At 41.9% G+C, this 144,179-nt stretch overlaps 4 protein-coding genes and 1 pseudogene across 6 annotated transcripts in view; 3 read left to right on the forward strand and 2 right to left on the reverse strand.

Annotated features, from left to right (window-relative positions):
* Positions 1-18,508: 18,508 nt before the first annotated feature.
* LOC120033954 lies at positions 18,509-26,176 on the forward strand (annotated as a pseudogene).
* A 30-nt stretch (positions 26,177-26,206) lies between these two features.
* On the forward strand, positions 26,207-89,124 carry stx1b (syntaxin 1B). The gene is made up of 10 exons (XM_038981044.1): positions 26,207-26,384; positions 62,675-62,749; positions 65,103-65,202; positions 70,340-70,414; positions 78,553-78,626; positions 84,913-85,021; positions 86,283-86,356; positions 86,629-86,766; positions 88,276-88,386; positions 88,933-89,124. The coding sequence occupies exons 1-10, from the start codon at positions 26,355-26,357 to the stop codon at positions 89,011-89,013; spliced, it is 867 nt and encodes a 288-aa protein (XP_038836972.1). The 5' UTR covers positions 26,207-26,354; the 3' UTR covers positions 89,014-89,124.
* An 11,957-nt stretch (positions 89,125-101,081) lies between these two features.
* LOC120034440 (zinc finger protein 646-like) lies at positions 101,082-121,905 on the reverse strand. Of its 3 annotated transcripts, XM_038981003.1 has the most exons (7): positions 121,743-121,905; positions 111,702-114,475; positions 111,101-111,175; positions 109,794-110,912; positions 107,772-108,679; positions 102,728-103,114; positions 101,583-102,608 (listed from the first exon to the last, which is right to left on the reverse strand). In XM_038981003.1, exons 2-7 carry the CDS (start codon positions 114,281-114,283, stop codon positions 102,055-102,057), a joined length of 5,625 nt encoding a protein of 1,874 aa, XP_038836931.1. In that variant the 5' UTR covers positions 114,284-114,475; positions 121,743-121,905; the 3' UTR covers positions 101,583-102,054. The 3 variants fall into 3 exon arrangements, with proteins under 3 accessions (XP_038836933.1, XP_038836931.1, XP_038836932.1); XM_038981005.1 differs by lacking the exons at positions 101,583-102,608; positions 102,728-103,114 and adding an exon at positions 101,082-101,499; XM_038981004.1 differs by lacking the exon at positions 111,101-111,175.
* An 8,721-nt stretch (positions 121,906-130,626) lies between these two features.
* LOC120034172 (MBT domain-containing protein 1-like) lies at positions 130,627-142,369 on the forward strand. The gene is made up of 17 exons (XM_038980635.1): positions 130,627-130,764; positions 131,802-132,003; positions 132,170-132,303; positions 133,172-133,286; positions 133,513-133,595; positions 134,742-134,859; positions 135,078-135,212; positions 135,365-135,453; positions 135,698-135,932; positions 136,179-136,234; positions 136,337-136,441; positions 136,564-136,711; positions 136,887-136,969; positions 137,373-137,607; positions 138,078-138,149; positions 138,744-138,938; positions 139,167-142,369. The coding sequence occupies exons 1-17, from the start codon at positions 130,744-130,746 to the stop codon at positions 139,289-139,291; spliced, it is 2,151 nt and encodes a 716-aa protein (XP_038836563.1). The 5' UTR covers positions 130,627-130,743; the 3' UTR covers positions 139,292-142,369.
* Positions 142,370-143,516: 1,147 nt separating this feature from the next.
* Positions 143,517-144,179, reverse strand: part of LOC120034173 (nucleoside diphosphate kinase A-like) — a 2,642-nt gene continuing 1,979 nt past the window's right edge. Inside the window, exons 4-5 of the mRNA XM_038980636.1 lie at positions 144,013-144,125; positions 143,517-143,764 (exon numbers count right to left, since the gene is read on the reverse strand). Coding sequence (XP_038836564.1) covers positions 143,647-143,764; positions 144,013-144,125 — 231 coding nt within the window. The 3' untranslated portion in view covers positions 143,517-143,646. The remainder of the gene's footprint in view (positions 143,765-144,012; positions 144,126-144,179) is intronic.

Here is a 144,179-nt window from a genome sequence, read left to right on the forward strand (position 1 = left end):
CCATTCAAGAATGTGATTGTTATGTAACAGTACATTTAATCTGCGCTGCCCTCAAACCAAAGCACGCAGCCTGTTTTATTTGTCAATTTTAAATTATTTTCTAACAAGTTTTTTATTTTCTAATAACAGTTTGAAATGAGGTGTGTTCCGCCTCATTCATTCACATAAAAGTAGTCATTTTTACTTTTGCGGACCAATTAATTTTTTTGACATTTCTGACCCGGACAAAATTCCCCAAACACTTCTCAATTGTTTGTGCAGGACATTTACTCATCTGCCGTCCTGCATACACGTGTTCATATTTTCCACCTGTCGCCTGCATCGAAATCAAAGTTGTTTTCGTTACCAATAATACCTTTGGAAATGTGTGCGTTTCTATCAAAGTGCCTTAATACGTTATAATAGTTTCTGCATGTCGTGTTATGTCGTTTCTACTGTAACGTCATGTTTTTGTGTATATTCCTTATAACCGCGGACACGCGATGTAACGTTACTCATTTCATAACATTTATGGTGTTATACTCAATGCTTAGGTATCTAGCTACAGTCTTATTAGCTCTGGAAAACAATGCTAATTGCGTCACGGATGTATTAGCATGTGTTGTATTTCGAAGCTACCCTGGCCTTATGACTCCCAAGTGGCACCGCGTCTCAGTGCTAGAAGCGTCACTACAGAGACCCATCTTCAAATCAAGACTGCGTTTCTATCAAAGTAAGTGCCTAATTACGTTATTGTGTCGTGTTATACCGTTTCTACTGTAGCTCACTGTGTGAATGGAGCATAATATATTTGTGTATATTCCTTATAACCGCGGACACGCTAGGTAACGTTACTCATGTTACTCACCTTTTATGGTGTTATATTCAATCGTGCTTATGTAGCTAGTTACATTATTCTATTAGTTCTGTAAAACAATGCTAAATGCGTCAGAAGTATTGGCATGTTGTATTTTGACGCTACCCTGGAAAAATATCTTATACCACTTGGTCATTTTCTGAGTGCATTCCACAAAGCTGTTTATCATGTCAGCCTTATCCACTGCCCCCATTTTGAGGTAATAGTCAAGCACGCAGTCTGGTTTGATGGTTCTCTGTCTGGTTTGTTTCTCTCTCCCGTCAGGTGGTCCACCTTCCCTGTGGCCGACATGGTTGCTGTATGGACAGTGGAGAGGACATGGACGTTTGTTTCTCTCTCCAGTCAGGTGGTCCACCTTCCCTGTGGCCGACATGGTTGCTGTATGGACAGTGGAGAGGACATGGACGTCTCGTTTGTCATGCCACTTTACTGCCAGCTGTTAACATTTCTTATTTTGCATAACGGGTCATTTAGGATGGTAGTAGCGTTGATGAAATGCAGTCATAGCAGCAGAACTAGAAAGCAGTCTTTACTGTCACCAGGAATGTATACATTTCACTAATTGTGGTTGTCCCCCACTCCTGGCTCTCTCTTATCCTGTAGCTCCAAGGCATAGCGATTGGTCTCTACTATGTCTCCCACCAGCTCCTCTGTCAGAAACAACTTGAAGCACTCTGCCTCAGTTGGAAATGGCAAGGGGCGTTGCACTCCAGACTGGGACTCGCCAAAGCAAACAGCAGGGCCAGGAGGGGTGAAATGACTGGTGGCCTTCCAGCTACCACAGAACTCCTGTACTTCATCCACTGTTGGTATGCCTCCATCACCACCAGCATCTTCAAAGGGACCTGGGACTTCGTCAGTGGACAAGGGAAATTCAGATTCAGGGTTCTCAATGGCTACAAGGTTGGGGGGGCAGCTCCTCACTCACTGTCAGAATCTGATTCCTGACTTTCATACTCTGACTCATTGTCAGAATTTTAAAAAAATCTCCAGAATTTCCACATTTGTTTGTTGTCTCCTTTTGAAAGACATTGCTAATGCTTCAGCTTAGCTCACTAGCTACATACATAAACAACAACACTGAATGGTTTACAGTGAGAGGGTACGTGGTTGACTGCCGGCACGCGCCACTTGTATCAATAAATCACTATCAGAAAATGTTTTGTGGCAATTATTTGTGTATTTACGGTTTTATTCACATGTTTTCAAATCTAGGTGACAAATCATGCATTCCGATTCTTGCACAGATTGTAATGGGCACATATTATGTGTGTAAAATACTTTTTTGAAGGTTGTACTGATTATGATGAGCTAAGCTAATTCCAGCTGTGTAGCCATGTTTGTTGACATTCAATGCATTCTGGGTTCACGTAATCGTTTGTTTGACCAAAGATGTTATAACAAAATGAGGTGAGTAAGAGTTCACTCATTTTTTGAGGACTTCCGGAAATGAATGGTGGGATGTGAACGACGGTAGATGACACACCCCTTCAACATGCATACTATAAACAGACCAAACTCATCTCGTCTTCTCTTATTGTCTTCGGTTTCTGTGAGGAAAAAATGCATGGGTACGCGCTGAAACTAATCGTCGGATTACTTTCGATTTCTAAAAAGTGCTTTACCTAATTATTTCGATCAATGGTGAGCTCACCTGTGATGTGATTAATTATACATAGTAATTTCTATTAGCTAATTCATATTGTAGTTTGTCAGCCGAGAGTTAGAAAATATGACTGCGTGTGTTGGGTCAATCTTTCCTCAGTTAGCGCTAGGACAAATGTAGCCTACATTTTTCCGGTTAGGATGATTGTGTTATGCTATATATTCTTCTGTGAATATCTGAACATTGAATCCAAAAATAAACTGCTCACATTCTGGACATAACTTTGTAAGGACTGTGTTTGTGTAAATAGTTTCTGAAAAAAGTGTGGCCAACTCAAACGCTGATTGTTGCGTCATTCGAAACTGGCCGTTCTAAACGAGCGTTCTAAATGAGTGTTCTATTCACACGGGTGTGATCATACGCTTCAGGGACCACTGTAGAACGATCACACCCGTGTGATGGTACGTGTGAAAGGGTTAAAATCCAACAATGTGTTTTTCTGGATTTTTTTTCTCATTTTGTCTGTCATAGTTGAAGATTACATGATGATGAAAATTACAGGCCTCTCTCATCTTTTTAAGTGGGAGAACTTGCACAATTGGTGGCTGACTAAATACTTTTTTGCCCCACTGTATGTCCGTTTGGTAACATAATGATGACCATGTGCAATGCGCTATTAAAGCACGGCTTCAATCCTTTTGCACATGACTGCTCTACTCGCTTGTTTTGTCCTGTTTTAACCTACTAACCAATTGTAATTGCTTGATTTTCAGATCAGCGTAAATTGCAAAATATATAGTTGTTGTTACTTGGAATTGTACACCTTGGAAACTTTAAAGCCTCCCCCATCGTAAAAAAAAAGAGTGTTTGTTCTGTTATCTGCAGCACAACTGTTTAGGGATCTGTTGTACAATTCAACCTTTCATCCCTGCTGGCCCCCACAACTGATCTGTCATACACTTAGATGGGAGTGCCTGGCTCCATGTCAGGCCTCTATCACCAGGTCTGTCTCAACCTTTCATTGCCTGTCCCAGAATCCTTACCTAGGTAGTTGTTTGGTCTTGAACTTCAAGAACACATAAGGGATCATTCACAAAGATTTAACTAATCTATTGTGGCACTTAGTATATTAATGCTGTAACAATGCATTAGTGTTTAGTAATTGTTCTTTAGTTAACGAATGTTTTTTCAAGCATTTAAAAAAAGTTTTATAAATGAGACACATTCAATGCCTTATGAGTGTTTTTCAGAGAGCATGGAGGTCTGGTCACTGAGATCCATTACTTTGGGTGAAAGCAGGAAACTCGGCAAGTAAGTGAGACATGTGCCTTAATCCTCCAATGCTCATTCAATTAGCCAGCTACTCAATTTACAGTATGTCAAGTACTGTGGACCAGAGTACCACAGAGGTCCTGACCCTCAAATTATGGGGGATGAAAGGAGGTGTACAGCCTATGGCTTTGCTCAATATACAGGAGCAACGGCTTAGTTTACAGATAGATGTAGGATCGTAATTTGAGCTAGGCAACAATACTTTGCTGCAATGTAGTCATGAAGGTAAATCAAGTACTAAGACTAATTCTTCGATTACAAACTCAAAGATAACAGGGCAAAGATAACTTGCTGTATGTATATTAGGAATGTTGAAAGGCTGCAGGGGATGACTCTTTCTACCACACTCCTCTTTACAAGTGGTACTGAGTTCTCATGTCCCAAAATACGACACGTTCTCATTTTTCACCCAATTTGTCATCCCAATTGCAGTGCCATCTTGACAGTTCAGAATGTACTGAGGGCTGTGGGTTTGTAGAGAGCGCTGTACTGCACACTGATATGCTTCTGGCTTCCATCATTAATCCTTGTATTGCCATACCCCAAAAGATCTAACCTCAAATATATGTTGACAATTTTTGAATCAGAAATCTATAGGAAATAACAATGTCATTCTATTGAAGAAAAAAAATATCTATAAATTCAGTAAATACAAACTTAAGAAAATCAACTGTAGAATAATTATTTATTTTCAGACGTAAACAATAATATATTTATTTTGAAGATGATCTTGTAAACATTTTTCTTCTACGTTACCTCTACTCAGCCAAGTGATACTGTGCTATAGGATTCGGCCAGCAGGTGGTGCAGTTTGAAGGAATTTTCTTGTGGAAAGTTAATATTGTATGCATCCTGCATACGAAGCTCATTGGAATTGATCACCATGCACTGGATGACAGTGTTTTAGAGCAAAAAGTTACAGGGCGTTTGGGAAGTTTTCTTAGGGAAGTTTGTTCTCTCACACAGATGCCACTGGAATTCCTTAGTTAATAAGGAGCTGACACACACGCACACTGCCTGGCGCTGTCTGTCAGCCTGCCATCTGTCTGTCTGTCTGTCTCTGTCTGTCTGCCTGTCTGTCTATTTCAGATGTCACATATGAAGTGTGAAAAAACAAACAATTGCAACGCTGCAAACCACACAGAAATGTTGGAAGACGGGAGTGATGTTTCAAAGTAAAGACTAGGCCTCTTCCTCAAGCGCCTGATCGAACATCTTCATTGATCCAGACAGACAATGACAGACAATGACGTCATTGGCCTTGGCAAGCTCCCTTACTGTACTCTGGGTCTGTTGTTGTACCTGCAGAGAGCCGAAGAGGACGTGCGCACTTAATGACAGGGATCTTCTAAACATGTCTGTCTGAGCCTCAGGTCACCTTCGCCAGAGACAAACATAATGCCTCCCCAAATAGAATTGAATAAGGATTCAGTTGTATTAGAAGCCTACATTGCAACACTATTGGAATTGTATTGTATACTGCCTGCCTTTGGAAACCTACTTTATAAACCTGAGCTCTTTAATAACTGACAATTGAGCAGTTTTAAGAGCATTTAATGTCAATTGTATTTTATTAGCATTTTAAGTACACTGCTCAAAAAAATAAAGGGAACACTTAAACAACACAATGTAACTCCAAGTCAATCACACTTCTGTGAAATCAAACTGTCCTCTTAGGAAGCAACACTGATTGACAATAAATTTCACATGCTGTTGTGCAAATGGAATAGACAAAAGGTGGAAATTATAGGCAATTAGCAAGACACCCCCAATAAAGGAGTGGTTCTGCAGGTGGTGACCACAGACCACTTCTCAGTTCCTATGCTTCCTGGCTGATGTTTTGGTCACTTTTGAATGCTGGCGGTGCTTTCACTCTAGTGGTAGCATGAGACGGAGACTACAACCCACACAAGTGGCTCAGGTAGTGCAGCTCATCCAGGATGGCACATCAATGCGAGCTGTGGCAAGAAGGTTTGCTGTGTCTGTCAGCGTAGTGTCCAGAGCATGGAGGCGCTACCAGGAGACAGGCCAGTACATCAGGAGACGTGGAGGAGGCCGTAGGAGGGCAACAACCCAGCAGCAGGACCGCTACCTCCGCCTTTGTGCAAGGAGGAGCAGGTGGAGCACTGCCAGAGCCCTGCAAAATGACCTCCAGCAGGCCACAAATGTGCATGTGTCTGCTCAAACGGTCAGAAACAGACTCCATGAGGGCCCTGACGTCCACAGGTGGGGGTTGTGCTTACAGCCCAACACCTTGCAGGACGTTTGGCATTTGCCAGAGAACACCGAGATTGGCAAATTCGCCACTGGCGCCCTGTGCTCTTCACAGATGAAAGCAGGTTCACACTGAGCACATGAGCACATGTGACAGACGTGACAGAGTCTGGAGACGCCGTGGAGAACGTTCTGCTGCCTGCAACGTCCTCCAGCATGACCGGTTTGGCGGTGGGTCAGTCATGGTGTGGGGTGGCATTTCTTTGTGGGGCCGCACAGCCCTCCATGTGCTCGCCAGAGGTAGCCTGACTGCCATTAGGTACCGAGATGAGATCCTCAGACCCCTTGTGAGACCATATGCTGACACATGCACATTTGTGGCCTGCTGGAGGTCATTTTGCAGGGCTCTGGCAGTGCTCCTCCTTGCACAAAGGCGGAGGTAGCGGTCCTGCTGCTGGGTTGTTGCCCTCCTACGGCCTCCTCCACGTCTCCTGATGTACTGGCCTGTCTCCTGGTAGCGCCTCCATGCTCTGGACACTACGCTGACAGACACAGCAAACCTTCTTGCCACAGCTCGATTGATGTGCCATCCTGGATGAGCTGCACTACCTGAGCCACTTGTGTGGGTTGTAGACTCCGTCTCATGCTACCACTAGAGTGAAAGCACCGCCAGCATTCAAAAGTGACCAAAACATCAGCCAGGAAGCATAGGAACTGAGAAGTGGTCTGTGGTCACCACCTGCAGAACCACTCCTTTATTGTGGGTGTCTTGCTAATTGCCTATAATTTCCACCTTTTGTCTATTCCATTTGCACAACAGCATGTGAAATGTATTGTCAATCAGTGTTGCTTCCTAAGTGGACAGTTTGATTTCACAGAAGTGTGATTGACTTGGAGTTACATTGTGTTGTTTAAGTGTTCCCTTTATTTTTTTGAGCAGTGTATAATAAATCTATTTTGAATTATCTAAATTGGAGAGAATTTTTTTAAACTTAAGTATATTGTACTTAGTATATTAGATAAAGAGCACAAAAAAATATGCATTGAATACACCTCAAATACATTTTATGTATATTTCTCATGAATTTGAAGTATATTGAAATTGTATTTGAATTAGAATTCCCATGTTTCCTTTACAAATAATGTGTATTTATAATGTGTTTCAGGTATTATTTTACAAATAGACTTGGCATCATTAACAACATTTGATATTGTAATTAGCCATGTAAAGGTTACCTTGGATTGACCAAGGCATCTTCTCAGCCAATGTTAACATCTTATTTACAAAGCAGTTCTGGCTGCAGCAGCAATTGTCAAGTAATGTGTTTGAAAACTGCACCAGTGGCATTTCACACTTTAGTTGCTCACATTACGGTGATAAATTAACATTTAAATCAAATGTGTAATGTGTAATATACCATGTGTAATTAAAAGTACATTATTCAGTTTGAAAATGAACATCAAAACATTTGAATAAGCTAAATATGAGGAAAAATATATTATTAATCAGAACTTCAGCTGCAGAAAAGGATGCTGGGTAATATGCACATATTTTTGGCACATGCGTTTTTGAAAGTGGACTTTAAGCATATTTTGTGGACATTTAAGTTAAGTGTATTTTCGAAAAAGTATATTTAATTATATATTTTTGAGATATGATTATACTCTCGGGAAGCATGTTCCTCAGCTGTGCATGTTTCCTTCTGTTGAATAAACAATCTTATCATTGTCAACTCTCCCTGCGCACTTCTGAACAGGAATTCAGAAAGTACTTAAAAACTCATTATTGGTACTGAAACTATTGAAACCGATTACACTGGTTTGTCGTCTTGGGTAAGTCTATCTAAGAGCTTTACACACCTGGATTGTGCAATATTAGCACCTTTTTGTTTTCATAATTCTTCGAGCTCTGTCAAAATGTTGGGTATCATGGCTAGACAGCAATTTTTAAATCTTGCCATAGATTCTCGAGCAGATTTAAGTCAAAGCTGTAGCTTGGCCACTCAGGAACATTCACTGTCTTCTTGGTAAGCGACCAGTGTAGATTTGGCCTTGTGTTGTAGGTTACTGTCCTGTTGAAAGGTGAATTCTTCTCCCAGTCTCTGGTGTATAGCAGACTGAAGCAGGTTTTCCTCTAAGATTTTGCCTGTGCTTAGCTCCATCCCGTTTCTTTTCATCTTGAAAACCTCCCCAGTATTTGCCGATGTAAAGCATACCCATACCATGATGCAGCCACCACCATGCTTGAAAATAAGGAGGCAGTTACTCAGTGATGTGTTGTGTTGGATTTCCCCCAAACATAATTATTTATTTGTTTTGCATAATTATTAACTTGACAATGCTTAAAGAGATATTCATTGTCTGATTTGATATTGTTACCCATCTACCAATCAATGCCCTTCTTTATGAGGCTTTGAAAGGCTCCCTGGTCTTTGTAGTTGAATCTGTGCTTGAAATTCAATACTTGACTGAGGGACCTTATAGATGTTGTATGTACTGTATGGGGAACATAAGACGGGTTAGTCGTTTAAAAATCATGCCAACCCCTATTATTTTTGTGCAGCTAACATATGTGATTTGTTAAGCTAAATTCTTCTCCTGAACTAATTTAGGCTTGCCTAACCAAAGGGGCTGAAAACTTATGCAATGACTATATTTTAGTTATCAAATTTGTATTAATCTTTTTTTTTTATCTTCTTCTTTGACGTAATAGTATTTTGAGTAAATTGTTGACAAAAAAATGACAATGAAATCAATTTTCACCCCCCTTTTCAACACAATAAAATGTGAAGAAATCCAAGGGGTGTTAATACTTTTACAAGGCACTGTTTACTTATAGTGTACTTGATCACTCACAGTGTTTCATAAAAAAATATGAATGATTCAACTTTAAAACAACTCCAAGTGTATTTTGAATGACAATAGTAAATTACAACTGAAGTGTTTGAAATGTAAGTACAATTTTAATGAGTGTGTAAGTTTAATGATAATGAACATAAAGAAAAACAATTAATTTAAAGTACACATTTAACAAGTATATGGAAGGTTTATGATAGTATGCTTATATTATACTTAAGATATACTAGAAAAGTATATCTTATATTTGTTGTATATTTAAGTATACTTTAGTGTACTTGTAATATATTAAAATAAAATAGAAAATTGCTTGGGTAGCTATCGCCTCTTACTGGCAGAGGCAGGTTGCTTTACATATGTTCCTGAATCCTTAGAAAATGGATGTGAATGCGTGACCACAAGGTCAAATAATCACATTTGACTCCTTGTCATGCATAGAGGTTACTTTACATATTTAAACATTTGCATAATATTATCGACACAGTTGTCCTGTCAAGGGTGTTACAGAGCCTTCTTTGAAGTTCTACTTTTAGGCCGATTTGTTTTTGCACGACGGTGTGGCTATTATGGCGATTTCCTTATTTTTGAAGCCAAATATAGGCTAATACTTCAACTTGATTATTTATAATTATTTCAGAGAAGTATAACTCACAACAACAAACAAATGATTGACCAAATGATAGAGCTAATTATCTTGTTTAGAGCTGAGGAGGCTCCCTTCAGCCAAACCAGCCTATACATACTGTAACCCTCAAGGAATTGATTTAGCTGTTTCTGTTGTACACTGTACTATAATTAGCTTCGGGCTTCACAGTTACAAAAACTCTGTAGGATGGCCTCCCTCGCATCCCAACATAATTATTTATCGCTGTTACCTACAAACACACCGTAAGCCAATGTGTCTTTAGTACAGTTATTATGTTGGGGGATTAAGTGCAGTGATGGATACACAAGCAATACCATCACTGTGGCAGTGTTTTTCTAAATAGGCCCATTCTCTGTGTGAGTGAAAGAACATCGCCTACATACAGTACATTACCACGCCTCTACCTTTGTTTTAGTTAGAGGATACAAAAAAAGGACACAGCCAAAGACTGTGAGTGGTTTTATCTTCCTTCTTTTTCATTATCTCATATGCTCTGGTTCATTCTTCTAAATGTAGCGCTGGTATCTCCTGACTGGCATCAGCTAATCTTGTAACCTCAACAGGGAGAGACAGGGTCATCGCAGCAATCTAAGATCCTCCACATACCCCCGGTTTTGAAAAGATTCACCTTTATAACCATAACGCTTGTAGATATTCGTATTATTAAACCAGAGGGGTTTGGTTAAATGCGGAAGACACTTTTCATTTCAGGCGTTGTCGTACAACTGATTAGGTATCCCCCTTTCCCTTGATTTTGACAGAGAGGTCATGGTCTCTTTTTCATATGAGCTCTGTGTAAATACATCAAACATACAGTATATACAGTGCATTCAGAGATTATTCAGACCACTTGACTTTTTCCACATTTTGTTACGTTACAGCCTTGTTCTTAAATTTTTTAAATAGTTTTTCTCCTCATCAATCTACACACAATTCCCCACAATGACAAAGCAAAAACAGGTTTGTAGACATTTTTGCAAATGTGTTAAATAAAAAAATGGAAATTACACATTTACATAAGTATTCAGACCCTTTACTCAGTACTTTGTTGAAGCACCTTTTGGCAGCGATTACAACCTTGAGTCTTCTTGGGTATGACACTCCAAGCATGGCACACCTGTAATTTGTGAGTTTCTCCCATTCTTCTCTGCAGATCCTCTGAAGCTCTCTCAGGTTGGATGGGGAGCGTCGCTGCACAGTTATTTTCAGTTCTCTCCAGAGATGTTCGATCGGGTTCAAGTCCAGGCTCTGGCTGGGCCAGTCAAGGACATTCAGAAACTTGTCCCGAGCGCTCTGGAGCAGGTTTTCATCACGGATCTGGCTGTACTTTGCTCCGTTCATCTTTCCCTCAATCCTGACTAGTCTCCCAGTCCCTGCCAATGAAAAACATCCATCCCCACAGCATAATTCTGCCACCACCATGCTTCACCGTAGGGATGGTGCCAGGTTTCCTCCAGACTTGACGCTTGGCATTCAGACCATTCTTGGTCACCTCACTAACCAAGGCCCTTCTCCCCCGATTGCACAGTTTGGCCGGGCGCCCAGCTCTAAGAAGAGTCTTGGTGGTTCCAAACTTCTTCCATTTAAAATAAATGTATTTTTATTTTTTATTTCACCATTATTTAACCAGGTTGGCCAGTTGAGAACAAGTTCTCATTTACAACTGCAACCTAGCCAAGATAAAGCAAAGCAGTGCGACACAAACAACACAGAGTTACACATGGGATAAACAAACGTACAGTCAATAACACAATAGAAAAATCTATATACAGTGTGTGCAAATGTAGTAAGATTAGGAAGGTAAGCCAATAAATAGGCCATAATAATAATTACAATTTAGCAACTAAACACTGGAGTGATAGATGTGCAGAAGATGAATGTGCAAGTAGAGATACTGGAGTGCAAATGAAAAAAATTAAAAATAATAACAATATGGGGATGAGGTAATTGGGTGGGCTATTTACAGATGGGCTGCTTACAGGTGCAATGATTGGTAAGCTGCTCTGACAGCTGATGCTTAAAGTTAGTGAGGGAGATATAAGACTCCAGCTTAAGAATGATGGAGGCCACTGTGTTCTTGGGGACCTTCAATGCTGCAGAACTTTTTTGGTACTCTTCCCCCGATCTCTTCCTTGACAGAACCCTGTCTTGAAGCTCTGCGGACAAATTCTTTCGACCACATGTCTTGGTTTTTGCTCTGACATGCACTGTCAGCTGTGGAAACTTATATAGACAAGTGTGTGCCTTTCCAAATCAATTGGATTTACCGCAGGTGGACTCCAATCAAGTTGAAGAAACATCTCAAGGATGCCTAGTTAAATAAAGGTTCAATAATATAAATAAATAAAATGCTCAATGGAAACAGAATGCACCTGAGTCTCATAGCAAAGGGCTGAATACTTATGTAAATAAGGTATTTATTTTTTACATTTGTAATACATTTGCAAAAATGTCAAAAAACCTGTTTTCAATTTGTCATTGAGGGGTATTGTGTGTAGATTGATGAGGGAAAATATTTCTTTAATCAATTTTAGAATAAGTCTGTAACGTAACAAATTGTGGAAAAAGGGAAGGGGTCTGAATACTTTCTGAATGCACTGTACAACATACAATATACAAAATTACCAAACATATTAAGAAAAACTGACACAGTTATCAGCATAGGTCTCTAATAATTTCTCTGAGCTGACCAAGGGGGACCAGAACATTTCATTTCAGAGATCCTGAGTTGTTCCTCATAAAGGGGGAAAAAATTAAAACCAACTCTATGGAGACTGAAGGGCCCTCCAGTGTCATCCAAGCCTGTGACCGGGATTGGTCATTTCTAAGTCTAAATTGAATGAATGATGATAGATACGAAGGACATTTCTGCATAAGTGCTTTGTAAATAAACACAAGAGAATACTGCTCTCTCCTTACATACAAAGAGGTCCAACCCACTTTTTGATAAAAACATAATGGTGAGTTCTATAAGCATCACCAGTAATAAACCTAAGGGCACAATGGAAAACAGCATCTAGCGGTTAAAGTCCAGATGCTGCTGCATGCATATAGATAATACCCCCATAATCAAAATTGACAATTTCCTTCCTATTAACAAAAGTCAGACATGCTTTGTTTCTGTAAAATAAACCAACCTTGAACGTCACCTTCTTCACCAGCTCAGTGACATGTTTTGTTTTTAATGACAGTTTTCTCTCAAGCCAGATACGAAGACATTTTGTCGGAAGGAACTCGCTCAATTTGTGTAACGTTCAAACTTGTCATTACAAGTTCATTTAGATCTGGGTTATGGGACCTAGAAAAAAACATGTATTTTGTTTTGTTTGCATTTAGCACTGACTTTAGGTCCAATATTGACCACTGCAGTGCTAGAAAATCTGATTTCAAATTTGAAAAGGCTTATCCGACTGATGGAGTAATGGAATACAACACTATCATCTGCATACAAATGAATAGATTTTGTTTTTACAGCATTACCAATGTTATTTATATTGTTTGTAAACAGTAGTGGGCCGAGGAAAGGGGCACCCCTTTATGTAATTCAAGGAACTCCATCTACCTTGATGGCCGGAGTTCTGTCATTGAGATAATTATCAAACCATCGGCAAGCATCAGTACCCAACCCTACCAGGGACAGCTTACTCAACAGAATAACATGGTCTACAGTATCAAAAGTTTTTGACAAGTCTACAAACATGGAGCCCAATTCTTTCTTTCATCTAAGGCATTTGCAATATTGTTTACAACATGCATGGTAGCCGTAGTGGTGCTATGTTCAGGTCTGAATCCGGATTGATTAACATTAAGAACACCATTTACAGACAGATAATAACGTAGCTGTTTGTTGACCAATGATTCTAGGAATTTCGCAAGACAAGGGAGCCTGGAAGTGGGTCGATAATTATCGAGATCACTACGATCCCCACCCTTATGGAGTTGAGTGGCAATACAAAAGCTTCTTTCCACACTTTTGGAATATTTCCTGATACTAAAGTTAAATAAAAAATGTGTGTTACTGAGCCAGCAATGGTGGGTGCGGCATACGTAAGCAAAGACGGGTCCAAATTGTCATCCTCTAATGACTTCCTGGTGTCAATAGCTTTTAAGGAAGCAAGAACTTCTGTTTCTGTGAGTTGCCAAAAAGAAAAACCCGGATAAAATGCCCTTGCTAATCAAACATGAGATGGACACCACAATTTCCATCTAAATTGGAAATGTGTCTTTGCCCTCTTTGGCCTCTAGGGGGAGCAGGGCCTGCAGCATTATGACTCAGTGGACTTTTGACTTGAAGGGCCAGAGGAGAGGAGGGTTGGAAAGAATGACTGTGACCAAGGAGGCGTGCCAGGGAGCTGTAATGGGACAATATAACACCATTTCACCCACACATACAATTGGCCCAATGGTCAGTTAAGCGTAACGTGTTGCAGTGCATTGTGGGTCCAGCTGGCCTGTAACTATACTGTGGAGAGGTGATAAGGGATTAGGCAAGTATGTTGAGGCCCTAATTTGGTGTTTACAATCACTAATTGTTATTCGGATATAGGGCTTTAAAAATATATATCTTAAATTTCAGCTCATTCTTTTTGAGCCATTCACATGAGAAGTATTATTTTCAAGGCAAAGGCATTGTTCCATCTTGCACGGTCACAAATGAACAGTTTTGAATTCTCTCATTCTCGTCCCCTTTCTGAAGACGGCAATACAATTCTCCCTCGTCTCCTGGCTTGCTGTCTCATCGTTTTGGAAGAAATCCAACGAGACTAAGGTTTTTTTTTATAGCATCCCATTTCTGCCATGACTATGTGAAATAGTACATCATCATAGCAGTATCAGGGATTTATCTGATCTGAACCCATGTTGAAGAACTAAGAATAAAAGTCTCATTCTGGACTTTTCCATTCACTTCCTGGTGTATTTCATTGTCTTCGCAGCGTCTCGAGCAGAATGCTGAGTTGTCAGTAAAGTACTGCAGTGGGCACCAGGCCCTGGCCTTTATTTTGGAATTCTGTGACATTGTTTGATGGCTTGGCTTCCGCCTGAAACTGAAACAGTAAATCTACATGTCTGTCATCAGTCCCCTTACGCCTCCACATCCTGCCCGGTTAGACTGAACATAATTTGATCTCTCAGAGGCCTGCTGCTTACATGTCAAATTCAGATCTCGGTTTAATCTGTAACCAAGTACAATTCCTCACATGAAACATCATTTACCTTTAATTACAGCACATTTAACAAAAAATATGTACGTTTATAAATATACATATTTATTGTAAATCTGCTGAGGTCGTATCTCAAGCCATGTAAGTATCTGGGATTTCCTCTAGCTGCTCAGACGGTTAGAGGATTCTCCTGTGCGAAAAATGTAGCGTTAATTAGTTCCATGACAAGGGCTGTGGTGCATATGTAGTTCGTATTTTGAATTGCTTACAACATTGTGGTCTGAAATTGAATTGAGCTTATATACTGTACATTTGGAAGTCTTTGAGGTCTTCAATCATCAGTCTTGTATCATCATAGAACCTGACAAACTCCCCCCCCCCCAACTAAAGGATTGAACAACCCATTTTACTAGGCTACATACGAATAACCACCACTGCAACAGACAGACTACAGTAGACGGACATGGAAACATGGAAACCCACACCCTCGTTCAACCCAGACCAAGCAGACAGTAACATGCGACACTTATTGCAGCGTGCTCAGCAAAAACCATGCTGGCAGGCAATTTGTCCGTTGACCGACTTTTTGGGGTGAAGTGAGAAGTAAAGACAAGCAGATTAAGCTTATTTTGACTGAGTTGCTATAAAAAAAAGGGATCTATGTTCCTCTTTGTGTTATAAGAGAATGTGCCGTCTCGGCAGAGCCATTTGAGAGGTGTGACTTTTTCCAACTTTTCTGCCGAGTCATCTATTTGTCTCCTTTCCTTTCAACACCTCTGAAGCTGCTCTGTACACACATGCATGCAAATTCTCACACACACAGTTACACTCTTACAAATATACCCAAGCAATGTGTCGACTGTAGTCATTTATACTACTAGTACAACTAATACTACCACTACTACTTCTACTACTACAACTACACAACTAGGCCTAGTAAATAAACAAAACAACCATTTTGGAATCTAACAATGAAACTCCTATCTCTACTGTACCAGCATCACAGCTGCTATAATGAGCCGATGGAAATGTTGTTTCTCTGAAAACAAGTTGTACCCCATAACTAATGGTGCTTTTCCATTGAGACTTACCCCCACACCAGTGGACCGCCAGTGTTTGATGTTAATGTAAGCTCTAGTGTTATTTTGGTTCCATCAGGAGTGTGATCCTTAAGACTTGTCGCGAGCAGAATCAACAACTGCGTCACGCAAGACTGTTGCTTTGTGAGAAGGTGCAAACGTTCACAGTTAGCCATTGTTATGTCCTTTTTTATTTAACCTTTATTTAACTAGGCAAGTCAGTTAAGAACAAATTCTTATTGACAATGACGGCCTACCCCGGCCAAACCCTAACACGGACGACGCTGGGCCATTTGTGCACCGCCCTATGGGACTCCCAATCACGGCCGGTTGTGATACAGTCTGGAATCGAACCAGGGTCTGTAGTGATGCCTCTAGCACAGAGATGTAGTGCCTTAGACTGCTGCGCCACTCGGGAGCCAGCTAAAAAGTAACCAGAGCCTTGCCTTGGCTCCAAGATAGAGCAGGGCCGCTGGAGCCATGGCCCAGTGAGACACGGGTGACATCACATGTAGATGGAAACAGAAAAGTCTGAGTCTTTTGGGTAAAGCACTGGGGTAAATCCTCATTGGGAAATGCACCATGAGTGAAAATGACTCAAGGAATTATCTGCTGCTCAACAAATCCTGTTTCTGAAATCAATGTTGAGAGCCATATTCAATACATTTTCTGTATGTTAGTTGCGTAATTCATGTAACACATTTATAATAGTAACACATTATAATAGTAACACATTTTAATACAAAGTTGTATGACATGTTTGTGTGTGCGTACTAAACAATGTGCTGGAATACATTTGTCACACATACAGGACAATCTGTCTAAAATGTTTACAGTATTTACCCAAGTTCACTTCAGACACAACATTAAAGTGCCAATATGCAACTTTTTGTGCGACCTGACCAAATTCACATATAAATGTGCTTTATAGATTTATCACTCTACTTGAAATCAAGTCTAAGAAGCGGTGGATCTGTTCTATGTGCACTATTTCTATGCTGTTTTGTTTTTGTTACTTGTTTTGTACATCAGATTGAAACAGCAGAAATAATAATATTTTTGTTCACATAAAATATATTTCACAGCGGTTTAGATGGTACAATGATTCTCTACACTATACCAGCTTATTTTGTCACATAAACTGAAATTTGGCAAACTACTAGAGTTTTAGCAACCAGGAAATGGTGGAGCGATAGTGCAATGGATTGGAAAATAACAGTTACTGATGTGCACACTACAAAGGTATCTTGAAAGACGCAGCATTAATGTAAATTTGGCACGTCTGGTTTTATACTTCTAAGCATTCATTTTTCATCAGATAAAAAAACCGAGGGCCTGATCGAACTCTCAATGTTCAGGGCTGGGACTGTCATACAAATATGCAGTTGGAGGGAACAAGACACAGTGTGTGTCAGAACTATTTTACTGGTCTGTCAATGGGAACTTGTCAAACTAAGTAAGGCTAAATAAAGCAGTGAAGTGAACGTTTTTTTTAAATGAAGTATGCCTGTCCCCTTGTATTCGTGTTGTGTGTATGGGTATATTTGGGTGTTAGAGAGAGTTTGTGCTTAGTTGGTTGTTTGGTGTGTCACAGACTACTCCATACATTGGTATATCTCTGTTAGCCACTCCCCATTTGACATACTGTATGTTGGTATATAAAGATAGTTTTCCTGTTGTCCTGTCTAGTGTATTACACCTCGAAATACCAACGTCTCTGTGTAAGGTGAGTCCAAATAATTTGATCCGCATTCCTCTTGTAGAAAACTCACTATTGTTGTTGCCCTGCCACTCAATGTACATATTTTATGAATCATCACTGGATATAAAGACCCCGCTTTTCATATTCGAAAGGAAGTAACGTTATTCTGAATTTCAGTTCATAATGTTGTTCTTCATCTACATGATGAATATAGTCATATAGTCACTATTGGGAACCCATGAACTATTGTTAACTCGCTTGACTATTTCCAACAGTCAATAAGAGAACTACTCACAATCCAAAGAATTGAAAGAGCTCGATTGTCCAAAAGGACATACTGCCTAATATAAGGTTTAGTTATTTGGATTCTCAAAGACAGTTCAAATGAGATAGCCATTCAGTCAGTGGAGTATGAATACTGTAATCATTGTTGCACGGTATGGAGAAATTGAGAGATAGAAAACAATACTAGTACTAAATCGTTATTTATTTTTTAGTAAAAAGTCCTCTTTAGGATATGATGGAGGCTCAGTAAATCAAATAATAATTAATTTGTTCCTCAAATTATTATTATTATTTTTTTAAAGATATACTTTATCAAAATTATTCTCTCATATGTACAGCAAAATCTTCCCATTAAATGTCAACCAGTTTTCTTTGCTTGGATTTAGATCTGAATCCAAGATATTTGCATCAATAACTCCTCTTATATCCAATGTATGATCTATGTTATATTGTTTTCCAATTCATTAACTTTAGTGACCTTTTCAAGGCAATGTGAGAAATACAAATCTTGGAATGCCTGAACGAACTTCCGTGTGGATTTCACAGTGACCTGAGACGTTTTTTATTTATTTCTGTCCTTTAATATTACACCCAAATTTAGCAAATACACCCATTGTTGTGATGTTGATGTGACGTCTTTGCCCATTGGGATGGCAATTGCAAAATCTTTTAATAACTTTATTTCAAAAATCCCTCATTCAATTCTTTCTGTCTATCCCCTGCCTTTGTCACACCACATTTGTCAATTTTCTCTCTTCCCAGCACCTGCAATGCCTGTCAACCTTCTACTCTACCTCCTCCTCTTCTTCCCTGTGTGTCACGGCTGCCACACTGGCTCCTTCACCGACTGCCAGAAGGCTCCGTTCGTCCCCGGTCACAACCTGGCCGGAGAGGGTTTTGACATCGTCAAGATGCAGACCTCCGGCGCCTTTGTGGTGGATGTGCGGAAGTTCATGGTGGGTGGGCACGACGGTAACTGCACCCTGTGCACCAACACTCTGATGGACAACCAGGTCCAGAAGTTACCGCTCTCCGCACTGGACTGGCGCACAAAGGTGCCGTGTCGTCGGAGCCTCAGCAGCCAGATGTACGAGTCGAGCAGCTCCGTTCTGAAGGAGACCACTAACTCTGCCAGCGTCAGCTGGAAGGTTGGCCTGGGAATCAAGGGCATTGCTGGGGTTGCTGTTGGAGGCACACACTCCAAAACTGCCATGTTCGCCAGAGACCCACTCCACCAAAGACAAGTTCTCTTTCACCAGCCATGATTTCAAATGCAAATATTACACGTGAGTCAAGATTTAGATTTTAGTGCCATAGCATGTAAATTAATGCAGTCTAAAGCAAAAAAGAAAGCCTACAGAAATTGATATAGATTGTATACGGAAAAAAACAGTGTTCTCCATGTTGTTGAAGCTTTTTTCATTCCTCATACCTCTCTCCCTGTCCTTAGCTTCCGCCTCCGAACCCAACCTCCCCTGAACCGGGAGTTTCAGGACTCCCTAAAAAAACTCCCTTGCATGTACACTCACAAGACCGGCCCTGCCTACAGCCACTTCATCTCCGTCTATGGCACCCACTACATCCGCAAGGTGAACTTGGGAGGCCGGGTGCACTCCACCACAGCCATACGCACCTGTGAGATGGCCATGAGTGGCCTCTCCCTCCATTCTGTCAGCAACTGTCTGGGGGTGGAAGCCAGTGGCACCATCAAGGGTGTCTGGTTTTCAAGGGTGTCTGGTTATAAAACCTGGCTGAAGTCCCTGAAGAAGGTCCCTGGTGTGGTCTCTTACCAGCTCAGCTCCTTGCACTTCCTGGCCAGAGACAACCCCATCCTTAAAAGGCCAACCAGCGCAATGCCATCAGAGACTACATCCAGAAGTACGCTGTGTCCACCTCCTGCCCTTCTGCTTGCAAGATGGGGAGACGCAACAAAGACTGCATCTGTAAGTGTAGCGGTCACAGGAACGTGGACTCCAACTGCTGCCCCGGTAAACCGGGCGTGGCCAGGATGAATGTGACGGTGGTCCGAGCTACGGGGCTCTGGGGCGACAACTTATCTAAGACAGATGGCTACGTCAAGGTCTTCTACGGAAAGCGAGGCGGTTCCACTCCTGTGATCTGGAACAATGACTTCCCCCACTGGAACTACAGGATTCAGTATGGAACGGTGGATTTGAAAAGTAGACAGTGAGTTTTTTGTTCAATTTTTATGTTAAATAGTCATATCCGTCTCTTGAGGGTTACTATGTATAGGCTTCCTGTACAAAGGAATAAGTGGAGCAGCAAGACATATGTTAAGGGTGTTTTGGGCTCTGTGTCTTTGTCGGTGGGATCTCCAGGGTAGTTTCCAGTTTGCTAATTATGCTCCCTATTCTAGAAAACCTTGTAAGAGTAAAACATTTTTTTATATATATTTTTTTATATATTTAGCCAGCATTGTGAATATTTTGTGTATTACCACTGCTCTTACTTAGAGTGCTCTCTCTCATTCACCCACTATCTGTGTTCCCTAACAGACCCTTGAACTAACAGACCCTTGATGGAACGATGACCTGCTAGGAAAGGGCTCCATAACCCCTCAAAGGGGCATGAACGTCAACCAAAGTTTCAAGTTGAAACACGGTATGATTTATGTCTCCCAGTCTGTAGTTTGTGGCCCCAGCCTTAAAGGAGCCTTCTGTGATCAGTATGCCCCCTCGCCTGGGTCCCAGGGTAGGCTGAGTTACATCCATGACTGGGACAGAGAGCCAGAGACGTTACCCACCCTCTTCCAGGGTTCTCACAGTAAACAGAACAGGACCGGTGCCCTTCATGTTAAATTAGTTACTTAATTATAATATAATAATAATATATGCCATTTAGCAGATGCTTTTTTCCAAAAGGACTTACAGTACAGTGCATATATTTCAGAGTATGTGACCTCCAGCGGGAATCAAACCCACAACCCTCTAACCAATGCTCTTGACATCTGAGCCACACAGGACTATTTACTCCCTGTGGAGCATAAGGCCGCAACAACACACGACATGCCAGACGGTCCTTTGCAGTTTTCTCTCTGCTTCACCTTTGTTACATGAGGCTAATGGTAAATCAGTTTTTTAAAATTCATTAAATCTATAGGTCAATCAATTAGCTTGCGTTGAGAAGCTCGGTCTTCCTTTCCAAGGCGATAAAATGATTCATTGCTTCAGGGTTGCCTCTACATTCGTATCGTTTTTCTTTCTGTCACAAAACTAAATTATTTCTCAATATTGACTTTTTTTTTTTTTTTTTTACAATTCTATGTAATGTCTGATACATCCAAATAGTTGGGGTTTCAGTATTACTCGTATAACTGTGACACACGAAAAAAACTTATTGAAAGTAATGTGAAAGGAGGGATTTTAGGTCTACTTGAGGCCTGCTTGAAGGGGAACATTACCCAAGTGCTTTTTCTGATTCATTGCCACCCAGATGAAGTGGGTGAGACCACTGACTCTGGATGCATCACTCTGGATGGTTGCAAATGGCATCCTATTCCATTTATAGTGCATTGCCTTAGACCAGGGCCCATAGGGCTCTGGTCAAAAGTAGTGCACTATATAGGGAATGGGGTGCCATTTGGGACCCATCCTCTGCATTAGACGAAGGTAACAGAAATATGACCACATTCCTCAACTGACATGACACTTGGCAACAGCTGAGAAAGCAAATGTGCCTTACATACAGTACGTCACTTACATTTAGTTTTCACTGTATTTATAATTTTTTTGTATAATTATGTTCCTTTCCCTTTCACATTTGTTTGAACTTTGTTAATGAAAATTACATTTGATCATTGAATTTTCTATTTTCTGCTTGTACTGTCATTCAATAAATTGAGTAGGCCTATCACGGTGCCAGTGATTATTTAACTACTGGATAATTTGATACCTGTGGGCTGAATCCTACCTGTGGGCTGAATATACATGCGTTAACCCAGACTTTCATGTAAACCATGTTATTGGGGTCAATGGTAGACATGAGAATTCAAGTTATTCATGGATATCAAGTTACAGTAGGATTTGGCCCTGAATGCCTTTACAGAGAAACAAAAATATTTCACACGTGTACAATCACATGATTTCACATGAAATCATGTTTTTGGAACACTTCACATGTGATCACGTTTTCACATGTGCAGCTTCATGTTATCCCATGTTGCTTTACATGTTGCAGCATGTTATCACATTAACTTCACATAAGCTAATGTGTTCATGAAATTCAAGGGTTTGGTGATGACAGTTTAGAATTCTAATTACAATGGGTGATTATTTGGAAAAGGATAATCACCTCTCAAGACGAATTCCTGGAGTAAAATGTTATGACTTTTTGAAGGGAGCACTTAAAGTGCAGAGATATTTGTGGTGTAAATGGCATGTATAATCTCAACTACCTCCAGATCATGGGTTGTTTATTTCAATTGTAGGCCTTAACTCCAAGGCCTGGTTTTGTGAGGACAGCTGGGAACTTCTTAGAAGTAATGAGAACAGGTTACCCCGATGGCATCAGTTAAAGCAAGCAATGTGCACAATGGGATTTCATTACTCTATCTATTTCACACTACTCAGCCAAACTGAGCTGAGCCAAACTGTGCCGAGCCAAGCCAAGCTGCACTGGGCTGAACTGGTTACGAATCCACCATAGTTACTGCAACGCTGCAGGACAATGTGAAAAGAAATGATCAGAGCCAGCAGGGTATAGTTCAGGTCGGCCCTATAGTGTGAAACAGGCATACTGTATGTGACATGTAATGACTATCAGGGTCTCCTTCAGGATATACCCCATTTTCAGTGAGATGAACCCCCACTCTATTGGCTATGTTTTAACCCTGCCTCTTCGTTGCTTTTTTCTTTCTACTATATGCAAGCTAAATGGAAGACATCAAGGTGGGTTATACAGTACAAGACTGTTGGTTCATCACTGGGCATGCTGCCATTTCCAAGGAAATTAGAGTAGAGCGTGAGTTGATCACAATCATAAAATCCTTATTTGAAATGACTCTGCACCTTGGCACAATTTATTAGTGATCTTACTGGATATACGATGGCACTGCATGACATACAATTGAAGTCGGAAGTTTACATTCACCTTAGCCAAATACATTTAAACTCCGTTTTTCACAATTCCTGACGTTTAATCCAAGTAAAAATGTCCTGTTTTAGGTCAGTTAGTAGCACCACTTTATTTTAAGAATGTGAAATGTCAGAATAATAGTAGAGAGAATGATTTATTTCAACTTTTATTTCCTTCATCACATTCCCAGTGGGTCAGAAGTTTACATACACTCAATTAGTATTTGGTAGCATTGGCTTTAAATTGTTTAACGTGGGTCAAACATTTTGGGTAGCTTTCCACAAGCTTCCCACAATGAGTTGGGTGAATTTTGGCCCATTCCTCCTGACAGAGCTGGTGTAAGTGAGTTAGGTTTGTAGGCCTCCTTGCTCACACACGCTTTTTCAGTTCTGCCCACAAATTTTCTATAGGGTTGAGGTCAGGGCTTTGTGATGGCCACTCCAATACCTTCACTTTATTGTCCTTAAGTCATTTTGCCACAACTTTGGAAGTATGCTTGGGGTCATTGTCCATTTGGAAGACCCATTTGCGATCAAGCTTTAACTTCCTGACTGATGTCTTGAGATGTTGCTTCAATATATCCACATAATTTTCCTGCCTCATGATGCCATCTATTTTGTGAAGTGCACCAGTCCCTCCTGCAGCAAAGCACCCCCACAACATGATGCTGCCACCCCCGTGCTTCACGGTTGGGATGGTGTTCTTCGGCTTGCAAGCCTTCCCCTTTTTCCTCCAAACATAACGATGGTCATTATGGCCAAACAGTTCTATTTTTGTTTCCTCAGACCAGAGGACATTTCTCCAAAAAGTACGATCTTTGTCCCCATGTGCAGTTGCAAACCGTAGTCTGGATTTTTTATGGCGGGTTTAGGGCAGTGGCTTCTTCCTTGCTGAGCGGCCTTTCAGGTTATGTCGATATAGGGCTTGTTTTACTGTGGATATAGATACTTTTGTACCTGTTTCCTCCAGCATCTTCACAAGGTCTTTTGCTGCTGTTCTGGGATTGATTTGCACTTTTCGCACCAAAGTACATTCATCTCTAGGAAACAGAACGCGTCTCCTTCCTGAGTGGTATGACGGCTGCGTGGTCCCATGGTGTTTATACTTGCGTACTATTGTCACGCCCTGACCTTAGAGAGCTTTTTTTGTCTCTATTTTGGGTTTGGTCAGGGTGTGATTTGGGTGGGCATTCTATGTTCTATTTTCTATGTTTTTGTATTTCTTTGTTTTGGCCGGGTATGGTTCTCAATCAGGGACAGCTGTCTATCGTTGTCTCTGATTGGGAACCATACTTAGTTAGCCCTTTTCCCTCCTTTCTGTGTGGGAAGTTGTCTTTGTTTGTGGCACTATAGCCCTTAAGCTTTACGGTCGTTTTGTGTGGTTTATTGTTTTTGTTGGCGTCATTTTTAATAAAGGGAAAATGTACGCTCACCACGCTGCGCTTTGGTCCAGCTCTTTCGACGGCCGTGACAACTATTGTTTGTACCGATGAACGTGGTACCTTCAGGCATTTGGAAATTTCTCCCAAGGATGAACCAGACTTGTGAAGGTCTACAATTTATTTTCTGAGTTTGAGGTTAGCAAGCAGAGGCACTGAGTTTGAAGTTAGGTCTTGAAATACATCCACAGGCCCACCTCCAATTGACTCAAATGATGTCAATTAGCCTATCAGAAGCTTCTAAGGCCATGACATAATTTTCTGGAATTTTCCAATCTGTTTAAAGGCACAGTCAACTTAGTGTATGTAAACTTCTGACCCACTGGAATTGTGATACAATGAAGTGACGATACAGTACAGATAAGTGAAATAAACTGTCTGCAAACAATTTTTGGAAATATTACTTGTGTCCTGCACAAAGTAGATGTCCCAACTGACTTGCCAAAACTATAGTTTGTTGACAAGAAATGTGTGGAGAGGTTGAAAAATGAGTTTTAATGACTCCAACCTGAGTGTATGTAAACTTCCGACTTCAACTGGTGGTAATGATTAATTGGTAAATAGTGTATGTTTACCCTTTTGAATTTCTCCCATTTTAATATTGGTAGCCTAACAACTTCGGTCTAACCTCAGTACCTGTTACTGTACATTGGTTGTAGAGTTAAAACTGAGAAGTATTACAGATAGTACTGGACCATGCCACGCCACAGGTTGGGTCATCTGGGCTAGACTAATGATTCCAGTGAATGAGGATATAATGTGCATTATTAGGACATGAAGTCCATACATTTCCTTGAATACAGGCATTGAATAATGTTAGGAGCTATTATTGATTATTCTTTACAGTAGGCTATGCTCAAACAGTCAGGGGCCATTCAGGGATACTGTCAATATGGAATGTGAGTGCACAACTCTGATCAAATGAGTTGTCATGTGAGGAAATGGAGACAATATTCATGTTATGTTTAGTAATATGACCCCTCCTGTTGGTTTGGGGGGAAAGGCCACTGAATACAGTATACAACAAGATAACTTTGACGCAAGATGTAAACTTATAAAGCAATCTAACATGGTAGCCTATTCTAATTGAATTAAACAAAGATATCTGAAATGTCGAAACAATTTTGATGGCATTTGCCTCAGGTTATAGGCTATTATAATGCAGGTCTAGATGTATTACAATCTAATAACTGTAAAAAAAAAAAGAAGAATAATAAAGTTTAAAACTATGTTAAGGTTTTCAAAATCTAGGCCTATCAGTAAAATAGTCTGAAAGCAGAAAGTCAAGTCTGTTATTGAATTCTCTAAATCATTAGGCTACATTGCCTTTTAACCATTGGGATGGCGTTTGCCAGGATGGCGTTTGCCAGTTTGTGGTGGACAGCTCATACATAGAGCTCTTGTGCATTGAAGTGGGTGGCTTCCGATTTAAAAAAAAAAACGTGTTTAATGGGGGTAACATCACCTCATCCTCTGATTTATCTCACTTCCTTCTGCCCGCCACTATAGACCACCCTGAGCCCCTTGTGGAAACCGCTCCTTTGGGAAGGGGGGCTGGCGTTTCCGTTGCCCTACCCTGTCTCCATGCTTGTGGACTGAATTTCACCAAATGATTTTAATTCACCTAAAACAAACTACAGTTCACTGTGTTGGCATGGGGCGCCGACCGATTACGCGCTGCGGATAGACACCGAAGGGAAAAAAAGGGCGGGGGGGGGGGTAGCAGGTAAAGTGATAGAGATGGAGACCGCGCGTGCGCACAGAGTTCCATCCCTCCGCATCGCTTCTTTTTTCATTCTTTTTTTTTGCAGCATCAGTACCGCGCTCGTATCGCATTCGTTTGCTGGAGTCGAAGCGCGCTGCGGGGCGACACTGCACCGCCAAGGAGGACGCACAAGCACGGTAGAGGGGGGACTAGAGAAAGGAAAAAAGACAGAGAAGGTAGCGCACAGGGGAGACTCATAGCCTACCCCCTCATTTGAATACTGGAAGAAAATATAACATTGTCGGACCTTTAGACATAAGAAGACAACGAGGCGGAAAAACCCAGGCGATTATATTTTAGCCAGCACGGCGGGGAAACAATGAAGGATCGTACACAAGAACTACGAAGTGTAAGCTTATATATTTCTACCATTCCTGCCCTCCTCCCTTGGTCCCACTCTCTCCTCCCTTCCGAATCCTCACCGCAATCGGGCGTCAGCGTCTGACATCTCCTTGCTGAGCGCTAGCTCACGGCAAACATAACAAATATGTGCACTGAGGTTTCGGTTCTTACCAAAAATACAGAGGCAGATATTTTTAGGCTATTCATTTATATTTTACGCATTCGAATGTGTCTACCCATCGGTGTCAATTGCCTAGTGGTGCCCGCATGCGTGCACTGATGATCATACACGTAATGTGAGCATGATAAAAATATGACTTCTCTATTAAAAGTCCGTTAAAATGCAGTGATTTGAGAAAATAGTATAGGGCTATTAGCATTGCAGGCAGGCAAGCATATAAAACAAACGCATCTACCATAGATAGTCTACTGCTAGAAATAACCCAAATCAATATAAGCTTATGAATGCTTATTGGGTGGACAGCTACCCAGAACAGTGGTAAAATACTGTGGATGAAAGCTATCCTAGCCCATAGTCCTCCTAGCCTAGCAATCCCTGCAAACACCGTTAAGGATTTTTATTCACCCCTTGGTAGAACTAAATATTTGTTCAGAATTGCCTCAGCCCATCGGATTTATCTTTTTCTAGATAGTTGATGGAGAGAGCTTTCTATACGAGTGGGACGGGGCCGACTACGGTGGGGGTGGGGGGTCATATTATGTGATTGTACATTTTGTTATAACTGGCCTCTATAATAGGGTATAGTTTACATTATTGCTTGTATTAGACCCAAATTCGATCAAGGAGGACAGAATTGTAGCTCTCTCCCAACTATGCGTCTATAGGGTTCAATTGGGTTCGCTTTGGCGACACCATGCTATGGCCGGATCTGCACCAGGGTTTCATTTTTTACCTGCATTGGAAAACCACAGTCATACTGGTTTACAACACATTCAGTGACTAGATATATGCCATAAGGATAGCCACTGTCATATATTTGTGCAATTTGTCTGTCTAGGTTTAATTGAAAAACAAATGTATCCTATCCTCAAGGCAATCAAATCAATATGAGGCCCGAAGCATGCATGCCTTTTTTGGCGTAGCCCAACCTCCAACGTCTGGAGATCAATAAAATATCAGAGGAAACGCCTGGACCGCTCTGCACCTATATCTATAGCGTGTGTGTGATTATTATATCAAAATGTGGAGCCATTACAGGCTATACCGCTGTGAACATTATAGCACATGATTGTGATTGTGCCACCGGTCCTGAGATAGCCCCTGGTCAGCGGATTCACCTTGCATGAATTCTGTGCCTTCCCACTGAAACGCTGAACACAGCTAGATCCATACTCAGTCAGACACTAGGCACTTGCCTCACTGCCCACTGCAGATTCAAGGAGACTAGGCTACAAAAATCGCTCGGTTATGATGCTTTCGTGTTCAAACGAACCATAAGAGCGTTTATTAGACGTGCTCATTTTTGTAGATTATCTTGCTCTCTGAGACGGATTTTCGTTCTTTCTTTACCTGTAATTTATGATTTTGTATCCCCAACCCAAGCCCCTCACGTTCCCGATATAATCTATGCCATCAGAAGTGAAATGGATAAATAATCGCTACCGTCAGTCTAAACTCTATGGAAATAATATTGTTTATATTATATTATAATGATAGAATATCACGTAATTCTGGCAACAGATGTTATATGATTGGGTAATAATTACGTTTTATGTAATCGTCAACATCACAGTGACGTATACGTCGCGCGCTACATCGTCCTACTCTGAGCAAGCCGTGTCTGCACGGGTTTTACCGAATGTGCTACGTGTGAGTGAGCAAAAGATTGGCCGGCTATATTTACCATGTCTATACCGACTATTCCCGTGTAAGCCAAAGAATCGGCTGATAGACCTTCGATTGAGGGTGCGCGCGTGCGTTGCTGCACAATATATGTTCCAATGTAATTGATTATAAACTGGGGTAGGGGTTGCTGAGAAGGGACATAATTGGGGTAGGGGTTGCTGAGAAGGGACACATTCTGGGGGTTGAAAAGGCATAGTTTTCTTATTCAAAAACATATTTCTAAGCATTATAAGCTACAGAGATGTCAGTGCAATTTCTTACTCATAAAATTAATATTGCTCTCTATCATTGACACACGCACACACACACACACACACACACACACACACACACACACACACACACACACACACACACTTATTATTGATTTGTTCCCCCAAGACCAAAATATTTCACTCACTCAATGTCCTTAACATTTCTGTAAAGGCACTAGCATTTTGCATGACACAAGACATTTATTCAGAGAAAAAATGTGTGCGCTTTTAAAAATTTTAATTGGTTTTATGGCTGCATTTTTTTGTTACCACTTATTGATCCTTTGACCAATCACATCATATATTTTCATATCAGTGCTTTCTCAGAGCTGATCTGATTGGTCAAAAGACCAATTAGTGAAATATCCGAATTGGGTTGCCTGTCTAAATGCAGACAGAGTGTCATTTTAGTTGCAAAGTGGATACTCTTCTGGACTGTTTTATGTATAGGCCTATAGCATTGCCAACCTCTCTCATATTAGTAGTCTATAGAACATTATGTGTTTTATACTGTCTTGAATATCAGTAACATTACTTGTGTCCTTGACTGGCAGAGCCATAAATGCAATACATGCATCCAATTTGTACCTACTTGGTAAGGTAGTGACTTTATTTATACAGGTTTATAACATATCCAGTGACATCTTTGTGTCCAATGCAGAATTAGCAAAACATTCTCTTATTCCAGTTACTGTATATTTTGTGTCGTTTTGCTTAAAGCTTTGTGTGCCTCGATTCCCTGTGTTGCTTTATTTAGCCCCACGTGTATGTAGCGTTCATATTCACCACGTGTATTTAGCGTTCATATTCACCACGTGTATTTCACGTTCATATTCACCACATGTATATGCCATGACGGACGTTTAGGAGTGAGAAAAACAGCGTTCACCTCACTACCATGCAACATGTCCCACATAAACAGGGATTTTAGTAAGACACAAGCTGGAACTCCCTGATTGCGTCAGAGGAAAGGAGTGTTTGACTTCCGTCTCCGACCTAGACAGCACACCTTTATTTACATTGACCGGCTTTTTCCTGTATTGTAGAGTTCTGTGGTAATGTATATAAAGTATTCTGTGGTAATGTATATAAAGTATTCTGTGGTAATGTATATAAAGTATTCTGTGGTAATGTATATAAAGTGCCTTCAGAAAGTATTCACTCCCCTTTACTTTTTCCACATGTAGTTGTTTTACAGCCTAAATGTAAAATTGATTCAATGTAGATTTTGTGTCACTGATCTACACGCAATACCCCATCATGTGAAAGTGGAATTTAGTTTGGAGAACATTTTAGATATGTATAAAAAAAAATGAAAAGCTGAAATGTCTTGAGTCAATAAGTATTCCCTCATACAATTATCTGTAAGGTCCTTCAATCGAGAAGTGAATTTCAAGCACAGATTCAACCACAAAGGCCAGGGAGGTTTTTCAATGCCTTTTCAATGCCTCGCAATGCCTCACCATACACACCGAATGGTAGTGTAAAAAGAAAAATATCTGAGCTGAATATCCCTTTGTGTTTGGTAAATTAATTAATTAGGCTTTGGGTGGTGCATCAATACACCCAGTCACTACAAAGATACAGGCATGTTTCCTAACTCAGTTGCCGGAGAGGAATAAAACGGCTCAGGGATTTCACCATGAGGCCAATGGTGATTTTAAAACAGTTACAGCGTTTAATGGTTATGATATGAGAAAAATGAGGATGGATCAACAACATTGATGTTACTGTACTCCACAATACTAACCTAAATGACAGAATGAAAAGAAGGAAGCCTGTACAGAATAAAAATATTCCAAAACATGCATCGTTTGCAACAAGGTAGTTAAGTAATACTGCAAAAAATGAAATTAACATTTTGTCCTGAATTCAAATTCAACACAACACATCACTGAGTACCATTCTTCATATTTTCAAGCATGATGGTGGCTGCATCATGTTATGGGTATTGTCACCGGCAGGACTATAGAGTTTTTTAGGATAAACATAAACGGAATACAGCTGAGCACAGGCACAATCTTAGAGGAAAACCTGGTTCAGTCTTCTTTCCAACAGACAATGGGAGACGAATCCACCTTTCAGTAGGACAATTACCTAATTTAGTATAAGGCCAAATCTACACTGGAGTTGTTTACCAAGATGACAAGGTTCCTGAGTGGCCTAGTTACAATTTTGACTTAAATCGGCTTGACAATCTATGGCAAGACTTGAAAATGGCTTTCTAGCAATGATCAACAACCAACTTGACAGTGCTTGAAGAATTAAAAAAAAAAAAAAGTGCAAATATTGTACAAACCAGGTGTGCAAAGCTCTTAAAGACCCCAAAAGACTCACACTGTCAATGGTGTTTCTAACATGTATTGTCTCAGGGGGGTGAATACATATCTAATTCAGATATATTAGTGTTTTATTTTTCATAAATGTTTTTTTTTCATGTTTTTTTTTCAATTTTTCTTCCACTTTGACATTACAGAGTATTGTGTGTAGATCATTGACCAAAAATGACAATTAAATACATTTTAATCCCACTTTTTAACACAACAAACTATGCAAAAAGTCAAGGGAGGCGTGAATACTTTTTGAAACATTCACCTGTACTAACAAGTCCCACACGTCTCCGTTAGCACAGTTAGCTCAGCTTATACAGTACCATACTTAAATGTCGCAAAACATTGTTATTGCAATGTAATAACAATGAAACAACTTTAACATGAAATTGTTCATATTTTTATCAAGGCTGTTGAGAATTAGTGCTGGAATAGGAGAAATTTATAGCCAACTATTCTGAATCAAAAGCCTTTGTTTTTTAACAATTCATCATCGAAATGGGTACAATCAAACACAGATAGCAGCTGATGAATGAGTGAACCTTCTATAACCTTTTGACCTTTGACAACAAGGGTTTATCAAGGCTCCCTCAGAACAAATGATACTAAAGCTAATGGGGCTAACGTGTTGTAATGATAGTAGAATACACATGATAGCAAAGAACAATTTGCCAGCTGTAATAAAGATTATGCCACATTGAAAGTTGCGATATATCTTGCCTCTATTGTGCCTTAATTAAGCTGTCCTTCGAGTCATTGAAGGGCATGGCACAAACCACCACTTAAAAAACGCAGAGCAGAACTGTGTACAGGGGAGTGGACAGAGACACTAACGTATTATACACGCTGAATGAGGTTTGGTCAAAGTGTATGACTGAATTCTGCTGGATGTATTTCAGAAATGATCGTATTTAAGAAAATAACTGCATGTTAAAATCTGTGTGAGAGAAGTTCTGTCTCAATGGCACAGCCTAGCAGTTCTGCTGTACTGAATGCATTTGACATATTTGCATCTGTTTGTAGCGGCTTTTGTAATTTTATTGGCATATTTGAAGTTGAAATGTTCATCTACTTTTAATGTTGTCTTTTATTTGAAGTATGCATCTTTTATGTTACACAATTCCATATTAGGACATTTCTGTCAAGTTTCTAGGAGACAGTAATCCTTCCTGACCCTAAAATGTCATCATGCTCACTGCAAAGCAAATTATATCGGAGACCACAGTGGCGATTTGCATTTGATGCAGTTAGTAGATGTATAGGCTATCATTACTGAAAGGATTCTTATCCTAAAGTGGATTTTTTTCAAAGGGAAGGGGGTCAAAAAATGTGTAGCAGAGCATCTCCATTTGATGGCCCTCCAATAGTCACTCCCCATGAGTGATTACCGCAGCTAGTAATACATTATGTATGAGCACCACCCCTGACTACATGCCACATCAATGTAACAGCAGATTGCACCAGAGAATACTGGTCGCTCTGTTTTGAGTATTTTCCTTAAGGCATGATGTTTCGTGGATGGAGAATAGATTCCAGGAGAGGTCAAGGATGTGCATTATCTATTCTAAAGATGCGTTTGTATCAAGCGGTGAGTCATAGCGGCAGCCATGTTGGAAATTAATAACCCAGGAAAAGTCACAGTTTCCTGGTTTAGCCCTAAAGTCTGGCGCGTCTGTGGTAGAGTGGGGGATGATGGGGGACGGGCGCAGTGTTCTGTGAGGTCATATGCAACCAAGGGCAAAGACACCCACTATATTTAAAATCACAGTTGTTTTCAGTGGTACACACAATACAAACACAAACCTAGAACTACTGGTAGATACGTCCTAAATATGATTTCTTTCCCAATAAACAATGTTGCGCAGACCCAAGCTGAATGAGTGATGTGTGTTTTGAGTCCTCCACCACAAAGTCATTTAAGCAGAGGGATCTTCATTTGCACTCTGTCAACCCAAAATGTAATTAAGCCTGTAACTGTAGTCGTAGAGGCACAAAAGTTCAACAATGAAGTAAAAAAAATGCTAATCGGGATTAAATAGCAGGAGGGAATGTGACGCATTTATTGCAGCAAGACGTCTTTCATCTGACCGAGGGATCTGTTTGCCCACTGGTACTTACAGACTGGTACACGTGCCCTTGACGTGGTGGACACGTTATACAGTAAAAATAGCCCTCCAATGCATGTTTAAGCATCTATATTCCTCTCAATGGCAATGTACTGAACAATGGAAGGAAAGTCACTTGAGGCGGACGACAAATAGCCTTTGTTTCGAGTGTAGTATGTATTTGTGTGGATTGGGTTTGGGGGTATGGTTAAAAGGTGACTAGTTTAGTAGGCCTAGGGTACTCAGGAACAGTCTCTGTTTCTGTCTTTGAGTCTTACTCACCTCCCACTGCTGAATCTGTCACATGTTGTTTATCCCCACATATTTGGACTGAAGGATTTTTTATTAAATAGAAACTACCTGGATGTCTGCCCCACCTTTTTGTGATATAGTTAAGTTGACCTCAGTACAGCTAGTCATTTCTCCTCGGGGTTATACCTTCAAATGAGTTGTAGAAAGTCCAAAACCCATCTATATTTCCTATTCCACTTTTACTCAATTGTTTTTACTATGTGCTTTATAAAGAATAGCTTGCGTTTTTTTAAATGTCAACGTAGGTTAAAGAAAGACATGCTGACTGGCCATTCCAGGCCGGACCACTTACTTCCGTCAACAATTTTAGCCACTAAATTAACACGCTGAGCAATTACTTTCGCTCTGGCGTCCATCCTACTTTTCTGAGGATTCTGTGCCCGACTGTGCCCATACAAGTCAGAGAGGAGCGGGTTGATCAGTCAGATGAGATCAGGTGGCTGTCTAGCGGAATTCTGTTCATAGCCTACCTCACATCCCCTTTCACTCAGACTGAGCGAAACAAAGGTGAAGCAGTGAGATCATCACCGTCTCAGGACGCTTACAATGTCGTACAGTTGGGATTTATTGTGACTCACACTGCTTTCAGTAATAAGATGTTCCAAGGACTATCATTCTATCTTTCAAGCTATGTAGAATCTAAATCTCTTTGATATTGAATGCCCATGATCATTCAAGTCCGTTTTTGTACGTTTTGAAACACGGAATCCGAAGTTTTGGGTATGCCATCTCTTTGCCACAAATTCAGACTTTTATTTAACCCTTTACACTCGTGAAAATGGACCTATATGGATAGGGCTACATTTAAATGTTTATAACGGAAGAAATATGAAAACATATGCATAAGAATGGTAGCAATTGAAAGGGTTTGGAAAATGTCATTATGGGGAAATTATTAGACCAAAGTTGAGGACACAACAGTTCCCCTGACACAAGACTGAATCCAAACATTACACTGTGGATTTCATGTGATTTAACATTAAATCCGAAAATACTCTGGATACATTCAGTAATATGATAAGAATATTCTTGGAGAATGTGGGGTAGGTGCAACATAAGACAAACACATTACAAGGGTTTGAGTGAGAGGACTAACTGGTGTATTCAAGTGGCCACACACCTCTCCAAAGTGTGCTCAATTACTAAGTCATTTCAATGCACTTTAATGACTCAAAGAAGAGTCGTCAACTACAAGGTGAGTAGTTTTCTGAGCTCTCCTAGCTGTGCCGTTGAGGAGCTAGAGCAAGTACAATTGTAGTTGTTTTGTCTGGAACACAACCCTGCATCGCAGCCATCACACAATTACTGTTGTTCACACAATCCAAAAACAGACCATTATAAATCACAATCAGGGTCAGGTGGGCATCATTTGAAGCTTGTTCTATTGCCAAGCTAGACTAGATTAGATAAGTTATAAAATACTATCTTACTGTGTAGGGCTTTCTTAAAGCAATTCAGAGAAACAGACCGTAATTTTGGTGCGCGTATGCTCTTAGAAAAAAAGGGTTCTTTGGTTGTCCCCATTGGAGACCTTTTGAAGAACCCCCTGAAGAAAATTTGCCGTGGGACACGCACCTGAATGCACTCATGACTCCTTTCTACACTCTTAGAGAAAAAAGGTTCCAAAAAGGTTATTTGGCTGTCCCCATAGGAGAACCCTATTTGGTTCCAGGTAGAACCCTTTTTGGTTCTATGTAGAACTATTTTGGGTTCCATGTAGAACCCTCTGGGGAAAGTATTCTACATGGAACCCAATAGGGTTCTACCTGGAACCAAAAAGGGTTCTTCAAAAGGTCTCCAATGGCGTCAACCGAAGAACCCTTTTTGGTTCCAGGTAGAACCCTATTGGGTTCCATGTAGAATACTTTCCCCAGAGGGTTCTACATGGAACCCAAAATAGTTCTACATAGAACCAAAAAGGATTCTACCTGGAACCAAATAGGGTTCTCCTATAGGGACAGCCAAATAACCCTTTGGGACAGCCAAATAACCCTCAGCGCTGTGAAGCTTAGAGCCTGAGCTCTGATGTAATTTATAGTAGGTTACTGTACTTTGTTCCAATTTAGGCGCTTATCAGTGCCCAAATCTGCCATTTTCAATCCCGGATATGATTGTAAAGGACCACGTCACGTGATATGGTTTTAATCTAACATCTTTAAATGACTCCGCACAATGATAGGACAAAGGAAGGACAAGAGTTCAGCAGGAACGTGTCCCTTAAGGACCACTATGTTGGGGAGATGTTATTGAAGTTTGATTATCACCTGCTCTCTCAGTTTGCACGATCACCATGTTATCGGTGCAGAATATTATTAGGAAATTGCTAGTTGGGGAAATTGTCTTGGAAACAATCTAGGAATGTCAGATAGTCTGATTGTGTTGTAGGATCTTTTAGAGGTCAGAGTTTTGCCATTTTTGGGGGGGCGAGGAGATACAATGTCTTTTTGTGATTGGAAAGGGTAAATGTCAGATCCATTTACTACACTAAAGTGAGTAAAACAGTTTTACAACAGAAGGAAAAAACATTATATGATGACCGATTTAGATTGATGTACTGTATATTGGACATCCTCAAGAACCCATGCCTGCAGGTAGCCTAACTATCGGTAAAGCTACAGACGTATGACCCCAACAAGTAATCAATCTCTCTCTCTACTACAGTACATTAATAAGTTAAGCACTTAAAGCATTTTGATGGGTGAGAAGCTACTTATGTTAAGTCCTCAGAAAGTTGCAAAGAAGGATGACCCTTCTGTAGTACTACCCTTTACATAGAAACTATACCATAGCAACATTGTAATTGCTGACAATTTAAAAAATCAAACAACAATTGAATCCTGCATTTAGGGAGGAAATCCAGTTTAGAGAGTACCATTATAACTGTACAATCGAATCCTGATACTAGAAACAGCTTTGCGTTTATTTGTCCCATGCTGTCACTTTCATTCCGAATATCCATCCTCCTTTGTGTATCTATTTTTCTAAAAGATGGCATCACTGGTGCTATCGGCACAATGCCCCCCGCATCCTTAAAGGAACCTAGTTTACCAGTATTGCTGATCTCACATTGGTATGGTGGTAGTAGCAGTAGTTGCACACTTTGAATAGCCTACATTTACATAATAAGTTGGAGCCGTTCAATTTTTGTCTGGACATAAGTAAGTAAATTACAATGACACAGCATTCAGATGCTATACTTAAGTGGGTAAGCTCATTTACATATAGTTCAGACTGTTCTTTTTTTGTGTAAGTTGAATATGTAATTGATCACCCACTTCCTGTTTCATTCATGAGGCGAGGGACAGAAGGAGTGAGGGGAGGTGAAGAAATATGCAGCTCACTGCTCCCTATAATGTCTTCTGCAAGGGGATTTGGCAAGGGGATTGGGTATTTGCTTTTAACACAAGGGGGAAAAATGATAACACTTTATAAAATCAAATCAAATTTATTTTATATAGCCCTTCGTACATCAGCTAATATCCCGAAGTGCTGTACAGAAACCCAGCCTAAAACCCCAAACAGCAAGCCATGCAGGTGTAGAAGCACCTGTAGGTGTACTTATGTATGCATTCATAAAGCCTTTATAACAACTATATAACACATTATAACATTTGTCGTAAGCTGTTATAAGTCATTTTAAATAGTTCTAAGTAAGATCTTTTATAAAGTGTTATAAAATTAGTTATAATGGGTGTTATATAGATGACTGTTCATCCTGTTGTCATATGCTCTTATGTCACTGTTAATAACAATTGCTATTACACAGTCTGCATGACAACTTATGTCATATGTTATTACATGCTACATAAGAGTCTACATACCAGATGCTATTACAGGGTGTTATCTCATTTACCAACCTCTGTGTCACATTATTACATTGAACGGAATGATGGGTGTCATAACCATGTCATATGCCGTTATAGTGTGTACAGACACCTTACGTAACGTGACATTCATTTGATGTCTAATAAAACATTTATGAATGTGCTTATACCACAGGATGAGTTGAGAGTATCACAACATTGTACTATTCAAAGGATTTAAAAAACAACATGGGCAAATGGGAGCACAGATGTACTTAGGATTTTTTTATTTGGAGTTGTACAAATTGGACCACGTTAAGATATCAAAAAGGACACAAAAAACTTGCCAAATTTTTATTTTATTTTTTTCAACAAAACAGAAGTTATGACAAAATTAAGGTTGCTTGGGCACAACAGGATTTGTGACAGCTGTGAAAAAAAGGAAGATGAGCAGGCTACAATAAAAATGACAGCTTTATTATAAAGGAGATTTGTAATTAGTCAGGTAGCTAGCTAGCTAACTAAGTAGTTGATGGTGCAATTGCAACATGTAGCTCTCCAGGAACAGAGTTGGAGAGCCATGCTTCTCACAATCCAAATATCGCCTGTAGCTAGCTAGCCACAGCCGTAGGGCCATGACATGAGCACAAGCAGCCCCACTGTGCCCCCATCTATGCATAGCTAGATAGTTAGCTAGCTAGCTTGCTAGCTACCGGAGGAATTTCAAATTATAAAGCACATTTTGCAGCACATCACACAATACATTCTCTTTCAGTACACATGAAACACAATTACTTTTTAATTTCATTGTTTCTCATGTGTTGTTGTTCTGTTGTTAAGTCCCACCCTTCGTCTTCAGATTTCAGCGATATGATTCACTGACACAAGAGCTCTAGCAAAATAACTTTATAGTTTCTGCAAACTGTCTTCTTCTTCTTCATGTGGTTTTCCGTCAGACTAGACGCTTTGTTGCGTATTGCTGCTTTTCACAGTTCAGAAAGTGCATTGACCATTTGTTCACAAAAAGAAGGAAATGAGGAAAAAAGAAAATTGCACCACCATCTACCCCTACATACATACTACTATCCCCACCACACCTTTCCACTACTTTTCCCCTAACAGATCATACACCAGGCCGTCGGCCTGGGAGGCTGGATCCCCTTCTCTCAAAACCCCCTGTAGTTCTTCTGCACTCAAATCTATGACACCCAAAAACTTCTCTACCAATTCAATGTTCTGGGATTTCCTTTCCATCTGTACGGTACAATTAATGACCATAGCAATATACGCCAAGAAGCCAACCTTACTAAAGAACAAACTGTTTGGGTCACTCTGTACTGGCCTACTACCTAATCCTCTCAGGCTCCCTCACCCTTTGCCCACAATCCTCTACTTTCCTCACTGCCTCAGCATATGACACTTTCTGCGCTGCCCTCACCCTGGAAACTTAAAATCGGTCTCACTGGCACAGGACATTTCTGATCCCCAGCTACATGGCCACCCCCACAATTGAAACACTCCACTTTGTCCCATGTCCACCTGCACAATTCTCACACCTCGGAATCTCCCTCCTACATACTGCTGCATCATGACCATAAACTTGGCACCTGAAACACTGTAGTGTGTTCAGAACAAAAGCTCTCATGGGATAACTTATATACCCTAGCATGACTTTATCCGGCAAACACTCTGCATCTTAACTCAGAAGAACAGACAAGGTCTCCTCAGTCTCGTGCTCGCCATCGGGTCTGCATTGTACCAAACGGTGTCCATCGCAGACACAGGGGATCCTCAACTTCAGTAGATCTACCTCAACACTCAGGTAGATCGCTCCTTTCAGCGGCGCTCTGTTCCGGAGAGCAAAGCAGGACACAGCTATGAAATGCGTAGCACCCTCTCCCTCTGGGCAGCAAACACACAAAAAGTCAACACAAGTCCACTTCTGGATGCTTTGACCGAATTGACAGAACCAAACTCCTTCTTCACCCAGCCTGATACCACAAATAGATCAGCCAAAAGGCATGGATCCACTTTCTCCACGAATCGTACTCCCACTAGGCCAGCGTCATCTTGGGCATTTTCCTGATCATTGGGGTGAGGCTCGGAAGCCTCCACCTCACCCGTTGGCGCATGTTCGTCCTCTTCCCTTCTGTCAGGTTACATTTCTGAGTTCACAATTCGTCGTTTGCTCAGGGTTTTAAAAAGCATAACATGTCATTATCTCCTCTGTACTTCACTCAAAGGAGAAAGTACTCCGCTTGTATTTCACAGATATTGGTTTGGTTTTGAACCTCGCGCCCTTTTTTCTGCCTCGCGTCATCTCTCCATCCCCCATCTTCCAACCTTCTCCACTGCAAAACGCTGCCTGCAAACTGTTAATTATTTTCTGCAAATTATACAGTATACTTGAAATGTCATGTAGAGATTGGAGCTCCAATGGAAATCAAATCAAATCAAATGTATTTATAAAGCCCTTCTTACATCAGCTGATATCTCAAAGTGCTGTACAGAAACCCAGCCTAAAACCCCAAACAGCAAGCAATGCAGGTGTAGAAGCACGGTGGCAAGGAAAACTCCCTAGAAAGGCCAGAACCTAGGAAGAAACCTAGAGAGGAACCAGGCTATGAGGGGTGGCCAGTCCTCTTCTGGCTGTGCCGGGTGGAGATTTATAACAGAACATGGCCAAGATGTTCAAATGTTCATAGGTGACCAGCAGGGTCAAATACAAGTAATCACAGTGGATGTCGAGGGTGCAACAGGTCAGCACCTCAGGAGTAAATGTCAGTTGGCTTTTCAGTAGCCGATCCTTCAGAGTATCTCTACCGCTCCTGCTGTCTCTAGAGAGTTGAAAATAGCAGGTCTGGGACAGGTTGCACGTCCGGTGAACAGGTCAGGATTCCATAGCCGCAGGCAGAACAGTTGAAACTGGAGCAGCAGCAATGCCAGGTAGACTGGGGACAGCAAGTAGTCATCATGCCAGGTAGTCCTGAGGTATGGTCCTAGGGCTCAGGTCCTCCGAGAGAGAGAAAGAAAGAGAGAAAGAAAGAAAGAAAGAAAGAAAGAAAGAAAGAGAGAAAGAGAGAGAGAGTTAGAGAGAGCTTACTTAAATTCACACAGGACACCGGATAAGACAGGAGAAGTACTCCAGATATAACAGACTGGCCCGAGCCCCCCGACACATAAACTACTGCAGCATAAATACTGGAGGCTGAGACAGGAGTGGTCGGGAGACACTGTGGCCCCATCCGACAATACCCCCGGACAGGGCCAAACAGGCAGGATATAACCCCACCCACTTTGCCAAAGCACAGCCCCCTCACCACTAGATGGATATCTTCAACCACCAACTTAGAATTCTGAGACAAGGCCGAGTATAGCCCACAAAGATCTCCGCCAGAGGGATATCTTCAACCACCAACTTAGAATTCTGAGACAAGGCCGAGTATAGCCCACAAAGATCTCCGCCAGAGGGATATCTTCAACCACCAACTTAGAATTCTGAGACAAGGCCGAGTATAGCCCACAAAGATCTCCGCCAGAGGGATATCTTCAACCACCAACTTAGAATTCTGAGACAAGGCCGAGTATAGCCCACAAAGATCTCCGCCACAGCACAACCCAAGGGGGGCCGTGGCGGAGATCTTTGTGGGCTATACTCGGCCTTGTCTCAGGATGGTAAGTTATTTAGAGTTCTCGTGTCAGCGAATCATATCCCTGAAATTGGGAGAAGAAGGGTGGGACTAAGTAAAAGAATGGGAGAAGACAGATGTCGGCTCATGTGGCAAATCCAATGACTGTAAAAAGAATGGCCAAAGCCATCAATCACGTGACACCATTCATTCCTATGTGAAGACTCAATAGCACATTTGAAGGCCAGAAAGCTTGCTAAGATGGCGTCTCATGGAGACATAACATGCACAGTTTGACCTACTCAGGGAACTGACGTTGCAGGCTATCTCAGTGCTGCCCCCTCTCATTGAGTAACACAAATTGAAGGCTGACCGGGGTACTGCAAGCTGCCATTAGCAACAAAACTATCATTATAACGTCTTCTGTGTGCGATTTTTAAAGAATCGGTTCAATGACATATGGTGTATTAGAAGCAATTATTAGTACCATTTTTGTCTTCGCAACATTTTGTTTTTACACTAAGATTGGCTACGAATATTTACATTTTTTAATCGGCCTTAAACTTCCGTGGTTTCAAGGAGATGGGGCAGTAGTTCTCTCCTGGGCAAATCTAATGATTTATATACACTCTAGATGACTGACAGGGAGCACCGTTTTGAAGCCCCCCGCGCCTCCATCTTGGCAATCCCCCACCATTGTAAAGATATTTTGGAAGCTGTGGAAATGCATTTATTAATGTCTACATTTGGGCTCCCGAGTGGCGCAGCTATCTAAGGCACTGCATTTCAGTGCTAGAGGCGTCCCTACAGACCCTGATTTGATTCCAGGCTGTATCACAACCGGCCGTGATTGGGAGTCCCATAGAGTGGCACACAACTGGCCCAGCGTCATCCAGGTTAGGACTTGGCCGGGGTAGGCCGTCATTGTAAATAAGAATTTGTTCTTAACTGACTCTCCTAAATAAAGATAAAATAAAAAAATACAAATTTCCACGTCTATTCTATTACAGACTTTTAAATGATATTATGTGAGCTAAACATATACATTTAACCTGAAAAAATATATGGATTTGTTTCCGTTAAAATAAAATGTTTTGAAAGTACTAATGTTACTGTCCCCACCACAGCAAAAAAAGTCTCAAATACTTGTAATTTTGTTCGTGAAATATTTAACTGAAATACCTTAGAGTGCCAATATGACCAACCGGTGGCTTCAAATCCTCTCATTGGCCAAAACATACACTATACGAAAGTATGTGGACACCCAATGCTGACAGGTGTATAAAATTGTGCACACGGCCACGGTACATCCATAGACAAACATTGGCAGTAGAATGGCCTTACTGAAGAGCTTAGTGACTTTCAACGTGGCACCGTCATAGGATGTCACCTTTCCAACAAGTCAGTTCGTCAAATTTCTGCCTTGGTCAACTGTAAATGCTGTTATTGTGAATTGGAAACGTCTAGGAGCAACAACGGCTCAGCCGTGAAGTGGTAGACCACACAAGCTCATGGAATAGGACTGCTGAAGCGCGTAGCGTATAAACATCATCTGTCCTTGGTTGCGACACTCTCTACCGAGTTCCAAACGGCCTCTGGAAGCAACGTCAGCACAAGAATTGTTCGTCGGGAGCTTCATGAAATGGGTTTCCATGGCCGAGCAGCCGCACTCAAGTCTAAGATCACCATGCACAATGCAAAGCGTCAGCTGGGGTGGTGTAAAGCTTGCCGCCATTGGACTCTGGAGCAGTGGAAATGTGTTCTCTGGAGTAATGAATCACGCTTTACCATAATCTGAGTTTGGCGGATGACAGGAGAACTCTACCTGCTCCAACACATAGTGCCAACTGTAAAGTTTGGTGGATGAGGAATAATGGTCTGTGGTTTGGGCTAGGCCCCTTAGTTCCAGTGAAGGGAAATCTTAACGCTACAGCATACAATGACATTCTAGATGATTATGTGGCAACAGTTTGGGGAAGGCCCTTTCTTGTTTCAGCATGACAATGCCCTCATGCACAAAGCAAGGTACATACAGAATTTGTCGAGATCGGTGTGGAAGAACTTAACTCGGTTGCACAGAGTCCTGACCTTAACCCCATCAAACACCTTTGGGATGAATTGGAACGCAATATTGGAATGTTCTTGTGGCTGAATGGACCAAGTCCCTGCAGCAATGTTCCTACATCTTGTGGAAAGCCTTCCCAGAAGAGTGGAGGCTGTTATTGCAGCAAAGGGGGGACCATCTCCATTATGATGCCCATGATTTTGGAATGAGATGTTCGGCGAGCAGGTGTCCATCTACTTTTGGTCATGTAGTGTAGCATCCGCAATCAAGGCTTTATTTACATCATTGGGCAAATCTAGCAGAAAAGTCTAAACGGAGTCCTTGGGATGTCCTAACTCTGATGTCATCCCATTGAAATATATATTTTAAACGGTTAAGGTAAGGTTTAAGGTTATGGTTAGGTAAGGGTTATGGTTAAGGTTAAGGTTAGGGTTAGGGGTTAAGGTTAGGGTTAGGGTTTAGGGTAGGGAAGTCCCAAGGATACTTAATATGACTAACCCAAATCTAGCCATAGCAAATAACATGGTTACAATAGATAATGGTAACAATAGCTAATGACATTAATTCGATTGTGTAAAATAATGTGTATTAAGATGAAAATGTTATTGCATTTAAAGTGTAAAAGAGGGTGTTAATGTGCTACAGAATATGTTTTTTATCTCCACCAGTAGCTAGTGAAGTTAACTAGCTAGTGCTAGCAGATTGCTAGATAGTCAGCTAGTTAGCCAGCTAGTTGGTCAACAAAATGTCGTAGTTGCAACATCAACTAATTAGCTAGCTAGCTAGATACCTGACTAACTAGCCATTGTTACTGTAGCCTGCACATCTTCCTTTTTTTCACAGCTGTCACAAATCCTGGTGTGCTCCAGAAACCTTTATGTTGTAAAATTCTATTTGCTTCCGTTTTATTAGGAAATGTTTGTGTTTTGGCAAGTTGTTGGTATTATAATGTTTCATTTTTATATCTGGAGTGCAGTTTTTCCAAAAATGTACAATCCTAAATACTTCTGCGCTCCCATGTGCCACAGTTTCTTGGAGATCCTTTGAATGGTAACGCTTTTGTGATTCTCAACTCATCCTGTTGAGCTACCACATGCATAACTATTTTATACTTTACTTCAGGTGTCGGTGCACACTCTATAACAGCATATGACATGGTTATGACGCCCGTCATTCCATTCAATGTTATAATGTGACACAGAGGTTAGTAAATGACATAATACCCTGGAATATCATCTGGTATGTAGACTCTTATGAAGCATGTAATAACATATGACAGAAGTGGTCATGCAGTTGTTATTAACAGTTGACATTAGAGCATTTGACAACAGGATGGAGTATAATCTAGGTAGACACTAGTTGTAAGATGGAACACTCCTGTAGGTTCCTAGGCTACGTGATGCAAGATATTTTAAAACACCCAATCATAGATTTGTTAAACCCTCCCATCTTTCACCATTTTATATATTGATTACATGGCTCATTGAATTCTGGGAATTGGTCATGTACAATGCCCCAAAAATGTCTTGGCAGCCTCACGAACCTGTCTCCATTTCTCAGCTGTAATCCCCTGAGGGAGACCACAGACTTGGTTAAAGTAAGTCTAAATGTATTTTGGGGGCTTTGCGTGCAGTTCAGAGAGGGTCTAAATTGAGTTTGAACTTAGCACCGTGCCACATGTTTCCAAAAAACACCTCTGGCTATATTTCTACTCCTCTTATCATACTTGTTGATAACACACAAACTTCTGATAAAAACTGATAGTGATAGTCATTAAGGTTTTATTAATTCATTTAACGGGGAATTAGAAGATTGTCACTTTGTGTTAGGGTTTTAGAGATATGGCTCAGGCGACACTCAACCTTTCGATTAGCCCTCTTTCATTAGTTACTTTAACCCCTAACCCGTTCCACAAAGTAAATTATAAACTGGGTGGTTCGAGCCCTGAATGCTGATTGGCTGACAGCCGTGGTATATCAGACCGTATACCACAGGTATGACAAAACGTTTATTTTTACTGTTCTAATTACGTTGGTAACCAGTTTATACTAGCAATAAGGCACCTTGGGGGTTTGTGGTACACTACATGACCAACAGTATGTGGACACATGCGTGTCGAACATCTCATTCCAAAATACTGGGCATTAATATGGAGTTGGTCCCCACTTTGCTGCTAAAACAGCCTCCACTCTTCTGGGAAGGCTTTCCACTAGATGTTTGAACATTGCTGCATGGACTTGATTCCATTCAGCCACAGTATTAGTGAGGTTGGGCACTGATGTTGGGCGATTAGGCCTGGCTTGCAGTCGGCGTTCCAATTTATCCCAAAGGTGTTCAATGGGGTTGATGAGGTCAGGACAGTCAAGTTATTCCACACCAATCTCAACAAACCATTTCTGTATGGACCTCGCTTTGTGCACGGGGGCATTGTCATGGTGAAACAGGAAAGGGGCTTCCCCAAACTGTTGCCGCAAAATTGGAGGCACAGAATCGTCTAGAATTTCATTGTATACAGTAGAGTTAAGATTTCCCTTCACTGGAACTAAGGGGCCTAGCCCGAACCATGAAAAACAGCCACCGACCATTATTTATCCTCCACCAAACTTTACAGTTGGCACTATGCATTGGGGCAGGTAGCGTTCACCTGGTATCCGCCAAACCCAGATTCGTCCGTCGGACTGCCAGATGGTGAAGCTTGATACACCCCTCCAGCCAACGCTTTGCATTGCGCATGGTGATCTTAGGCTTGTGTGCGGCTGCTCGGCCATGGAAACCCATTTCATGAAGCTCCCAGCTAACAGTTATTGTGCTGACATTGCTTCCAGATGCAGTTTGGAACTCGGCAGTGAGTGGTGCCAACCAAGGACAGACAATTTTTATGCGCTGCGCGCTTCTGCACTCGCCGGTCCCATTCTGTGAGCTTGTGTGGCCTACCACTTTGTGGCATAGCCATTGTTGCTCCTAGACGTTTCCACTTCATAATAACGTCACTTACAGTTGACCGGGGCAGTTTTAGCTGGGCAGAAATTTGATGAACTGACTTGATTGGAAAGGTGGCATCCGATGACAGTGCCATGTTGAAAGTCACTGAGCTCTTCAGTAAGGCCATTCTAATGCCAATGTTTGTATATGGAGATTGCATGGCTGTGTGCCCGATTTTATACACCTGTCAGCAACAGGTGTGGCTGATATAGCCCAATCCCCTAATTTGAAGAGCTGCCCACATACTTTTGTATATATTGTGTGTATTGCCAATATACCATGGCTAATGGCTTTATCCAGGCACTCCACGTTGCATCGTGCTTAAGAACAGCCCTTAGCCATGATATATTGGCCATATACCACACCCCCTCAAGCCTTATTGCTTAAATATAAGATGAATACTTTCCCATTTCTCACTAATTATAGATTTTTGGGGGATGCACAGTGCAGTGCAGTGGATGAGTATCTTACAGTGTAAAATACTCTGGGAAGAGCGGTTGATATGACTGTGCATCGTATTTATGAATTAAGGAAGTGTGTCCAGATTCTCCACACTTCTCCCAGCATGTGCACTTCCTGTCATGGATTTAAAAGCATTAGAGTGGTGTAAGCGTAGACTGGAGGGAGTTTCCACCATGGTGAGTGTGCAAGTGCACACTTCGGGAGAAGAGAGAAGAATCCGGTCGAAACCTGTGTCTCTCTACTGGAGCCTAGCCTCACATCCTTGCCTTGTTTGTTACTTCACTTAAGACACTCCCCTGAGTTTTTCGCTGAGTCAGTCTGGAAGCCACAGCATCTATTTCTATCTAAACATTCCCTCCTCCATCCCCCCTTCATTATGAGCCATAAAAAAAGATGGCTCGCTTCCATTTTCTCCCTTAGCCCCCTTAAAGCATCAGAATGACGGCTGATAAAGGAACATGGACACTGACAATCAATGCTTTTCATAGCCCTGGAAGTGGGAAAGCGAAACATGGATTGACAGAAGATGGACATGAAGTGGATGATGGTTGACGTGTGTATACATCAGGGCGTCTTTATTTAATCGCTCCCCTCTCCATGCCCTCTACCTCTGCTGCCACCACTCAACCCCCCCCCCAAGTCTAACCCTAACCCCTGTGTACTACATTGGGACATTAATGTTGTTACCAGGCCCCAAAGACGGGCAGTAATGGTGGACAGGGGGTGTCTCGTTCTCTCTCCCTCCGATGGCTTCTTCCACTCCCAGCACAGATGGACTAAGGGTTGGGCAAGGCTCTCATGACATTGTATTCACCCTCACACCTGAGGTCACCCAGGCTTATGTAACTCTCCCTGACAGAGAGTTGTGTGGCGTGGATCACATAGGGATGGTGTTGGGGGTGGGGTGACATATGGAATGGGCGACCCCTGGTTGGGTCACAATGGCTGTTTGATCCACTGTGCTGGGAGCAATGAGATTTTTTTGTAGGTGGTAACAGATGCTGTTTAACCTGCATCATGTGTGTTAGCTAGCTGCAGACTCTCTCCTCTTCCCCTCCCCCACCCTTTCCCAATTTCTCTCCCTCCCTCCCTCCCTCCCTCCCTCTCTCCGTCTCCCTCTCCTTCTCTCTCTCCCTGGATCTCACCCTCCCTCTTCCTCCCATCCCCCACTCTCTCTCTCTCTCTCTCGCTCTCCTCTGTCCCCTCCCCCACAGCGGCTCTCTCTTTTCTCTTGACCCTTTCTCTCTATCTCTCACATTCTGCCTCACTATCTCTCTCATCCCATCCCCTCTGCTCCTCCTCCTCCACACTCCACACCATAGCTCCATCTTTGCCGCAGGGCTTTAGCTGTCAAAGTGCAGTCCGTCAAATTAATCCAATTAATATGCACATGAACACACTCATGTACACATGTGTACACATTTGCACAAATAGGTTTATAAGCTGTATGACCAAGCATCTGCACATACATGGGCCCTATCAATCCATCCGTCCTCCCAGCAGCCCATTTGTTATAGCATCAGCAGCAGGGATCGCAGCAGTATGCATCCGTCCTCTGTGGTTGAACTGGTACACTGTTTGTTAGCTGTCTGGATGCTACACACGTTATTCCTGGTGGATCCAATGCTGTCCGCAGGCTAGCAGGCGATCGCGGACGCTGTTTGCTGCAATATCTCCCATAAAACCTCAACTGGGTCTCAGTTGTTTTTTAAGCTGCTGAATGGATCAAATTGAATATGATTCACTCAATATGATCATTTTGCGAGCCTTCAGTTTCAAATGGTTTTCAAGAACGTTGCAAGAATATGATTCTGCATTTCAAATGTGCTTTGGCTGTTTTCTCTAGGGTGTGTGTTTTTGGGAGATAATCAATACTTGTGTGTTTAGGCAATCGCAGAGATCCAGACTAGAGTTTTGTGAATAACACTTCATACGGATGCACATCCACACACATCCACATAAATATACACTTACGAGGCTACACATTTACACACGTACATACACATCAAAGGTACACACATACATAATACTCACATTCTATGCATCCATAATATCTTCCCCCATCCATCCAGTCATCCATCCAGTCATCCATCCAGTCATCCATCCGGTCATCCATCCACTCATCCATCCAGTCATCCATCCACTCATCCATCCAGTCATCCATCCACTCACAAAAGCAAAGCAGAGAGTGGTAATGCATGTTATTTTTTATGTAGACATTTTTACCGCAGGGCCGATGTCATAGCTTCATGTGATTCCATGGACAGCGGCATTGTAACTTCCCTTCTCCTCTACCAATAAAAGAATATAAATAGAGGGACGCTCCCCTGCCACTAGATCCAAAACAGCTGGTTAGGCTGTCAACGGCTTGATGAATAAGCGATAAATTCAATATTTGCTTATGTAATAGCGAGTGAGATGGTGTACATGTTTCAGCGTTCAGGTACGGCCCAAATTTGTAGTGTTGTTCTAATGAGGCGAGGATCATTTAGTACACAGAAGTATTTGGAGGTAATTAATTGTACTGTTTTAAAATGTTTTAGTGTACATTTCAGATGATTTGCCTTTAGTATCACTATAGTGCCCAATAAGGGTAACATTTCCTGTAGTACAACATACTGTACAGTACATAGTCATTTCTCTGGTGGGAAGGATAGGCCTATTGAAGGTTTTTAAATGACTACATTTTCATTGAAGGCTAGCTTTTTCTTTTTTTACACGACATCCAGAGATACAACATTCGAATGCATGCTTCCTTCCTAGCGTTCTATCTCCATGAATATAGTGAATGAACTACTTAAAAAGGTGTGCTACAGTCTGCGAGCAGATAACCCCCACGGCTAGCTTTGTGGTCGTTAATAGTTTCATTGTGTCGTGAGTCTCTGGCATGCATCTGGACGGGGCTGGCTACTTAAAGGGGGTGAGTGGGACACAGACAGGGCCTCTTCATGTGGGTTACCCAGTTGAAATGCGATTATGTATGTCTTTGGATCACATGCAGAGTACACACACTTAACTAGGGCGACTTTTTAGATCCCTAAACAGTTTAGAACCGTGTACTGTTCTATATTCTATAGCCAGACTAACTGAGACTCACATGGCAGGTGTATTAGGCCTGCCCTACATTGCTCAGAGCGACACACCAGCATTTCCCTGTGGTGCCCTCAAGAGGCCTATCTCCCAGATGTACAATGCTTTATGTACTGCTCTGAACACTATGAGGTCGCATTCACACCTAGCAATAAATGTGTTTTTGAATGTTCTGGTATATCTGAAGGGAGGGAAATGGTGGAAGTACTGTGCATCCATTACATTACTGTCAAATCCTTTTTGCTGCTTGTTGTAACTCAGAATAGTGTGTACAGTGAAGAGTAGGTTGTCTGGAGTTAGGTTTAGCTATAAGCTCTACATTAGCTATAGTCCCTACTTAACATTAGATTAAATATGATTCGGTTCGAGCCCTGATTAACCAGTCTAGCAATTTAGCCTGTCCAGTGTAACCTGAATGCTAGCGTGATGTTTTTGTTAGTCCAGCTGTTACAACAATTCATTGCCACAAGCAAGTGAGCGGTACACTAGGTAGGTACATTGGCTATGCCAAACTGTGTATGACTGCATTTCTGTGGATTGTTCTGGAACCCCATCTGATTCCACCAACCGTATTCAACCATACCTTCTCTCACAGCATCTTTTGATGTCTATTCTCTGCTAAATAATTAGCATTTCATTTCCTCAAAAACCTTTCAAACAAACCAGTGTCTACATTGTACCATTGTTGTCCATATGAATATTGAATACTAGGTTGATCTATCTGGTACCAGTTGTAACACAATCTAAAGATTTGAATTCTGATGTTACTGCAGCAAACCTTTCTCAAACCTTATCTCTGCAGCCCAGACATGTTATGCACTATTGTAGTCACATTCCTATCGTCAGTTGAATTCCATCTAAACTCCATTCCATTAAACATAGTCCTAGCAGATTTACCTGCTCATATATGCAACTATTCACACCTATCTACGTAACTTCCGGCGCCAACAGAGATGGCCGCCTCTCTTCGCGTTCCTAGGAAACTATGCAGTATTTTGTTTTTTTACGTGTTATTTCTTACATTGGTGCCCCAGGTAATCTTAGGTTTCATTACATACAGTCGGGAGGAACTACTGAATATAAGAGCAACGTCAACTCACTATCATTACAACCAGGAATGTGACTCTCCTGAAGCGGATCCTGTGTTTTGCCTTCCACCCAGTACAATGGATCAGATCCCAGCCGGCGACCCTAAACAACGACGAATCAGGGACAACGATTGACAGCTGCCTCTGATTGAGAATCATACCAGGCCGAACACAAAAATCCCAACATAGAAAATCAACCATAGACAAACCCACCCAACTCACGCCCTGACCAACTAAAATAAATACAAGACAAAGGAAAATAGGTCAGGAACGTGACAGAACCCCCCCTTAAGGTGCGAACTCCGGGCGCACCACCATAAACTCTAGGGGAGGGTCTGGGTGGGCGTCTGTCCACGGTGGCGGCTCTGGCGCTGGTCGTGGTCCCCACCCCACCATAGTCAATCCCCGCTTCCGTGACCTCCTCCCAATGGCCACCCTCCATATATGCAGCACCGGACTAAGGGGCAGCTCCGGACTGAGGGGCAGCACCGGACTGAGGGGCAGCACCGGACTGAGGGGCAGCACCGGACTGAGGGGCAGCTCCGGACTGAGGGGCAGCTCCGGACTGAGGGGCAGCTCCGGACTGAGGGGCAGCTCCGGACTGAGGGGCGGATCCTGGCTGGCTGGCTCTGGCGGATCCTGGCTGGCTGGCTCTGGCGGATCCTGGCTGGCTGACGGCTCTGTCTGCTCATGGCTGGCGGAAGGCTCTGGCTGCTCCTGTCTGGCGGAAGGCTCTGGCTGCTCCTGTCTGGCAGAAGGCTCTGGCTGCTCCTGTCTGGCGGAAGGCTCTGGCTGCTCCTGTCTGGCGGAAGGCTCTGGCTGCTCCTGTCTGGCGGAAGGCTCTGGCTGCTCCTGTCTGGCGGATGGCTCTGACGGCTCGGGACAGACGGGCAGCTCTGACGGCTCGGGACAGACGGGCAGCTCTGACGGCTCGGGACAGACGGACAGCTCTGACGGCTCGGGACAGACGGACAGCTCTGACGGCTCGGGACAGACGGACAGCTCTGACGGTGCTGTGCAGGCAGGCAGCTCAGACAGTGCTGGGCAGATGAGAGACTCTGGCTGCGCTGGAGAAGAGGAATGCTCTGACAGCGCTGGACAGGTGGGAGCAACTGGGGAGAGAACCCGGAGAGACAGCCTGGTGCGGGGGGCTGCCACCGGAGGACTGGTACGTGGAGGTGGCACCGGGTATACCGGACCGTGAAGGAGGACACGCGCTCTTGAGCACCGAGCCTGCCCAACCTTACCAGGTTGAATGATCCCCGTAGCCCTGCCAGTGCGGCGAGGTGGAATAGCCCGCACTGAGCTATGCTGGCGAACCGGGGACACCATTTGTAAGGCTGGTGCCATGTACGCCGGCCCGAGGAGACGCACTGGAGGCCAGATGCGTTGGGCCGGCTTCATGACACCCGGCTCGATGCCCAACCTAGCCCTACCAGTGCGGCGAGGTGGAATAGCCCGCACTGGACTAAGCACGCGTACTTTACCGCATAACACGGTGTCTGACCAGTACGACGCCCTCTCACTCCACGGTAAGCACGGGGAGTTGGCTCAGGTATCCTACCCGGCTTTGCCACACTCCGCGTGTGCCCCCCCCCCAAGAAATTTTTGGGTCTGACTCTCGGGCTCCCAACCGCGTCGCCGCGCTGCCTCCTCATACCAGCGCCTCTCTGCCTTCGCTGCCTCCAACTCCGCCTTGGGACGGCGATATTCCCCTGGCTGAACCCAGGGTCCTTTGCCGTCCAGGATCTCTTCCCAAGTCCACGAGTCCTGTGTCTTCTGTTGCTGCTGTCGCTGCCCTTTTCCACTCCGCTTGGTCCTTTGTTGGTGGGTGTTTCTGTAACGGTAGTCATATTCCTCCTCCTCGGACGAGGAGAGGCGAGAAGGATCGGACCAATACGCGGAGTGGTTAGTGCTCATGATGATTTAATAAAACGAAACTGAACACTGAAAATACAAAAACAAATAAACGAAGAGCAGAAAACCGATACAGTACCGTGTGGTGAAAAACACAAACACGGAAACAAACACCCACAAAACACACGTGAAACCCAGTCTGCCTAAGTATGATTCTCAATCAGGGACAACGATTGACAGCTGCCTCTGATTGAGAATCATACCAGGCCGAACACAAAAATCCCAACATAGAAAATCAACCATAGACAAACCCACCCAACTCACGCCCTGACCAACTAAAATAAATACAAGACAAAGGAAAACAGGTCAGGAACGTGACAGGCTCACTCGAGAGACGCTAACGGAGTCGGTGCAGCCAGCTGGTTTCTTCACGCATCGCGCCGACAGAAACAAACATCTTTCTGGTAAGAAGAGGGGCGGGGGGGGTATGCCTTATTATTAACGAGACGTGGTGTGATCATAACAACATACAGGAACTCAAGTCATTCTGTTCACCTGACTTAGAATTCCTCACAATCAAATGTCGACCGCATTATCTACCAAGGGAATTCTCTTCGATTATAATCACAGCCGTATATATTCCCCCCCAAGCAGACACATCGATGGCCCTGAACGAACTTTATCTGACTCTATGTAAACTGGAAACCACACACCCTGAGGCTGCATTCATCGTAGCTGGCGATTTTAACAAGGCTAATCTGAAAACAAAACTCCCTAAATTCTATCAGCATATCGATTGTGCTACCAGGGCTGGCAAAACCCTGGATCATTGTTATTCTAACTTCCGCGACGCATATAAGGCCCTCCCCTGCCCTCCTTTCGGAGAAGCTGACCACGACTCCATTTTGTTGCTTCCAGCCTACAAACAGAAACTAAAACAAGAAGCTCCAGCGCTCAGGTCTGTTCAACGCTGGTCCGACCAATCTGACTCCATGCTTCAAGACTGCTTCGATCACGTGGATTGGGATATGTTCCGCATTGCGTCCAACAACAACATTGACGAATACGCTGATTCGGTGAGCGAGTTCATTAGAAAGTGCATCGGTGACATAATACCCACAGCAACGATTAAAACATTCCCAAACCAGAAACCGTGGATTGATGGCAGCATTCGCGTGAAACTGAAAGCGCGAACCACTGCTTTTAACCAGGGCAAGGTGACCGGAAACATGACCGAATACAAACAGTGTAGCTATTCTCTCCGCAAGGCAATCAAACAAGCTAAGTGCCAGTATAGAGACAAAGTAGAGTCGCAATTCAACAGGTCAGACACAAGAGGTATGTGGCAGGGTCTACAGTCAATCACGGATTACAAAAAGAAAACCAGCCCCGTCGCGGACCAGGATGTCTTGCTCCCAGACAGACTAAATAACGTTTTATTTAGTCTGAGGTGAGTAAAACATTTAAACGTGTTAACCCTCACAAGGCTGCAGGCCCAGACGGCATTCCCAGCCACGTCCTCAGAGCATGCGCAGACCAGCTGGCTGGTGTGTTTACGGACATATTCAATCAATCCTTATCCCAGTCTGCTGTTCCCACATGCTTCAAGAGGGCCACCATTGTTCCTGTTCCCAAGAAAGCTAAGGTAACTGAGCTAAATGACTACCGCCCCGTAGCACTCACTTCCGTCATCATGAAGTGCTTTGAGAGACTAGTCAAGGACCATATCACCTCCACCCTACCTGACACCCTAGACCCACTCCAATTTGCTTACCGACCCAATAGGTCCACAGACGACGCAATCGCAACCACACTGCAAACTGCCCTAACCCATCTGGACAAGAGGAATACCTATGTGAGAATGCTGTTCATCGACTACAGCTCAGCATTTAACACCATAGTACCCTCCAAACTCGTCATCAAGCTCGAGACCCTGGGTCTCGACCCGGCCCTGTGCAACTGGGTACTGGACTTCCTGACGGGCCGCCCCCAGTTGGTGAGGGTAGGTAACAACATCTCCACCCGCTGATCCTCAACGCTGGGGCCCCACAAGGGTGCGTTCTGAGCCCTCTCCTGTACTCCCTGTTCACCCACGACTGCGTGGCCATGCACGCCTCCAACTCAATCATCAAGTTTGCGGACGACACTACAGTGGTAGGCTTGATTACCAACAACGACGAGACGGAGGTGAGGGCCCTCGGAGTGTGGTGTCAGGAAAATAACCTCACACTCAACGTCAACAAAACAAAGGAGATGATTGTGGACTTCAGGAAACAGCAGAGGGAGCACCCCCCTATCCACATCGACGGGACAGTAGTGGAGAGGGTAGTAAGTTTTAAGTTCCTCGGTGTACACATCACGGACAAACTGAATTGGTCCACCCACACAGACAGCGTTGTGAAGAAGGCGCAGCAGCGCCTCTTCAACCTCAGGAGGCTGAAGAAATTCGGCTTGTCACCAAAAGCACTCACAAACTTCTATAGATGCACAATCGAGAGCATCCTGTCGGGCTGTATCACCGCCTGGTACGGCAACTGCTCCGCCCACAACCGTAAGGCTCTCCAGAGGGTAGTGAGGTCTGCACAATGCATCACCGGGGGCCCTCCAGGACACCTACACCACCCGATGTCACAGGACGGCCATAAAGATCATCAAGGACAACAACCACCCGAGCAACTGCCTGTTCACCCCGCTATCATCCAGAAGGCGAGGTCAGTACAGGTGCATCAAAGCAGGGACCGAGAGACTGAAAAACAGCTTCTATCTCAAGGCCATCAGACTGTTAAACAGCCACCACTAACATTTAGTGGCCGCTACCAACATACTGACTCAACTCCAGCCACTTTAATAAGGGGAATTGATGGAAATTTATGTAAAAATTTATCACTAGCCACTTTAAACAATGCCACTTAATATAATGTTTACATACCCTACATTACTCATCTCATATGTATATGTATATACTGTACTCTATATCATCTACTGCATCTTGCCATCTTTATGTAATACATGTATCACTATCCACTTTGAACTATGCCACTTTATGTTTATATACCCTACATTACTCATCTCATATGTATATACTGTACTCTATACCATCTACTGCATCTTGCCTATGCCGTTCTGTACCATCACTCATTCATATATCTTTATGTACGTGGGGCGGCAGGGTAGCCTAGTGGTTAGAGCGTTGGACTAGTAACCGAAAGGTTGCAAGTTCAAATCCCTGAGCTGACAAGGTACAAATCTGTCGTTCTGCCCCTGAACAGGCAGTTAACCCACTGTTCCTAGGCCGTCATTGAAAATAAGAATTTGTTCTTAACTGACTTGCCTAGTTAAATAAAATAAAAAAAATAAAAATGCAATACCATGTGTGGATATCATAAGGTGAATGCACCAATTTGTAAGTTGCTCTGGATAAGAGCGTCTGCTAAATGACTTAAATGTAATGTACATATTCTTTATCCCTTTACACTTGTGTGTATAAGGTAGTAGTTGTGGAATTGTTAGGTTAGATTACTCGTTGGTTATTACTGCATTGTCGGAACTAGAAGCACAAGCATTTGCGCTACACTCGCATTAACATCTGCTAACCATGTGTATGTGACAAATAAAATTTGATTTGATTTGACATGCTCTCTCTCCTCATGGATATCTGTTGTCATGGAATGTTTTGCTCCTTGGCCCCTTTTCATTAGTATGCACATGCCTCTCATATGGAAGACATGAGCTGTAAACTAGCTTAATTTGCCCATTGGCAAGCAAGGGCTAGAGAGGCTGCCATTCCCCCGTCGGGTGAAACCGGATGCAGGTGGAGTGCTGGGAGGGCCTGGGAGGAGTAAAGGAAGAAAACAGCCAAATATAGCTACAGAGAGTAGACAACACACATAGGAAATGTAAAAATGCTGACCAGTTCAAGATGAGATAGCTGTAGCCTAGCCGACATAGCTGCAGCTTGTGATGAGGATCCCCTCAGAGGCACATGGCAACAGAGCTAGCGACGAGTTAGCATTAGCCCTGCTGCTCGTTTCACTACACATTTTAATTCACATGTTGGGTGCTTTCTGTCTGACTTTAGGTAGGCGTCAAAAGTAGTGATTGCAGATTATATCTACCTTGTAGTGACACCAGGGGGTGAATGAGGTACATATGCTACTCACATCGTAACATAATACTTCTGCATAACATTTGCCATATTTAATTAATAATTGTTATGGGTTCAAACAGAGGTGCTGCCTGACCTTGAGTCATGAAGGGCTGCAATGGCTGCTGGTTTTCATTCTTGCTTTTTTTAATCAGTGGCTGATTTAGACCTGTGTTACTAGGTGTGTGGACTCTCTGGGCAATCAGTGACATTAACTGATCAATTATGGGCAAGGGCGAAATGGAAAACCTGCAGCACTGCAGTCCTAGAGGACTATTCTACACCCCTGGGTGAAAAGCATGATTGGTATCCTCCTCTTTTCTTGGCTAAACACATAGTATAAAGCCACCACGTATGCACGCACACATACTCAAACAATGCATAGTGGTGTAGGGTGATAGCTAGCAAACAAATGTAGCTATTCAAGCGCAGCTATTTATAGCTGTATTGATTTAGAAGGGGTCTGTGTTAGTGTGTAGGTAAGTGTGCTAATGTGATAAGAGATCCACGTTGTAATACAACACTAACACAGACCCCTATTACTCCAAATTGTAATACAACACTGACATTGTGAAATATGAGAAGACATTGAATCTCTGAAGAGGTCAGCTATCTTGGATATTCTGAATATCTTTGTTGTTACCTGACTCTTTTACAATCGAAGCTACTTGTCATATTAGATTTTTCTGCGATCACAATTTATATTTTTAAAGTCCGGAAATATATATTTCTCACTTAATCTCTGTCACATATCAGGATTAAGGTGCATTTATCCATTTATGTGTGTTTGCCTTTTCAAATAATGCCAACATGCTTTTGTGTGATACAGCAAGTGTGTGTGCTTATGCATATTTGTTTGTGGCTTACCATATACGGTGCATTCAGAAAGTATTCAGACCCCTTCCCTTTTTACACATTTTGTTTTGTTACACCTTTATTCTAAATTTGATTAAATAACAATTTTCCCTCATCAATCTACTCAGAAAAAGTAAAAACAGGTTTTTAGAAACTATGGGGCGGCAGGGTAGCCTAGTGGTTAGAGCGTTGGGCTAGTAACCGAAAGGTTGCAAGTTCAAGTCCCCGAGCTGACAAGGTACAAATCTGTCGTTCTGCCCCTGAACAAGGCAGTTAACCCACTGTTCCTAGGCCGTCATTGAAAATAAGAGTTTGTTCTTAACTGACTTGCCTAGTTAAATAAAAAAGGTTAAAAATGTAAGTCGCTCTGGATAAGAGCGTCTGCTAAATGACTTAAAATGTAAATGTAAATGGTTGCTAAAATGAAAAACAGAAATTCCTTATTTACATACGTATTCAGACCCTTTGCTATGAGACTCAAAATGTTGCTCTTGTGCATCCTGTTTCCATTGATCATCCTCGAGATGTTTCTACAACTTGCTTGGAGTCTACCTGTGGTAAATTCAATTAATTGGACATGATTTGGAAAGGCACACACCTGTCTATATAAGGTCCCGCAGTTGACAGGTCAGAGCAAAAACCAAGCCGTGAGGTTGAAGTAATTGTCCATACAGCTCCGAGACAGGATTGTGTCGAGGCACAGATCTGGGGAAGGGTACCAAAACATTTCTGAAGCATTGAAGGTCCCCAAGAACGCAGTGGCCTCCATCATTCTAAAATTGAAGAAGTTCGGAACCACCAAGACTCTTCCTAGAGCTGGCCAAACTGAGCAATCGGGGGAGAAGAGCCATGGTCAGGGAGGTGAACCTGATGGTCCCTCTGACAGAGCTCTAGAGATCCTCTGTGGAGATGGAAGAACCTTCCAGAAGGACAACCATCTCTGCAGCACTCCACCAATCAGGCCTTTATGGTAGAGTGGCCAGACAGAAGCCACTCCTCAGTAAAAGGCACATGACAGCCTGCTTGGAGTTTGCCAAAAGGCACCTAAAGGACTCTCAGGCCATGAGAAACAAGATTCTCTGGTCTGATGAAACCAAGATTGAACTCTTTGACCTGAATGCCAAGCGTTGCTTCTGGAGGAAATCTGGCACCATTCCTATGGTGAAGCATGGTGGTGGCAGCATCATGCTGTGGGGATGTTTCTGGGAGACTAGTCAGGATCGAGGGAAAGATGAACGGAGCAAAGTACAGAGCGATCCTTGATGAAAACCTGCTCCAGAGCACTCAGGACCTCAGACTGGGGCGAAGGTTCATCTTCCAACAGGACAACGACCCTAAGCACACAGCCAAGACAATGCAGGAGTGGCTTCGGGACAAGTTTCTGAATATCCTTGAGTGGCCCAGCCAGAGGCCGGACTTGAGCCCGAATGAACATCTCATCCAACCTGACAGAGCTTGTGAAGATCTGCAGGGATGAATGGGAGAAACTCCCCAAATACGGGTGTGCCAAGCTTGTAGAGGCATTCCCAAGAAGACTTAAGGCTGTAATCACTGCCAAAGTCGCTTCAACAAAGTAGTGAGTAAAGCATCTGAATACTTATGTAATATTTCAGTTTATTTGATATATTTTAAAACATTTCTAAAAACCAGTTTTTTCTTTGTCATTATTGCGTATTTTGTGTAGACTGATGATAGAAAAAATAGAATACGGCTGTAACGTAACAAAATGTGGAAAAAGTCAAGGGGTCTGAATACTTTCCAAATGCACTGTACAAGAAATGGCACGTTTTGTTTAGTTTAAAAACATGCACCTTTTGTGCAATACGTAGGTGTAGGCTATATGCTTAGAATTTGACAGACATTGATACCTCTTACAACATCATGATCTAAATGAAATAAGCCCAGCTAAGATTGTGTGCATCTGTGCAGTGTAACAGTCAGGCAGCCATGGAGATGGTGGGCTGGGCAATATGCAGCAGAAGCTGTTCCATCATTCCCATGAATAATACATAGACAATTTCAGCTCTGGGAAGGAGGAAATCTGAGCAGTTGATCGTGAACAAACCATTGGGGGTTCCCTGAAAGTAATGGTAAAGTTTTTGGTAGTTTCAACATGGATTAAAATGTTCAATCTGCGTCAGTTATCTTAATTGGAAAGTATCTAGGAATAGGCCACTATCTCTTATCAAATAAATAATTGACTTGCAACACTGCAGTTATATCCCAAGCATAGTATATTACTATGTCTGCTATATGGTTTTTACTTGCTACTTTACACCTATAAAAACATCTACCGCATTATCCAGATTGGTGGTATCTGTATGCCTATTATAATCAATACTTTGATTGATTGTCTGTTGTAACCACACCCTTTTTTATCACGTTTCAGGTAAGACCCAAATGGAGACTGTGTTGAAGTAAAAAATGTTTATTACAGCAACAGGGGCAGGCAAACGACAGGTCAAGGCAGGCAGGGGTCGATAATCCAGAGTTGTGGGGGAATGGTACAGGATGGCAGGCAGGCTCAGGATCAGGTCAGGCAGTGGTCGGTAATCCAGAGTAGGGGCAAAGGAACAGGATGGCAGGCAGGCTCAGGATCAGGTCAGGCAGTGGTCGGTAATCCAGAGTAGGGGCAAAGGAACAGGATGCCAGGCAGGCTCAGGGTCAGGGGCAGGCAGAATGGTCAGGCAGACAGGCTCAGAGTCAGGACAGGCAAGGGTCAAAACCAGGGCGAGAAAAAGAGACTGGGGAAAAGCAGGAGCTGAGACAAAACGCTGGTTGACTTGACAAACAAGACAAACTGGCAACAGACAAACAGAGAACACAGGTATAAGTACCCAGTGGATAATGGGGAAGATGGGTGACACCTGGAGGGGGGTGGAGACAAGCACAAGGACAAGGACAGGTGAAACAGATCAGGGCGTGACACTTTTACAATGAACGCTTGGAGGACAACACAATGCATGTATGACCACAGTCACTTGATTGTACACAATCAGTCGTGTTCATATCTTACTCCAACATGCTCCAGTCCTTGGCCTTTTGAATGACACGGACCACACAGATGAACCACAGCTCCAGATCTGTAGCCTTTGATAAAAACCAAGGGAACCTAAACTGATTCAGACGAGTCTGTCAGAATTGCTGTTCTCTGTGGAAACCTGTCGGATGTTTATTCTGATTGAACATTCTATATATCTTTCTCTTCGATGATCATATGGAGATCTGAAACCAATTACTCATTAACCCAAATTTGAGCAACATGTCATTTAATCAAATAATCACAGCATTTTTTTTGCATAGCTATGGCCATTTAAATGGAGCTGGTACTAAATGCTTCAGAAAATAATTGCTAGAAATTGATATGAATATGGTAGGTCATTGATATTGCCTGTGTGAATGTTAGCACGAATGTGAGTCACCGCTCATTAGCCTGAAAGCTACTGTGAAAACTCAACACATTATATTCTCTATTATGTGCTTAAATGGAGCAAAAAATTAACAAAATGGCATGTCGTGACATGTTTTTCAGAAAAGCATTTAAATGACAAAAAATCTATACAACGAGGTAAGAGGAACAAACATAACAACAGCAAAGTGGCTAAATGGTGCCATGTCCTCCAAGAACTGCAGTGTGTATCAATATCAAAGCTCCATGCACTGAAGTCATATTAATCCTTTGTCACACACCCCATATACACTAGCATCACATTAAATTGGACAGTGAGTGATCCAACCAGGAACCGTCTCTCATCATACCATACAAGGCAGAGTGGGTGACTGTCATCTGAGGGCACAGAGGGCAGGAACATGAACTGCACAGCCTCGAGGTGGAGCTAGCTAGTTAGAGGTGGGGACTGGAGGGAAATGTTTCAAACCCTAACCAAGGCAAAGCCAGCCCCAACAGCTGGAGACATAGTTAACTGTCCGTTACAATCAGGGAGCCAGCGCTCAAGTTCAACACTCAGCAACTCGACTAGGCCTCCCAACGCATCCAGCCTCTGCCTTGGAGCTATTTCTCCCTCCCATATGCGCCTATGAAAAAACGTTGCCTCCCCGACACACTTGTCTGCTGCTGTATGTTTTGGCATGAGATGCGATTTAGAGGACTTAAATCTCCTGTCTTTTTTCTGGCCAGAAGACATACAGGAAGCAATGGAGAGTGAAGGGAAAAGGTTAACTAGAGTGTGCCCAAGTATAGGGCTGCCATTTTGTAGATTTCTCTGTTTGCCAACAGTTATAGATAGCTGTCCACTAGCTGCGTTTATGACTAAGCTGTTCAGCAATGACTGTCCTTCTGTTGTGGACTTCGGTTTGTTGTTGTCGGTTTGTTGTTTTTCCCCAGGTGAAATGGATTTGTCAACCCTTCTCCCCCTCACAATGTGATTCAACATGGCTGCCATTAGATCACAAGACACTCTAGGGGCTCGATTCAATCCACATCGCTGAGGTTCAGCGTTATAGCGTAATTGAAATGTATGGGTAATTTCCGATTGAGCCGACATATGTAGCGTTTACTGTGAATGCAGTCTCCGCTAACGCGGGAACATTGCCTTTTAATGTCTGTCGCGCTATTGCACAGCTCTTCAGCACTACGGATTAAATAGAGCCCTAGATCTAACTGCTGCTTGCTGTTATTGCTTGTCTGTTTATTGAACATAAATACTATGCCCTTCTCTGGCGCAAATAGGCAAAATACCCATTAAGCTGTTGCCTAAACAGTTCATCAATTTGATCATACACACACGGTGATCTATCTCTGGCCTATCTATTGCCTTTTTTGTTGGGTGTATAATTTCTAGTGCCCCTAATATCAGCAACAGAATGAGCTGTGTGCTGCCCTATGGCAGACGGCCCACGCTCCACCTTGCCAACACTACACACCTCAGGCCCTCTCCATGGGCCTCTGGCAATTCATCAACGCTAAGCGCGACAAGAAGCCGAGGACACATCTTTATTATTTTAGCGCAAATGTAAGGTGTTCCATCGATTCTCCTGCCATTTTCAACACCTTCGTATACAGCCTCTCTTTCTCACTGTCTCTTAGTCCTTGACCCTGTTGAGGTCAGTTTACAGTTTACACAGCCCGCATCGCTCTAAGACGCTGAGGGTCACTCCCTTCAAGGGTCATTCCTTTCATATCATGAACTGTTTGAAGTGACAGCGCAAATATAACACACATATTTCAAAGCCTTTTTTGTAGCTTTATCTAAAATGGCTGCCATGCATGTCACCAAGCAGTATGGATACAAGGGTTTTCCTTTTTATTCTCTACCCCTTACCCTTCCATCCTTACTCCTTACCCTTCCAACAGTTAGGAGAGATCTATAGCCAAGTGTGGTACTGTGTTATCTGCGGTTTGCACAGGTCACAAATACGCAATCAACAATAAATAGCGATATGCCAGTGTAGTGCATGGGGGACTGATTTTGTTTTTCATTTGTTCTGTTTCAGGCTAAGGACAGCGATGATGATGAAGAAGTTGTCCAGGTTGACCGGGATCATTTCATGGATGAGTTCTTTGAACAGGTCAGTGCAACAAAACAACTGCAATACATGCTGCGAAATATCCTAATAACTATTATTACAAACTTAACCTGGTAGTTTCTTGTATCCACACGTCTGCAGGTCATATTTAATAAAAGGGGGCAAATTACTAATTAAGGTCTATGCATAATGCCATAAGGTCATAATTGGCAATTAACTGGTAGCAAATGCCTTATATAAGTGCCATATCTCTAAAGTTAAGGTGTTACTGTTCTACGTGTTACCCATTTACTTGTGTTTCCAAGTGCAGTGTTATTAATGCCATATTATAATGGGGGCCATCAGGCCACATCATGTAAAAACAAGAAAATAAAATAGGCCTACTGGCTACATTACCTCCAGGTCATGTTCCCTTCAGCTTTATCTTTCAAAATTGAAAGGGCTTAAGCATCATTTCTTTCCACATTCCTCCTATGCAACAAGGAACATGCTATGACAGGAAACGGAGAAGGGGCAGGATATGCAAATAGAGCGACGTTATGTTTGGTGTGTTCAAACACAAGAAATCGGAATGATTTGCGTACTAACTGATGATCCAATGGCGAAAAGCTACTGAAAGACCAAGTTACGGAGGATGTAATAGCTTTTAAGTCCCTCCCCCTGGGTTTCTTGTGATTTATTTTGCCTACTATGCCAAAATTGAGTAGTGACCTTTCTTTCCTTCCTACCATAATAAGACTGCAGTGAATCCATCAACTCTATCAGTGGAGGTATATTTTATACTTGGGAGATGCTGCCAGAACTCTTTATCGCTGAGTGTTAATTAAGTCTTGACGAAGACATTAACACCCTGGATGTCTGACAATACGGCTACAGAATGTCCCAGCATTTATGGGAGTACAAACAATCTGTGGCTTAACATTTCAAGTAGTTCATTTTTTTGTGTAAGACCCCTCCAGGAATTGTTTTCTCTCTTTGGAAAGGCTTTTAAAGCAAAAACCTTGAACAGATACCCAGTTATCTGCAACACAGCACCATGAATCGCAAACAAAAGCCCCAACTCTGGTCTTTGTCTTTTGATAGGCATCTTATCAAGCCTGGAAGACCAGGTAGACACTGTTAGTGGGGCCCTGGGGGGCTAGCTGGGATTGAGGACACCTGCCTTTAAAGAGCTCTGCTGCTGCTGCAGGCAGGGTGCAGTCGTTGAGCCTGGTTTAGCTGTGCTCCTCACTACCTTATGGGCCGTGGCTCAACTCCTCTGGCCTAATGAAAACGAATCTGTCTGCTTTACAAAGCTTTCCTCTTAAAACTATTAAGTGAACACTATAGGGGGAAGGGGAATTGGCTCAATCTGGGCTAAACAATGATTCACTATAATCGTTTCGTTGTGAGCTACTTCGTTGAGGAAGTAGCTCACGAGCCATTGTCATTGAACAATAGGAAGAGCTATTAATAATGGAGAAGAGAATGGATAGGAATGCAGAGCACATATATATGCTCATATCCATACAGTCATTGCAAAAGTATCCGCATATCCACAAGAATAGGGGGACTTTGACACGTCTGTATCTGCCTTTGACACGTCTGTATTGGGAATTGGATTACATAACCCATTCAGATGGAGAGGTGGAATGAATACAGAACGTGTGGTTAGGCTGCTGAGTCTGACTTTGCACAGGATTTCAGGGGACAGTCCGAAGTTCTTGGAAATGCATTATCTGCAGGCGCCTCTGCACATTCTGTGGGGTTGGAGGAGTTTGAACACCCACCATTAAAACAGTGGCCATCTTGTATCATACAAATGTTAGATAGAGATATTGATCCACAACGAGTGACGATATATAGCTAATACTGCAATAAGGTATTAAAAATCAAATCACATTTTATTTGTCACATGCACGTGTTTAGCAGACGTTATTGCCGGTGTATGTATGTATGTATGTAAAGAGGTTTCGCTGTGATGTCTCAGTATGAAAACCATTTAGACTAAATAACATTCCTAAATTCCCCCAACGATGGCTAAGAATCAAGCCTCCAAACCCTAAACTAGCAGAGATGATAATTATCAGTCAGTAATTGACTTATGTGGTCTTATGCAGATTCCCCTGCTCTCCCACCCATCAGAAAGTGCTTCCATTGGGTCGTCATGTCAGTCGATGATTGAGTGTGTGAGGTAATCCTGTCCATGATGAGGTTCAGAGGCCTCAGCTCTCCCACACTATACACACATCCTCTCCATGGGTGGCCGTGGTTGGTCAATTCCATAGAAATATAATTACTAGAACGGAAAAGCCCCTTAGACCATGGCCATTTGACAGTACACTCGTTTAAAGAGTATAAGAATTAAGCCCTCATGTATGTTGCCTCTGCCCCCTCCTTCTCACCCCCTGTGCAGGTGGAAGAGATCCGAGTCTGTATAGATAAGCTGTCAGAAGATGTGGAGCAGGTCAAGAAGCAGCATAGCGCCATCCTGGCAGCGCCCAACCCTGACGAAAGTAAGTCTCGGTGCCCACGAGCCACATCCATGAGCCGGAATGGATACTTTTAAGACGGGGCCCAATTCCATACCAGTTCCATACTGCTTTCCCTCAGTCCTCATGGACTCCACCTTGCAGCACTGACAGGACAGGTAGAAGTGATATGCCAGACAATTCAATATTGCTTTCCGGTTTAGTATTGGTGTCAAATCCTTTCAGGTCTGTGTGAGGGGGAGTAAGTAAGGGCCTGAGGATAGCAGAGACAGATTGGTTTAAGTGTGTGTGTGACCCTGGCTATATACCTGTGGGAGATACTCCACCCACGCACTCAGTGAATGTGACCCCACCCACTCATCTCTTACTGAGTCACACCCGGCCAACACACACGACTCAACAAATTAATATGCAAGGGTGGGACTCCACCCACTGGTTGACGAGGGTTCACCACCACACTCACTGAATACTCAATGAAAAGTTTTTTTTGTGTTTATTGTGACAATATTATCATTATTATAACACATTTTCATCTTACGGTCAATGAAGACAACACATACATTTGCCCTAACATGAAATGAAGTTGTTTGGAGGCAGGCTTCAAAAAAAAGAAAGAGCACTAAGGTATTACCATGGATAACACTTTTGAGTATGGTCTAAAACAGACATGAAGATGTGTGTAAATATTTAAATACTATGGTATTTTCTCCAATAATTTGATTGAAATCCAATCCTGTTAACCTTCAACCACTGCTTTTAGGCCCTTATGACTGTCTGGCATTTTGTCAAAACCCCAATAGGGCCCAAAAGATGCCACAATCAATCAGTCAAGAACGTACAGTGAAAGACGTTTCAGAAAATGGCCCCTTCATTGTTGCCGTGCTGCTGTAGGACCGTGCAGTTGTTAGGAGATGAGTGTAGTGTGTTCTTTAGAGTTCACAGTGACCCAGGCTGCTTGTGACTCAACTGGAGTGAATGAATGTTTCATTGCTAATGTTAGACCTTGTCAGACAACCTCTAGTCTGGGTTAACCCAGAGTCTCAGGGCAGGCAGTGGCACAATACCTACTGTACCGTCATCACGGAATCCTTCAGATTTCATGTCCTTTTCTCACACGTTCACATCCCTTTCATTGCCCAATCACTTTTATTGTAGCTCCTCAATGTGTTTTTGCATACAATTTTTTTTGCCTTATGATTTCAATATTTGATTTCAATTTCTACACATGCATGTTTTATCTTATGTAATGTTGTTGGACTGTTTCTGTCTTTTTCTGTCTGTCTGTTTTTCCTTCCTTTTTTCCCCCATTTCCCCTCCTTTTTTTTCTTGTGATGCATGCTTCATGAAGGACTTGCTCCAGGGGACTTGTTGTTGGAGTTCAGTTTTTGTGAGTGAGCTAACTGGTTACTAGTTATCTACCCAGGTGGTTTAACTAGTAAGTATGTGGTTGCTATGCTATGTGTGTGTATGTTGTCTGATTTCTTTATGTGATAAATGTGGGGAATCTGGTCATTTGGAACATTTCTTTGCGACTAAAGCGTCTAAGTAGGAAGATCATTGCTTACATATATTCACATAAACATAATATCTTTAGATTCACTGTTATTATTGATTATATTAAATATTCCAACTCAGACAGTATGTATGTTGTCCCTACAGAATTGCCGGCATATTTCTGTTTCTGTTGTTTTTTATTATATTCATGTATGCTAGCTTAATCTTACATTTATGTCCTCAAAATGAACCAAAAGCTTCAATTTGGCCTCTCTCATGTTTGCTAGTCAAGGCATTCCAAATAATGTTTGGTAGTCAGTGGATGATACAAAATGCATTCCAGTGTACTTCCTTGAATAATGCATGCTGGGAAGTGTAGTTGTTTACTGAAGAAATCTGTGTAGAAAAATCATCTTCAGTTATCATCACTTGGAAACCCAACGCTGTAGCCTGTAGTTATTCAGATTGCACTGTCACACTTTGCTATTTTCAAATGAAATGTGAATCGTACAAGGAACAATCATTCTTGGACTTAGCAACGGAACATGTTTAAATCTCATGCCTCTCTCCAATCATGGCCGAAGGGCATCTCCATAATGTATAGTGAAATCCTGAGGAATCACTCCATTTGAGTTAGCACAGAATTCACTTATCACGTCACACACAGGGTGAACACAAGGACAGGGAGGACCCGTCAACAGAAGGCAATACACGGCAACCAACTTATTTAGTAAGCTATTTAGTTGTAGTCTATATGCAGTTACACTTACACATATAAAATGCCTTATCGGTAAAGGCCTTATAGGAAAGGGCCTTTCAGGAAAGGGTCTTAAAGGTAAAGGCCTTATAGGAAAGGGTCTTAAAGGTAAGGGTCTTAAAGGTAAAGGCCTTATAGGAAAGAGCCTTATAGGAAAGGGTCTTAAAGGTAAGGGTCTTAAAGGTAAGGGTCTTATAGGTAAGGGTCTTAAAGGTAAAGGCCTTATAGGAAAGAGCCTTATAGGAAAGGGTCTTAAAGGTAAGGGTCTTAAAGGTAAAGGCCTTATAGGAAAGAGCCTTATAGGAAAGGGTCTTAAAGGTAAGGGTCTTATAGGTAAGGGTCTTAAAGGTAAAGGCCTTATAGGAAAGAGCCTTAAAGGTAAGGGTCTTAAAGGTAAGGGTCTTAAAGGTAAGGGTCTTATAGGAAAGGGTCTTAAAGGTAAGGGTCTTAAAGGTAAAGGCCTTATAGGAAAGAGCCTTATAGGAAAGGGTCTTAAAGGTAAGGGTCTTAAAGGTAAGGGTCTTAAAGGTAAGGGTCTTAAAGGTAAGGGTCTTATAGGAAAGAGCCTTTCAGGAAATGGTCTTAAAGGTAAAGGCCTCATAGGTAAGGGTTCAGGGGGTTTTCTTAGAGGCCAAAAGCTAAATCTTTCAACTGAAATGGCTTTGTGTTGTAGCTAGCTCTTGTGTCTTGAAATATAGATCACGGATGCTAGTCCCAGACAACAGTATTGACCCACAAGGAGGTGTCGTTGTGTGCAAATATGAGTTGCCAGGTCAGTGACATAGGACCCTTTTTGCTTTCGGATAATCGATAGACAGGTCAAATGCAGAGGCATGGAGTAGCTACCGGACACCTTAAATACACTAACATTTGGACATAATCTCAGAAAAAACAGCACAGTATTCAAAACACAACACAACCCAACAATCAAGGCATCCAGTGTTAACCTATTAAGTACCAGACAGGAGCTTGTTAGCATCTGATTGGTTTGTTGATAGCACCTAAAACGTGCCCAGGTTAATTTGCACTAATTGACTCTAAATATACCCCGAACAAATATCACAAAACTACAAATGGCTTTCCTTGCTGATACAGTACTTTGAAAGGTAATTGACCTTTCTGTGTTGTCTGTATGCAAATGACTGGTTATCCTAATGTTCCTGTAAATATATCATTGACTTACTTGTGATGGACAGAACAGTCCCTACATTTCAATGCATATAATAACGCTGAAGAGCAGTGGTAGAATACTGTATCATTGTAGTAGCTTACTGTTGTGCATGATGAATATCCTTTTCTACCACAAAATTAGATTTGAAATGATATTATTTTAGTGTGTTGAATGATTTATTTTAAACCTTTCCGGCTCTCAATATTGCTAAACTACACTCTTATAAAAAAAGGTTTCAAAACGGTTCTTCAGCTCTCCCCATAGGAGAACCCTTTTTGGTTACAGGTAGAACCCTTTTTGGTTCCAGGTAGAACCCTTTTGGGTTCAATGTAGAGCCCTCTACATGGAACCAAAACGGTTCTACCTGGAACCAAAAAGGGTTCTTCAAAGGGTTCTCCTATGGGGACAGCCGAATAACCCTTTTAGGTTCTAGATAGCACCTTTTTTTTTTTTACAAGAGTGTACTTCCTAGCGTCAGAATTAGATATGTTTCTTTATGATTCATGAAGTACGAGGCTACAGGGCACATGTTTTAAGATTAACCAGCGGATGTAGGTGCTGCACTCTTGTGAAAACTCTTATCTTAGGTAACGCACAAACTATCTTAATGAGCCGACAGCCAAATTACAACACGAGAGAAACATGCCGGCAATTAACTCATTAGTTATCTATAATCATGGGTAGACGTTATACATTTGTTGTAGATAAACAAATTATGCATATGAGTTTCTATTACCAGTTAATGATGTGTTAGGAGATAGTCCTCTTGTTAGTGGAGTGCTCTGGAAAACAGACTTTTGCACTAGACTAGATGAGAGGGTTGGGGTGTTTGCGGAGGTGGGTGAGAGAGAAGGGAGGGATTGAGGGAATTACAGGTGGCGAAGGAAGGAGAGAGTGAGGTAGGAAGTGAAGTATGTGGGAGGGAGGGAGGGAGGGAGGGAGAGAGAGGAGAGAGGAGAGAGGAGAGAGGAGAGAGGAGAGAGGGAGAGGAGAGAGGGAGATGGAGAGAGGGAGAGGAGAGAGGAGAGAGGAAGAGGAGAGGAGAGGAGAGGAGAGGAGAGGAGAGGAGAGGAGAGGAGAGGAGAGGAGAGGAGAGGAGAGGAGAGGAGAGGAGAGGAGAGACAGAAAGGGCTGAGCTGGTTTCCAGTGACTGAATGAATGGCACTGCAGCGGTAATAAATCAGCCCAAACACTGCAGCTGAGTCCCACACACACAAATACACTCGCACGCACACATGCACGCACGCACGCACCCACGCACACACACACACACACACTCGCATGCACACAGGCACGCACACACACACACACACACACAGACACACACACACACACACATACACACACACACACACACACACACACACACACACACACACACACACACACACACACACACACACACACACACACAGGCTTAAACACTGTCACACACACTCATCCACTCCAACCTACACAATCCCATATTCTTTGTCTAGATAATAAACTGATTTTCACATACAATACCACTTTTCATTCACCCACTAGTATGTTTGCACACTGTTATACATACATGAGAAAATTTGCAATATCACTCGCATACAATACATTCATTTGCTGACAACCTAAGTTGTTTTATCAGTGGTATTGTGATTGACACAGGTTGGGAACTGTGATAACTGAATATTGTTGCCATAATGGTATAATATGGAACACAATGTTGAGCATGGCATAATTCTGTCTCTCTTTCTGTATCTCAGAGACCAAGCAGGAGTTGGAGGACCTCACAGCTGACATCAAGAAGACAGCCAATAAAGTTCGCTCAAAATTAAAAGGTAATATAACATGAAAATGGAAAATGCTGTGTGAAACACTGGAAAACACTGTGCCAGAAAAACACCATGTCAACCAATACCGCACGGGGTTAAGTTGTCCACGCTAGATGTTGAACACAAGATTACCTCTTGGCTATGAAGGAAATGATGTCAAACCTACCCTATTTATCTTTTCCATTTTCATACTGAACTCGCTACTTAAACACTTGCTCAGAGCCAGAACACTTGCTTCATTAGATTACCTGACTCGAACACTGATGGTCAGATAAAGCCAAAGAAGCCATTTATGTAAAGGCAACACAGCAGACGTCTATAGCGCAAATAAAAACACAAGACAATGTCCTCAATGGAGTCCCCATGATTTCAGGCCCAACATCCTAAAACAAAATGGTTACGATGAACAAAAATGACGATATTTGCTACATCTAGTGGCCCCCTGCAATAACGTCAAATGGGCATCTCGGGGACTTTTGTTAAGGACAAGAGTCAATTGGGGTCAGAGCATCATCTACAACAATTGTATTTTTAATGAGGGGAGAATTATAGCGAAGAGCAAAGCTGAGGCGGCTAATGTTAACTGGATTGACAGTTAACAATTCAAGCCATGATGGTTCAAGGACATTGCTGCGGTCGAGCAGTGAATTCATCTATCTGGGAGTTCCATCCAACCATTCGCCCCAACACACATCCAATTCACACTCGCATATGCAAATGCACATGCACAATGAAAACAGCGTTGATGGTAGATATCGGTCTATAATTGCAATCCCCACAAGGTCTGTCTGTTTTTGACCTTTAAGAACAGGGATCTGCTTTTCATGTTTTAATTTTCCATCCGTATCTCGAACATACAGACAAATATTTGCATACGTTGAATATACAGATCATACTGCAGTCTTGCAAGTATGTGTTTGTTTGAAACGTATCCGTGATAACGTTTGTTAATACAATAGTCTCTCTCATGTGGTAGATTTATAATATAATTGAGTAGGAAGTTAAAGATCAAAACAGAGAGCCATCAAAAATCTTGGGTACTCTTTGATTCGACGTTACACAGAAAAAACTGCCGAATTTGTCAGTTGACTCAAATGATATCTTTTTTTTACAGTAGCATTACTATACATTTCAACCCTACCCACTGTGAACACATGAATATATGCAAATCATTTGGTATTTACATCAGCTCGTCAGCTGCCTAGTTTATGTGTACAGTAGAGAACAGAGAATATACTTCTGGGGGTTTTGCTGTAGAAAATAGGTTGTCTCTGGTGATCCCCCAAGGGGCATATTGTAAAAAACAAAGCCGCAATGGAGCTGACATCACTCTTGTCATCCAAACGCCTTCTGCCTCCAGCCTCTGCCCTCAGACTGGCAGCATGCCAGGTCGCATATCAGTTGACGCCTGGATCTAGGTGAAATATGTTGCTTTGCTCACCATTTCCTAATAACTAATAAAGTGAGAATTTAAAAATGCCCTTTAAAAACTGTAATAGGACTAGCAATTTATATTGTAAGGCTTTGCGTTCTTCTTAGGAATACTTTCTTGTGCCTCATATGATTCAATAGCATTTTATTGATAAGTATTATTTTACAATGTAAGAACTACCATTTACAGTTGCTCACCAGTCTAGTTTGTAAACTAAGAAGCAACCTCTTCAGACTCCAAATACACTGAATCGTGCATTAAACCAGCATCAGTACAGAAAAGGTAATAACATTCAGATGAATTGAATGCCAAGTGCATTATACACTGTGCTCCAAAAATGCAACATTTTCCATCAGACCTCGTGTGAAAGATCGCCTCAGGTTTACAGGCGACCGCTACGCTACGCTACGTTATGCTACTACTCGGGGTCCTTATACATTATGTCATGCGGTAGCTTTGCAGTCCGGGAGAGAGAAGCAGCTCCTGTCTCATCCAGTCAGACAAAGTGTTTAACCAACAGAACAACAATGATCAATGACCTTTCAACCAGCCATGTAGAGTGTTGATATTTACTGAAAGACAGGTAAGCCTCTTGTTTAAGACCACATTAAGGAGACCCCCCTTGGCATTATTATGCAAATCAGCTGAGTCATGACACAGTGAAAAATGAAAAGGCAGTAGGCAGCAAGCCAGAGGAAGTGCCTCCCCGGGGAGCGCTGTTATACTGTAGCTAGGTAGCCGACCAACCGTAGATCCACCACTGTAGATACAGTTGAAGTCGGAAGTTTACATACACCTTAGCCAAATACATTTAAACTCAGTTTTTCACAATTCCTGACAATTAATCCAAGTAAAATTCCCTGTCTTAGGTCAGTTAGGATCACCACTTTATTTTAAGAATGTGAATTGTCAGAATAATAGTAGAGAGAAGGATTTATTTCAGCTTTTATTTCTTTCATCACATTCCCAGTGGGTCAGAAGTTTACGTACACTCAATTAGTATTTGGTAGCATTGCCTTTAAATTGTTTAACTCGGGTCAAACGTTTCGGGTAGCCTTCCACAAGCTTCCCACAATAAGTTGGGTGAATTTTGACCCATTCCTCCTGACAGAGCTGGTGTAACGGAGTCAGGTTTGTAGGCCTCCTTGCTCACACACGCTTTTTCAGTTCTGCCCACACATTTTCTATAGGATTGAGGTCAGGGCTTTGTGATGGCATCTCCAATACCTTAAGTTTGTTGTCCTTAAGCCATTTTGCCACAACTTTGGAAGTATGCTTGGGGTCATTGTCCATTTGGAAGACCCATTTGCGACCAAGCTTTAACTTCCTGACTGATGTCTTGAGATGTTGCTTCAATATATCCACATAATTTTCCTGCCTCATGATGCCATCTATTTTGTGAAGTGCACCAGTCCCTCCTGCAGCAAAGCACACCCACAACATGATGCTGCCACCCCGTGCTTCACGGTTGGGATGGTGTTCTTCGCCTTGCAAGCTTCCCCCTTTTTCCTCCAAACATAACGATGGTCATTATGGCCAAACAGTTCTATTTTTGTTTCATCAGACCAGAGGACATTTCTCCAAAAAGTACGATCTTTCTCCCCATGTGCAGTTGCAAACCGTAGTATGGCTTTTTTATGCCGGTTTTGGAGCAATGGCTTCTTCCTTTCTGAGCGGCCTTTCAGGTTATGTCGATATAGGACTCATTTTACTGTGGATATAGATGCTTTTGTACCTGTTTCCTCCAGCATCTTCACAAGGTCCTTTGCTGTTGTTCTGGGATTGATTTGCACTTTTTGCACCAAAGTACGTTCATCTCTAGGAGACAGAACGCGTCGCCTTCCTGAGCAGTATGACGGCTGTGTGGTCCCATGGTGTTTATACTTGCATACTATTGTTTGAACCGATGAACGTGGTACCTTCAGGCATTTGGAAATTGCTCCCAAGGATGAACCAGACTTGTGGAGGTCTACAATTGTTTTTCTGAGGTCTTGGCTGATTTCTTTTGATTTTCCCATGATGTCAAGCAAAGAGGCACTGAGTTTGAAGGTAGGCCTTGAAATACATCCAGAGGTACACCTCCAATTGACTCAAATGATGTCAATTAGCCTATTAGAAGCTTCTAAAGCCATGACATAATTTTCTGGAATTTTCCAAGCTGTTTAAAGGCACAGTCAACTTAGTGTATGTCAGCTTTTGACCCACTGGAATTGTGATACAGTGAATTATAAGCTAAATAATCTCTGTCAACAATTGTTGGAAAAATTACTTGTGTCATGCACAAAGTAGATGTACTAATTGACTTGGTAAAAAAATATATAGTTTGTTAACAAGAAATTTGTGGTTGAAAAACGAGTTTTAATGAATCCAACCTAAGTGTATGTAAACTTCCGACTTCAACTGTAGATACTCAACTGTACGGTAGGTTCTCTAGATTGATCAGGATGTTATGCAACGATAGGGAAACCATCATGGATAGATATTGTATGACCTACAGATGCTGTGGGTAAATACGCTATAGATTCCCTGCATTATCCACATTACCACAGGTGCACTACACAAGATACACGACCGAAGATAGGTCAAGAATACATAACATAAAATCGATCATTTCAGAGACACAAACTAAAACAAATCATACTTATTATATGTAGTTGATATCAAAATACCTGAAGCACCACGAGTTAAACATCTCTAACATCTCAAACATCTCAGTGTCCAACCCACTTGCTGCTGATAGACCACCACTAAGATACTATACCAACGTGCACAAGAGGTCTGATTTTGGGGCGTGAATTCAAATACCAGTAGGAGTTTTAGACTAATCTCCTTTGAAGTATAAGCTCCCTCTGAAGCCAGATAGGAAATCCCTCACTCAAAGGCGCTGAGTCGCATTCCTCTAGCTTCGTTCTTTATTTTAGTCCAATAATCTGGAAGACTCCCACTCATCTGGTTGTTTCTTCTAAATTTCATCACAAAAGACTTTGCTGCTGAGAGAGGGCTTCCTCTATCAAAGGTAATGAACGGTGATGGGACATTGGCGTCTGGGCACCATGCAGCAGCAACAAAGCATCCAATCAGCAATATGGAAATCTCCTTTGTTATTGATCTAAGGTGGGTTCAAAGTGGGCCTAGCTTATTGAGACACCAGCGGAGCACTGTGTCTTTGACCAGGGCGCACAGTAGTCATAAAGAAAAAATACAGGAAGAGTATGCGCCATATGGTAAGACAATTAATCTGGAATATTTATTTGAATTTTATTTATTTAACCTTTATTTAACTAGGCAAGTCAGTTAAGAACAAATTCTTATTTTACAATGATGGCCTACCCCGGCCAAACCCTCCCCTAACCCGAACGATGCTGGGCCAATTGTGCACCGCTCTATGGGACTCCTGATCACGGCCAGTTATGATACAGCCCGGGATCGAATCAGGGTCTGTAGTGACACCTCTAGCACTGAGATGCAGTGCCTTAAACCGCTGCGCCACTCGGGAGCCTAAAAGAGGTTAAGAGGTGGGAGATATTGTGAGGAGGGGTTGCGCAGTTACATTGACAATCTTATGAAGCTTAATGAAGCCCTTATAAAACCTACATAGATGATTCACAAATGCAAATGTTATACTATGGGTGATATAATAGGTCCTTACATCTGGTGCTTTTGTTTGACATTCTTTTATTTCTCCATTTTCTCTTTATTGTTCTCGGAAATGCTCTTGGGGAAGGTCACAGAGAGAACACCAATGTAAAACGATGAATAATCACATACAGTACACAATAGATTATATTGGGAATCACATTATCTCGTAGTTGTGAGAAACCCAACATTTGTCCATAAGTAAGTATCAGGAATTATCTTTTTTTCCAAAAGCTTTTTAAGGACATTGCCTCTATTTAAAAGGGGCTTGGCAGAATACCCCAAATGTGTTGTTTTTTATCAATGTTTTATAGTTTTGGGAACATTGCATTTGTTCAAAAGGAGATGGTATGTCATAAGCGGACTATTTGACATCCCAAAATCCTGCTATTTCTCTGTTTTGTCGATCCAAATCAAATGCACCGAGGGCATTTTACATCGTTACATCACATTTAGAACACAACTGGAAAATAATGTTTGGTTTGTGGTCAGCAACACACTACGGATTCATACTTAGGAAATCTATTCCTTTTTGACGCATTTTGATTTAAAGAGTGACTGCCCCTTGAAAGCAACTTCTCGTTTTGAAAATAGCCTACAGTGCCTTCAGAAAGTATTCACGCCCCTTGAATTTTTCCACATTTTGTTGTGTTTACAGCCTGAATTTGAAATGGATTAAATTCAGATTGTGTGTCACTGATCTACACACAATACCCATAATGTCAAAGTGGAATTGTGTTTTTAGAAATGTTTACAATCAAGTTAAAAGCGCAAATGTCTTGAGTCAATAAGCATTCAAACCTTTTGTTCTGGCAAGTCTAATTAAGTTCAGGACTAAAAATGTGCTTAACAAGTCAAATAAAATTATTTTTAAATGACTACCCCATCTCTGTACCCCACAAATACAATTATTTGTAAGGGTCGAGTAGTGAATTCCAAGCACAAATTCAACCACAAAGACCAGTGAGGTTTTCCTATGGTTCGCAAAGAAGTGCACATATTGGTAGATGGGTAAAAAAAAGCAGACGTTGAATATCCCTTTGAGCATGGTGCAGTTATACATTTTTACACTTTGGATGGTGTTTCAATATACCCACTCACTACAAAGATACAGGCACCCTTCCTAAATCAGTTGCCAGAGAGGAAGGAAACCGCTCACGGATTTCACCATGAAGCCAATGGTGATTTGAAAACAGTTACAGAGTTTAATTGCTGTGATAGGAGATAACTGATGATGGATCAACAACATTGTAGTTACTCCACAAAACTAACATAAATGACAGAGTGAAAAGAAGGAAGCCTGTACAGAACAAAAATATTCCAAAACATGCATCCTGTTTGCAATAAGGTACTAAAGTAATCCTGCAAAAAATGTGGCAAAGAAATGTACTTTTTGTCCTGAATACAAAGTATTATGTTTAGGGCAAATCTGAGTACAGTACCACTCTTCATATTTTCAAGAATGGTGGTGGCTGCATCACGTTATGGGTATGCTTGTCATCTGCAAGGACGAGGAATTTTTTAGGATAAAAAGAAACAGAATAGAGCTAAGCACATGCAAAATCATTGAGGAAACCTAGTTCAGTCTCCTTTCCAACACTACTGTGAGATAAATCCACCTTTCAGCAGGATAATAACCTAAAACATAAGGCCAAATACACACTGGAGTTGCTTACCAAGAGGCCCTAACGGAAAAACCACATACATTTCACGTGAACATAAGTGAAGTGCTACAAAAGCACATTTTCATGTGATCATATGTGATCTTGTGTGAAGTTAATGTGATAACGTGACAACATGTAAAGCAACCTGTGATAACATGAAACTACACGTGAAAATGTGATCACAGGTGAAGTGTTCCATGAACACAGGTTTTCACATGATTTCACACATGAAGTTTCCTGTGAAATCATGTGATTTTCCACATGTGAAATCATGTGTTTCTTTCTTTAAGGGTGACATTGAATGTTCTTCAGTTGCCTAGACACAGTTTTGACTTAAATCGGCTTGAAAATCTATGGCAAGACTTGAAAATGGTTGTATAGCAATGATCAACAACCAATTTGACAGAGCTTGAAGAATTTTGAAAAGAATAATGTGCTTACATTGCACAATCCAGCTGTGGAAAGCTCTTAGAGACTCACCCAAAGGTGGTTCTACAAAGTATTGACTCAGCAGTGTGAATACTTATGTAAATTAGATATTTCATTATTTAATTTTAAATCAATGAGCACAAATGTCTTAAAAACATGATTTCACTTAATGTTTTCACTTCATTATGGGTATTGTGGGAATTCAGGCTTGTAACACAACAAAATGTGGAATAATTCAAGGGGTGTGAATACTTAAGGCACTGTATATTTATAATCCCCGTATCCAAACTGATTATTAATTTACCTATTTCTTATCAATAGCTCTTATAAGTTTCTAAATGACAGTACATGGAGATTGGTGTTATTTCTATCGTAAAGTAGATATTTTTCCACTTGGAACTGACAGTTTGCTCGACCTTATTAATGATTTCTTTGCGCGTGAAGGTGGTGGAATTATGAGGGAATTAAGTCAAGGTCCGAAAACAGCGTATCGGTAGACACACCTCTGCCACACCCCCAGTTCTATGATCTCCACCCCAAACAAATAGCTGGCTGGCACATACTTTACCTCATGCTTATGTTCAAGGTCACGATAACGCCTAGAGAGAAAAGTGCATAAAAAGAGATTAAGTTCCATTTACGCGCATAACTCGGGTCTGAATTCTCCCTATCGGGTTTGGTACTGTATGATGACTTGTTAAGTAAAATGCCTTTTTTACAAAACTGTTGTAAAATAGTAGAATTGTATCATTAGGCCTGGGCCAATTTGTAATTGTAGCATTAGCACAATGAGTGACATGACATACAGTACTCGTTGCTCCACCCAAGATGGCGTAATGTTAGCATATTAGCATGCTAGCTATAGTACCAGACTCTGATGGAGAGGTAACTGACTGAAGTTCAGCGGAAGATGGGGAATCTCCTTTCTGTTTGTTTGGCGGTTCCGTTGTTTATTTCTCACAATTTTCTTGCCTCTTTCGCAGCAATCGAGCAGAGCATTGAGCAGGAGGAGGGGCTGAACAGATCATCCGCAGACCTGCGAATTCGTAAGACACAGGTGAGTCATTCACTCTATCTGCTGCACATCCACTGAGGAGATGCCAAGTACCAAAAAAGGTGTTGATCAAACATAAAGCTGCTGCTGATGTATCATAAAGAAGGAGAATACATGGCTTCACCACCACTTTAACCTTCTGCCAACTACACTTTTGCGGACTTGGCTTTGAAAAAGAAACGAAAACAAATACTATTTGAATACAGGTCTGGATTTAAAGCTATATTGTTATTGTACCATGTGGTCTGATGCCTACCCAGAATACCACCAATTAGGCCTAGAGTATAAATCTTCATATAGTAGGAGACTTAAGGGATACCCCTATGAAGCGGGAATTCCTAAGGCCTTCATGACCATGGACCGTCATGCACCGATGAATGTAAAAGCTCATTGACATCCATTTATCTTTTGTCATGACAGAAAATGTGTTAAATTGATCATGTCATTTCAAGGATGAAGTAAGTAATTATGTAGCACCTAAGAAAGGCCCTATGAAAGATATATTCAAATGTACTTTTAAGATTAAACAACTTGGCATATATCAAGAGTTTTAGAAAAGCCATGTGAGAAATGTGCTTAAAAACGAACGATTAAAGATTAGGAGAAATGTTCCACTGGCTTGTGGTAGGTCCTCCCCCTTGGGTTGTTCTCAAATTAACCGGTGATGGTGAATGAAGCTTAATTATCAAATAAAGATTCATTAGGTTATGACGTCTGTATGAGGACTAATTATCCATCACATAGGACCACATTTAAAAGCCTTGGTTAACTTTAGAGCAACACAAAAACCAAAAGTATGTTCTTTGAATATGAAGTGAAATTATTACGCCTCCACATTCTCTGAATGGAATTGTGAAAGGTTGTCAATCTGCTCAAATACAAACAGTTATCAATTGTGTCAGGAGGGAGAGTTCTTTGAACCTTTTACTGCGGTGGGCTAAATCAGGGTCACACAGAGTGTTTATTGATAGTTTAAACAAATCTACTTTGAAACCAAAGTATACACCTCACACACACATGGTTATGGGCTTTAAAAATGAAGACACCTGTACCATGTCAGATATAGAGTTGAAATGTATTACATTTTGAGTTTGCACCCCAATATTACACTTTATATACAGTTGAAGTCGGAAGTTTACATACACTTAGGTTGGAGTCATTAAAACTCATTTTTCAACTACTCCACAAATTTCTTGTTAACAAACTGTAGTTTTGGCAATTCGGTTAGGACATCTACTGTGTGCATGACACAAGTACTTTTTCCAGCAATTGTTTGCAGACAGATTATTTCACTTATTATTCACTGTATCACAATTCCAGTGGGTCAGAAGTTTACATACACTAAATTGACAGTGCCTTTAAACAGCTTGGAAAATTCCAGAAAATTATGTCATGGCTTTAGAAGCTTTTGATAGGCTAATTGACATCATTTGAGTCAATTGGAGGTGTACTTGTGGATGTATTTCAAGGCCTACCTTCAAACTCAGTGCCTCTTTGCTTGACATCATGGGAAAATCAAAAGAAATCAGCCAAGACCTCAGAAAAACAATTGTAGACCTCCACAAGTCTGGTTCATCCTTGGGAGCAATTTCCAAATGCCTGAAGGTACCACGTTCATCTGTACAAACAATAGTACGCAAGTTTAAACACCATGGGACCGCTCAGGAAGGAAACACGTTCTGTCTCCTGGAGATGAACGTACTTTGGTGCGAAAAGTGCAAATCAATCTCAGAACAACAGCAAAGGACCTTGTGAGCATGCTGGAGGAAACAGGTACAAAAGTATCTATATCCACAGTAAAACGAGTCCTATATCGACATACCCTGAAAGGCCGCTCAGCAAGGAAGAAGCCACTGCTCCAAAACCGCCATAAAAAAGCCAGACTACGGTTTGCAACTGCACATGGGGAGAAAGATCGTACTTTTTGGAGAAATGTCCTCTGGTCTGATGAAACAAAAATAGAACTGTTTGGCCATAATGACCATCGTTATGTTTGGAGGGAAAAGGGGGAGGCTTGCAAGCCGAAGAATACCATCCCAACCGTGAAGCACGGGGTTGGCAGCATCATGTTGTGGGGGTGGTTTCTGCAGGAGGGACTGAGCAACATCTCAAGACGTCAGTCAGGAAGTTAAAGCTTGGTCGCAAATGGGTCTTCCAAATGGACAATGACCCCAAGCATACTTCCAAAGTTGTGGCAAAATGGCTTAAGAACAACAAAGTCAAGGTATTGGAGTGGCCATCACAAAGCCCTGACCGCAATTCTGTAGAAAATGTGTGGGCAGAACTGAAAAAGTGTGTGCGAGCAAAGAGGCCTACAAACCTGACTCCGTTACACCAGCTCTGTCAGGAGGAATGGGCCAAAATTCACCCAACTTATTGTGGGAAGGTTGTGGAAGGCTACCTGAAACGTTTGACCTGAGTTAAACAATTTAAAGACAATGCTACCAAATACTAATTGAGTGTATGTGAACTTCTGACCCACTGGGAATGTGATGAAAGAAATAAAAGCTGAAATATACAATTCTCTCTACTATTATTCTGACAATTCACATTCTTAAAATAAAGTGGTGATCCTAACTGACCTAAAACAGGGAATTTTTACTAGGATTAAATGTCAGGAATTGTGAAAAACTGAGTTTAAATATATTTGGCTATGGTGTATGTAAACTTCCGACTTCAGCTGTATATTTACTAATCAAAAATATAAACACAACATGCAACCACTTCAATAAAGTTGCTGAGTTACAGTTCATATAAGGAAATCAGTCAATTGAAATAAATAAATTAGGCCCTAATCTATGAATGGGCAGGGGCGCAGCCATTGGTGGGCCTGGAAGGGAGCCAGGCCCACCCAATGGTCAGCCAGGCCCAGCCAATCAGAATTCGTTTTTTCCTACAAAAGGGATTTATCACAGACTAAAATACTCCTCAGCACCCATGCCCCTCCCCTCAGACGATCCCGCTTGTGAAGGACCCAAATGTGGAGGTCCTGGGCTGGCGTGGTTACACGTGGTCTGCAATTGAGGCCTGTTAGACATACTGCCAAATTCGCTAAAATGACGTGGTAGAGAAATGAACATTGAATTCTCTAGGAACAGCTCTGGTGGATATTCCTGCAGTGTTTCATGACAATTGCACGCTCCCTCAAAACTTGACATATCTGTAGGAATGTGTTGTGTGAATAAACTGCCCATTTTAGAGCGGCCTTGTGTAATGTGTAATGATCATGCTGTTTAATCAGCTTCTTGATATGCCACACCTGTCAGGTGGATGGATTATCTTGACAAATGCTATAATGCTCACTAATAGGGGTGTAAACAAATTTGTGCATAACATTTGAGAAAAATAAGCTTTTTGCGCGTTTTATTTCAGCTCATGAAACACGGGACCAACACTTTACGTGTTGCGTTTTATATTTTTGTTCAGTGTACATCACAGAAGACTGAAAAATAACAAAACCATTTGACGTAGACACACCAGATTTTCAGCAGGTTTAAAAAATATATATGTTTAGGAATTAGGAATTAATGAAAAATATGAATAACATTTCACCCATGAGGCCACTAGTCATTTGACTGCAGGAAAGGGCTATGAGACCTTTAAGTAAGCCGCACCACTGCCCTGCAGTATGAAAAGGAGTGACGCAGCAACAGTACCAACATTATTCACATACAGTGGGGTCCGAAATGATTGACACCCTTGATAAAGATGAGCAATAATGACTGTATAAAATGTATAATTCAAACACTAAGCTATATTGTATGCTCAAAATTGGGAAAATATATTATTTTATACTAATACAATTGCTCTAAAAGGTAGGGGTTCAAATTATTGACACCCCTAAAGATTCTTATTAATAAAGTAGTCAAAAGTTTAGTATTTGGTCCAATATTCCTAGCACGTGTAATGAGCACGATGGGAGACAGAGAGCTGGTTTCAAGCGCAGGGCGCAGCAGGTGTTTATTTGTAAAGGACCACAGGAGGAGGCAGGTAGCTGGGTCCAGGGGCAGGCAAAAGGTCATACACAGGGGGTCCAAAAAGGCAACAGTACAGGCAGGGGAAAGGCTAGTAATGTAGTCTGGGAGATCAGGCAATAGGTTGATAACAGGAAATCCGATAGGCTAAGGTACAGGCAGGGAATAGGCAAAAAGGCGTCGTTAGTGAGGCAGGCAAAAACAATCATACACGGGAGGATTAAATTACGGGAAAACCAGCTCTGATTAGAAGTGTGTCACAAAAGAAACAATACCTCACAGTGATAGGGTGCAAAGAACTGAACTAAATAGTATGTGATAATGACGTACAGGTGATCAGAATTCGGGTGATTGTTGATCTGGAGAGTGAGCTGCGTTCAGGGGATCTACGTCTTTGAGAGTGTGAGTTGGAAGCAGACGTTACAGCACGTAATAACTACATCAAACTTGTGACTCTACAAACATGTTGGATGCATTTGCAGTTCCTTTAGGTTGTGTTTCAGATCATTTTGTGCCCAATAGAAATGAATGGTAAATAATGTATTGTGTCATTTTGGACTCACTTTTATTATAAATAAGAATAGAGAATGTTTCTAAACACTTCTTCATTAATGTGGATGCTACCATGATTATGGATAACCCTGATTGAATTGTGAATAATGATGAGTGAGAAAGTTACAGAGGGTCAAACATCATACCCCCAAGTCATGCTATACTCCCCTGTTATTGGTAATGATGAGAGGTCTTAGGGGTACGAATGATTTTTGAGCCTCTGTGACTTTCTCACTCATCATTATTCACGATTCATTCAGGATTATCCATAGTGTAGTCATGGCGTGCTAGGAATATGGGACCAAATACTGCACTTTTGATTACTATATTTATAATAATATTTAGGGGTGTCAATCATTTTGACCCCTACCTTTTTGAGAAAGAAAAAATACTTGTTAAACAAAATCATCGCTTTCGCTGAGCAATTGTATTAGTATAAAATAAAATAATCCCCCCTATTTTTGAGCATATAATATAGCTCAGTATTTGAATTATTATCAAAGGTTGTCAATCATTTCAGAACCCACACTATACCAATACAAGTACAATGGCAAAGGTGACATTTCCCATATCATATCACATGAACAACTCTAGATACTCACTATAGCCCACCTAAACATTCAATCAAGCTGTGCACTGAATTGTGCCTTTTTCAAAATGACACTGTTTTCTTTTAAACCACCCAAATGTTTATTCATATGAAATTCAGATCATCTCACTGTGAACCAATGTTCTTCAGAGGTGGCCAGAAAGGACATCTGTCATTTTAGGCTCTTGACTCTGTCAACCACCTGATCCTCTGACTCACTGCCACTAATCCAGCCTCTCTTCCATCCTCACCATAGCTACACTTTTAAAAAAACGGGTTCCAAAAAGGTTCTTCGGCTGTCCCCTTAAGATAACCCTTTTTGGTTTGAGGTAGAACCTTTTTTTGTTCCAGGAAATTATAGTTACTGCTGATGCAGTGTGCAGTCTTCATTTGCACTGCAGATGAAATAACATATAAAAATGTGTTGTACAAAGAGTAATAAAAAATACATTTAAAAAAGTATCATTTTAAGACAGCGGTTCTTACTTTGGATCAAGTAGTTTAAAACCTCTGTATTGGTCCCCACCATGACCAGGTAATATGCAGAGTCGTTGATAGCAAACATTATAACTATTTTGGGTTCCTTGTAGAACCATCTGTGTAAAGGGTTCTACATGGAACTGAAAAGGGTTCTTCAGAGGGTTCTCCTGTGGGGACTGCCAAAAGAACCCTTTTAAGTTCTAGATAGCACTTTTCTAAGAGTGTACCTCTCCCTTATTCTCTGCCCTGCATTGTTAGTGGGTTATTCAGGCAAGCCGAGCAGGAGACACAGCTGGGCTGAATATCAGGCCTTCCCTCCAGGACACAGAATTGAGCCATCCTTGCTTTGACCCCTGCCTGTATTATTTTCGGCAGTAATTCAATGCACAAGGCTCAGTGATACTCAATGATCCCCTCTGGTGGACGGAACGTTCAACTGCCACTGTCATTGACTTTGCAGCATCAGCAAAATCTCTAATGCAGCAGCCACTATTTGAATTCAGGTGCATGTGTGCATACATATGAAGGCGTTTCTGCCATTTTCATCAAGGCTATGATTGATGTGCACTGCAAATGGTCAATTAGGCATCATCACATTATCAGATGGTGTTGATCGACCTTATTTATGATTTTCTTTGCTCCAGTGGCCACTCCCTAACCCCCCCATCTGATCTCCCTGTGTCTGTCCTGTTAGCACTCGACGCTGTCACGCAAGTTTGTAGAGGTGATGACCGAGTACAACACCACGCAGTCCAAATACAGGGACCGCTGCAAGGACCGTATCCAGAGACAGCTGGAGATCAGTGAGTATCTGTAGCCCACCACCATCATAGGGCACAGTTAATGCACCACTGACATTCAATACTATACTCTATATCATGGATCATTGGGGGGCCAAATGATTCCACCCGCGGGCCAAATTCGGTTCGTGGGCCACCAGTTGGGGAACCCTGCTCTATATAGTATCTATGTATGGCGATACTTTACAAGTACAGTACAGTTCGTAGAGCATAGAACCATCCAGTACACAGACATTACAGGATATTGACATTATCAACCTAGATTCTCTCTTTTAGGGTGGGTTAGGTCCAGACTTTGTTTAGCGTTCTTTGTCAATTACTTTGTTAAAATGGCTGCACAAATACAATCCAATTGATTGATTGGTTGATTGATTTTGTGATTGGTAATAAATCAACAAGACTAATGCCATGCACACACATGCTGACAGCAGACAGGGTTACACCGACTGAGAAGGAGGTACGTTAGTATCTTACACAAGAAATAGCCAGAGTTCTTACTAAATATACACTGATACCAACAGCGCAGACACAAAAATGGGTTTTTGCAGACGTAAGGATATTTTCAAGGCAGCCCCACTGACCTTCATATGAGACAGACTGTAATTCACAGACAGTGAGTATCCTTTTAATACTGAAGTATTAGATAATACTGAAGTACACAGATACAGACACTGGCAAGCGTTTCATACACAACTCACAGCCATAGTGACATCTGAGATCCAGACATCAACTAGTATTATGCACAGACACAGTATCTTTCAAAGACTGGGACAGACTAAGCAGAATAGATGCATTTGAAGTTTATTAAGACGATACTAAGTAGACAAGGGGGTTGAATGGCCCCATATGACCACATATTAGCCAATGATAAGTTGTACAGTCATGTAGTTTGCAAAAGCAGAAGACTTTCCTTATAGTACAGGGATAACTTCATTGTAATTCAGCTCGCACATTTAATTTAAAAGCTGTATTTTCTTTCATATTATTTCATGTTGAATAATTATTTTAGGATACCTTAGAGCTTTAAATTGATCTAGATTATTCTAGACATCTGGTTAGAGATACATGGTCTTTTTTAATTACTGGCCAGAATCTGTGCTGTGCCTCAAATTGGCACTAAAACGGTGGGAATGTGTTGATTTGAATAACTAAACTTTAAGTGTATCAGGCAAAGCATTATGATCATTTGTTGGCAATATATTTCATTGCGCGTGTGTGTGTGTGTGTGTGTGTGTGCGTGCGTGTGCCTGTGTGTGCTCGGCAGCTGGGAGAACAACCACCAACGAGGAGCTGGAGGATATGCTGGAGAGTGGCAAGCTTGCCATTTTCACCGATGATGTGAGTACAACACCTGAGCCTGGCCATTCCCCATGGCAGACATATATCCACAGTGAAGGCATGGGGACCACAGACGCTAATAACCTGTGTGGCTAGTTATAGCTAACTCGCTACATCTGTCACATTTGCTTTCAATAAACTACCACTATGTCCTGATTTGAATTTTAACAGAAGAAGAATGTTGATTATTACAGGGGGTAAAAGAACACATCAAATCCTCTTCTATCCTCACCCTCGGGTCTCCTTCTCAACCCTCTGTTTTGGGTCCTCAGATCAAGATGGACTCTCAGATAGACAAGCAGGCCCTGAATGAGATTGAGACTCGACACACCGAGATCATCAAGCTGGAGAACAGCATTCGTGAGCTGCACGACATGTTTGTGGACATGGCCATGCTGGTCGAGAGCCAGGTAAAGTTTTGTTTTTATTTGAAATGTTTTTTTAAAGATTAATGAATTAATGAAAGCCCAGTTTTATGCCATTAGCCTTATGTTGAGCACAGAATAGATTACAATCAGGCCTACTCACGCCAATATCAAGGGTGTGGTTTAATTCTGCACCAATGGCATCAGAGTCATTTTGTGATGTTAAAATGAAAACATTGTAGATTCTATGTATCTTCGAACTGTGCCTTACATCGTCCATAATGAAATCTGTCCAACTGTGATTCAGTTTGACACAATTGTCTGAGAACAGGGCAGATATTTGGAGCTGACATCTGAACGTATGACATTTAGAATCAGGCGTGTGGGTTCACATGCATATTTGAGTAATTGTGCTTTGAGACAGGAGAAATGTTGCATGCAATATCCTGTTATCATTCTATGTTTAGATTGCGACTGTGAGTAAACACACTGTTGCCTAAACTAGTTCCACGCCATTGAGCAATGCTGTGTAGCCATTCAGAAAAGCTCAGGCTACAGCTGTAGCCTTTTTACATCCTGGTTGCATCAGTGTAGCCGGCTCTCTGCTGCTAGGGTTCAGTGATCTTTTAATTAATGAAGGGTTTTTGCAGTATGTTCAGGGTTGTGGCTGTACATTGTGGTTGCACTTAAGTTGAAATGGTATAGCAAATACTGGCACCTTAAAAATGCATGACAAAACACCTCACTTAAATACTGGATGATATTCTAGAATTGTTGTCTTAAATGTGTTGGTAACATACGACAGTTTATTCCCAAAACTTAACTTAATTAAGTTACATGATCAAATATTTTCATATTTACAGAACATTTATTCATATTACATAGCATCTCTATACATTATGTGAGATACAATATGAGAATACTATGTTGCCAATTTTCGATTCTCACTGTGAAGAAATTACCGTTGACATCCAATAAGAGCCTTTGAATCTCATCAGGACGACCTAAATTAGGAAATTGCTTCTGGGTAACAGGGAAATATGGTTTCTAAGTTTAGCTCATGCACTATAAAGCGTTTGTGAGTGGGGGCGTTGGATTATTTCATCCACAGTACAATAGGGAGGGAAACGCTTTTGAGTGACAATTCTTCTCTTTCTCTGAGGGCTTTTCCTCGTGGACAATATGCAATTGTGTGTGATGAATAAGCGTAGGTTCTTAGCTACGCTCATCTCATTTATGTATCAATACTGTTGTTAATATAAAAAAATCCATCCTTTAGATGGAAGACAACATTTAGATGCTAAGTGGCTTCATCAATATCACTTACAGTACTTTATAACTGGAATAAAAATGAATAGAAACAGCTTATATTTGTGCTAGAAGCTTTGTTTGGATTCGAAAGACCAGAAATACAATACCACACATGAACCTTATAAAATATGGGGCAGAAACATATGCATACAATGTGGTTGAGGCTGACTTTAAGTGATAATAGACAAGGTATTCTCCTCAGTCCGCTTCCATTTTGATGACGGGGATTTTTGCTGTTTACAGGGAGAGATGATTGACAGAATTGAGTACAACGTGGAGCACTCCGTGGACTTTGTGGAGCGGGCGGTGTCTGACACCAAGAAGGCTGTCAAATACCAGAGCCAGGCTCGCAAGGTAAGTCACAGGCTCTCCGTAGAGCAGGGCTAACGCATATATCTTGCATACACATGTTTTATCACTGTTACTTTGCTGCAACCCACATCCCCCACCTACATGAGGATGTATACATACTGTGCATTCTAATATACATACTATACGTATGACATCGTATAAACAAACACAGGCACACATACTAAAATAGGCACAGCATCCTCCACAGTCAATCCCACCACAAAAGGTTAATGCCCACCACCCCCTCATACTATATTATTAAAGAGTACACACACACACACACACACTCACACACACACTCTAATAATAGTATCCACCACCTCTTCATGTACAGTGCATTTCCTCTTGGGCATTCACACAGTACCTCAGTGATTACCAAGCGACCAACCTCCACAGGCGTGATAGCTTCGGACACAATGTACACACTAATGTGTCGTATAGATAAATGATATTGTCCCTTACCGTAAAACTGTCCCGTAGCATGTATACAATCACAAGCCTCCCTGTGTCTTGCTAACACCATCACCGCCTTGTTCCCCCCCCTTACAGAAGAAGCTCATGATCATCGTCTGCTGTACTATTCTGGGAGTTGTCTTGGCGTCCACTATCGGCGGATACCTGGGCTTTTAATGACGACAACGACAAAAGACGGCCACAAGAGAAAAAAAAACACACAGAGAGAAAAATATCATATACAATATCAGATAAGGAAAACGTTCTAAAAGTGGTTGGGTGGGGTTGAAAAAACAAAGACAAAAAAAAAAATACGACAATATAACTGACTAAATACATAACATACAAAAAAGAGGGTACAGATAAACATAATATTTGCAATGTAAATGTATTGAACATCAGAAACAGCACATGGGTTAGCTACCTGGAAAGAAATATGACGTAAAATATTTTTTGGGGAACGTTTCATTCTTTTTTGGGGGATCTCCAGGACAGTGCCAATGACTGCTAAATTGTGTGCCGTTCCAGCAAAGGTAGTTTACTTGGAATTTTAGAACATAATGCACAAAACTGTAGAAGGGAATTGGGATGATCGGTGTAGCTTATTTCATAGATACAATAATCACGTTTCGTTGGGAGACACTGACTTTGGTTTTGGTCTTTTACAGACTTCTCATGGGTTGATTATTCCTGTCAATCAGGTTAATCAGCCAGTCAAATTAGTGTAGTCAACTTGAGTAACCTGCCAATAGGCTAATCAAATCTCCTAGCTAGGCATTCATTCGCAACAATGTCTTTACTTCGGCCAATAGGGACAAGAGCTTACACCCATGGAGCTGTTACAACGGCAGATGAAAGGCCCTGGCTGACAGACAGATGGAGGCGTGTACTTTAGGGCGTGGCACTGCAGTAGCAGGTTTTAAAAACAACTGACAGTTTGCAGGTGCTCCATCAAAGCCCTTCTCTGCTCTTATCCATACAGTAGGAGCATGGAGAGAGGAATGTCTCCGGGTCTTCAGCTAATTCGATATGTCTGCGGCAGAAACCAAATTCAGAGAGACAGATTAGAGAGGTGAGACGGGAGGGTGGGCGGGGTAAAACCGATGGTCGAACTATGCAGTTTTGACAAAGAAAGCCGACCAGCTCGAGTTTTCCCAAGGATGTTGAAAGAGAACAGACAGAGAAAAAATACACCAGAGAGGGAAGGAAGAGAGGGAGGTGACAGAAAGAGAGACCTATAGCCGTCATGCCTGTTCTACAGATTTTGCAAAAAATGTGGAACATATTAAAAAGTAAAGATGAAAATTGAACAAAGGAATCTCAAAACTTGAAATGCTGGCGAGCCCTGGTGTAGAGTCTCATGTCTTGCTTTGGAAGCGGTTAGTTCTACTGTGGTCGTGTAGTGTGTGACGTGTCCTGTGACAAATAGTCTGGCCTCATATTTCCTTTATGGACCTTTAGCTATATTTTGCCGTTTGCTTTATTTTATTTCCAAGATACAAAACATATAAGCAAATGGGCACTTTGAATGGAACAAGTTTGTGTGCCCCTCTTGTGAAATTGTATTTTTTACTAAGCAAAGATATCATCTTAAAAAACACACAACTATAGAATCGATTCATAAAACATATTAGGTATTGATAATCTATCAATCGGTAGGTCATGTTGCGTTTTAAGGGAACCTATTCAACCCTCTGCTTGAGTTGTTTGGGTGCCATTTCATAAAGATGGGCGTTTTCCTCCTAATATTCCATTGATGGTGCTGAATTATTACCAGTTCAGAATGACAAGGTCAGGAGAGAATACTGTGCTCTATGATTGCACAATCTACAAACTAATGCCATTTGAGTTCAGGCTAAGAACAGATATGACTGCTGCTACATTTATCAAGAAGGAGACAACTCTACCGTGCCAAGGAAATATGCACGGCAACATGATACGGATGTCATAGTGACTCTGTTGAAGCCAGCACTGTAATGTCGCAGATTAAGATCCAAATTGCGGGAATGACTGGATCAAAATCATGACTCGTGAGCCTCTTGCCCTCGAAGTCCCAATTCCCTGGCTTGCGTTGACGGTGTTGGCCCCGACTAGATGAACTAAAGTGTTCTGACTGTTTGGGGTCACCTTCATGGAATAGTGTCCCAGTGTAGTTCATATGACAAGGCCTTACCCCCTGTGATCTAGATTGGACATGGACCTAATCAGAATGTAGAATATACTCTACGATCAATAAGATGTTGAAAAAGCAACGACTTTATCGCTGGCGTATTGATTTGATTTGATTATAGCCAATTTAAAGAGTAACCCAATTATCCTTTGACGTTAGCTTCCTATATGTAGGAACTTCATAGGATATAAGTTGTAGCCTAGCGGTTAAGAGCGTGGGGCCAGTAACTGAAAGGTTGCCGGTTCAAATACCTGAGCTGACTAGGTGAACAAGCTGTTTATGTGCCCTTGAGCAAGGCACTTAACCCTAATTGCTCCTGTACTACCCTCTGGATAAGAGTGTCTGCTAAATGACTTAAATGTAAGTCAGACGTTGTACTTTTCTTCATTTCAAGTGCCCAAACTGACTATGCTAGCCACCGCAAGATGGAACTGTGTTTTCTTGTAATTGATCCTTTGACTGTATATGTAATAATTGTCAGGAAAAAACAATATGTTGTCAAATGTTTTCTTAAAATACTAATTTTGTGTTGAATATGTCCTTAATATTGTATATTCAAAGGGAGGAGCCAGCTCTCAGTTTTCTGAACTTGGATTTTAAGTGCTATGGAAATGTAGCTAAATTCAACATTTCCAAATGCCAAAAGTGACTCTGCTCAGTGTAAAACCAAAGGCAGATGATTTTACTTCACGGGTGCCCCAACACAGAGAATCACGTTAGATTAACCTTCTGACACAGAATAGTCTATTAATGCAAATCTCACAGGACATTGGATAGGATATTTCAGAGTTAGACCTAATGCATCTTACCTATTGGCTGCTACAAAATCAATACACACCCATTCACCCTTCACAGTTACATGGTCATTCCCCTGTCATTGTCATCAGCACGGAACGTTCTTTTCTAAGTCATCGGTTTCTTGGTGAATTTCTAAGTCAAGTGGCCCTATGATGGTCATCCCTGACTGACTGTCATTGAACTGTCTCTGTTGTTGTCCAAACTTTAAACTATAGTAACTGCATTAAAGTTATGTTCCACTTCCAGCTCAGCGGCCAACCAAATCATGTCCCTTTCAAGTGCTAAGTAGTAGTTAGCTGATGCTTTGTGCTAAAGCCTGCCATATCATCATAAGGACAATACTTGCAATAAATAGGAAGCTGAAACCTTCAATGAAAGGTAAAGTCATTTCACATATCCATGCAAAAGGCTCTTTGGTTCTGAGTGTGAAACAGTGGCCTTTGATAGTGGGCTGTCCTTACAGAATGGGAGTTTGCGCTGCTGACCTTTTCCATGAACAACCACATAACATTGGGAGTTTGGCACTCACTTACACCTTGGAACACATTGAGCGAGAAACAACAAAAAATTGCCTCTATTTAAACATGATTTAACTTCAGGACTAACCCATGTCACTGTTTTCTACGTGCATACCGGTAACCACTTTTGAGTTCTGTACAATCTCGATCACCACATGAGACGTGATATTTTCAGTCCCACCATGACTCAAAGGCGCTTATATTACTTTGTAGAGCCTCTGAAGTCCAATTTGTATCTTTCCATGGCAAGAACGTCTTTCTGCAGCAAGAGATATTGAGGGCATAGGAATGGCAAATGGGAAATGTAGGTTCATTCGACCAACATCTCCACCCACAGATCCAGGAGGGAATCTGACTGTAGTCCTCAAGTCATTCCAGCACTGGCCAGCATGTTATTTTTAAAGCTTCTGTGTATTTAATGTGTCCAACCACTTACATGTACAGTTAAAATGGGGTTGTATTGATGTCGTTGTTGTTTTTTAAAAGGAATATGGCTAGGGAGCCCTTATTCTTTAAGGCATGCAACTTTCGGCTTTGTGAGTTTGCATGGTGATTTCTGCTCTCGATCATGTGCGCACTTTACACTCTTTAAGAAAACACTGTCTATCACGTTCACGGTTTAATTTATCGATCGATTATTAATATTTACTCACTGGGGACGGGGTGAGGGGTTATAGTTATATCACTGCTGGTGTCTGTTTTATTGCGAGTCTACAGAGACACCATATTTACAGTGGTACGTCCAGAGAGGTGATCTACGTATGTACGAGTGTGTGTAAACCTCTGGGTACTGTTTGGTGCAAAACGTCGTCCCACCCTTCCTCCAGAGTACCTTTTTCCCCCACCATGGCAGAACCCCTAGTAGTAATTCTGATACATTCTATCCTGTAGCCCTCTTTCTCTCCCATGGCGTCTATCCCACTTTGCTTCGTGTGCTTCTATGGTGGCGTATGCGTCCTTTTGTGAGGAAACGTTAATCGTGAGTCTTTAAGCTGCGACTGCAACTTGTGAGCTCCTAGGCCTTGTGTGCATGCCCCTCGTCCCTGGCAACAACAAAACAAAGATGGTGCGTGTGTGTGTGTTTGTGTGTGAGCATGAACGTTTGTTTGTGTACAGTATGTGTGTGCACGTCTGCGATCGACGCAGACCAGTTGCATCACACTCTGAGCACGCGACTAGGCGTAAGGGCTGTTCGGGTTTAGCAGGTCCATGGGTTGTAGCTGTTGAGTTCCAGTTTTATGTTAAAGACAGAACAACAAAAAAATACACTATTTATATATGTTACCAAAATTCAAACCAAAGCATTTTGCCCCACGTGTTCTGTCACCTGATCAAAGAGCACAAAGAAAGTCAAGTTTACAAAAAAAATGCTTATAATATAATAACAGGAATCTAGAGTTATCATCCAGATTATTCCCCCCCCCCCCCCCCTTCAAATCACTGTATGTTGATCTGTCAGCTAATTGATTCAAACGTTTGAAATGACTTGTTGAATAGACTTCACAAATTGTCCTTTAATCATTCGTAGTTTGTCGTCTTCATGGTTGTAGTAGTGAGAAGAGATGGATAATCATATGATGTACATGCAGTCCTCTTACACTTGAGTCCAAAGGAGACAACAGTGACTATTACTTCTGTATAGTCTAAACACCTTTCTTTATGCACACAATATCTACATGTTTTTTGTTATGGCCTCTTTTACCACCCGTTTCAACGTTCACTTGCTTCGCTTTCTGTGTGCTGGCAACACACCTGAACGGAGTGTACCCAGATCAACTTTGGTGACTATAAGGGCACTGACCTGGATGAACCAAAGTATTCTATGTTTTTATTCCTGTATTGTTTTGAAATTAAAAGATGTGTCGGGTGTGCGGTACATCGGAATGACCTCCAAACGCAGTGAGCATAGAGAAAGCATTCTGTAAATGAGTGGAGAATGAATGACGGTAATGACCTTGCCATCTAGCTTCTGTCAGTACAAAGCCTTGTCAGTGCAGTCAATGGAAAAGAAAAACCTTCTTCTGGAAAGGGTTTGAATATGGTCTTGAACTGCAAATATAACCAGTTAGATCTTTCAAAACGAAATATCTGTTTTATATTATCATCGTTCATATTTGGAGTTTCGCTGGCTATATATGGGCACCCATACATATTTGCTTGTTGTAGCCACAAGAAATCCAAGGCCCTATGCAATGGCCACTGGCTTTATCCTCACCGTTATGTCAATATTCAAACTGCTTTCACAGAAGAGGTTGTTCTTGAAATGAAATCATTTCAACAGCCAACTAAACCCTCTTCAGGGATGCTACTTTCTATTGTGGCTTACTAATGTGCTACTGTTATTTGCCACAACTACACCGTTTGTTGTTTTCTTTGCTTTATGGTCCTATTCTGGAACATACTCACCATATCTCACAACAGTATTCCTTTGTATCAGTGTTCTAATTGGGAGGGGGGTTGGCGGTGTAGGAATGGTGCCCCGAAATTGTGACTCCAGAAAGTTGATCATTATCTGAATGGCTAACAGTAGGTTAACAGAAAACTGAATACATAATAATTATATTATTATAATGAAAAGAAAATGCAGTGACATGTGCAAACTGAGGGAGAAAGAATGGCAAAATGATCAGATGCTAAACTAAAAAAGTGAGTGATTATATTATAGCAATGGTTTAAAGAAACAAAGGAGTTATGCTAACAAAAATAATAGTAGTAATATTGAATGCTCGCAATTTTGTCAAACTGAACTGGATCTTTGTGTCTTGTAATTATTGTAAATACTTCAAAGAGAGAAAAAATGACTTGCATGTCCATGTATAAAACTACTGAGAAACGTTTTCCTGTCAAAGTTGTGAAGTGGTTCGATCTCTGCCCTATACCCACTGTCCCCCCTCTTTGGACTGACTGTCTGTACATATATGTTCTTTCAGTTTTAATGCGTGTTTGGAGAGTGTTTGGACAAAAGAAAGTTTGTGTGACCAACCATATCAGTCAAAAACCCACCAGTTTGATTTCGTTCAGAGGCATCCTTCTCTGATGAATAGTGCTTCCCTCCATCCGTAGTAAGAAGGGAGTGGCAACGTACACGTTGCCATGTTGTCTCGGGTTTCCTGCTTCCAGGCCAAATATGAACTCAAACACTCTCTTTGTTTCCAATTATTAGCCGGTAGTCAGCCAAAAACAGCCCTGTCATTATGATTGGTATTGTCTTGTATAATGACAATGTCAACCTTGTCACTTGGCTTTGGGCTTCTTCTCATGGGTCCAGGGTCTGTCATCGCTGTGGAAAGTATACTGTGGTGGAAAAAAGAAGTCCTCTTAATTGAACCCGCCATTACGTAGTGGTCATGACATTTAAAGTCAGTAAGCACTCATTTGTGTGATCTTTAATGTCTGGCAAGTGTTGCAACTCTCCTATGTTCATGGGAGAGAAATAGGAGAGACAATTATTTCCATTGTCAAAATTGTAAGAAGAAGTTCCATTTTTGAAATTAGTTAGGCTCTGCATTGAGTTTTGTCCTCTTTGTGTACTGATATCTTAGCGCGTCAGATGCAAACAACCGAATCACCTTCTTAGGAGATTGAGAGGATTGTGTCCCAATTGTGAGAGCAACCCAAGGAGGTCTGATCATCCTCAAAGGGAAAGTTGTGGATCATACTCAAAGATTGGCCTGTGACAATATAGAGATCCACTTTTATGTGCAATACAAAAGAAAAAGGGCTTTCTCTAAGATGCAGAAGTGAGACAAAATGATACCAGACCTCGATCGAGCACAACAGTTTCGGTTGCAGATCGAAAGCCACAGTTGGTGGAAGTGATTTGAAATGTGTAACAACACAGGCAGAAGAGAACAACTCCATCTTGTTCAGTGAAAGTCAGAGGGGGTTGTCAGGGTGGAAGAGATCGAGCGAAACAAGAAAATTATACTGAGAGAGACTGAAAAAAAGAGGACAGTTGGATCGTTTGCTGCAACTTTGACTGGAAATGCAACTTGTGTCCCGTTTTTTTTGTGTGTGTGTATGTGTGCGTACCGTAATGTAAAAAACTATCTGTCCCTCTCTCTCCCTCTCTTGTACTGCTGTTTGCTGTTCTGTTTAGTTAGTGTGACGTGCCAGTATTTCCCCTCCCCACCCTTCGCTATCTCCCCTCTTGCTCTCTCTCTCTCTCCCTTTTCTCCATGGATCTTTAAGATGACAACTCTATGCAGATGCTGTCTTTTATAAGTGTGTCAAATTTTAATTTAAAATAAAAACGATCAAAAAAACTAACCCGACAGACATATTGAAATGATAACAAAAAATGAATAAAGAAAAGGATTGTTCAGTGTACCTCGCAGTGGTTGGTCTTCATTACTGTTGTCAGTCTCCATCGCTATAGTACACAATGGCGCAGATTCAATTGTAATGTTTGTAAATGATGTTCGTAGATCATAATCTACCAAACATATGGCAATGTAATGTTATTTCATGTTATTTTGATCCAGGAATATAGGATATTACTTTGTGTTAAGCATCCTCATGTTATCCTTTCAACACCTTGTCATGAAGTATCGAGTGGGTCTGAAGCCCCTGGGGCCTATTCACTGGGTTTTGGAGGAAGTCACAGTGAGTATCTCTGTAGACCCTGATCGCCCTCCGCTGAGTTAGCAACATCTCAGACAACTCTCCACTGTGATATGCGAGACTTGGCAAGCATTCTGACACAGAAAAAGGGCTGCTGTGCGTCACTCAGGTAAGTCAAGTGTTACAAATTGGTAGTGGGCGAGGTGACGGAGTTCACTCCTTACAATTGAACATATTTTTGACACCTCGTGAAACGAACAATATAAATGTAATCCATCATTATTGTGTTATGTCAATGTTTTTCCTTGAAAGGACCCACTGCCATCCAGTGTGTTTTTAAAGGTGGACTAGGCCATATTGAAGAAGCATCTCAGAGCAGCAGTGCGGATCTATGATCCGGCCCTGTCCATATATTTTTCATTAATATCCAATAGACAAAACTGATCCTATATCAGCACTCCTACTCAGACCCTTTGAACAAAGGGCTTTGAACAGCTGCTCAGCCATGTTGTGTGGGTTAGCTCCTCCAGCACTCTGCCCATCTGGTTCCCAGCCTCCCAAAAGGACCATTAGGAATCCATGACTCACGGTCCAGTCTACACATTATGACCTCATCATTAAGGCATGCAAAAGACATCCCCACTTTGATCACTCACCCTGGTGCAAATTCTATCCCCATCACCTCATTATGGCTACTTACCATTGAGGTTTTATGACTGTTTTGTACAGTACACTGCTGTTCATCTGTCCTCTACTATGTGCTGATTCTAATTAGTTAGTATGGGCATCTGTTAAATGACACAGCACATATTTAAACATTTGAATGTACAATACTTTACACAAGGTTTCGGTGAAAGACTGACATAAAACCACAATGAAATGACCTGAATGGGGAATCTGGAGAAGTAGGAAATTCAAGATGGAGATAAAAGGAAATGCAAAAAAAAAGGCATGTTTTTGATTAACTAAACCATTCCCATCTGTGTCAGCCATACTAATCTAGCTCCACCAATCAACAAAGGAAAATGCAAACAACCAATTTGAACATTTCTGAAAAAACACCTAAATAAATACAGTCCTCCATTTTGTGCAGGGATTCAATAGTCTGTTACCTTCACATCCACACTCTGTACTCCCCCACTACCCCCTCATGGCTGCACATCCAGACTCTGTCTATATCCCAAATGGCACCCTATTCCCTACACACTGGGCAAAATCTGGTTGAATCAATGTTGTTTCCACATCATTGAATTCACGTTAGCTGACAACTCAACCAAATGTCAATCAAAACTGGATGTTGAACTGATGTCTGTGCCCAGTGGGATGGACCCTCGTCGAAAGTAGTGCACTGTAGGGAGTAGGGTGCCATTTGGGAATATGTAGTGCCCCCCTCACTGCCCCCTCATGGCATCAACAGAACACCAGGGTCACAAGGCCCCAGACAGTGATGAATGGCTTCCTCTTACTGGACTCTCAGGACAGTCACAGTCCTTGACCCCAGAGGGGTTTGCCTTGATGCCAGACTCCTCTGCTCTCCCATGGTACATGGGGCTTAGGTCACATTCATCTTTCCAAATGGGCATGGACATTGGGAAACGGAAGTGGGATTAACTGCAGACCGCTCAGGTAAACGGTCTGAGAGAGCACAAATGAACAAAGCCTTAGTGATCATGATGGTGAATATATTTGTTCTTTTTTCTATGACAGGCCTTTCTGACTGAAGGGAATGCACTGTCATAGAAAAGAGCCCCCAAAACAGGCCTACTTTAACCCTGCTTTTAACAATTCATGATTATAGCAATGAAATACTATAGGAGTCCTGGAAATATTGAAGCAACCTTCAAAGAAATTGTGACTGTTAAAAACTTAAATACATACAAAGTGTGAGGAGCTGAAGGACAATTGTGATTCACAACACATTTTTCCAGCTTTTATTTTCAGTACTCCGCATTAGGGGTTATAATATGGACAAGTTTTGTTAAGAAATGTATAATCAAAACATAGTTTATAAAAGTGTATAGTAAGAATTACATATATACTACAAAAAGTAAGAACTTGAAATTAAAACTTGTTCAAAGCAATTATTCCTAAACTAGCTGTAATGAAGGTTCAAGTGTCCATTTTGTCTACTTTTTTCAGGTATAACTAAAATATACAGTTGTTCTCTGGTCTAGTTTTATCACATTACTCCTAAATCAATTCAGTGACTTTATATTTCACTTACTAGCAGTACTCCCAGTAAAATACGTTCACACAGAGCTTTGAATAGTTGAATATAACACAATTGTATATGGAAATACAAGCTAATGAATGAATACAAATGTTACAATACAAGAGTAACAAACTTAACATAATAAATGCACTAAACTTTTACAAAGTTATCCATTTGTAAGTGTTTTTTTTTTGTGTGTGTGTGTGAAACAGAAGTGTCCAGTCTGAGTTGAAGGAAGACAGACACAAAAGGCAAACATGTCAGCAATAATCCTTAATCTTCCTTAAACTTCATACTGCAATCAAAACACACATGGCAGCTCCCTGTTTATTGTACAAGGGAAACTTAAGGATGTACAGTCAATTTAAATTGTCAAAGAGTCCTTCATCCTTGAATCCATGTCAATTATACATACAGTTGAAGTCGGAAGTTTACATAAACCTTAGCCAAATACAGTTAAACTCAGTTTTTCACAATTCCTGACATTTAATCTTAGTAAAAATTCCCTGTTCTAGGTCAGTTAGGATGACCACTTTATTTTAAGAATGTGAAATGTCAGAATAATAGTAGAGAGAATGATTTATTTCAGCTTTTATTTCTTTCATCACATTCCCAGTGGGTCAGAAGTTTACATACACTCAATTAGTATTTGGTAGCATTGCCTTTCAATTGTTTAAATCGGGTCAAACGTTTCGGGTAGCCTTCCACAAGCTTCCCACAATAAGTTGGGTGAATGTTGGCCCATTCCTCCTGACAGAGCTGGTGTAACGGAGTCAGGTTTGAAGGCATCCTTGCTCACACACGCTTTTCCAGTTCTGCCCACAAATGTTCTATAGGATTAAGGTCAGGGCTTTGTGATGGCCACTCCAATACCTTGACTTTATTGTCCTTAAGCCACTTTGCCACAACTTTGTAAGTATGCTTGGGGTGATTGTCCATTTGGAAGACCCATTCGCGACTAAGCTTTAACTTCCTGACTGATGTCTTGAGATGTTGCTTCAATATATCCACATAATTTTCCTCCCTTATGATGCCATCTATTTTGTGAAGCACCCCCACCACATGATGCTACCACCCTCGTGCTTCACGGTTGGGATGGTGTTCTTCGGCTTGCAAGCCTCCCCCCTTTTTCCTCCAAACATAATGATGGTCATTATGACCAAACAGTTCTATTTTTGTTTCATCAGACCAGAGGACATTTCTCCAATAAGTACGACCTTTGTCCCAGTTGCAAACCATAGTCTGGATTATTTATGGCGGGTTTGGAGCAATGGCTTCTTCCTTGCTGAGCGACCTTTCAGGTTATGTTGATATAGGGCTCGTTTTACTGTGGATATAGATACTTTTGTACCTGTTTCCTCCAGCATCTTCACAAGGTCCTTTGCTGTTGTTCTGGGATTGATTTGCACTTTTTGCACCAAAGTACGTTCATCTCAAGGAGACAGAAGGCGTCTCCTTCCTGAGCAGTATGACGGCTGTGTGGTCCCATGGTGTTTATACTTGCATACTATTGTTTGTACAGATGAACGTGGTACTTTCAGGCGTTTGGAAATTGCTCCCAAGGATGAACCAGACTTGTGGAGGTATATAATTTTTTCAGAGGTCTTGGCTGATATCTTTTGATTTTCCCATGATGTCAAGCAAAGAGGCACTGAGTTTGGTAGGCCTTGAAAGGTAGGCCTTGAAATACATCCACAGGTACACCTCCAATTGACTCAAATGATTTCAACTATCAGAAGCTTCTAAAGCCATGACATCATTTTCTGGAATTTTCCAAGCTGTCTAAAGGCACAGTCACCTTAGTGTATGTAAACTTCTGACCCACTGGAATTCTGATACAGTGAATTATAAGTGAAATAATCTGTCTGTAAAAAATTATTGGAAAAATGACTTGTGTCATGCACAAAGTAGATGTCCTAAGCGACTTGCCAAAACTATAGTTTGTTAACAAGACATTTGTGGAGTGGTTGAAAAACGAGTTTTAATGACTCCAACCTAAGTGTATATAAACTTCCGACTTCAACTGTACATGATGAATGGTCTGGGGTAAGTGTAAGGACAAGGGGTGGTTACAACACATCTCCTAAACTGAGAGATCCTAAAGCATACTATAATGATTTATAAAAGCCATACTGTTAATAATACAGTCAGATGTATAATTATAATACATGTTAAAACCAAATGCAGGTACCGGCCTAACAATATACATTTCTTTATTTTTATCCATGTTTTTTTAATCATCTATATGCGCTTGCTGGCTAGGCGCAGTGTTTAAAATATTGGGGCCAAGAGCCATTTTGAAATAATGGGAGGAATACAGAAATGTTATGTCAGACAGTAGCAACCCATTAAGAGCATTGTCGTCATCTGCAGAATAATAAAGTTTGAAGCTCATCTTCGTGCTGCCAGAAACACACAAGTTAGAAAACGATTAGAACCTCGCAAGAGAGCAATGCACCCTCAGGTCAGTTCTATATTACAGGTCAGTTCTATATTACTACATTCACCGTTAACACTCAATCTTTACAATGTCAAATGTCAAAGTACATCTCAACTCTTTAATCCAACATATTGCGCATATGTTTAAAATCCATGAGTTACTCTTCAATGTCTTTTATACTGTATGACAACAAAAGCCGCAAGCAAAGGCTTCACTGAAGATTAACAGACGGGATGTTATGATGTGTAGGAACAATCCCAAAACCTCAATATCGACTCTTTTTTTTTTTACCAGTAATCCTGGTGTACCATTGCAGGCGGAAGGGTTGTTGTACACTAGCAAAGGCCATCGAGTGAATGCATTAAGCACAGCTAACTGATTAGATGGGTGAAGATTTTGCAACCTGTATCCTAACCAGTGTAGTGTCCATGTCAAGTCCACTTTTTCCCCTTCTCTGGGGTCGCATGCAGGGCCTTGCGCGTCTAAACCACATAACCTGCTCTATGAAAATCACAGTCTATAACAAAGGTGGGATGGTGGTGAATGAGAAGGAGGGTGAAGAAGAGTTTTGGCACCTCCAGAACCTTGGCATTTCAATGCTTCCCCTTTCCCCACCCCCACCCATACTTTGTATAGATATGGGTTGCGGCAGAGCCAAGAGGGTGGCACTGATAGCAGCCACAGACACATTGGTGCGCACAGGTCGCGCTGAGCTGCCCCAATGCCACTTCATGTGGTGACGCAGGTTGGACTTGCTGGAGAAGCGCTTGTCGCATTGCTGGCAGGAGAAGGGTTTCTCCTTGGTGTGGATGCGCCTGTGGATTATGAGCTGGGTGGACACACGGAAGGACTTTCCGCACTCCGGGCACTCGTAGCGCTTGGTCTCCGTATGGATGCGTCGGTGGTTCTTGAGGGCGTTCAGATTGTGAAACTCCTTTTGACAGGAGGTGCAGAAATAAGCGCCAGTCTTGTGGATGGTCTTGTGGTTGAGGAGGGAGCTAGCATGGCGGTAAGCACGTCCACACTGGTCACAGACGTGCGACTTGGCCCCCGCACCAATTACCGGTTTACCTGAAAATGTAAACGTTGAACTTGTATTAAACCAAACCTCCAGAAACCTTGGCTTTTCAATGTATATCACAGCAGCACTTTCCCTTTCCCCACCTATAGAAATGGGCTTGAGCGCATACCCAGGAAACTGGAAGGCGCTGAGCCGCTCCAGTGCAACTTCATGTGGTGGCGCAGGTTCGACTTGCTGGAGAAGCGTTTGGTGCATTGCTGGCAGGAGAAGGGCTTCTCCTGGGTGTGAATGCGCTGGTGGACGATGAGTTGGCTAGGCGCACGAAAGGCCTTTCCACAATCTGAGCACCGGTGGCATTTGACCTCAGTGTGGATGCGCCGATGGGTCTTGAGAGCCATCAGGTTGGAGAACTCCTTCTGACAAGAGCTGCAGAAATAGGCACCTGTCTTGTGGACGTTCTTGTGGTTCTGGAGGGATCCGGCATGGCGGTAACCACGGCCGCACTGGTCGCAGACATGCGACTTGTGTGGTCTCCCTGCGCCAATTGGTGGATGACCTGAAAATGTAAAATGTAGGAATTGTGTCATGCCATAATTCTGATATTTTGTTTGTATACACATTAATGCTGGCTTCACATGCTCGTGGAAAATGGGGAAACTGGGAAGTCATAAGCCCGACATGGTTGTGTTCAAGTGCTTTTGAAGTTGGAACAATTCTTAATGAAGTAAGCTAGCTTGCTTAACATCAACAATATGGTCAGACTAGCTACACTATACATATTGATAAGGTTGTAATTATCAAAAACAGATTTGTTGTCAAAGGTAAAAGGTCAGTAGTGAACCGTCACAACTTGGGTAACAAATATGTCTCTGTACTTGTAATTTCGACTTGGACAGTGGTTCAAGTGAAATTTCCCACTGGGAACTAAAAGCTTCTGATAACTCCAATAGCATGTGAAAGCTACATGAGAAACAGCTTCATCAATAATTCTTCAACAATTAAAAGGTGCATTCCGTAACATTTCCACATGCACATAGATCTTGATATATCGGTAGTAATAAATTAATACTATTAATTGAGACAAAAACAAAGAACTGTCAGAGTGGCACGTCATGGCTACCCTCAGTTTATACAAAATGCAGCGTCTTCTCGATTCCATATTGGTTCTAGTTTTCAGAAGTTGAAAGCCCAACAATATTGTGTCTACAAAATAATATTTTGGACTTATGTCATATTCTTCAAAATCAGAGAGGGAGTCAAAAATATTACTGAAATGTTAAAGTTGGCACCTTTAACAATAAATTGTTTTTCGGGCAATTCACCTGAGCCTTTTCAATATGTCAATCTAACCATTGGGCAAATCAAATTGGCCTTCCCTCCACTGATGGCATACTGAGCTTTGAGTCAAACGTTGAGGCTACATGTGTTGTAAATGTCACTCTCCCACTGTACACTGCAGGTATATGGGTTTATTATGCATTTCAACTAGCTACCAGTATTTAATTTGGTCCTTTACATAGCTTTGTAACTGTACCTTGAATTTGGTAGAATAATCTGATGTCTCAATTTGGGAACAAATGTATAGCTACAGTTAATTATATTCAACACGGATGGATCTTTATTAAGCACAAACTATCATGCATATATAAAAGACGAAATGTACATGAAAACAAAACAAATATGGAACAGGTCAGAGTTACATGTGAAAGATTAAGGATGAGAGATTTGTATCTTCAATATCTGGGATAGTTTCATATTCATGGTGATAAATACACAAAAATTGGGATACAGCAATATTGCAATGTTGATTCTACAACCCTTAGGACAACATACTCAAAAAACTATTTCCTTTGGTTTCTCCCAATACTTGAGCGTTTCTTAATCAACCCAGACAAAAATATTTTATTTCGTTATTTTGAGCAGCCACTTGTTAGTTTAGCATACTAATCTAAGAGCTTATAGGAAGCAATTGAACAAAAGTGGACATCCAAAAACACACTTAACCACCACGCAGACACTCCATCCAACGTGTATAGTGACCATATCACTCTTGAACAACATATAATAGAAATGCCATTGTGGTTACTAGACGTTGGCATCAGCTCCACAGATTCCATATGGACACTGGTGTTAGCGTGCTAAGCTAACTAGCGGCAAACATGCACTCTCAAACTTGACTGGGTTGACTTAAAAAAACTGTGGAAAACAGAGATTGGTCTAAACATCAGCTAAGTGAAAAAACTAAAGGAGTTTGGGGATATTCTTCTTCCAATGATATAAGAACTCCAAACCCATTTGGTTGGTTATAAAAATAAAAGGTATATTTTCAACAACCACATCGTAAACTCAATATTATTGTGATTATGTGTTGCATAAAACAAAAATATCCTAGCATCAAGATAATGGAATGCATTCAAAGATTGTACCTTAGAGATTACATATAGATGCATTAGTGTCCATTTTTGAAATTGTTTGGACTAACATGAGTAAATGACTGAAAATAACAGAGGTCAAATCCTCTAGGGCTGTGTTTATACAGGGAGCCTTATGCCAATCTGTTTCTCCACTAAATTGCCATTTTAACTAATTAGATCAGCTCTGAATAAGATCTGATGTGAAAAGATCTGATGTGATTGGTCAAAATAACATTTAGTGGAAAGAAATATCAGCATTGGGCTGTCTGTGTACACAGCCTAGGTGTATGATGAGGGCACCCGCCTTTCTAGAGGGAACAAGGTAAATAACATTATCAAACTTCATCCTCAGTCTGCATCATTTGCTTAAAGATCTGCAATTGTATACCCCCCTTCAACAGGTCAATTATTTGGCCCCTCAACTAGACGCATTTTCATTTGACCAATTCACTGAAGCGAAAATGTTCAAGCCAAGTCTTCAACAAGATCGAGTTAACCCAGGTTGATTTCACCTTCACAGGTTAAAAATTGCCCGTGTGAAAACATGTTGATTATTAAAACACTTAACACTTTCAAAAGTACATTAAAAAGCGTGGAGTTAAAGGACAATTGATTCACCACAATGTTCGTCACTTGTTTTCCAGCTATTTATTTTCAGTACTCAGCATTAGGGGGTTATAATATGGACAGGTTTTGTTAAGAAATGAATTATCAAAACATAGTTTATAAAAGTGTATAGTAGGCATTACATACATGTATGAAACAAATAGTTAGAACTGAAAATGATTCATTATAGTTGTTCAAACCAATCCTTTCTAATCTAACCGTAACGATGGTTGGAAGTGTCCACTTTTAACCAATTCTGGAGAAAACGGAAGAGTTCAATTAAAATAGTTAGTTGTCTAGTTATCACATTGCTCTTAAATCACTTCACTGTCACTATATAATTTCACTTACTAGCACCAGAGCTCCCAGTAAAAGGTGTTCACAGAGCTTTGAATAGTCAAAACGCAATTAAATAAAAGAAATACTAATAAATACAAGGGTTACGATACGGTGTAACAAAATCTTAAAGAGAATGAGGACTGCACTCACAAACAATTCACAAAGTCATCCCTTTGAGTGTGAGCTTTTTGTGAAACAGAAGGAAGTCCAGTCTGACTTGAGGGGAGAGAGTCACAACATCACTTCAGAAATACTTCCTTAATCTTTGTACTGCAATCAAAAACACACATTATACAACTGTTTATTGTACAAGGGACGTTTTTTTTTTTTTTAAACCATAACAAATTGAGACAACATGGAGGAGTACTGTAACAAGTGTTCTTTGGGAGTCCTTCATACTTGACTCCATGTCAATTATACATACAGGATGAATGGTCTGGGGTAAGTGTAAGGAAAGGGGGTGGTTACAACACAGCTCCTAAACAGAGATCCTACAACTAGCGTTTTCCATTACAAGTGTTAATATAAATAAATGCATTCTACAATAATCTGTTTTATAAAAAGTCAAACTGTAAATAATGCAGTCAGAAGTACGATTACGATACAGGATAAAACCAAATGCCGGCATGGGCCTAACAATATACATTTTCTTTCCCTTTTTTTTTTTTTTTTTTTAACCACAACTTATTGTCTATACATCTTAACTAGTTAGGCGCAGTGTTTAAAATATGGGTGCCCAGAAACATTTTTTTTTTTTTTTGAATATTAGGAGGAATACACAAATGTGATGCCAGAAAGAAGCAACCGATAAAGAGCATTGCTGTCATCTGCAGAATAATAAGGTTTGAAGCTCATCTTCGTGCTGCAAGAAACACACAAGTTAGAAAACGATTAGAACCTCGCAAGAGAGCAATGCACCCGCAGGTCAGTTCTATATTACAGAAATGTGACATCTCCAACCACTGCAGAAATTCACCGTTAAAAACTACATTTTTACAATGCCAAAGTACATCTCAACTCTTTGTTCCAACATATTACTCACTTCAGAGATACTGTTCGAGAATAAAATGTTCTTACTGGTTAAGATGTTTTGTAGAACATGACAAAGGCCGCATGCAAAGGCTTTATCCAAAATCAACAGATATGGAATGGGATGTCATGATGTGCAATGCATTCAAACTGCAAAGATGCCACAAAAAAAACCTTAACATTGGTCAAATTCATCAATGTGGTTGACTTGGTGAGCTTCACGCCACACTCTTGGCATGGCATAAGGATGTTCTTCCTATTGTGCCAGGTTTGCTGTAACTTCTTTGACACTGGGGCTTAACTGTCAATAAAACACTGAGAAATCTACAATCATCTACTGTGTAGCATGCAACAGGGGCTATGACAACAGTATATCATTAAGGTTTCTAAAGGGCTGAACAGAGAAGTCTAACACATCCTACACTGAGTGAGCAGTAATCCTTGTGTACCATTACAGGCGAATGGGTTCTTTTCCCCTAGCAAAGGCCATCGAGTGAATGCAAGCAAGAGTAGCCATGCTGGTTGGGATGAAGCGGATGGGGGAAGCTTTTGCAACCAGACTGTCTTAACCAGTGTAGATGTCGTCCATGCCAAGTCAGTCCTCTCCCCCTCCCCCCTCCCTTGTCTCAGGTTGCATGCAGGGCCTGTGTCTCTAAAACACATAATCTGCTCTGAAAATCTACAGATATAAACCTCACACTCTACAACAAGAGTGAGATGGTGGTGAATGAGAAGGAAGGGGACTAAAACCTTGGCATTTCAATGCATCTCACACTAGCACCCCCACCCCCTCCCATACTTATAGAAATGGGCCTGAGGGCATACCCAAGAAGCTGGCAGCGCCCATGGCCATGGTGGGGGGCGCTGAGCTGCTCCAGTGCACCTTCTGGTGGTGGCGCAGGTTGGACTTGCTGGAGAAGCGCTTGTCGCATTGCTGGCAGGAAAAGGGCTTTTCCTTTGTGTGGATGCGCCTGTGGCAGATGAGCTGGGTGGACACACGGAAGGACTTTCCGCAGTCAGGGCACTGGAAACGTTTGGGCTCAGTGTGAATGCGCCGGTGGTTCTTGAGGGACATCAGGTTGGGAAACTCCTTCTGACAGGAGTTACAGAAGTAGGCGCCTGTTTTGTGACTGTTTTTGTGGTTGAGGAGGGAGCTGGCGTGGAGGTAGCCGCGGCCGCACTGGTTGCAGACGTGCGACTTGGTCCCCGTCGCCCCACGGCTCCTGCTGCCACTGGGGCCTTGGAAGGACAGGGAGTTCATTTTGGGTAGTCCATTGGGGACCAGTCCTTGGGCCTGCAACAGCGTGAGATCCAGGCCGGAGTCCCAGTTAAGGCCTGAGCTCCCGCCCCCGGATGTGCCCCCAGAGGCTCCCCCAGCCCTGGCCTGTTTCTGCTGGGGGGGCCTGGGGGCTTGGCCGTGGGAGATCTCCTGGTGGAGCCGGAAGCTGGCCTGGCTGGGGAAGCTGCGCTGGCAGGGGCCACAAGTTAGCTCCCTCTCCTTTAGGTGGACGCGACGGTGGCTGTTGAGCTGGGAGGAGACACGGAAAGCCTTGCCGCATTCTGGGCAGCGGTGACGCCGTATCTCTGAATGGATGCGCCGGTGGTTCTTGAGGGCCAGGAGGTTGGAATAGGTCTTGAGGCACACGGCACAGTGGTAAATGCCGACGGTGTGGGTGTTTTTGTGGTTGAGGAGGGAGCTGGCATGGGCGTAGGAGCGGCCACACTGGTCACATCTGTGGAGAGACAGAAGAGAAGAAGAAGAAATTAGTAATTGCTTGCGGTCCATTTTTTACTAATCTAACAAAACTAATTGGCTGGTTACCACTTTTCCATTAGATAAAACTTATATATCTCAAAATAATTTTTACAGGTATATGATCTGGAATCCGGCTTAAAGCTTTGGAGATGACTATAAGTGGTTTACCATGTCCTGCAAGAAGAAATAGTCAATTTATACACATAGTAAAAGGGGGACACATTTTTGGTGGAAACAAGGCATTAAATTAGTTTTCAATTACTTGATTGAGTCTTAGAAGGTATGTGTGGCTCCCTGCACTGCACATTTGGATACAACAATTCCGTCACACTTTCAAAGTTATTGAAATGATTCCGACTTTCTTATTGGCCGCAACTGTGGTGAAATATGGTGGCTTAGTGCAGATTACCCCACCCCCATAAAAATCACTAAATTACAACAAAGCATGTGCAGTGTAGCAAGCTCCAAATACTTACTGTGGGTCTAAGGATAGGCCTATGCTCTTTATCAATGTAGTCTTTACTGTAATAGCAGCAAAAAAAAACAACATACAAGAACCTTTTCACTTCTATGGTCTTTTACCATTTTAACCACCTTTTTGTGCCTTGACTTTGTCAAACAAAGAAGCCCACTAAACTAGGTTTACACTACCAACAACCTAAAATGTACAATGTACCTATAAAAAGAGACAGGGAAGCACAAACAAAGGAGCACTACAATTCATAACAAGTACAAGGAACACACAAATCATAAATCTTACTTATTATACTACGTCAGCTACTTTGAATTGATATCAATTAATGGCAGTATTCTTTGTAAAAGCAGAAAATAAAACATCCAACTGAACAATCATATCACGTCTGATTCATAGTAGCCTAGGAAACGAATGTATATCTAACTGAAAGCAAACAGGGTGACTTATCTGGTCTCCACTAATCAATCTGTCCAAACTTCAGAAATATCCGAATTCCGGTGCACGTATGGTCCCAAGGAAGCCGGATTGGAGATCATATACCTGTAATAGACATGTAGAAACCTATGATCTTCACTATTTTCACTTCAAGAAGCACAAACAACAGACGAAAACTCACGTGTACCGGCACTCTTCTCCCCCTGTCGTGCTTGCAGTGGCCATCCTCCTGCCCTCCTTGCCTACCTGGTTCTCCCCGCAGCGGTGCCTCGCCAGGCCTGACCTCCCCTGGAAGCTCTTCCCGCAGCTGGTGCAGCCAAAGCGTGTGTGGCCCTCCTCATGGACCTTCTGGTGATTGCGGAGGAATCTGGCTAGCCGGAATGCTTTCCCACAGTGGTGGCAGATGTGCCTCTTCTTCTGCGTGTGGATGCGCATGTGGTTGCGCAGCGCCATGTAGTTGGAGTACGGCTTGTCGCAGTAGGTGCAAGTGAAGGTGCCCGTCTTGTGTGTGTGCTTGTGGTTCAGCAGGCTGCTGGCATGTTTGTAAGAGCAGTTGCAGATGTCACAGCTGTAGGGGCGTTCATCTGGCACAAGGTCAGCCCCATCGATGCTGAGGCTTGAGCTGTTGAGGGAGGCAGAGGACGAAGGGAGCTGCTGAGCAGGGCAGTCGTGTGCAGCCAGCTGGTCTGCAGTAGCGAAACCCTCGCAGCACCCATCACACTCGTAATCCATTTGAGCAACAGCTCCTGCAGCCCCCTTGCAGAGCTGTGCAGAGTGGTGGGTGGTCAGCTGCTTTTGGGTACGGAATCCTTTGCCACATTCCTGGCAAGTGTGCTTCTTGAGGGCAAAATGAAGACGCAGATGGTTTTTCATGGCCAGGCGGTTCGGGTAAGTGGAGTTGCAGACATTGCAGTGATACTCGCCAATTTTGTGAAGATTCTTGTGATTGGCCAAGCTACCTGCATGACGATAGCTCCGTCCGCACTCGTCACAGGCGAAGGGTCGTCGTCCCCCTTCTTGTAGATCAAAATTCTGAGCCCTTGAAGTGCCAGCCTCTGAGTAGGGTTGCTTGAAGCCTTGTTGTTGTTGTCCATACTTGACTTCCCCCATGCCAGGGTTCTGGGATTTGGACGATTCTCCTCTCATGGCCTGCATGCCAGAGGGTCCTCCTTGATACCTTCCATTGCCTAGTTTTGCGAGCTGGGCGTGAGCCTTTGCTCGGTGTTCTTCATGTAGCCGAAGGTGGTTTTCCAGCTGCTTCTGGATCTTGAAGGCCTTCCCACACTCCTCACACTTGTGCCTGCAAAAGAAAGTGAGGACCAAATTAAAGATGGGTTAGGAACTGGTAAGCACTCCCTTTCCCTATTCCACGATCTGCCAGCCACTCAACTCGCTCCTAACATCATGAGTGGACAAGCCTACTGGCTGAATGGGCACTAGCTACATTTAGTAATGATGATAAAAGCACATTTGGGGAAGGTTATTTACCATTCAAGTAAAGCCATCGTTTCGGAATCGGGTGCCACTTGGGGACCGCTTCTCCCTGTGCCAGCGGCAGCCTTGCTGTAGCAAGCCAATAAAGGGAAATCACCAGTCAGAAATACATTTTACGTTTAGAACGGATTCAAAAACGTCATGGCCTGGCCATTTCTTGGGTTCCTCAGGGTTGCTTAAGGGGTGTTTTGTTTTTAAATTAGCTTTACAGATTGGACTGTAGCACAGAGTAGACTCTTACATTAAAATTACAATGTTGTTAGTTTTTCAGCTGTGCCGCTGTACAGTGAGGGAAAAGCGGTGTGTTTTCTTCAACAAATCGAATGCCTATTTTTTACATCAATGCGGAGGCCCTCGATAGGCAACTCATATCTAGTATTATTACAATGAAAAATACCACATCTCATTATTTCAGAGAAAATAAAGACCAATCGATGGAAGAGATACTGTACAATCCAGATTTTAGTGTAATCTGTCCTATTGATGTCAATTGGAAATTTTGACCAAATTCAGCTATGCAAACAGATCTTATGTTATTAATAGGCCCACAAAGACAAACAAGTCTTAATGGGAAAAGCATCAAACAAAAGCTTACCTTTTTAAATCAAAGTGGGTCCTCTGGTGGTTCTTAAGGGCCAGCAGGTTGTAGTAGCGCTTCTGGCAGACAAGGCATCTGAAGACTCCGGTCTTGTGAGATTTCTTGTGGTTGAGCAGGGAGCAAGGGTGCCTGTAGCCCCTTCCACACTGGTCACATTTATGGGGCCGATCCTCCGAATCTGGCATCTGTTGTCTACGGTCCTGTCCTCCCATATCACGACTGCCTCCAGGTCCTCCAACTCCACTAACTCCATCTCCGCCAGTCATCCCTTTAGCGCCATTCAACCCTTCTTTGCTCAGCACTCCTCCTCTTCCCTTTCCAGGACACAGGTGAGTGATCAGGTGATGGCGATCAGCAAAGAACATGCCACAGTCAACGCAAATGTGATTCCTCCCATCACCATCCATTTTGCCATTAGTAGTGGTGGGATCGGCCCCCATGCTCTGCGCTGCTGCATCTGACCTTTGTGGCCCATGAATCAGTTGGTGGTTTAACAGGTCTTGCTTTCTGGAGAAGCTCTGGCCACAGGTGCTGCAGATAATCCTCCAGTCTGCCTCACCGTTAGGAGAAAGTGCCGAAGTCCCAGGCCCTGTGGGATTGTTAGCATGGCTGCGCAGATGACTCCTCAGAGCTCTGAGGCTGGCATAATGGTTTCCACACACCGAGCACTGGTACACTTCACCATCATCATCATCTTCTTTATTCATCCTTTTTCCCCCTCCTTGGGCATGGGACTGAGAACCATACTGAGAGCGCTGTCCATTGCTCTCTTTCACATTTCCTCCACCTGAAGGGAGAGCAGCGCCTCCAGGACTGTTGTAGCCACTCATGTTTCCCATGAATCCATTGGACATCCCCTGGTTCTGTCGCCGTTGGGGGCACATGTGAGACTTGATGCCAGATATGTCCCCGTACATCTCTCCACAGTCAGTGCACATGTGTCTATCAGCCTGGCGGTGGTTCTGGGGAAGAGGGGAGTGCCCAGAGTTGCTCTGGGCAAGGGAGCCATCAAATCGATCATGGAACTCCAGTGAATCCAAACCGCTGCTGTGGCCACCATCAGGTACAAAGTGAGCAGCGTCACCAAGATTTCCAGGGAGGGAGATGGGGGTGGTTGCGCCGCTCCCCTCCTGCACATAACTATTCTGAGAGTCAAGTGTCAGGGGTTCAGAGGAGAGCCAGTCGCCTTCAGTGTTGAGGGATGATTGGTTGGATGTTCTTCCCTTATGGCTGCGGAGGTGGCTATGCAAGGCTGCCAAGTGCGGATACTGCTTGCAGCAGATGGTGCACTGGTAGAGGCCAGTCTGGTGGGAGCGCTTGTGGTTGACCAGGCTTCCAGCATGGCGGTAGCTTTTCCCACAATCCTGACACTTGAAACGACGTTCGCCATCATCAGAAGAAGATTGCACTCTCTCTCCAGATGGTGATGGGTTAGAGTTAGAGCCAATCCCATCAGTGTTCAGGATACCATCCTGACCATGGGAGCCTGGGTGGGGGTCATGGGTCAGGTAGTGAACTTTGAGGCTCTCCAGATCAGGATGCCCAGCCCCACAGTATGCACAAGTGTAAATGGGGTTATTGACAGGAGGGCCAAGCATTGGGTCAAAGGGGCCACGTTTATCATTTGGCAAAGGAGGAAGCGGCAGAGGGTCACCCAGGGCAGGTGTGTATGCTGGGGAGCGGACAGCGCTGAGATTGTGCGCCATTATCCCAGGGAAACTACGGGAAAGACCCAGTGAAGAGGAGGCTGCATTATGCAACAGGATGTGCTCCTGGAAGTCACTCTTGTTGGGCAAAGCTACCTGGCACAGGTGGCAGAAGCAGTTAGCTGCATCATCGGTTTGGGGCGCAGACGAACGCTGATCAGTCACAGAATCGTGTATGTTGTTAACCATCGATGCTCCAGGAGTCTTAAACTTTGAGTGGGTTCGCTCATGACCATTGAGAGCAGCCAGGTTGTTGAACTGCTTGTAACAGACGGTGCACTTGAACGCCCCTTCCTGATGACATTTCTTGTGATTAACCAGGCTCCCATGGTGGCGGTAGGTTCTATCACACTGATCGCATTTGAATGGACGATCCCAGGCATCATCGGTTACAGGTGACTTCTTATGATCATCTGGGTCATGTGACATCACACCATGACCCATTCCACTGTTGTTCAGGTGACTGCGGGCAAAGCCATCAGACAGGTCCTGTGCAAGACCATAGTTCCTCTCATCATGTCCGTCTTCAGCGCCTTCGTCACCGCCGTCTTCCTCTGCCTGGGCACTGCTTGGGGATAGGGTGTGGATACGGAGGTGGTTCTTCAGAGCCACAGCATTGGGCAGGGTTCTGGTGCAGACTGGGCACTGAAAGGAACCCACTTCATGGGATTTCTTATGGTTGGCCAGGCTGCCAGCATGCTTATAGATGCGGCCACATTGCTCACACTCAAACCTGCCATTCTCTTCTTGCTGGTAGTGAGCCTTCATGTGTTCTAACAGACTAGGGGTACTGGGGCAAACCATATCACACTCTTTACAGGGGAAACCCTTGACACGGCTCATATCATGCATTGCCATAGTAGGCGTATACATTTAAGGGGTATTCAAGTCTCAAGATAATAAACAAAGTAGACAAGAGTAAAATAGAGTCTTAGCTCTTGGATTCTGTGGTGTCAACCATTTTCTTCCCAGAGCTGAAGAAAGTCTTCTCTTTCAGCCATTCAATACCACCCCGTCAGGGCAGCACCGGAAGGATCTGGACACGGAGCAGGCACTGGAAGAGCACTGTTGAAATAGGAAAAACAAAGGAGGCATTGAATCATTTCGAAGAGAAGAGACCCAAACCAGAAACGATTATACATACTGAACGTCTAGCCATTTGCACTGTCAATGTGGAAAGGTTATCTATTCTATACCGCAAGAAATATGACAAAGAACACCTTCATTGGAATAGTAATGGTCTGGCAAAAGCAAACCGGTTAAAAATCCGCCACATCAGTCATTCAGACCAATAAAATGTTTCCAACATTGAAACTCTACCTATCAAGGGTGCTGGGCAGGGTAAATGAAGCACACCTACATGTAAGAGCAGGAACACACACAGGATTGTTTACCGTACGCCAGCCGAGAGTAATTTGCACTTCTGAACAGAGTGTCGGCAGTATATCTCTGTGTTCACAGAGCAAAAAACTTGAAGTCATCAGTCACAAAGCCTTAAAATAGTACAAACCAGAAGGCAGTAGCGTTGTTTGGCAATGCATGTCCGTGTGTTTTGCTTAGTTTATGGTCTAGATTCCCACATTAGCTAGCTAGCTAGCTGCGCTGATGTTGCCATTTTGTAGAATGGCCCGTATCAACTAGATAACTACCTAACAAGATGATGAAGAAACAATTCAATTCACTCTACAAAATCCCAGTGCCAGCACATAGCTAGCTATGTTGTGCTAAACATTTGGCTAAGGACACTGCATTAGCTCGGCAGCTAACACAGGAAGCTGTTTCATGGAAACTAATCCATTGTGATTTAATTAGAACATCAATACTAGCTATAGTGGTTAGCTAGCTTGGAGGAAGTATTTAGTGTTGTGTGCATTGCGTCTGTGCACTTAGCTAGCTACCATCCCATAGCCTAATTGCATATGAAGTGTGACTGGCTTATCCGTGGATGTAGAGAAAATAAAATTTGTCACTCTTGTTGGTTTCCCCACGTGGGCATTTGTGCTCTCTGATTGGCTAAAAGCCAAGTGAAATTTTATTGGTCACATACACGTGTTTAGCAGATGTTATTGCGGGTGTAGCGAAACACTTGTGCTTCTAGTTCCAACAGTGCAGCAATATCTAACAATTTCACAACATATACCCAATACACACAAATATCAGTAAAGGAATTAAGAATATATAAATATATGGATGAGCAATGTCAGAGCGGCACAGACTAAGATACAGTAGAATAGTATAGAATACAGTGTATACATGAGATGAGTAATGCAAGATATGTAAACATTATTAAAGTGACTAGTGTTTCATTTATTAAAGTGGCCAATGATTTCAAGTCTGTGTATATAGGCAGCAGCCTCTCTGTGTTAGTGATGGCTATTTAACAGTCTGATGACCTTGAGATAGAAGCTGTTTTCAGTCTCTCGGTCCCAGCTTTGATGCACCTGTACTGACCTCACCTTCTGGATGATAGCGGGGTGAACAGGCAGTGGCTCTGGTGGTTGTTGTCCTTGATGATCATTTTGGCCTTCCAGTGACATGCTGTAGTTGTCCTGGAGGGCAGGTAGTCTGCCCACGGTGAAGCGTCGTGCAGACCGCACCACCCTCTGGAGAGCCCCGAGGTTGTGCATGGTGCAGTTGCCATACCAGGCGGTGATACGCCCCGACAGGATGCTCTCAATTGTGCATCTGTAAAAGTTTGAAGGTGACGAGCCAAATTTCTTCAGCCTCCTGAGTTTGAAGAGGTGGACCATTTCAGTATGTCAGTGATGTGTACGCCGGGGAACTTAACGTCCCACCTTCTCCCGTGCTGTCTCGTCGATGTGGATAGGGGGTGCTCCCCCTGCTGTTTCCTGAAGTCCACGATCATCTCCTTTGTTTTGTTGACGTTGAGTGAGAGTTATTTTCCTGGCACCACTCCCAGAGCCCTCACCTCCTCCCTGTAGGCTATCTCGTCGTTGTTGTTACTCAAGCCTACTACTGTTGTTTGTCTGCTAAGTTGATGATTGAATTGGAGACGTGCTTGGACACGCAGTCATGGGTAAAGAGGGAGTACAGGAGGGGGCTGAGCACACACCTTTGTGGGGCCCCGGTGTTGAGGATCAGCGAAGTGGAGGTGTTGTTTCCTACCTTCACCACCTGGGGGCGGCCCGTCAAGAAGTTCAGGACCCTATTGCACCGGGCGTGGTTGAGACCCAGGGCCTCAAGCTTATTGATGAGCTTGGAGGGTAATATGGTGTTGAATGCTGAGCTATAGTCAATGACCAGCATTCTTAAATAGGTATTCATTCCTCTTGTCCAGATGAGATAGGGCAGTGTGCAGTGTGATGGCGATTTCATCGTCTGTGGACTTATTGGGGCGGATAGCAAATTGAAGTGGGTCTAGGGTGACAGGTAAGGTGGAGGTGATATGCTACGGGGCGATAGTCATTTACTTCAGTTACCTTTGTATTCTAGGGTACAGGAACAATGGTGGCCATCTTGAAGCATGTGGGTACAGCAGATTGGGACAGGGATGCGCATCCTCTGATGACGCGGTTAGAGATGCCGTCTGGTCCGGCAGCCTTGCAAGGGTTAACAAGTTTAAAATGTCTTACTCACGTCGGCCACGGAGAAGGAGAGCCCACAGTCCTTAGTAGCGGGCCACGCGGGTGGCACCGTGTTATCCTCAAAGCGAGCAAAGAACGTGTTTAGCTTGTCTGGAAGCAAGACGTCGTGACCACGACGTGGCTGGTTTTCCTTTTGTAGTCTGTGATTATCTATAGACCCTGCCACATACAGTACGTCTGAGCCGTTGAATCACGACTCACTTTGTCTCTATACTGACGTTTTGCCTGTTTGATTGCCTTGCAGAGGGAATGACTATTCAGCTTTTATTTTGCCATATTCCCAGTCACCTTTCCATGGTTAAATGCAGTGGTTTGCGCTTTCAGTTTTGCGCAAATGTTGCCATCTATCCACGGTTTCTGGTTAGGGTAGGTAGTAAAGTTGTTGGCCACTGACAAGCACTGCGATTCTACAAGTAGAAACGGCAGGTCCCTCGCTACCGGGTCGGCACGCAGCAGGTACCGCTTTTGTTCTAGCAAGAGAAGGAACGGCCTCCCCACTGTGATAAGTACCTATTGGCAGTCTGATTCTCTGTGTTTCATGCTTAATGGTCCTGAAATTTAGGCGCTGTCCAGAAACAAAGGCCCAATCCCAAATCGGCCCCTATACACCTGTGGAGATCTGATAGGTGTACTTTAAGTAACATCACAATAGCTCTACCTTGCCCTCTGATAGGCCAGGGGGAAGTTTTACCATATTGCTTATACCATTCAAATCCTCTCAGATCTCCAGAAGTGCATTGGGCGAAGGGTTTAAGGTTCAATTTGGGATTGGGCCAACCCCTAGCCCCATATCTCCTAGACCAGGGGTACTCAACTCTGACCATACGACAGGGTTTCCCAAACTCAGTCCTCTGGACCCCAAGGGGTGCACGTTTTGGTTTTTGCCCTAGCACTACAGAGCTGATTCAAATAATCAACTAATCATCAAGCTTTGATCATTTTAAATCAGCTGTGTAGTGGTAGGGCAAAACCAAAACGTACTTCCCTCGAGTGCCCTAGGACAGAGTTTGGGAAATGCTGCCCTACAGAGTCTGGAGGCTGCTAATATTTAATTTATTATACACACCTGGTGTCCCAAGTCAAAATCAGTCCCTGATTAGAGGGGAACAATGAAAAAAAAAATTGGTGGAACTGGCTTTGAAGGTCCAGAGCTTAGTTTGAGTGCCCTAGACCCAGTAGCGCTGTTTTTTTTAAATTATTCCCCTCTAATCAGGGACTGATTTAGACCTGGTACACCATGTGGGTGCAATTAATTATCAGGTCGAACAGAAAACCAGCAGTAGTCCTGACCTCATAGTGTAAAACTTTTATATCTCTGCCCTAGACAGTTGGAGATCTAAGAGGCAATATGGTAAAAGCTTTACCTTGCCCTCTGATAGACTTGGTGGAATTTTGACATATTTCCTCCACCTATTCAATCCTCTCAGATCACCACAAATGTCTAGGTCAGGGGTCGAAAACAGGTGGCCCGCGGGCCAAAAATCATCGCACTAGTTATTTTTGGGGGGCTAAATTGTGGTCAATTTGCATTTTAAATTATTATGATCCGGGCCCCCGACAATCAGCTCCACCAAAAACCCTCCAGCTGAAACTAGTTGCCTACCCCTAGTAAGAAGAACAGGTGAAGCGAGGCTCCACTCCTGTCAATTTGTCCACATGAGAATACAGCAATAAGCAGACCAAGAGGGGAGCTTATTTGATAAAATAGAAGTTTGATAAAGTTTAGGTTGTTACAAATTTAGTGAATGAAATTGTATATAGTTGTTTGTTTTGAACATGCGTAGCTGCCCTCCCATTGGCTAGAATGTTCCCACCTGATCTTCCCCCTCCCGCCTGCCTTTCCGACAACTCCCACTGTTAGGGCAGACACAAATTGGAAGATTTTTACCTACACAGCCCTGAAAGGCTGGTCCAGAGCCCATCCACATCAGATGAACTGTCATTGGTCTATTATACTCAGATCACATTGTGACGTCATGATGTGGGACAAAAGTTCCATACCACCTGAACAGGCTGAAATTCCAGGATTTTTTAAAACAGCTCTTACACAAAAGGGGCGTTAACATAATTTTCACAATTTCAATGTGTTATTTTGACCTACGTAGAGATGTAAAAAAATATATAATTTGGAACTGCACTGCCCTTTTAACATTCAACACTTGTGCTTTATTGTGGGGTGAAAAAACATGATATCAGTTCACAACCTCTTTGGACACCATAAAGGTTACTTTGGAGTCATTACAACTGTGAATATGTATCGACAAACTTTACAAATATATGTTGTCTTACATTTATAGAATTCATTTCTTTATGTTTTGCCAATGTTTGATGAATAGGACATTTGTTCAAATTAGTCTATAGTTTATTTGTACATATGATTTATCATCTACTGACAGCAGTCAGTGTGGATTCAAAGTCTTACTGATTGTATTTAGGCATATGTGCTAACTAAAGACTTGTGTTGTGAGAACTTTTAGACATGGCTTTTGTTTTATTGGATGTGGCACGTTTGCAGCTTGTGTTCGCTTCCGCCAGCCTGACCAATGTGTCGTGTGCCAAGTTCTTCCTGAAGGATCTTGGGAACCACACCTATAGTTTGCACATTTACAGCACAAAAGACAATACACAAAGGTTTGTTGAATGCCTAATTTCATAATTTCACATTGTGAAAAAACTATGTTCTGTGATAATTCATCCAAATTTGAGATGTTGGCCTAAAATATAAGCTAATGCAAGATTGATATTGTAGTTGTACACACAATTCTATTTTTTTTTTAAAATGGGTCAAATGCAACATTGGTCATTTTCAGTAACACAGGCCTAGTAGTCTAATAGTCAAATATAGGCTCAATCCACTATTCTAGAGCTTTCCATCATTTCCCCCCCAACCTATATTTGAATAAGGCATCATATTCCAGAATGGCTTATTGACATAGGCCTACCAGTATTTGTTCCTGCAGTCAAGTGACCGCAACACCTCAACAGAATACACTTTATACCCTGCATGGGTTAGTCTTACAGCTCCCATGTGAAAGCCCCATAACCTCTGGGAAGGTACCCTGATGCCAGGCCATCTGGATGTGCTAGGCTCATCAAGTCAATCAAGATCTGTGTAGCGAAATACCAGATGGGTCTAACATCACAAAAAGCACTTTGTCTACAGTTTGGGTTGTCTGTCATCTGTTGTTTACACTTTGAAGCATATTCATTGCTGAGCTGAGCCCAGGTTGGAATAAAGGCATATGTCTATTCAAATGATAACAAAAAAAATCACAATGGGCCCATGGTGTAAAAAGTGACCTGATATAAATCTCTGGCCTACAGAAGCCAGAGTTTCTGTTCTCTTTGGGGAGGAAAATGTAATGTGAATGTTCCCACTTCAGCTCGATTGGCCATTATCAAACGTGGTGTGAATGATGCAAGTAGCAGAATTATTAAAACGTAAGAAATGGGGAGGTGAAGCATAAACAACTGTGGAATAATGACCACTGACTAATTCCCATTTGCAACTAAATGCAAACAAAAAAATATTTACAATGTCTAAGAACTGTCAAATACAATTATGTAACTAGTTAGCCTAGAAAACAAGCGAAACTAATTTGATAGCAGAGGAACCTATTTTAAACAGTGAAATCACAACCATCTTTACATTTAACGCGCAAATAGTTGTACATACACCGTTTGCCTTTGCTAATATCTTTACATTTACTTTCAGTGTGACTCGATGTTTACACGTGCATTGTTTTGGTTGAGAGCTCCGACGACTTGGGTCTGGAGCTACATTACAACAAATAAAATGTTTTTCTTTCATATTAAGGAGGGCCAAGAAACTGTCATTCGAAATAATTTTTATGAAGTATAATCTGGTTTTGTGGTGGGCGGCGATTCTAACGCGATCCATGACCTTGGCTTGTCTTTTCTACTGAGTTCACACAGCGTACATTTTTCAGGACAAAAGCAGGGCATCTTTACCGCCGATCCGCGAGACATTCCGTGCTCTTTTCCATCGGACGACTCCCCAAATTAGGCAACATCAAGGCCGGAGGACCGAGAAAGCATAAACTATGACATTTTGCTCATAAATGCATAGTTAACTGAAACAACGAGTTATTAAATGTTGAAATATACTGTGAATTCGCTGCACACAAAAATCTAAACAGAACGACTAAATTTCCATCAAAATGCTTTCTAAGAAGGTATTTGCAACTAGCTAGTACGCTAGCCGCATTTTAGCTAAGTTAGCTGTGCAAACATTAGCCTGTTAGCTAGGTCAAGTTGTGAATATACATTATTTCGGATCATATAAATACATATTGTTATTTTAATACAAGTGTAGCTAAATGTGAGACATTACTTCACCTTAAGGAACAATTAAACTAGCAAACTAATGTAATAATCTGCACCGACCCGACAAACTAGCTAGCGCGGCCGCCTAGCTAAGTACCCCCCACGATGCTAAAAAAATACAAGGAAAACGGAAGTCGTTAACTCTACATTTTGCAAGCTCAAATAAATATAAGCTGCACACATGTATGTATATTCCCTTGTTATATGCACAGAACATATTATTTCAATTAATGCCTTAGCAAGCCAAATAACCGTGGCACGCAAATGTTAGCTTGCTGGCTAACGTGCGCTAGCCTAGAACCAACAAAGATCTCGACAAATACACTCTGGCCCATTGATGGAAAACATATTTTTTTATACGTTTTACGCACTCGACTTACCCGTTTAATGACGTTCTTTGCACCCGAGCGAATGATGCCGAACCTGAAAAACGCAGCATTTGCGTTCTCATTTAGGAGACTTGTTATTTTTTCAGATCAACAACCGACTTTGGTTCTTCGGTCATTTTTTTCTCCACGGATTCAACATACTTCCTGCTAACTAGCCGTGTGAAGCGGAGACATACGTACTTTTGCGCGTCATCATGCGCAGAATAACATTTTAGTCTGCATCAAACACCTATATTTTTAATAACAGATTACTTTTTTGCATGCTGTACTGTATTTTGCTCTCCAGAAACAGTAACTTGTCCATTTTGCTGATGCGCGCTCAATCATGTTGTTAATCCAAATCAGACAAACATCCACAGTTGGTGCAGGCGCTGCTCATAATAGATTCCCGTGAAAACAGCCTTTGCTTCGTGGATCATGAAGGAAATGACATTCCGAGGTCACTATGTCTGTCTATGGTATTGTAAATTACTGTCATTGTTTTTTTCATGGTTTGGGAGTGATAGTATAATACTCCTAAATGATTTAGTTTATTAGATTGCAACACGAAATGACATTCTGAGGTCACTATGTCTGTCTATGGTATTGTAAATTACAGTCATTGTTTCTTTCATGGTTTGGGAATGATAGTATAATACTCCAAAATGATTTAGTTTATTAGATTGCAACACTTGGTAACCTATAGTTGATTTTCTCAGGCTGTCCAATGTGCTTCACTGTGTTCTAATCTGTTTTGTATTAGCCTATTCCCAATTTAGTTTGAAGTGATCCACATGCAAAAATATTGCTTGTGAAATAGAAATCAAGTGTATCAGTTGACAATTCACAGCCATCGAATACATTTTATGCCATTGTGTTTGTGAATCTATTAGTATTTCTAAGGCATATATTTTTCTTGGCCCACAGATGTAGCCTTCCTAACCATCATTCAAAGCTATTGCAATCATTTATGATTGTTCAATAAGTGACATTTCCATTTGATCCATGAGATTTCTGTTTTTGCTTTGAAAATCTATAGTTACCTAGGAGCCTGGAGGTAGTCACCTAAGCCTGATTATAGGACACTGCATTTTAGTAAAATATTTATTATCATTTGTTTTATTATTATTATTGTATATCATTATCAGTATGAATATTGTAGGAATATTTAATAATCTAAAACAGTTATTTTATATACAGTACCAGTCAAAAGTTTGGACACCCCTACTTATTCAAGGGTTTTTATTTATTTTTACTATTTTCTAAAGAAAATTGTTAATAGTGAAGACATCAAAACTATGAAATAACACATATGGAATCATGTAGTAACCAAAATAGTGTTCAACAAATCAAAATAGATTTTAGATTCTTCAAAGTAGCCACCCTTTGCCTTGATGACAGCTTTGACATTCTAGGCATTCTCTCAACCAGCGTCATGAGGTAGTCACCTAGAATGCATTTCAATTAACAGGTGTGCCTTGTTAAAAGTGAACGCGTTTGAGCCAATCGGTTGTGTTGTGACAACGTAGGGGTGGTATACGGAAGATAGCCCTAATTGGTAAAATACCAAGTCCATATTATGGCAAGAACAGCTCAAAAAATCAAAGGGATACAACGGTCCATCATTACTTTAGGACATGAAGGTCAGTCAATCTGGAAAATTTGTGCAGTTGCAAAAACCATCAAGTGCTATGATGAAACTGGTTCTCATGAGGACCGCCACAGGAAAGGAAGACCCAGAGTTACCTCTGTTGCAAAGGATACCAGCCAGTTACCAGCCTCAGAAATTGCAGCCCAAATAAATGCTTCACAGAGTTCAAGTAACAGACACATCTCAACATCAACTGTTCAGAGGAGAGTGAATCAGGCCTTCATGGTCAAATTGCTGCAAAGAAACCACTACTAAAGGACACCAATAATAAGAAGAGACTTGGTTGGGCCAAGAAGCACAAGCAATGGACATTAGACCAGTGGAAATCTGTCCTTTCGTCTGATGAGTCCAAATTTGAGATTTTTGGTTCAACCGCCGTGTCTTTGTGAGACGCCGAGTAGGTGAACGGATGATTTATTTAGAAATCAAGGCACACTTAACCAGCATGTCTACCACAGCATTCTGCAGCAATACGCTATCCCATCTGGTTTGCGCTTAGTGGGACTATCATTTGTTTTTCAATAGGACAATGACCCAACACACCTCTAGGCTGTGTAAGGGCTATTTGACCAAGAAGGAGAGTGAGCACTGCATAAAATAAATTGTAATAATAGTGAAAAAATAGATACTGTATATATATAATTGTAATGAGTAAAAATGTGCTAGCAACAAATATATATATATACACACAGTGCATTCAGAACGTATACAAGACCCCTTGACTTTTTCCACATTTTATGTTACAGCCTTATTCTAAAATATTTTTTTAATCCCTCAATCTGCACACAATACAGTTAACAGTGCATGTCAGAGCAAAAACCAAGCCATGATGCTGCAGACATTTTTTGGTACCCTCCCCCAGAGCTGTGCCTCAATTCCTTCGACCTCATGGCTTGGGTTTTTTCTGACATGCACTGTCAACTGTGGGACTTTATATAGACTGGTGTGTGCCTTTCCAAATCATGTCCAATCAATTTAATTTACCACAGGTGGACGCCAATCAAGTTGTAGAAACGTCTCAAGGATGATCAATGGAAACAGGATGCACCTGAGCTCAATTTCGAGTCTCATAGCAAAGGGTCTAAATACTTATGTAAATATGTATATATATATATTTTTTCTTTTTTAATACATTTTCTACAATTTCTAAAAACCTGTTTTCGCTTTGTCATTATGGGGTATTGTGTGTAGATTGATGAGGGAAAACATTTATTTAATCAATTTTAGAATAAGACTGTAACAATGGAAAAAGTCAAGGGGTCTGAATACTTTCCGAATGCACTGTAAACTAATTTGCGGTTTGTGAGTAGCCTAGTTTTATAATGGCCCGGGACATTGTTTATTTATCAATTGCATCCTGTGAATTCGCGACAGAAAGAACCCACCCAATATAGCTCCAGTAAAATGGATCATATCTTTTGAACGGTTTGGGCTAGGGATACACGGTTTTCAGTAAAGTAATGGTGAAACCATGACAGTCACGAAGCTGTGCTTCACTTCGCTTCGCTTCGCTTCCTCTATGGCATACTACTTAGTGTGTAAGTGATGCACCGTTATGGGAACTAATTTCAGACATACAGCCTGAAATTGTGCAATTCTTAGACCATCAAAAGGTTTCAGGCTGGATCAAAAACATTTGGGTCTGTATCCCTGGAAGCCCAGGCCTAATGATGCCATTGTCCACGATAAAGCTCCACATCCAATTAAACACCCATGAGTTTCATTGTAAATGTAGAGGCTATCAGACAGACAATAATGGGTCAACTACTACTTGAAAAATTGGAAATGTTTTATTCTGAATTGCAACCTCATATGATGACCTATATGTTATGGCCAAATTTGGGCCACTTGGTATAACATACAAGGGTGTATTTTCTGTGTGCAGAATAATGTGAATCAGGAGGAATACAGTTATATAGTCTTGTGTTGCCAGGATGAGTACTGTGTAGTATCTTCCCACTGGGCATACACTGGTTGAATCAATGTTGTTTCCAAGTCATTTCAATGAAATTACCTTGAACCAAAGTGGAATAGACATTGAATTGACGTCTGTGCCCAGTGGGTTAATTCACATGGCTACTGGAACAATCAAACAATGTGAGAAAGACAGAAATCAATGTATCCCTTACCTGTGATCAGGTCATAATGAGGAGGCTATAGCAGGCTTATGTGTAGGGTCTCGCAGCTGTACTCACATAGCCAGAGTGCCAGTCTTTTTCTGCTCTGTCGTTGTCATGATGAATAAGACAAAAACAGAATTACACCCAGGCTAGTACTCATGCATAGATCAGACATTTCCACTAGAACACACCCCTCCCTTAAATAAATAGTGCCCAAATTACAAGTCAGGAAGCTGCAGACACTATTTTGGAATGACCAGCAGAAACATGGGTCTTCAAATATTGATAGGTGACCCTACCAAATGGGTTCAAATCAAATGTAATTTGTCAAATGCTTCGTAAACAACAGGCATAGACTAACAGTGAAATGCTTACTTACGGGCCTTTCCCAACAATGCAGAGAGAAAATAGAGAAATAATTAAAAAATAATAACATGGGGAATAAATACACGAGTAATGATAACTTGGCTATATACCAGTGGTGTAAAGTGCTTAAGTAAAAATACTTTAAAGTACTACTTAAGTAGTTTTTTGGGGTATCTGTACTTTACTATTGATATTTATGACGACTTTTACTTGTACTTCACGACATTCTGAAGAAAATAATGTACTTTTTACTCCATACATTTTCCCTGACACCCAAAAGTACTCGTTACATTTTGAATGCTTAGCAGGACAGGAAAATGGTTGAATTAACGCACTTAAAGTGAAAATCCCTGGTCATCCCTACTGCATCTGATCTGGCGGACTAACTAAACACAAATGCTTTGTTGTTTGTAAACCAGAATGCACAATTTTCTTGATTTTTAAATTTACGGATAGCCAGGGCCACACTTCAACACTCAGACATAATTATGAAATATACTTTTACATTTGGTACTTAAGTATATTTCAAACCAAATACTTTTTTACTTTTACTCAAGTAGGATTTTAATGGGTGACCTTTACTTGAGTCATTTTCTATTAAGGTATCTGTACTTCTACTCAAGTATGACAATTGGGTACTTTTTCCACCACTGCTATTTACACAGGGTATCAGTACCGAGTCGATGTGCAAGTGTATAAGGTAATTGGGGTAGATTTGTACATATTGGTAGGGATAACGTGACTAGGCAACAGGATAGATAATAAAAAGTAACAGCAGCGTATGTGATGAGTCAAAAGAGTTGCAAAAAGGATAAATGCAGATAGTCCTGATAGCTATTGGTTAACTATTTAGTAGTTTTATGGCTTGGGGGTAGAAGCTGTTCAGGGTCCTGTTGGTTCCAGACTTGGTGCATAGTTACCGCTTGCCGTGCGATAGTAGAGAGAACAGTCTATTCCCAAGATAAAAACTGTAAGATATACTTTTTGAAATTATTTTTCAAGTTCTAGCATTAGTGTAGCTTCGGGCATTTGCTTTTGTATTCATCCAGCAAGGTCAAAGGTAATCTTCTCTACAGTGGTTGGTTTTCCTCTGTCTGGCTAAAGCTGGTTAGATAGGCCTATAGGTTTGCCAGTTCTTTGCTGCATCAGGCACTTCTTTATTACTTCACTACTCGGTTGCAAACTAAATGGAAGGTTTTGGCCACTGGGTGATGAGCCATGCACCTCAGTGATGCTGGCCTGATCTACTGTGTCTAGGATGATAGACCATCCACTGCTTAATTCTTGACTGTTCTCAAAGGGATACTTAAAGTCTTCAACTTTTTCAGACCCCTCTCCCAATCTCTGCCTTATTTCTTTATGAATCGATTTATAGGATACACAGGGTAATCATTCAGAAATATATTGCATTTCATATAATTACCAACGTTTCCATACTAGTACAGACATACACTATATACAGTCATGGCCAAAAGTTTTGAGAATGACACAAATATTAATTTCCACAAAGTTTGCTGCTTCAGTGTCTTTAGATATTTTTGTCAGATGTTACTATGGAATACTGAAGTATAATTACAAGCATTTCATAAGTGTCAAAGGCTTTTATTTGACAATGACATGAAGTTGATGCAAAGAGTCAATATTTGCAGTGTTGACCCTTCTTTTTCAAGACCTCTGCAATCCGCCCTGGCATGCTGTCAATTAACTTCTGGGCCACATCCTGACTGATGGCAGCCCATTCTTGCATAATCAATGCTTGGAGTTTGTCAGAATTTGTGGGGTTTTGTTTGTCCACCCGTCTCTTGAGGATTGACCACAAGATCTCAATGGGATTAAGGTCTGGGGAGTTTCCTGGCCATGGACCCAAAATATCGATGTTTTGTTCCCCGAGCCACTTAGTTATCACTTTTGCCTTATGGCAAGGTGCTCCATCATGCTGGAAAAGGCATTGTTCGTCACCAAACTGTTCCTGGATGGTTGGGAGAAGTTGCTCTCGGAGGATGTGTTGGTACCATTCTTTATTCATGGCTGTGTTCTTAGGCAAAATTGTGAGTGAGCCCACTCCCTTGGCTGAGAAGCAACCCCACACATGAATGGTCTCAGGATGCTTTACTGTTGGCATGACACAGGACTGATGGTAGCGCTCACCTTGTCTTCTCCGGACAAGCTTTTTTCCGGATGCCCCAAACAATCGGAAAGGGGATTCATCAGAGAAAATGACTTTACCCCAGGGCTCAGCAGTCCAATCCCTGTACCTTTTGCAGAATATCAGTCTGTCCGTGATTTTTTTCCTGGAGAGAAGTGGCTTCTTTGCTGCCCTTCTTGACACCAGGCCATCCTCCAAAAGTATTTGCCTCACTGTGCGTGCAGATGCACTCACACCTGCCTGCTGCCATTCCTGAGCAAGCTCTGTACTGGTGGTGCCCCGATCCCGCAGCTGAATCAACTTTAGGAGACGGTCCTGGCACTTGCTGGACTTTCTTGGGCGCCCTGAAGCCTTCTTCACAACAATTGAACCGCTCTCCTTGAAGTTCTTGAAGATCCGATAAACGGTTGATTTAGGTGCAATCTTATTCTTGCCTGTGAAGCCCTTTTTGTGCAAAGCAATGATGACGGCACGTGTTTCCTTGCAGGTAACCATGGTTGACAGAGGAAGAACAATGATTCCAAGCACCACCCTCCTTTTGAAGCTTCCAGTCTGTTATTCGAACTCAATCAGCATGACAGAGTGATCTCCAGCCTTGTCCTTGTCAACACTCACACCTGTGTTAACGAGAGAATCACTGACATGATGTCAGCTGGTCCTTTTGTGGCAGGGCTGAAATGCAGTGGAAATGATTTTTGGGGATTCAGTTAATTTGCATGGCAAAGAGGGATTTTGCAATAAATTGCAATTCATCTGATCACTTTTCATAACATTCTGGAGTATATGCAAATTGCCATCATACAAAATGAGGCAGCAGACTTTGTGAAAATTAATATTTGTGTCATTCTCAAAACTTTTGGCCACGACTGTATACAAAAGTATATTACCTACTGTATTCATTTATTTATTTTTGCTCCTTTGCACCCCATTATTTCTATCTCTACTTTGCACTTTCTTCCACTGCAAACCAACCATTCCAGTGTTTTTTTTACTTGCTATATTGTATTTACTTCGCCACCATGGCCTTTTTATATTTTTATTTATTTTTATATATATTTTGTTTGCCTTTCACCTCCCTTATCTCACCTCACTTGCTCACATTGTATATAGACTTATTTTTTCACTGTATTATTGACTATATGTTTGTTCTACTCCATGTGTAACTATGTGTTGTTGTATGTATCGAACTGCTTTGCTTTATCTTGGCCAGGTCGCAATTGTAAATGAGAACGTGTTCTCAATTTGCCTACCTGGTTAAATAAAGGTGAAATAAAAAATAAATAAATAAAATGGACACCCCTTCAAATTAGTTGATTCGGCTATTTCAGCCACACTTGTTCCTGACAGGGATATAAAATCGAGCACACAGCCATGCAATCTTCATAGACAAACATTGGCAGTAGAATGGCCCATACTGAAGACTTCAGTGACTTTCAACATGGCACCTTTCCACCAAGTCAGTTTGTCAAATTTCTGCCCTGCTAGAGCTGCCCCGTTCAACTGTAAGTGCTGTTATTGTGAAGTGGAAACGTCTAGGAGTAACAACGGGTCAGCCAAAAAGTGGTAGGCTACACAAGGTCATAGAACGGGACCGCAGAGTGCTGAAGTGTGCAGCACATAAAAATTGTCTGTCCTTGGTTACAACACTCACTACTGAGTTCCAAACTGCCTCTGGAAGCAACGTCAGCACAACTGTTCATTGGGAGCTTCATGAAATGGATTTCCATGGCCGAGCAGCTGCACACAAGCCTAAGATCACCATGCACAATGCCAAGCCTCGGCTGGAGTGGTGTAAAACTCGCCGCTATTGGACTCTGGAGCAGTGGAAATGCATTTTCTGGAGTGATGAATCACGCTCAAACATCTGTCAGTCCGACAGATTAATCTGTCTTTGGCGGATTCCAGGAGAACGCTACCTGCCAAATGCATAGTGCCGACTATAAAGTTTGGTGGAGGAGGAATAATGGTCTGGGGCTGTTTTTCAATGTTCGGGCTAGGCCCCTTAGTTCCACTGAAGGGAAATCTTAACGCTACAGCATACGATGACATTCTAGATGATTCTGTGCTTCCAATTTTGTGGCAACAGTTTGGGGAAGGCCCTTTCCTGTTTCAGCATGACAATGCCCCCATGCACAAAGTGAGGTCCATACAGAAAAAGAGCCCTGACCTCAACCCCATAGACAACTTTTGGGATGAATTGGAACGCAGACTGCGAGCCAGGCCTAATCGCCCAAAATCAGTGCCCAACCTCACTAATGCTCTTGTGGCTAAGTGGAAGCAAGTCCCTGCAGCTGTGTTCCAACATCTAGTGGAAAGCCTTCCCAGAAGAGTGGTGGCTGTTATAGCAGCAAATGGGGGACAACTCCATATTAATGCCCATCATTTTGGAATGAGATGTTCGACGAGCAGGTGTCGACATACTTTCAACCATGTAGTGTATTCACTTTGATGCATTTTACTGTACGTATGTGCATACAGTACAGTAGATGGCGGTAAAGTACTTTCACTTGGCTAAACCTGCATGCTAAATAGATGAAGAAGAATTTCTTGCCCAATTGGCAAAAATCGTCTGTACTCCGCGCCTGCGCGTTTGAAATATGAGGATGTTGTTGATATGCTATGCTAGCTAGCGGAGTTGTTTTTGCATATTAGGTTACCATTAACTTTACTCTCTTCACTGTCTCGCCACTGTATCAAGATAAACCAGAAAACGCTCCGCATGACGGGCTGATGGAAAACGCAAGAGATTCGGTGAGCGCTATTATTGTGTTCTGTGTAAATCTCTGGTGTAATCTTAGTTCCCCTTTGTTGTGGTTGTCAGACTGCAGCAGCTAGTTTAGCTAGCTAGGCTAGGCAGTAGTAGTGCCAGATAGTTACTGTAGCTGCAGAAAAGAAAACAGACAGCTTTATTCCAGCATTGCCTGCTTTTCAATTGTTTTATAAAGCTAGCCGTTGTTGTTGGCATGCTGTTGTGCTGCTTCTTCAACAATCCTCCAACATTCTAGAGCACCTTGTCCGCTTGAATAACGGGCAAGATCCAGCAGCTACCATTAACGTTACGTTAGCTGGCTAGCAAATAATTGCAAGAAGGCAGGCCCGTCATATTAAATAGACCGCACTGCAGTGATTTTTGCCGCTGTATTGGGGTCTCTTGCAGACTTTAATTCCTGGGGATATCAGGTCATGAGCCAGTGCGTGCAGCTGTCATTTCAATGTTGTGCTTTGGCAACAGAGGTTCTGAATAGAAAGGGGGCGGTGCACCATTGATGACATTAGCTACCTGTTACTGCAGTGCAAAGTGTTTGTCATGTAGCTTACTTGCTGTATGTTGTCGCTGTTTTGATCACTGAGAACAGACTTGTTTTAGGTGTGAAAATGGTAAGTGAGCTACCACCAGATATGTGGTGGTGGGTGTTACGGTTATAATTGGTTAACATGTTGAGCTCTGAGCATTTTCCATGTTGGTTCAATGCAGTGCTATTCATAGATTAATTAATTGGTATGTAGCTATTGAATTGACATGTTATACTTTCAGAGTCCCCTTCACTCTTCATTCTGTCCGTGTTGCATGGAAACATTGCACATAGGCTACATATTCTCTTGGACCTCTATATGTAGACTTATCTAACAAGGTTTATGGTTGCAGTGATTGCTTTGCCTTTATCAGAAAAAATGATCAGCAGTAGTTTATCATGCAAAGCAACCACCTGTCGTGGCATGCGGGTAAGTGAGACTGCACTGACTGCGCTGTGCTAGCTCTAGCTGACACAATCCTCTCTCTCCTACAGGCTGAACGGACTGTTCGTTCAGAAAGGAAGAGGCGGGACTCGTTTGGGATGTTCGATGGCTATGACAGCTGCAGTGAGGATTCCAGCAGTAGCTCGAGCTCCGAGGACAGTGATGAAGAGGTGCCCTCCCTCCCTGCCAGCCTGCCCATCATCAAGACCAACGGCCAGGTCTACACCTACCCCGATGGAAAGGCAGGAATGGGTTAGTAGTACTGTGGCTGCCTCTGCCTATTGAACATAACTGCTGATGGTGTTATTACAGGGTTGAATTGAGATTTTAGCATTATATTTTATGGCCATCTCTTCGACTGATCAGTACTCACACCTCGGTATCCCTCGTGTGTGTGTGTGTGTTTCACTCTCCTTAGCCACCTGTGAGATGTGTGGGATGGTGGGAGTGAGAGATGCTTTCTACTCCAAAACCAAGCGCTTCTGCAGTGTATCCTGTTCAAGGAGCTACTCATCCAACTCTAAAAAAGCCAGCATACTGGCCAGACTGCAGGTAACAGCAAACTGCACTCAGTCTACTTCTATTGTCCTTGTATGTTCCTCTATAACCACCATTTTAAGTTCAATTGACATTGAAAAGGTGTGAAAACAGGTTGTATTTATTTCATTTGAATTCCTGCCTCTGTGTATCATCCTCTGTGTATCTATAAATAGCTATGTTTCCATTAACTGGTCCAGGGATTTTTTGTTGTTGACATTTAGAAAGTCCTTATAGAAAATAGATGCAACAGTTGCCTGCTACAGTTTCCATTTAACTATCTTGTCGATTTAAAAACGTCTGGACGTAATGACGTTACACCAAAAAAAGAATACAAATTAAGTGGTTAAAGTGTTAACATGAACCTTTTAGGCAAATTGAGCATTAATAAATTGCTGACAGGCTATATGCCCTCCCACCTATGTGTTTCATGTCTCAGGTAGCCCGCGAAAGCCAGCATGGATATACTGCAATAATTGACTAATATTTGTCATATTCTAATAATTATCATGTTCCAATGTATTGCAACGGTGAAAAAATAGAATTTGTCAGCAATAGGTATTTAGAATTAAATGTTGAGTGGATCGTTTTTGACATCATGTGCCCCACGAACATTGAAAATGATTTGGCAATCCTTTTTTCAAAAAAGTTTCCATCATAATTTGTCACAATAAAGAAAGTTAGACAAAAATATCCATCCCAGTCAAACTGATACAAATGTTGTTGATCTTTAGAAAATGTATTCTATAATCTGCCGTTTCCTTTACACACGTCGCAATGATTTCTTTTGTCGAATAAACCTTGGACAAAGGAAACCTGCCTGGCTTGTACGGTTCTTCTTCTATCTCTCTCAATATTCGTTCCTTTATTATTATTTTCAAAGGGTAAACCACCAACGAAAAAGGCTAAAGTATTACAGAAGCAGCCTCTCATGGCGAAGTTGGCTGCCTATGCCCAGTACCAAGCCAACCAACAGAATCAAGTCAAGTCAAAAACAGGTAAGTTCCATGTAAAAAGTCCATGACACGTGAAATGCATTTATTACCAATTACAAATGACAACAATGACAAATGACTACAGTATAGGTTTAACAGTCTTCAAGGATGATTCTACTAGGACTAGATTGAGATGATGTCTTTCTCACTGTAAATAAAGAAGGTGATGATAATAAGGTAGTCGACTTTTGTTCTCTATCTCTCACGACGATACTTGTGGCGGTTGCAGTGATTCCTGTGAAAGGCTTTGATTGGGGACGCTACATAGGCACCGGCGACATTAACGGGGCACCTGTCGGCTGTTTCAAACATGTAAGCAACGCTCAGCTCAAACACTCCAAAGGGTTGCTGATGAAAAGTGACAGTGTGTGGAAGTCAGAAGATGTAGACACAGCCAATGTGGTATGTCTTAACTGACATTATACTTTTAAAGTAGAGATCACGCTCAGTGGATGAATGATGCACGCATCTATGGTTGCCTCTCATGACGAGTGCTTATTAAGGGGCTAATATTACAATAAATACAAAGTCATTGAATTTCAGCTTGCGCCTTTCTTGTTTGTTATAAAGAAGTAGATTCTTCTAGATAGTAGAATGTGTTGATTTGTAACCCTGTAAGAGTTTTTATGCTCCAGTACAACGAAACTCAACAGAGCAAGTATGTTGGAATATACACTACCGTTGAAATGTTTGGGGTCACTTAGAAATGTCCTTGTTTTTGAAAGAAAAGCACTTTTTTATTTTTTCATTTAAAATAACATCAAATTGATCAGAAATACAGTGGAGACATTGTTTATGTTGTGAATGACTATTGTAGCTGGAAACGGCTGAGTTTCTTATGGAATATCTACATTGGCGTACAGAGGCCCATTATCAGCAACCATCACTCCTGTGTTCCGATGCCACGTTGTGTTAGCTAATCCAAGTTTATCATTTTAAAAGACTAATTGACTCTGCCTAATGATCAATTAGCCTTTTAAAATGATAAACTTGGATTAGCTAACACAACGTGGCATCGGAACACAGGAGTGATGGTTGCTAATAATGGGCCTCTGTACGCCAATGTAGATATTCCATTAAAAAATCTGCCGTTTCCAACTACAATAGTCATTTACAACATTAACAATGTCTACACTGTATTTCTGATCAATTTTATGTTGTTTTAATGGACAAAAAAATGGCTTTTCTTTCAAAAACAAGGACATTTCTAACTTTTGAATGGTCGTGTACCTCATCCCTATTGACCCATAGAACAGTGTGATGAAAACAATGTAGTTTTTGTTGTTTTTTACATTATTGAAGCTGCACTAATTGTGAGGATAGGTGACCCTGAAGAATATTAGCTTGCCATGATGAGTTTGGTTGTTTTAATTAACAGCTGTCCTTTTTGAGTGGACATATTTGTATTGTGATGATGTCATTCTCTGTGTTCAGCATGTGCTGTCTTCTCTGCCTTAGGTTCCCATGGGAACTTCTTGGGGTGACCTTGCAGAAGGGGTGAGGGTAGAGGTGCCCAATACAGACAGCGGCCTGCCAATGAAGGTGTACTGGATAGCAGGAGTTATCAAATTAGCAGGTAACAAAGCAGCCCCAGAGAATCCTCTTCGCTCTAAAATGCACCTGGTTGGATTCATAAATGACGGTGTACTTTCTCTGCATTCATCAAACTCTGTTTACACATAGACATGTTACACTTAGATGTAGCCTACACACAATGTTTGGAAACTTAGATACTTCTCTCATCCATAATACTCCTATGATTTAGATTTTAAAACATTGTGTTTCTCTCCGCAGGCTTTAAGGCACTGCTACGGTACGAGGGGTTTGATGGTGACTCTGGCAGGGATTTCTGGTGTAACATCTGTGTCCCTGACATCCACCCGGTGGGGTGGTGTGCAGCGGGAGGAAAGCCCCTGGTTCCTCCCAAGTGTAAGACTAACAGTGGGAATAGTACTGTACTTTGTTTTGCCAAGATAAGGATATAGGCTGTGCTACAAGTGTTGAGTCATTTATCATTTCTGACCGGTTTGAGAGAATCCTTTCTAACCTTTGCCAAACGTTGTCTGACTGTTTCACCTTAGCCATTCAGCACAAGTGCACCAACTGGAAAGCGTTTCTTGTGAAATGCCTAACAGGAGCAAAGACTCTACCTATTGATTTCTCCACCAAGGTGAGCTCCAACTCTACATCACAAGACACTCCAACACCTCACTCATTGTACAAACATGCATCAAATATCAATGTGAGAAGATGAATATGCTTGTATTATTTCCACAAATGCAACACTAATAACCTTATGGCACTACCAGTACAAACATGAGTTGCATGTATTATTGTAGAGTGACATATTCTATAATGCCTAACTGGATTGTCAAGTAACCTTGTAGAATCTAAACCTCCTCACCCTTCCTCAGGTGCAGCAGAGCATGCAGTTCCCCTTTAAGAAGCTGATGCGTGTGGAGGTGGTGGATAAGACTCACCTGTGCCGGACGCGGGTGGCCCTGGTAGAGCAGGTGATCGGAGGTCGGCTTCGGCTCGTCTACGAGGAGTGCGAGGACGGCTCGGACGACTTCTGGTGCCACATGTACAGCCCACTGATACACAGCATCGGCTGGTCCCGCGGCATTGGACACCGCTTCAAGAGATCTGGTCAGTGACATAGTGGGGAGGGCAAGCGGGACTAGGCACGCGGGTCTTACACATAAGGGTAAAGATTTGCTCTGGGTTTAAGGATCCTGAAAAGTTCAACATGGATGAAACACTTACAGGCACTTTAAGATTCTAGTTGTTTCAGTATGATTTATATTGAGTTTTAGGGTTTGATTGTTGCCCATTAATGACGAATGCTCTTTCTTTATTTTGGTGTTTCAAACGTTGATGATATTATTGTTTCAGATGTTTCAAAGAAACTTGATGGCCAAGTAGATGCCCCAGGACAGCTTTTTGCAAAGGTGAGTTCAAACAAATGTTTCAATCTGCCACTTGACTCAGTTGATTCAAAGATTTTTCTGGTCTCTGACATTTTGTTTGATACGTGGCACAATCTCTCTCAGGTGAAGGATGTTGACCAGAGCGGGGAGTGGTTTAAAGATGGCATGAAGCTGGAGGCTATTGACCCTCTGAATCTATCAGCTATTTGTGTTGCTACTGTCAGAAAGGTAAGCCTTATAATTGTGATGAGAAATATGACTGACAGAGAAATAAGGGAAATAAAGACAAATGAACTTGCACATGTAACAGATTTGTACACGTTCACGCTCCCTGCCTTCTCTTCCTCCAGGTCTTGGCGGATGGATACCTCATGATTGGAATTGATGGTTCCGAGGCGGCTGATGGTTCTGACTGGTTCTGCTATCACTCCACCTCTCCCTCTATCTTTCCTGCTGGATTCTGTGAAATCAACACAATTGAACTCACCCCTCCACGTGGTACATACTGAATTACATTACATTGTGTGGTAAAAGCATCATCACAATTGTCTATTTGAGTTTATTTGTAGTATCAAGAGAGTGCACACCACTGATTCTCACCTCACAGTGGCTATTTCAATTGGCCAGCCAGTTGCTGTTACTTGTAGCCTCAATAAGTAAGTCTTTTCTGCAGGGTACACAAAACTCCCATTCAGATGGTTTGACTACCTCAGGGAAACGGGTTCAGTGGCAGCTCCGGTGAAGCTCTTTAACAAGGTAACCTTGTTCAGCTTTTGGTCTGCTAGCTATTTTGCCTGTTAGTTTGTTTTGGCTCTTTACTTTTGTTCTCAGTCTGTTAGTTGGACTGAATTTGTTGTCAAAACCAACTACTTGCTTGTCTGAGTAACCCTTTACATTTTTCACCTGTTGGATTTCATCTATTTGAAGTTTGATTGTTTTTGCACTTTGGCTTTTTCAAATTGCTTGATTTCTCTCAGTAGTGTAGTCGTTACAGGATATTAGTCCGAAATAAGGATGACCAAGCGCATCTGAGTGCAGTGAAGTTAAGAAAGACTAGTAGCCCACCAATGTACAACGTCGTATGCTTCTATTTGTAGTGTTATGAGAAATTCCCTGAGTCCACCAGCTGAATGTCCCCTTCTCTTTCTTGACTCTGAAGGAGGTTCCAAACCATGGGTTCCGCCCTGGCATGAAGCTGGAGGCTGTGGACCTGATGGAGCCCCGGCTGGTATGTGTTGCCACAGTGACACGTATTGTACATAGACTGCTGCGCATCCATTTTGACGGCTGGGAGGACGAGTATGATCAGTGGGTGGACTGTGACTCACCTGACCTCTACCCTGTGGGCTGGTGTCAGCTGACTGGCTACCAGCTACAGCCACCAGCTGTGCTCTGTGAGTTTTATTGGGATTTTTCAGCATTTATTCACAAAGATAAAGATGGACAAAGATACATTTTCGTAGTGCAATGTCTGCACTCATTCTAGTCTAGCCCCAAATAACCTTTTGGGAAACAAAATCAGATTTTTCATTAGGGTCATCCAAATGACCTTGACTGTAATCTCCCAAATAACCAAAACTACCAATACAGGTGGAACTGCTTTGAAACTGCCAATAAATGCAAAACAAAAACAACCAAGAGAAACAGTCAAAACATCCAACTTCATTTAACCAAAACACAGAAACCTTCAGATAAGCAAAACACTGCACTTTAACACAAACCTTTCATCTGAAACGAATTCTAGTAATGTAGGAAAAATGAGCTAAAGCATTGGCTTTTTTTTGAATGAGTTGAGACGAGCTGTGCTGTGCAACACGAATGTAATGAATGAATGAGTTGTTCTCCGGTTTGTGCTTTTTTTCAGCCTCTAGAGAGCTCCCTCCGAGTGTGACAAAGCAGAAGAAGAAATCCCAGCAGTACAAAGGCCAAAAGAAAAGTAGGTCATCCATCCCCTCGTTTCGCCCCGTGCCTCAGCCCCCTCCCCCTGCACCCTCCCCCTCTCGTTACTGCCCCTGTGTGTCCACCTCCTCCCATGCACACTCCCCTTTCCCTCTTTCTTTCTCTATTTAAGGGCAAAGCTGCACTCGCCACGGCTCTTCGCGATTCTTTCTCTGCGGGCATCTATTCACACCAAAACAGAGCATTGAAACCAATTCAAAACTCTCCTACACCGGATTAATTTTCGTACCAGTGTGAAGCTGTCATTAGAGGATTAGACCTCAGGCTAAAGAAAAATCTTCAATGCCTGCAATAAAAGACAAATTATTTGATTATGTAGATCTTTTTATGGTATGCTTGGTTTTTATATGTTCATTCAGTCTTTGTTAGTCATGCCGGACATTACATCAAGCTTTTCCTGAATAACTTAGATTTCTAAGACATTTTTACCTAGATTGGAATATTTAAATTTGACCTTATTGATGATTAATAACACTTAAGTAGTCACACGTCAAAAGAGCAAAGGCATAAGAAACATGACAAAGTAACAGAAGAGCTGATCAACCATTTGACCTTTTGTCTTGGTTTTTAGAGAGGAAGATCCCCATTGGTAAGAGACCTGTGAGTTTGTCGGGGGTGGTATTGAGTGGAGTGCCCCAGAGGAACCTATCTGGAGACGAGAACATGACCCCGCCAGACTACCCATCTCCTCCCACGCCAGCATCTGCCTCTGGGACTGCACAGCCTCCTTCGGCAGCCCAGGAACTCAGCCCCAATGGAAAGCCAGGTAACCTAAACCAACCCACTAACTGAACTCAAATTAGAAACTCATGTTAAGCCTGGTAGTTGGGTAGGGATGTCCTCTACTGAAAGAGAATGGTGTAGTAGGTCAAGTGCTCTACCCCATCTTGAACAAGGCAACTTATTTTCTCCGTTATCTCCCGAGTTTTATAATTCATCCTCTCCTTCCTGTTTATTTTCATACTTCTATACTGGCCCTCTTTCCTTTCCCAAGGAGTGACGCTGCAGCTGAAGAAGGAGGTTCAGGAGGCAGACGAGTTCCCCTTGCCGCAGGGCACAGCCTCCGACCTGGAGAGCAACGGCTCCGGCGGCAGCTACTACATCAAGCAGGAGACCTGAGCCTCCATGGGGCACTGCTGCACCCACCAACGGAGGGCCAGCCTGGGGGAAAGAAGGAGCCAGTCCCCTCCCTCTCCCTCCACAGCACCAGAGACCATGGGCCCTGGGTGGCATCCCCACAATATTAACATGGAAGGTCACCAGGGGGCTCCAAGCTGTGCCCATAGAGACTTGGGACAGAACGACTCAAAGACTAGTTCCAAACAGACCGCGCAAACGGGGAGAGGAGTGTAGAGAATAAAGGGAAAAAGATCGGTGCGTGAACGACAATAACTTTATGTTTCACTTCAGTTTTTTGTACTTCAACAACAAAAAAGTTTTAATACGATTTTTTTCTAATCCGATATCTTTTTGTGCATCTCTCGTATTCGTTACTTTGAGGTAGGGTAATCTTTTGATGGATAAACTGTGTGATGTTTGTGTATATATATAATCCGATTTTCCAAAAAACAGGGTGTATGTATGTAGGTATTGAATGGACTAAACCTTACTGGTATAAAACAATCACTCAGATATAAAGTAGAAACACCCCACCAATCAGCTTCATACCAGTTCCGCACATTCAACTAAGATTTGAGCAGCTTACCACATTCTCTGGATCTTGCGGTCCATTTGTGTGATAGCCAATAATGACTTACAGCTATCACTGGGACATGGGAGAGACCCAAATCTTTAGTTGACCCTTTTCTATCACTATATTTACCATGCCTTATTTAAAATATGTTTACAAATATTACTCCTCTTGGCCAGCTGATTGCAGGCAAATTTTGTTGTCAAATCTAAACAATTCTACTCTATGAAAAACAAGTCATTCACTGTGGTAATATTTAGTTCTATCACGGTTTACTACACAATGATATGCAAACCTTGACTCTTGTGTCAAGTAATAGAGATCTATGTGAAATGTTTTATATCTAACGTATAGCATTATTCTACATGAATTATGTCATAATTCAGAGCGATACTATAAATATGAGTAGAGAAAATATTCAAGTCACTGTAACAGTCGGGATGTGTTTCATCACTACCATCAACAACACGAGAACCGTTTATCTAGAGAATTTACTGTCTTTTTCAAAGAAAAACTTCATCATAATGCTGTTTGCTCTACCTCTTTTACAACTTTAATGTAATCTCCTGTTGCAAGGTTTTCAGATTCTGGTCTAACCATACGTAAAGGGGATTTTTCATTACAATTTAAATCACTTTGACAGCTATGTGTGCATATTTCCTAGTAAGTGATTGGTAGGCCTGGGCTAAATTGTCATACTCACTGACTCATGATCATACATTATATTCATAGGCCATCCTTTCATTGGGAGATATTAAATGAATATCAATATTGATTTATAAAACAAAATATATCACATTAAATGTGTATTTATGAACAAAGCATACAGTATATAACAGAGCCAATTTACAAACATGATATGGTGATTTATTTTGTGCCATATGAGAAATTAAAGAGGGATTATAATTTACATACTATATAAACTAACGACTGCACTCCGTTGTCTCACTTTATATACCAGTAAGGTTGACAATTTACTCTCAGGAAATCTTAGGGTATTGTATTATAGGCTTCTTCTTCGTTGTTAAGGTTATTGAGAAAGGTGTTGTCATTGGCTGTTGGCATGCTGGAATTAGACTTCAGAGATTGATGTGGTCAACAGTATTAATAAAATGTGTTAGTCCAAGATCGGTTGTAAAGTAAATGTGTCACTTGGTAAACCATCTCACTAATGTAGAGACCTATTTTATTGTGATACAAGGTCCCATTTTAAGTGGATTTGTCATATATTCTGTCTCTAGAGGTAGGATTACCCTTCTGTATGTCACTGTTTGATAATGTGTAGGTGTTTGGTTTTAACTTTTATTTTTTTTCAAAAATGTTCAGTTAAATGTTAGCTCTGTCGATTTGTCTTACTGTTGTTACTGTATGTTTCAATGTCTGGTCCTGAGTGAAACTCAAACTAGTATTACAGTCTCAATGAAAATGTACATTTTACGCGCTGGCTGGTGTAAACCAGCTCAGGTGACCTTGGTGATGCCAAAGATTGCCTAAGGTCACTGTCAAGCAATAACGTCTTATCACAGTACTCTCCTAATGTTACATTTTACCCTAAATGTCATAATAATGAACAAGGTTTGACAGGCACACAGTAGCTAAATATATGGTAAAGAGGCATATCTGTTGCAAATGCCCCCCAATTTCACTCTACATCAGGTTTGGGAGACAGTGAGATCATAAGCTTTTAGCTGTGCTTTCACTCAAACTTCACACTGTGCATCAAAGACCGAATGGTGGAAATATACATGACATTATGTTAATATATGGCATGACTGTTTTGAGGCGACAAACATTGTCTCCGTCGTCCTTGTAACACAAATGTTAGACATGAGAATTCATGGTATTTGAATGAAGAAAAAAAATAAACGCACAAATGGACTCAATATAGGGCTACACTATTCTGATCATGACGTTCATTGATTTCAAATGCATTATTTCATCAATATAAGAAAAGACTTAGAGGGTGTGTTTGTTGAAACCAAAATATGTGCATGCAGCAGTGTGAACATCATGTCCTCTTGTGCTTAACTAGTTGGTCTTGGTTTATGTGTAACTGTTGGTCTTTGCACTAACACAGGTCTGTGTGTATGTGTGCTTGTTTCTATTGTGAAACCCGTTCATATCGTCTTTGTATTCTGGTGCTATATATATATATATTTGATAAAATCATAACCTTTTAAGAATGAAATGATTTTCAGAAACTGACCATAGTGGAGAAATGCAGTTCTCTTCTCGTATTTTGGATACAACTATAATGAAAGATTTGTAATGAATTAACTGTCAAAACACAACAAAAAAACATCCAAGTATTTAGGTTTTGTTCCTTGGTTTCCATGGTAAATGTGCTGTGAACATGAAGTTAACTAAGCTACAGTATATCAACTACAAAAGTTTTTTTTAAATGTATTAAGATATTTAGATGTTTACTTTCATTTAATATTTTTTATAAATCTTGCAGCATGTTTGTGGAAAAAGCATTAATGTAAAATAAATTCACAACTTTTTTTACACTGCATAAAAGTACTGTATTGAGAAGCTAGTGTCCATTGTTTCGTTAACCACACCAGTCATAGCATGGATACTTTGGGATTGATGTCCTTTATCTACTTCCCCAGAGTCAGATGAACTCCTAGATACCATTTTTGTGTGTGTCTAGTAGGAAGGAAGTTACAGGTAGTTTCGTGAGCCAGCACTTTGGAAATCTATGGGATCTGCTAGCATGCTATGACTGGAAGTCTATGGTGTCTAGCATGCGCTAAAGTTTCCTGAGCCAATGCCAACTTACTTCACTGGACAAAAACACTTCATCCGACACTGGAAGTAGACAAAAGGGCCTCCTAAAATATTGTTCTGTCAAGATGTAAAGTAGCGGTTCACAATGAATCATGCATTTAATCTGGATTTAAATGTTGCTGGAGTGCCCTCAAATCAGATTCACACCTAGAACTCCAGGTGGGTGCAATTGAGAACACAAAACCAGAACGCTCCAAACCTCAGGGTAAGAGTTGAATACCCCTGCTGTAGTGAACGTTACCAAGTTGAGCCAATGCAGCAAAGGGAAACGGACGGCTTTGACAACTGGTGTATTGTCAACATCCAGAACGCAGTTAATACCTTCCCATTTCTCTGTACTGTTGACCAAACAGGCTCAAGTTAATGTCTACCAAAACATCCCATCAGGCAAGCCCCACTGATGGACGCTTTCAAAACTTTACACGGTGGAATTGGGTTGACACAATTAAGTCTACCCACTTTTAGATGCCCCCCCAAATCACTGGAGTATACTCAGCAACACTATAGGACACCCTGAAGGGAAATGCCTTAAATGGCATGTACATAACATCTTGCAAATAGTTATTTATTGAAATAATTTTCCATGGCATGCCTTGCCATTTGTTATGAATATATTATAGCCCCTTCACGAGAGGCCCACATGCACTGCATTTCTTGACTTAAATCTTGAAAAGCTATGGCAAGAGTTGAATGGCTGTCTAGCAATTTAATTTTTTAAATGTGCAAATATTGTACAAGCCATGTATACAAAGCTTGTAAAGAATCACCCAGGGGACAGAACCAATTAATGCTTTTATCAAACTTTCCCAGTCCCCTACTAAAGCCACTGAACAGTTTCAAAGTACACTAGGAAGCTTCACGTATTCTACTCCATGATTTTTATTGACATTATTTTTAAGTGCTCTGAAGTCACAATGTACATAAATTCCAGATTACAGCATTCAGAATGGGTTTGATGGGTGAGGAGAAAACTATTCCAGTTTCATTTTATTTACTCATACAGGAATCCATTTTGGCAGCTCTTGTACTCGACCATCTCCTCTGGCTTGAACCACAAGGCGATCTCCTTATTGGCACTGTCGAGGGAGTCACTGCCGTGGATGATATTCCTTTAACGGCAAATGAAACAAAAATCAGCAACTCCGCATCATGGGCTTGAGGTTTATTGGAACTACAGTCAGCAGGGTATATTACATTCCTTAATACATGCCAGTTTGATTGTACAAAATGCATTACAGCTTGACTGCATCAGATTCCTGTCCAATGATTCTTACACTCAGGTCGCACCTCTTGTTGGTTGAGCACTTAGTACTTTCCAAATCAGATTCTGTATAAACAGGCATCAGTGGACACATACCTGCCAAGCGTGATGCAGAAGTCTCCGCGGATGCTGCCGGGCTTGGAGTCAGCAGGGTTGGTCTCTCCCAGCATCAATCTACCGTTCTTCACAACGTTCAGGCCTTCCCAGATCTGAACGCAAAGGAGGGGTAAAATGGCGCATTGAGAGCGGAACGATTCATTATG

Source organism: Salvelinus namaycush, chromosome 41, assembly GCF_016432855.1.
Source record: "Salvelinus namaycush isolate Seneca chromosome 41, SaNama_1.0, whole genome shotgun sequence".
In the NCBI taxonomy this organism is placed as follows: domain Eukaryota; kingdom Metazoa; phylum Chordata; class Actinopteri; order Salmoniformes; family Salmonidae; genus Salvelinus; species Salvelinus namaycush.

What these genes read in the sequence shown, in the direction of transcription:
- LOC120034440 (XM_038981003.1), bottom strand. Translation starts at nt 114,283, where the DNA reads ATGTATACGCCTACTATGGCAATGCATGATATGAGCCGTGTCAAGGGT. An exon ending in ACGATGGCTTTACTTGAATG is followed by an intron (nt 110,913 to 111,100) that starts GTAAATAACCTT and finishes TTTCTTTTGCAG; the next exon opens with GCACAAGTGTGAGGAGTGTG. An exon ending in GGGCGCTGCCAGCTTCTTGG is followed by an intron (nt 103,115 to 107,771) that starts GTATGCCCTCAG and finishes TTACATTTTCAG; the next exon opens with GTCATCCACCAATTGGCGCA.
- stx1b (XM_038981044.1), top strand. Translation starts at nt 26,355, where the DNA reads ATGAAGGATCGTACACAAGAACTACGAAGT. An exon ending in TGCGAATTCGTAAGACACAG is followed by an intron (nt 78,627 to 84,912) that starts GTGAGTCATTCA and finishes CTGTCCTGTTAG; the next exon opens with CACTCGACGCTGTCACGCAA. An exon ending in ACCAGAGCCAGGCTCGCAAG is followed by an intron (nt 88,387 to 88,932) that starts GTAAGTCACAGG and finishes CCCCCCTTACAG; the next exon opens with AAGAAGCTCATGATCATCGT.
- LOC120034172 (XM_038980635.1), top strand. Translation starts at nt 130,744, where the DNA reads ATGGAAAACGCAAGAGATTCG. An exon ending in ACAGCCACCAGCTGTGCTCT is followed by an intron (nt 137,608 to 138,077) that starts GTGAGTTTTATT and finishes GCTTTTTTTCAG; the next exon opens with CCTCTAGAGAGCTCCCTCCG. An exon ending in CAGCCCCAATGGAAAGCCAG is followed by an intron (nt 138,939 to 139,166) that starts GTAACCTAAACC and finishes TCCTTTCCCAAG; the next exon opens with GAGTGACGCTGCAGCTGAAG.